Source organism: Cavia porcellus, unplaced genomic scaffold, assembly GCF_034190915.1.
Source record: "Cavia porcellus strain 051 isolate PalLab524CR breed Dunkin Hartley unplaced genomic scaffold, mCavPor4.1 scaffold_27, whole genome shotgun sequence".
Taxonomy (NCBI): domain Eukaryota; kingdom Metazoa; phylum Chordata; class Mammalia; order Rodentia; family Caviidae; genus Cavia; species Cavia porcellus.
Window position 1 is genome coordinate 53,163,294 of NW_026947510.1, and position 106,907 is coordinate 53,270,200.

General features: G+C 55.8%; 4 protein-coding genes and 2 long non-coding RNA genes across 7 annotated transcripts; 2 read left to right on the top strand and 4 right to left on the bottom strand.

Moving 5' to 3' along the window:
• Positions 1 to 3,957: 3,957 nt before the first annotated feature.
• On the bottom strand, positions 3,958 to 18,867 carry Mfng (MFNG O-fucosylpeptide 3-beta-N-acetylglucosaminyltransferase). 2 transcript variants are annotated; one of them, XM_063238503.1, is made up of 8 exons: positions 18,426 to 18,865; positions 13,798 to 13,846; positions 13,428 to 13,530; positions 13,071 to 13,224; positions 10,138 to 10,223; positions 8,722 to 8,887; positions 6,662 to 6,747; positions 3,958 to 4,721 (listed from the first exon to the last, which is right to left on the bottom strand). In XM_063238503.1, exons 1-8 carry the CDS (start codon positions 18,678 to 18,680, stop codon positions 4,655 to 4,657), a joined length of 966 nt encoding a protein of 321 aa, XP_063094573.1. In that variant the 5' UTR covers positions 18,681 to 18,865; the 3' UTR covers positions 3,958 to 4,654. The 2 variants fall into 2 exon arrangements, with proteins under 2 accessions (XP_063094573.1, XP_063094575.1); XM_063238505.1 differs by lacking the exon at positions 6,662 to 6,747 and having other exon boundaries at positions 18,426 to 18,867.
• Positions 18,868 to 21,570: 2,703 nt separating this feature from the next.
• On the bottom strand, positions 21,571 to 45,022 carry Card10 (caspase recruitment domain family member 10). Its single transcript, XM_063238502.1, has 20 exons — positions 44,573 to 45,022; positions 43,645 to 43,782; positions 41,619 to 41,944; positions 37,486 to 37,677; positions 36,603 to 36,758; positions 35,933 to 36,058; positions 34,518 to 34,709; positions 33,214 to 33,357; positions 32,872 to 32,987; positions 32,127 to 32,155; positions 31,678 to 31,801; positions 27,202 to 27,361; positions 26,833 to 26,932; positions 26,164 to 26,407; positions 25,922 to 25,991; positions 24,932 to 25,025; positions 23,614 to 23,772; positions 23,411 to 23,526; positions 22,912 to 23,024; positions 21,571 to 22,736 (listed from the first exon to the last, which is right to left on the bottom strand). The coding sequence occupies exons 1-20, from the start codon at positions 45,012 to 45,014 to the stop codon at positions 22,502 to 22,504; spliced, it is 3,276 nt and encodes a 1,091-aa protein (XP_063094572.1). The 5' UTR covers positions 45,015 to 45,022; the 3' UTR covers positions 21,571 to 22,501.
• A 4,208-nt stretch (positions 45,023 to 49,230) lies between these two features.
• LOC106027814 (uncharacterized) lies at positions 49,231 to 54,382 on the top strand. Its single transcript, XR_001201404.2, has 4 exons — positions 49,231 to 50,535; positions 52,266 to 52,491; positions 52,772 to 53,117; positions 54,057 to 54,382. It is a non-coding gene; the product is annotated as an uncharacterized LOC106027814 (long non-coding RNA).
• Positions 54,383 to 76,706: 22,324 nt separating this feature from the next.
• Positions 76,707 to 83,762, top strand: Cdc42ep1 (CDC42 effector protein 1). The gene is made up of 3 exons (XM_003470467.5): positions 76,707 to 76,862; positions 80,971 to 81,675; positions 82,680 to 83,762. Exons 2-3 carry the CDS (start codon positions 81,216 to 81,218, stop codon positions 83,324 to 83,326), a joined length of 1,107 nt encoding a protein of 368 aa, XP_003470515.1. The 5' UTR covers positions 76,707 to 76,862; positions 80,971 to 81,215; the 3' UTR covers positions 83,327 to 83,762.
• Positions 83,763 to 84,137: 375 nt separating this feature from the next.
• Lgals2 (galectin 2) lies at positions 84,138 to 89,037 on the bottom strand. The gene is made up of 4 exons (XM_013153161.3): positions 88,862 to 89,037; positions 85,507 to 85,589; positions 84,531 to 84,690; positions 84,138 to 84,400 (listed from the first exon to the last, which is right to left on the bottom strand). The coding sequence occupies exons 1-4, from the start codon at positions 88,865 to 88,867 to the stop codon at positions 84,257 to 84,259; spliced, it is 393 nt and encodes a 130-aa protein (XP_013008615.1). The 5' UTR covers positions 88,868 to 89,037; the 3' UTR covers positions 84,138 to 84,256.
• A 1,329-nt stretch (positions 89,038 to 90,366) lies between these two features.
• LOC134473600 (uncharacterized) lies at positions 90,367 to 92,694 on the bottom strand. The gene is made up of 2 exons (XR_010043914.1): positions 92,187 to 92,694; positions 90,367 to 92,072 (listed from the first exon to the last, which is right to left on the bottom strand). It is a non-coding gene; the product is annotated as an uncharacterized LOC134473600 (long non-coding RNA).
• Positions 92,695 to 106,907: the final 14,213 nt, after the last annotated feature.

Here is a 106,907-nt window from a genome sequence, read left to right on the forward strand (position 1 = left end):
CTGAGAATCAAGAAGCCCCCTCCCCGTATGTGCACCCCCAGCAACCTGCTGACTCAGAGGGCAGGCTGAGCTGATAGCCCCTGAGGTGCAGAAACAGTAAACACTTGAATTGTTTGATTGACTTTGCAGGACTGAGGCGGGTAGTCTGAGCATCTATGAGGAGGAAGACAGTACACAGATACCAAGTATGGGGAGTTTCCTTCTGTCTTGGTTTTTTGTTTTTGGTACTGGGGATCGAACTCAGGACCTCGTGCTTGCCAGGCAGGCGCTTATGTGACTGAGCTAGATCTCCAGCCCTCTGTCTTGTTTTTGAAATCCAATATTGGGGCTGGGGATGTAGTTCAGTGGCATAAGCACCTGCCTTGCAAGCAGGCGGTCGTGCGTTCAATGCTTGGTACCAATAAAAATGAAAAAGACAAAAAAAAAAAAAAAAGAAATCCAATATTGTTGTCATTGCTTACTTTTGTTCTCATTTATTGTTTTGTTTTATTTAATGTTCTATTTTGGCTGATTTTACTCTGTTCTATTTTATTTGAGTTTACTGTGTCTGGCGGTATGGACCACTATTGTGGAGATAACAGGAGGTGTCATGGGAGCGTTGTTGATTTCCTGTTACCCTGTTTTGAAGTCCTGTACCATTTTCACTGTTTTGTTTTGATTGGCTTTATTCTGTTTGAGTTTGTTAGGTTTTATTCTCTTTAAAATTAAAAAAATTAAAAGCCAAGGACTTGTGTTTTGGTGAACAGAACTCCTGGCAGGTGCTGAGCTCTTCCTCTTGAATCCTGGGGCCAGGGTTTTCCTTGGGAAATTGCTAAGAATAAGTACGGATTCTGGGGCTGCTACAGTAATTTCTCCATCAAAAACACCGCCGTCCCATCACCTGGCCCCCAGCGGCACTGGCTCCTTTCACAGACTCCCAGGATGCTGACCACACAGCCAACAGCGGGTGGACACGCACAGCCACCAACCCACAGCCCAGCGCACTGACGAGAGCCACGTCTGTGAGGGCCACCACGGGGACGGGCAGCGACCAGCTGTGTGCCGGTGGCCAGAAAGGCTCAGCCAGGAAGGGGTGGGTGCGTTCCAGGAAGAGAAAAGCTACACAGCCAGAAAAATTAGGACCTTCCAGAGGAAGTAAGGAGACCATCCTATCCTGGTCAGGGAGCAAGGGCTGGCCCCCAGGCGCTCAGGGGGGCTTCTGGGGCGAGGGATGAGGGTGCAGTGGAGCCAGTGCCCCTCCCCCACCACAGTCCCTCTTACAGCTGAGAACGCGCACTCAGGGGAGCAGACAGGTGTCCCATAGCCTGCTCCAGAGGACCCATCCTGCCCACTTCACAGATGAGGCCAGGGAGCACAGGATGGGGGAGCCCAGGCCTAGTGAGGCTCTCCAACCTCTGAAGTCACTGAAGTGGCCACCACCAAACCAGGCTGGGTCAAACCAGGGCTCCAGTCTCAAGAAGACCCAGGGCCCAGACAAGGTCTTTCTCTCCTGTTGTGCCTCAACTTTGTAATCTGTAAAATGGGAAAATGTGTTTACTCTGAAGGGAAGATAAAGTGACTGCACGTGTGTCAAGTGCTCAGGCCAAGGCTGGACACACAGCTTGTACCAGGTGACCTCGACACTGCTCCTATGACCAGTGACACATGCGTCCACAGCAGAGCACAGTGGAGACCCAGGTTCCCTGCTGTGGTGTTGTCATGGTTTATGTCTGTGGCCCCCAGGCCTCATGAGTTTGCATTGTGTATTTGTGATTGGTTCATTTTCTAGTGCTTGGATTGATGGTGTCAATGCTCCACCCACATAGGGGTGGAGCCAGGATGTGATGTAATGGCAGGAAGAAGGTGTGTCTTGCTCTTTGCTGGTTCTGGCTTGCTGTTTGCAGCCGTCATGAACTGTGGCCCTGCCATGCCCGCCTGCCTTGGAGTCAACTGAGTGTGGACTGAAACCTCCAAAAACTGTAAGAAATAAACCTTTCCTTTCCCAACTTGGGCTTCAGGTATTTTGTCTCAGCGACGAGTAAAAAGTAGCTAAGATAGGTGTCTATCTTGCCCGTTGACTGCTGGAGGCCAGGTTCACAGGGCCAGCACCACCCGAAAGCTGTGTTTGCTGCAGTAGATGGTCCTCTGTCAGGTCCACCCACCAGACCTAAGTACCAGTGTACAGGAAGTAGGGGGCACGTGTGGTTTACAACTAGATGTCCCCTGAAAGCCACAGGCAGTCATAGTCGGGGCAGTTACAGGGGCTGATAGCTGACTTGCTGTCAGGCAGGGGGTCTGGGCAGAGAGGCGGTCACCAGGGGTGTGACCTGGAGGTCTGCCCCCCTCCCCAGCTCCTCCCGTGTTCACTGCTTCCTGTCCGCCATGCCGTGAGCAGCTCTCCTGGGCCAGGCCCCGCTGCCCCGCATCCTGCCGTGGATCCAGCTGCCCCTCGACTGAAACATGAGCCAAAATAGACTTCTCCCTCCTTCAAGGTGTGGGAGCCAGGTGTTCTGTCCCAGGGACGAAGAAAGTGACCAAAACAAGGCTCCATCCAGAGTCATCCATGCAGTGCAGTGTCACCAGGAGAGGTGGGAGCCAGCCAGTGTCCCCTGGTCCCCTGGGCTGTGTCCCTGGGCTCCTGTCCCCGCACTCTCCCCCTTCAGGTACCCACAGAGCTCCGAGCTCTGCTTATCACATTCATGCGCAGCTGAGAGGGGCAGACAGGGACCACAGGTCACGGGCAAAATAAAGTGAGGCTGAGGGGCCCAGCAGGGCCAAGGCGGGGTGGTCCAGTCTGGTCCTCGCTTCCAGCCCTGCCCCTGGGGCCTAGATGGGTCCAGGCAGCTCTGGAGACTCCCCTGTAGAGGTCCCGAGGGTTAAACCAGACTCCCTCCCCCACCCCAGGGCGGCTCCGTGCTGACAGTGCCCCCACCACCACCACCACCCTGCTATTCTGGGACAACAGGGACTGCATATGGCCGGAGCCCTGTGCCCTCCACCTGACCCCAGGATCTGGGAAAAACTGCAAAATCTGCTGCTCCTGCTGCTGCTAAAATCAGGCCAGCTGGCCAGCAGCCTCACAAGCAAGGAGGGGAGGCCAGGCCACCACCCTGTCCCCCGGCCCCGGGCTGCCTTCACTGTGTTCTGCTCCCATCCCACAAACCTAGCACCAGGCCGGCCAGGGAGACAGCAGGTCTGGACAAGCCCGAGCCGGACTCTGCCCTGACTCGCTGGGCAACCCTGAGCACAGAGCTCACCCTCTCTGGGCTCAGCCTCCTCCTTGTCCTCGGTGGGACAAGGTCCCTGTCACAGATGTACTGGAATGAGGACTGTGGTCCCCGAGGCCCAGGCCATGTGCGCAGGAGCCCCAGGGCCCTGGCTCCTCCAACACCCGTACCCCATGGTGACCCAGGTCCCAGCATCACTGGGCACAGTGGTGACGGGGAGACTTCCCATGCCCAGCTCTTCCTATCTAGGTGTCACCATGCCACCTCTGGGGACCTAGATTCTAGAGGTGCTTTTATCTTCTCAGCATCTGCTTCAGCTGTCAACTCACCCCTGGTCCCCTTCATCTGTCACCCAAGTGTGAACTCCTTGGATCTGAGTGTCCAGGCTCTGCCCTCCCTGATTCTCTGGGGATGCAGGATAGGAGGAGCAGGATCCGACAGGAGCAGCACCTCAGGGCACACACGGGATGTGACGTGGTCACCAGTCCACTCACCACACATGCAGAGAGGTGTGCAGAGGGGGCGCACAGGGGGCACACCCTCACAGCCAGGACACACACACACACACACACACACACACACACACACACACGCCGTCATCACTACCGAGCCTTCCTCGCTCCATGCCAGGCTGTGTGCTGAGCACTTTATCACACCACCGGAAGTGACTGCCATCATCACTGTGACAGATCAAAGGCCCAGTCCCAGTCAGGAATGCTCTGACTGCATACGACAGACAATGGAACTCAGAGAGACTTAAATAAAGGTTTAATTTCCTTCAGAACCAGGCTGGCAAGAAGAGTTGTGGATGATTGTCTTGGTCTTTCCTTCATAGGGCCAAAGGGGCTTCCCCAGATCCAGCCATCACACCCACATTAATAACAGGAAGGCGGGGTATGGAGCTACAAAGCCTCATCCAGAAACATCGCTATTGGCTTTGCCGAGTTTCTGCTGGCCAGAGCTGGGTCACCTGGTCACTCCTCCCAGCAGGGCAGTGGAGAAGGAAGCAAAAGCATCCCACGACAGGCAGGGACCCACTCTGATCATCACCTGGGTCAGAGCATCCTATGGCTTTTTAGCAAGAGCTGGTGGCACGGAGCCCCCGGAAATGGGACATCAGTCACAGACTTGGGCTGTGCCATGATTCCGCCCAGGATCCTCAGGGACAGAGGATCTAGCCAGGAAGCCAGAACTGTGGCCACTGCTTGAGCCCCGGGAGAGAGCCTGAGACACCAGCCCAGCTCAGATGTCCCCGTCCTCATCCAGCTGGGCACCTGAGGTGACAGGAGCCAGACACGCAGCCTGTCTGCCCCTCGAGGGCCTGCAATGCTTGGTGCCAGCTGCCATCCGGATCCTGGGCTTCCCAGCAGCCCGTGCTCACCAAGGCCCACAGCTCCTCCCCGGAAGGTGATGGTGTGGCCAGAAGCGCCGCCCTCTCCTGCCGGAGGTCACCGGCCTGCCAGCTGCGGGCACCAGGGCGTGTCCGGGTAGAGCAGGCAGTGTAGGGAGCGAAACCTGCAGAGACCGGACACAGACATGAGGGTCACCCTGCAGGCCCAGAGAGGTGTCCCACGCACGTCACCTGTCACAGAGATGATCCAGAACGGGCACCAGGTAATATTCAGAGCATATTATTCTTTGTTGGTGGGGGAGGACACACAGCCATGTCCTGGGGACAGCTGAGCAGCACCCCCTAGCCACCACCCGAGAAATGCCAAGGCACAGCCAAACTAATGCTCAAAACATTCCCAGAATTACCAAATGTCTCCAGGAGGCAAAGTCACCCCTAAATGAATGTCCCAGGTTTTAAGAAACTTCAAAAGTCAGAGATGGCTTACAGAGACCTCAGCCAAGTCCAGGCCATCTGACCCCACAGAACTGAGTCACCCGAGGCTCCAGCCCCAGCTGGCAGAAATCTATGGGTGTTAGGATCTTCAGGCTTCCAGGAAACTTAACATCCATTTTGTTTGATTGTTTATTTTGTTTTCTGAGACAGGGTCTCACTATGTAGTTCAGGCTGGCCTTGAACTCACCACCTAGCCAGTCAGGCTTTGAACTTTTAGAGATTCTCCTGCCTCAGCCTTCCGAGAGCTTGGATGCCGGGCATGTGCCACCACACCCAGCTCAACACCAATTCTGAAAGCCCTTAATCGTGCAGCTCTGGCTCTCACACCTCCTCTGGCCATTTGTAGGTAGCACTTCCCACCTTAGAATGCTGAGTGGTTTCTAGACACGGAGGGACTCTGCAAGCTCAGAACGTGCAACTTGATAAACAGCCTCAGGGCAGCTGAGCACTGTGCCACACAACAGGTGGTCCCGGGAGCCTTGGAGCCCTGGCTCCCCTGGGTCACAAACTTCCTGTGACCCTAAAATCCAGATGGAGCCCACAGCATCCTCGGGAGGGTCCCTGGACACCTCCCGGGCCACTTAGGACACCCCTGCACTGGTCTCCACACTCAGGTCACGCTGGCTGCCTGCTCCAGCACCTGTCTCCCCCACCAGGCTTGATATGTGCTACCACTTGGCCTGCAGACAGTGCCACAGGTCCCCTGTGTCACCCCAGCTGAGAAGTCCCCGCCAGCCCCACTCTCCAGTTAGATCTGGGGCTGTGTCTTACCCTCCCCCGCTCCGCCACCCCATGCTTCTCCTGTGTCCCTGCACAGCTGTGTCCAGGGGACAGGGGCTCCCTCTGAAAGGTCTCACCCCACCTCGTCCCCGCTTGCTGTCTCCCTGCGCCCCCACTTGCTCTCCAGTTCCCAAGCCCTCTGTGCGCTGCTGACAAGCGGCACAAGGGAAGGGAGGCTGGGGACAGAGGGCCAGGGGTGGAGCCTGTGCCGCAGGCAGGGTGGCTCCTGGCTGGAGCTTTGTAAGACGCAGCCAGCCCGCTACTGGGCAAGAGCACTGGGAGGGCCGAGTGCCAGGCTGGGGTTGGGCTCCAGGTGCCCCACACCGTTCCCCTCTGCCTGGGCCAGAGCACAGATACAGCCAGCAGCCAGGGGCAGGCCGGAGCTGCACATCACAGCTGGAGGCCAAGGTGGCAGCCCCACCCCTGCACCTGCGCTGGGCAGACCTGCAAGAAGGCCGTCAGAGAGGCAAGGAGTCCAGAACCACTAAATAATCCACCGGGCCCCTGGGCCTGAAGCTCTGCGTTACTCGGAGACCTCTTTGCTCAGTGAAGACCGCTCAGCCTTCCAGGTGCCTGACAAATCCAGAGGTTCAGGGCTGGGGGAGCCCTCACATCTACCAGGCCCAGCCTCTGAGTATTAGAAATGGGGAGGCTAAAAATCAGAGAGGGCAGAATGCTTGCCTCAGGCCACACAGCAAGCCAGCCACACTGATCCCTCCTCCCTCCCCATGCAGTCCGCCCCCGCTCCCTGCTCCTCCCACTCCCAGCACCCACCCTGCAGTGCCAGGGCCCAGCCTCCCCCACACCTCCGTTTCACCCCCAGACCCACCTGGAGGGGTCCTCTTCCAGGGGGAAGGGGCCTGGCAGCTTAATGACATTGAGTTTTCCCTCAAAGACACCATAGCTGAGAGTGACCTGGGCAGAAAGAAGCAAAGATGCCTTGGGGACATCCCACTGGGTCCCCCGAGGGGCAGCATCTGGTGCTGGCATGGAGGCAGATGCATTTTAGTTATTTATTGGTCGGTGCTGAGGGGAAACTCATGTATGGCGGGAAAATGCTCCGCCACTGAGGCACACGAGGGGCACAGGAAGCCTCACTGCCACTGGCTTCGGCTGCCACCAGGTAGAAAGGTAGCTGACATCCTGTAGGGTGAATTCGTGCCCCCGTCCATTTGCACCGCAACAGCATGGCTTACCTGGGGGCTGAGTGACACCTGGGCCTAGGGACTTGCAGGCTGAGCCCACTTCCCCCAGACACTCACTGTGGGCCTGATGTCCCTGCCACCAGTCGCCCCTGCTGCACCACGCTGCGGGGCATGGAACCAGGACTTCAGCAAAGAGACAGATGCACCCATGGACAGCTATTGGGGAGGCTGAGGCAGGAAGATCACAAGTTCGAGGCCACCCTGGACAACATAGCAAGAACCTGGCTCAAAATAAAATGTTAAAAGGGGCTGGGGGTGTAGCTCAGTGGTAGAGCACTTGCCAAGCATGCATGAGGCCAGCGGCCCAAAAAGATAACAGGAGTAAAAAAATCACATCTGTCCTGAATAAGCACAGATTTTTTTCTTCTTATTCCCTAAACAATACGGTAGAACAACAATTTACATAACATTTACATTCTACAGGTATTATAAGTAATTGAGAGCCAGGCCTGGTGGCACATGCCTGTAATCCCAGCACTTGGGAGGCTGAGGCAGGAGGATCACCATGAATTCAAGGCCAGAACTACATAGCGAGACTACATAGCGAGACTCTGCCTCAAAGAAAAAAACTAACTGAGAATGATTTAAAGTTTAAGGAGGACTGTGTCATTTATGTGCAAATCTAATCACATTTTATTTGAAGGACTGAGTATCCCAGGATCTAGGAAACCAAGGGCACCCTAGAAACCAGTCCTGCGGAAACGGGTTCCTTCACACAGAGGAGCCACAGCTAAGGACAAGGCCCCAGCATGGTGGGCGCTCAGGAGCCCTAACCATTAGAAGCCCTGCGCCTGGGTGCCTAAGTTCTTTCCCTCTCTCCTGGCTCCAGACTCTGGGATCCTAATAGGATTGATCACCCCTAGATCCCTGATCCAGGTTAGCCAACCAACACTCCTTCCTCCAGGCACTGGGATCTGAGGGGAGACAGGGGCAGACCTGGGGCTGCCCTCCTGCCAGCCCATGCCCTAAGCCTGTCTGAGGACAAGGCCCACACACAGGACAACAGATGGGGGAGGAAACAGTGCCTGGATGCAGCCAGACCTCACAAGCCAGGCCCTGGGCTTCTCCGTGTAGCACACTGATCTGCCTCCGGACTCATGCCCAGTTTTTGTGACTTGCACCCCAGAGGAGCTGGCCACACTCTGGCCCACCTAGCTGGGACCACCTGTGGGGCTGGAGGCCGGGTCTGCAGGAGCGGCAATCACTCCCTGCCTGTCGGAATGGGAGCCTGTCCCTTTCCGGTACCCTCAGATTTAGTAGGGAAGCTGTGACCAGGAAGGGGCTCCCCAAAGGGATACATCAGAAAGGGCCAGCTTGACTCTGCAGGAGGATGTGCAGAGCGGAGGGGACAGAGGAGTGGAGAGAGACCTGGACAGGGCAGGAGCGGGGAGCAGGGCGGCCGGACCCAGAGGCAACCTCCTCTCATCCGTGCAGGCCTCCCAGCTGGCACTTGGAGACCAGATCAGAGAGTCACAGCAGGGCAGACACTAACCCCTACAGGTTAGAGATGTCACAGGGTGTGCCATTATGCAGGTCCTTTGCCACCCTGGGCCTCAGTTTCCCCATCAATAAGGGATGGGCCACACCCCATAATTTCAAGTTTCAAGTTGGATTCAAATCCCTCCTAATCCTTTGGGGGGGCCTTCCTCCCCGACTGCTACCACCCGCCCTAGGGCCGGCTCACCTGCTCCAGCAGCTGGGCAGCTCCCAGCAGCTGCAGGGTCTCCAGGTGCGAGTGGAAGAGGGGGCTGGGCTGCAGGTGTCCCCCCAACTTGCACTCGATGATGTAGCCTACGGTGCAGTCATCAGGCAGCCGGATGAGAGCAGAGGTGTCCACAAAGCGGGAGCCACTGGGGGACAGAGCTGGGCTGTAGCAGAGGGCTCGGTCCCCACATCCAGGCTCCCCACCTCCCTCGGCTCAAGCAGCGGGCTCGGCACACTGAGTGACTCGCTCAAGTCAGAAACCTCAGTCTCCTGTTCTGGGAAATGGGATGATGCAGGGCCTGGCTTCTCGGGGCTGCTGGGAGGAATCGCTGGAGGCTGGGTGCGTGAAGACCTGCATAGACACAGCCTCTCTCTTCTCACTAGTGTGTGTCAAGCTTGAGAATCTACTGCCCCAAGATAGGGGTGAAATGTACGGATGAGAAAAAAGTGCCTCCTGGCCTCCAAGGCAGCCCCGCTCTGGGGGAACAAAGACAGAAATAGGTCATTTGGGGCAGCGCTGGCACTAAGTTAGAAGAAAGCATACGGTGAGGGGCATAGGAGAGTGAGGTGGGTTTCCCTGAGGAGGTTTTCAGTGGGGTCTCCCAGAACAAACAGGAGTCTGCGGGGGTCAGGAAGGGGAGGAGCTACGTCCCAGGGAAGGGTGACTCAGGACTGACAGTATATGCCCATCAACGCTGTGGCCTCAGAAGGGGGGTGACGCTTTTCTCTAACTCACACAAAGTACCACAGAGGTGAGCAGAAGCCAGGACGGAGCACCTAGGCACCCTGGTCACATACTCATGCCTGCCACCAACGTGCTCTAGGACAAGGTGCCCCTGCCGTGTGAATCCCACTGTGGGACCCTTCCTGTCTAGGAACAAGCATCACAGGCTGCCACTGCGGCAAAGCACAGGGCCTTGGGGCCACAGCGAGCAGCCAGGAAACCTTGAACCTGGGTGACCTCACACTTGCTTAACCTCTCTGTGGCTCGGTTTCCTGAGCTGTAGAAACAAGGTAACCCCACCTGCTCTCCTAGATGTTGCTGTGCTTCTGGTGAAGCTCAAGCCTGCTCAGAATAACACTCAGCACAAGTTCGTGATCCCTGATTATAAGAGCAGCTTCCCCGGAAAACCCGGAGGCCAGGCCTCTGCCCCTCCAGAATGCCCGGGTACATCCACCTCCACACTGAGGCCTCCACTACCCCTAAGTGCCCTTCCTCTGGGGTTCCCTAGGGCTGTCCCAGCTTAAATATCACCCCTTCCAGCCCCCAAACATCCTCAGAGAGCCTCTACATTCAGCCTACCCCTTCCCCATGGCATCTGCTTGGCAGAAACCCTCAGGCACACCGGCTGCCACCCCTCCTCACCCTCCTGCTACCCGTGGGTTCCAGGCTTACCTAGCCCACGGAGCCATCCTCAAAGCCAGTTTGCGGTTGATGCAGAAGCCAGCGCCCCCTGTGGCGAACCAGAACTGTACCAGCCTCTGGAAAGAGAAGGACCAAGGTGTTTAGGGTGAGTCTGGGGAGTGGGGATGGTAAGGAATCTTCACTCCCAAGGATGGCTCAAACGCTTTTTATTTCAAAGGGACTTGCTACAGCCTGGCACTGTTATGCCCGATTTACAGATAAGGAAACCGGGCCCAAAGTCACATAGCTAATTACGAGTCAGGAGATCGCCGATCTGAGTCTACCAGGATTCTGCTTCAATAAGATATGCTATCTTACCCGCCCATCGCATCTCGCCCTTTCCTCTGAACAACTATGAGTGGTTGGGGAAGGGGTGCTACCAACACCCACAGGCTTCCAGCAATCACAGAGGGGTGGGCAGAATCCTCTGGAAAGATGGAGCACATGGCCACGCCCCCTGACCTAGTGATTGGCTCAGCGTCAGGCACATGACTTAGGCAAGCCAATCAGAGTCCTTCCCAGAGTGCTACACTTCGAGAAAAAGATACTCTCTCCAAGGTCACCAGCGGGCAGAGCTACTGTCCACACCAAACCACTGCTACACCAAACTCTCGGGACTAAGAATGGTTTTCTGCCAAGAAAGAAAAAAAAAGAAAGACGATGAGGCCTCTCCGGGGAACGGGACAGACTGTCTTGGACTGTGCAGCCCACAAACCTCAGGACAGCTCCATCACAGGAGCCAAGAGCACCTCTTTAGGTTTAACAGACTTTGCTACCATCACATCAGCCCAAGGCCTTCTCCCCTCTCCTCTACAAGAACCCGAACTCACCCAGGCACATCGCTAAAGCTCCTGGGAAGCGCTTTACCCTTCGCTGTGCCATCTGTGGGCTGACCAGGTTCCCCGAGGTTCCCTTTCCCAAGTGCACAGTTGGGTTTAACAGATGCGCACGCTGTAGCAGGGAGGACAGGCCCAAGATGGTGATGGGAAAGCCCGAGCCTCCTCCCTTGCAAGCTGTGTGACCTTGAGAAAGCCACGCCCCCTCTCTGTTTTTACCACGTTTCCATGAGCAGATCTGCTCCACTTCCGAAAGCCAGTGCTTCTCCTGGCCCAGAGTTGCCCTCCACCTGCACACTGTGATTGGTCCCCTTCTGAGAAATTCAGGGCTTGACCATGGCTCCTGAGGACCTGACACACAGGTCCCCCATAAATGCTTGTCTTTTAAAAAAATAATAATAGGGGCCAGATATTTAGCTCAGCGGCATAAACGCCTGCCTTGCAAGCATGCAGTCGTGAGTTCGATCCCCAGTACCAAAACAAAATAATAATAATAATAATAAATGAATGTATATGGCTTCCACCTCCAGGTAAGCACAGTAACAAAAGCAGAAGTAGCAATGTTAAGTACCTAGGCATGCACTAAGGGCTGTGACCCGGGAAAAGTGACCAAGGCACAGAGAAGTGAGGCTGCTGGCCTGTGGTCCACGATCAGGGACTGACCCCACACCAGAGTTCTTGCTTGTAGTCTCACCCTGGAGGACTCCAGGATCTGAACAGGCCTGGACACTTAGGGGTTCTGCCACATTCCAGGGTCCAGAGTTCTGGGACCCCACTCTGGGGTGTAGGTGAATGAACGTATCACACACATTGTCAGGGACAGTATCCAAACAGGGACGGGGCCTGGGTGTACCCAGACAGGGACTCAGCCTGCCCAGGAAAAGCACTGCTCAGAAATGAAGGCAGAGCTCTCTGCACTGACCGCTGGCCCCTAGGCATGTCCATTACATGCTCCGTCCTATCCCAAGGACTTTCGGAGATGGCTCCGCTCACAACCACACTGTGAGTAGGGGCTGCTGTCACCTGTGTCACAGATGAGGAAACTAAGCACAGAGGGTGATGTAACTGGTCAAGGTGACCACATCAGGAGGCAGCAGGGCTGGCTTGTGAACTAGGGAGTCAGGCACTGAGTATCGGCAGCCTGAAGGCAAACTGCCAGCCAAGGGAGAGACCAGGGATAAAGTATGTGTGCCCCGAAATCCCTGGGCACCCCAGGAATGGCTCACACACCACTACCACTACCACCACCACACCGGGGCCAGGAGGATTTAATTAGAGCTCAGAAGCTGCCGAGCTGCTGATAATTAAGACTTCAGTTTCCCTAACAAAGCAGATGGTGATCCAGGAGGGCGAGCACCCACAGCGCCCAACTCCTGCTCCAGGCCCTGCCTGCAGATGGGGGACTTCCTGCCTGCCTTTTCCCTGGGGCCCACGGAGCTGGAGCTGTTTGGGTCACCCAACTCCTGAAGCACAGTGGGATCTGAGGACAGGGGAGAATCACACAACACTGGAGACCCGTTTATACTAAGAAATCCTTCCCTGTTTCTCTAAATGTCAGATGTAACTGGGTTTCTGGCACTTCGTTGGTTTTCTAAACCTGGTGACTCTCATCAGTGTCCATCAGGAATGGAGCTGAAGATGGTGTGGGGAGCCCCCTCTTGAGCCAGGGGTCCACTCTGAGTTGCTGATTAGAGGAAGACCTGGGAGGGGGTGACCAAGAGAGAAGAGTATTCTGGAGCACAGAGAAGCAGCAGTTTACCTGCCCCGGTCCTATTCCAGGATTTAACAATCTGCACAAATACGCTGTGACACTGGGTGGCCAGGAGTTCACCTTGCAGTCAGAAAGATTCTAGTTGCTTGTGTGACCCCCACAAACCACGCTCTTGGGTGACCGAGGGCTCACCTGCATTATCTCAGGCTCCCCATTTCACAGACAAGACCTAAAGCCACTGTCCTAAACCCACAAAGACAGAACCAAATCTGAAACCCTGAATCCAACTCTCCTCTCCACCATGCACCCCCTTAACCTCTTCCCCCAAGACCAGAAGCCAATGGGCAAAGGAGGAAGGGAAGGAAGGGCAGACTGACCGTGCGGTTGTGCGGCCGGGGCTCAGAGGTGTGGATGGGCCGGTTCAGGCTGGGTTTGCCGATGTAGACGTCACGGCCCTGTGGCAGGGCTGTCAGCAGCTGTAGCAGTGCCCTGGGGTTCACATAGTTGTCGTCATCTACATGGCAGAACCACCTATGGGGATCGAAGCAGGACAGTGAGCTGGACCCCCCACCCTGCTACAGTCATTGTGGGGCCCCTACAGTCAACCAAGACAGTTCCAGCAGGCAGCGGCCCTTTCAGGCCCCTGTTTTGTGCAGGCACTGCACAGGCTCTGTGAGGAAGCTGCCCCAGGGGAGGCAAAGGCCACCCCTCCCAAGAGACGCAGGGTCACGCACCGGAGCCCACTGGCCAGGAAGGCGTCAAACTCCGCAGCCATCTTGCAGGACAGGGCCAGGTGGCTGTGTTCTGCGGAGCAGTTGGTGACCACAAGGTGGGACCCTGGCGAAAAGAGGAGTCAGGGGGCCCTGCCCAGGTCCTCCCCACTGCCCGCCCTCAGAGAGCCTGGAAGGGCTGCTGCCTGGTCTATGCTAGGACCCAGGTGTCCAAGGCCTGGTCCAGCAGCCCCTCCCTCTGGGTAAAGGAGAATCCCCAGTGTCAGAGGTACACCCCGAGTGCTGAGAAGCCCCAGACCACAGCACAGCCACCGGGCTTCCCCTGGCACCAGCCAAGCCTTAACCACTCCTATCCCCAAGTGGGCAGAGTTACCCAGTCTCTCCTGGAGGCCTGTGTCCACACCGTCAGTGAAAATGAACGTCTGAGAAGGAAAAGGGGACCGGAGTCAGGTCTGTCAAGGATGCCCCCAAGCCAGTCCACAGCCACTGCCCAGGCGGGTCCACACACGAAAGCCTGCTGTCCTCCTCCAGGGACAGACACATACCCATGGTGTTTGCCCCCTTTGGATGACTCACATGCATGCACGTGCACGCACGCACACATACACACACACACACACACACACACACACACCAACAGACACGCACAGCTTTTGCGGCCTCATATATATTTAGCGCCTTTACAGAACCACACACCCTTGGCAGGACCACACCCTCTCCTGCCACACACCTCACTGTCACACAACTCTAAATTCCCCATCAGGACACAGACTGTGAAAGGGCTCCACACCCACATCCTGAGGCCCCAAACCATTCAGGGGACAGTGATTCTTCCACAACCACAAACCCCTACACAAGTGCAGAAACTGTGTGCATGGTCCCATTGGGCTCTCCCCACTGGACAGGCACCCACCAGGAGCGTCACCCATGCCTGCTCCCCAGCAATCCTCTCTAGACCCTAGGTGACAGATGTTAGGATCTGTTCCCTTCCCAAAGAACCAAGGCTGGGATTCCAACCCACGACCTTGGGTTCTGCCTGCCACCTCCAGGTGGGCTGAAGCTGCTCAGCTACAAACAGACCAAATGCAGACACGGAAAGAGACAGAAACAACCCCTGCAGAAGCAGCCCAAGCAGGGACACCCATCCAGAGGGACTGTCACACCCATCCCAGCCCCTGCAGAGCCTCTCAGCTCCCTCACGGCTCCCTTCATCCCCTGAGCGCCTTCCAGGCCTCCCCAAAACTTGTGCTGTCCTGCTCAGCCCTGACACAATTCGGAATCCCTAAGTGAGGAAAAAGGAAATAAAAAAAATCCCAAGAAGAAATACTGAAAGTCCTCCATTCCCCATCTCCTTACCCTGTCCTCCCTCCAAGCTCAGGGCCTCTGGATGCAAACGCTCCTCCCCGTTCACCCATAAACCTCTTCTAGGAACTGGTCCTTCAGATCACAACAGCCCTGCCTCAGTTTACCCATCTGTAAAACAAAGCACCATAACAGCTAGGAGAGTGAATGAGACTGTGTGGTATAGACAATGAAGCCAGCTCTGCTTATTTTACCCCAGGAGAAACTGAGGCACTGAAGAACAGAAGCCAGGTTAGGGCACAGAAAGAGGTAGGAAGAGACCAGACCTGTGTCCCAAGGCCCAGACCTGCTCCTGAGCCCTCTCAGGGGACTGCCACAGGGCTGCTTCACTTCCGTACATCTGCTTCCCTCCCAGGACCAGAGTCAGGAAGTGCCCATGCCCACCACTCCCTGCTGACCCTTCCCTGGCTCCCAGCTTCCCCTGAGATAAGGTCAACCTGCAAAATGTGACCAGTGAGGGGAACCTGACCTCCGAACCCTGCCACCTTATGATGCAGTCCTATCTCAGCATGTCCTGTCCCACTCCTGGGGCTTCTCTTTGCCCAGATTTCAGTTCCCCAAACATGTCTCTCACACACACACACACACACACACACACACACACAGAGTCTCTCTCTCTCTCTCTCTCTCTCTCTCTCTCTCTCTCTCTCTCTCTCTGAGCCTTTGCACATGCTGTACCTTCTTCCCACCCTCAAGCTCCCAATTCAAGTGTCACCTCTCCCAGGAACCCCTCCCTGACACCCTCTAGCTTCTCCAGGGAACTCTCCTTAGCCCCCACTCTGTCTTTCTATGGAAACCCCAACTTCTCAGTGATGGAAATTTATCTCTTGGTGCCCCCCACTGAAAGACTGAATCCCAGAGACCACAGCCTGGTCTGATTGGTCTCCCTGTCCTAGCACCTGCGACCTCCCAGGGAAACCCACGAGGCAGCCACCTCTGAGCCCTTCACCCTGGCATCCACTGCCCACCTCCACCTTAGACGTAGCCAAGCTGAGTCCCTAATGTCCACGGGGAGAGTGTGGGTGACCCAAGCCCAGCCCAGGTCCTCTGCCTCCCAGCCAGCAGTGCCATCACCGGGGCCTGGGCACTGTCCCATCTGCACCTTCAGCTCTGGCCACTGCCTGAGCCCCAAGCTGTCAAATCCCCCACAGCTGGGATTTCCCCCTGGAAGGTTTCACCTCAATACTGAGCCCTTCCACCAAAGAAGGGCTTGCTGGACATGTAATCCCAACACTCAGGAGGCTGAGGCAAGAGGATCACTGCAGTTTCGAAGCCAGCCTTGGCTACACAGTGAGTTCAAGGGCAGACTGAACTACACAGTGGTAAAAAATAATAATAATAATTAAATTGATTTTAGGTTTTTTAAAGGGCCAGAGGTGTAATTCAATGTTAGAGCACATGCCTAGCATACTCAAAGCCCTGGGTTCCATGCCCAACACAGAAAAAAATTTTTTAAAAATTGAAAAAGAGTGAAGGGAGCACTTCCTCCAGACCAGCTCAGCTGTCCCACTTTCTAGAACCCAGAGCTCTGGAGTCACCGAGCCTCCTCTCTTTCCCTCACCTGCGGTCTGTCCACCCACCTGCCCTCAGCTGTCTCAGTGTAGTCGCTGCCCACCACCCTCCCAGGCCAGCCCTGCTGTCGCCCTGAGCCTGGCCTCCCTTCCCCACCCAAGTCCGCTTGAAGCACAGTCCTCAGGGAGTCTGTCCTGGAGCTCTGCTCCCAGGAACCCTGGGCTGGCACAGCGAGATGGGCAGAGTTTCCGAAGCCAAGTGCTGCATTTGATTTGTTTAAGGAGGGGACCCTGACAATGGTTAAAACTTCACAGGCTGGAAAACAAAGGCACCAGCAGCCTGCTGGGCTGGGAAGGAGGAGGCTGGGGACCATCTGCTGCAGAGGAGGCGAGATGCCCCCCCTGCCCCTGCTCCTGCCCCTTCCTGCAGGGGACTGCAGGAAGAGAAAGGCTCCTCTGCAGCAGAAAACACACAAAACACACCTCCTCCCCCGCTGCCCCGCCAGGACAAAGGCGGCACACGCGTCCCAGCCTGCTGCCACAAAGGCCCACCTGCCACCCCACCACCTTTAACCAGCCGGGGCCCCACACTGCCGTTAACCAGCTCAGGTCTGTGCCGGAAGCCACTGTCCTGTGCAGACAGGGAAACTGAGGGCTGGAAGCAGGAGGGCCTGGGCCAAGGTCACAGAGAAAAATGATCCAAAAAGAGGAGAGATGCAGGGTGGCATGTGTCCCCAGCCTCTCCCTCCAGTGGACCATCCTTCCTGCCTTCAGTTTAAGGGACGGAGTCTCCAGGATCTGCCCTCACTCTGGGGTCCAGAGCAATGAACTCTGGAGCTGCTGCTCCTTCCTGTGCCAGCCTGGTGCTGCCAGGCACAGCCCCCAGGCGAAGGCCCAAGGATCCTCTCAATGAGCCACTCCTGCAGCCGCAGGACCCAGGCGGCTCTGGGCTGGCTTCTCTGCAAGAAGAAAGAGACCCAGTTCCGTCCCACTGGGCGGGCACAAGCTTCTTCCTCCCCAGCCTCAGTTCCCTCCTCAGAGGCCAGGGCACCACGCGGGGAGCGAGACAGGAAAGAGCCTTGGACCACGTGAGGCCACGCTCCCGGGTACACAGACACAGTGCCATAAACAGGAAGGTCTGCAGGGAGGGCCAGGGCCGACGGTTTCCGCCTGCCTGCCCACAGAGCCAGCATCTCCCCAAGATGAGAAGCAGTGTGAGGCGCAGGGAGAGCGGAGCGCTGAGAAACAGTTAATGTCAGGAGCCATCAGGGGGTGCCCTAGCTGGGGGTCTCCACTTGGCCCAAACCTGCCTGCTCCCTCTCATTCAGCTCCCCTCCAAGGGCTCAGTCACTTCCTCCCCAGAGCCAGCAGTGTGCCTGTGCCTGTGCCTGTGCGTGTGCATGTGTGTCCACCCTCCACCTTCCCACAGAGGCTCCCTAATATCCCACATCCAAAGCTTCACTTGAGGAGGGTACTGGGTGCGATGGGGGGGGGGGCACTGAAGGAGATTCAGTCTGGCACAGCCACCTCCCCTCAAGGCATGAGCCACCTGCCCATGCCACCCACACACCTCTTGCCATTGCACGTCTCACACTCTCTGGCTCCATGCTTGTGAGCATGTAGATGTGCGCATGCGTGAGTGCACACACACAGACCCACTCTCCATACAGGTCCCCACTCAGGCACACACCTCCAGGCACACACACACACCAGCCGGGCGGCAGCAGTGCAGGGCAAGGGCTTCACCACTCAGCACCAGAGCCCGATGGCTCGTGGACCAGAGTGGGACAACACAGTCACCATCAGGACCTCTCGGAGGCCTCTACCCCAGCTACCCAAGCCCACCGCTGTCCCCAAAGGTCAGGCTGAGCTGAGCCGGGCAGGAGCAAAGCCCCAGCTAGAGCAGCCTGGGAAGGGAAGGACGACCTCAGCCGCCCACAACAGAGGGGCACCCGGAATCCAGCGAGTGTGGGTGCGTGCGGGCAAGGGAGGAGGAGAGACATGAGCCAAGCCGAGGGCAGTGGGCAGCTTGGGCCTCTAGGCTTTCGGGGACCCAGTCCAGCAGAAGAGTTTTGTGAGCCCTTCAGCCAGGGACCACTCCGAGAACCAAAAGTCGCGCGCTTGTCACCTGGTGCTTGGCCCTAGAGACCCACGTGTCGAGTAGCAGGTCCAGACGCGGGCGGTGGAAAGCCCGAGTGCTCTTGATGGCGATGAAGACGTCCCGAAGTTGCAGCTCCCGGGGCTGGGGACTCGGAGCGCTCAGCCCGGAGTGCTCCTGCGCGCCCCGGGCAGTCAGGCTGGAGTGGAAGCGCAGGGACAGGAGCCCCAAGCCCAGGAGGGCGAGCAGCGCGGCAGCCGGGCCCCGGGGCAGCCGGCAGGGCATTGGCACTGGGGCCCCCGGAGAGCTCGGACCCCGCGTCCCGGCCAGTCCAGGAAGGCAGGCTGGACGGTCGGGGGCCCGGGCACAGGTGCGGGCAGGCGGGCATCCGGGGCTGGCGCGAGTGGCGGGGACGCGGCGCGGAGCCACCAGGGCCGCCCTCCACCTGCTCCGCAGCCGCAGCCCCACCCCCGCCCCGCCCCGCCCAGCCCCGCCCCCGCCGCAGCCTGGGCCAGTGGGCGGGGCCGGTGGGCGGGGCCCAGAGGTGGCTGGAACCGAGGCTCAGAGGAGGAACATCCCGGCTTGGCCTCAGCGCCCACAGACCGCGCAAACCCAGGCTCCTCTCCAGCCTCCCCACCGCAGCCTCTCCACCTTCGCCAGGGTCTCCTGCGTGCGCTCTCCGTCTCCGCTAAACAGAAGTTCGCGCAGCTCCTCGTCTTCTCTAGCCCTGGGATGGTCGTGTCCAGTTTATAGCCCAGGCCATAGTGTCCAGTTTACAGCCCAGGCCATCGGGCCCGGAGGCCCAGAATCCTGCACTAGGAGCCAGCAGCTCAGGCATAGAAGCAGGGGAAGCTTGTTGTCTGGTCCCCATCTGGCCCATGGGAGACCCCCAGCGCCTTGTCACTTGGCAGTAACTGCGGCTACTGCTGTGGCCCAGCCAAGACAGAGGACCGACCGAGGGCCTTCCCCAGCTCACCTCCATCTTGTTCTGCAGAAGTCACTCACCTCCCCTTCCCTCCCCCGCTCTAGCTTGGCACCGGCTCCCATCTTATGACCTTCCTCTGCTCCCTTGACAGGCTGGCTCAGCCCATAACTGGGCAAGCACTCACTGACCTCAGGACCTCTGCACCTGCTACTTGTGAACACTTTCCCCGAGAGATCTGCATGTCCCGCTTGCTTACTTCTTCCATTATTTACTCGAATGTCACCTCCCCCAGGAGGCCTTCCCTGATCACTTTAAGTTACAGCTTCTCTGCCCTCCTTCCCAGCTCCTCACCCCCAGGCCTGTCCTGCTGTGCCCCCTTCCCTGCTGCTTTCTCCATAAGATTTCCATCTCCCGATACCCTATATATTTTGTTTATTATCTGTCTGCCTCAAGAGACTATCAGGGCACAGATTTCTTCTGCTTTAATCATGGAATCCCTGGCCCCAGTGCCTAGAACAGTGCTTGGCACATACTAGGAGCTCAGGAAATAACTGCTAAATTCAAGAGGGTGCCAGATGGCTGGGGAATGGGACTGGCCTGTGATGGCCCAGCCCTGTGTTAGGACAATGAGAGGATGGAAATGAGAAACCTTTTAAGCCACATTCCTATAGGGCAGCACCCAGCCAGGCCCCTTCACAGCAGGTCTTCTCAGAGCAGCATTACTGAGAGACATCCCACACTTGGTCCTGGGTTCAAATCCCAACCCGGCCACTCCCAGGCATTATTTATAAATTAGGAACCAAAGCTTGGCTTGGAGGTGACTGAGGGTTTCTGGCACCTCACAGAACACCTAGGACAGATGTGGCCAAAGGCAGATGAACAGCTGGCCACAGCCTCTCCCAGATGCAGATGTGCACAGGCCAAGCACTGAGCAGGGCATGGTGACCCCATCCTAGCACAGGGCAGACAAGGGCTAAGCCCAAGCAAAGTCCTGAGGGCTGGAAGCATCCGGCAGGCTTCCTGGAGAAGGCGTCTTGGCCAGGACAGAGACCAGAAGCAGCTAGCACCGAGGCTGACGCAATGCAAGACCCCACCATCCCACAGCTGGGCGATGCAGAGGACAGAGAACCTCCATTGCAGACCTGGAGTAGCAAGGGACACAAACTGCCTCCAGGGGAGCGCCTTGTCACCTGTCACAGTGGCTGGGGGACCCGCAGGTCCCAGGCAAGGCCCCTCCCTGGCCCCTGCCCATCTCTGAGTCTCCCCAAGCAATGGCTCCCACAACAGCACTGGACAGTCCACAGACTTCACAGCCAGCACCCCACCCTCACGGCCCAGCGCAGGGCACCAGGTGCCCTGAACAGAGAAGTGTGTCCATTGCTGGGGGCCACCTGACTGGCTGAGCCCCATCTCCTAGGCCCTTGACCACTCTCCTCCCAGCACCCCTTCCTCCTCCCACAAAGATGGGGCTGCAGCCCCCACCCAGCTCCCCAAGTCCCCGAATCCCCAGCCCTGATCCCCGCTGAGTCCAGGGTCTTTTCCAGCAGCTGTGGAACAGAGGCCCAGCCCTGGCTGATGGAGCCTCAGCTCACCCCTCCCTCCCAGAAGTTCCTCACCTCTCACAGACCCTGCTCGGGGCCCGAGTACTGCCCGCCTCAGCCCACTGAGTCAGCCCCAAAGAGGGCTCCTGCCCTGCCCTGACACTGAGGCCCCCTCGACACACACGGCACAGCCCCAGCCATGCCGCCAGCTCCCAGCCCCAGAGCTCACTTCCTCCCACTCCGTCATCTTCTGCCACCCCTCAGACCCCGCAGGGCCTACTCCAGTGCATCACTGGGACCACATGTATTCAGTCACATAAGCCTGGCAGTGCTTCCTGAAGGGCATCCAGCCTCAGCTTCACAGGGCGCCTCCTCCAGTCAGCCCGTCTGGACTGCTCGCTGAGGGAACCGTCTTGGTGGAACCGAGGGCCCCTACACTCAGTGCTGGGCACTGCTGGCCCGTGTGCCTGCTCCACCGGACATACTCGGAAAGGAGGGCAGGGCTGAGCACTGGGTGGCCCACCTGTGGGGCCCCCACCTGTCCTTTGGGGACAGGTAAGGTGATGCCAGCACAGATGGCGGGCGGCTCTGGGATGAGTCAGGAGGGAAATCCGACCCTCCCCATGGACGACCGGGGACAGAAAGGTAGGGGCAGAGAGAGGGGTGGAGAGGGGCCCGCCAGGGAGGCGGGCAAGAGAGGCCACCAGCATGTACGACAACGTGTTTAATGTTCCATATTGTGCAGCTTCTGAGGGAAAGGCCCGTCAGTAATCACAGGCGTACATTCGGGACAGAGCAGCTGGCCCTGCCAGGCCCTGGGGGCTTGGGACAGGGCAGCTGTGAGAACATGATCCTGGGTGTGCTCTCGGGGAACACACACCTGTTAGTGCCCAAGTGTCGGGGAGTGAGTGTGACATTTACACAGGAGAGACCCACAGACACACACAAGGAAGCCTGAGGGATACAGGCAACAGTGGACCAAGGCAGCCACGATGGCCACAGGTGGCAGCGTACACGGATGTGTAGCTGCTTGGGGGGCAGGGGTCCCGAGGTGCCAGGCTCAGTGCACCTTGAAGCTAAGGACCAAGGGAGACCCTGTGGATCCGGGAAAGGGCAGAACCACACCTGCCCCATGAGAACTTGAGTGTGCAAACCCGTGCACAGGCTGTGAGAACCCAGACCCCAGGGTAGACATTTAAGGAGAAGACACAGACATACGGGCAAGACCCTCAAGTGGGAATGTGGGGACACAGGGTGACCAACAGGAAGGCCCACAGCAGCAAGTACAGGGGTAAGTGGATGCTCTGGCCCATGAGCTCCTGCAGCCTCTCGACAGGGCATGAATAACACAGGTGGAGCCCAGAGCCAAGGGTTCCACGTCAGAGCGTCCAAAGTTCAAGGATGGCTCAGGATGGGAGGGCCCAGCTGACCACAGACACAGGGTCCTACTGGCCAGCAGCTTCTGCAGTGAGAGAGGAAGCCAGGCCTGGATGGAGGGAACCAGGTTTCCAATGAAGCCAGGTCTCAGACGCAGGAAGTCAGGTTTCCAACGGAAGAAACCCAGGCGTCAGATGGAGGAAGCCAGGCCTCGCACACAGGAAGCCAGGCTTCGGACGCCGGAAGCTCACCCTCGGTGGGCCTCAGGCCTCGCTGCAGCTGCCGCTGCCACCACTGCTGCCCCGCTCCACCCACACGAGGCGGGCCTGCTCCTGCAGGATGCGGCCACGCACCACCTTGGCCAGCTCCTCCGCGTGACCCCACGCATGCGCAGGCACCTGCACCCAGGAGCAGGGCAGCCCCCAGAGTGCCTGCTCCACGCTGCGGCACTGCCGAAGCAGCTCCGAGTCCCGAGCGCCTGGCCGGCCCAGGAGGCCTCTGCAAAGAGAGGTTGGCAGCATCAGAGCAGGGGACTGAGAAGGACACAGAGACAGAGGGCTGGGGACAGATGGTCAGAAGGGAGGACGACACTAAAGGAGACAATGAGACAGATGGCAAACAGAGGCACAGAGACATCCTCAGAGCGCAGCTGCCACAGGCCCGGCCCACCTACCTGACCTCGCGGATATTCTTCTCAGTCACCTCCACGTGGATAACGATGGGGTAGACATCGTTCTGCACCAGCTCCCGCACGCCCCGCACACCCAGCTCCAACAGGCAGTGCTTCTTCTCAGGGACACAAGGCCACGTTTACTCTCAGTCCAGAACACCAGGCCCCACCCCACTGTCCCCGGTCACATCTGCCCAGGTGCAAGTTCCACGTCCCCACCCACAGAGACCCCGGCAGGGAGCAAAGGACTGGGATGGAGACTGCAGAGAGCTGGCCTGGAGGGTGACCCCGAGAAAGGTCACATCCCTGCTCTGGACCTGGGCCTCCCCATCGGTCGGGACCACCCACTCACTACCTGTGGCCCTCCAGCCCCTGCGAGCTCACAGAGAGAAGGAAGCTCAAGGATGAGAAAGCACAAGCCAAGGCCCCAGCTCAACACCTCCAAGGTGACTAGGAGAGGGAGGAAACTGAGGACCCCTGGGTCCAGCACCCCAGCACCTACCTTCCCAACCAGCTCCTGGATGGTGCGGATCCTGCTGCCCAGCCCAGGGGTGGTGGGTCGGGCCTTGGGGGCTCCAGGGGCCGAGGGCGAGCACTGTTCCTCCCCAGAGAGGCTTTCTGCAGATCAAGAGGGAGAGGGGATTGTAGGGCGAAGGGCCTCGCTGCCCCGGGGCCCCGGTCCTCCCTCCCGGAGTACAGGCTCACCTGCTGAGCACACTTGGAAGTCCAGCCGGGAGCTGGGCAGGTCCAGCAGGTTGCGGATGAGCCGGGACGCCAGGCACTCAGGCAGCAGCACCACCGGCCGCAGCGCAGACACCAGCAGCGGCCGCACCAGGCTGTAGGGCTTGAGGCTCCGCTCTGGCTCTGCAGAGGGCAGGGATGTGGGGAGCGTGAGGCCCGTTCTGGCCTCTGATGTTCCAAACCAATGTCTCACCTACCTCACTGCCAATTCATGATTGGCAGTCCTGCTGGCTACACACACACACACACACACACACACACACACACACACACACTCCCCCGCCAACTTTCTGCAGTTCTCCCCTGACTTCCTTGCTGGACCATCGCAGTGGGCTCTTCTCTCATCCTCTGCCTCACCCCCTAAACCCTGCAGGCACTCAGAGGCCAGCACAAGGCTGCAAAACACAAACCTGCTTTCAATGTGCCAGTGGCTTCCCAGGCTCACAGGCCAAAGGCCACAACCTCCACATGGATGACACAGCCCCAGAGCCCCAAGAGGTGGGAGCCCCAGAGCACCCCCACCTCTGCCCTCACTGCCTCTAGTCACAGGGCTTCTGTACCCCACGTGGCTGCCCAAAGCCTTCGCCTTACACCTCCCAAACCTCAGCCCATCAGAGTCCAGGCCGCCATCCCTGGTACCCACATGGACAGGGCCCCCAGGTGTCCCATGGCACCTGGTGGTCTCCTGCATGACACATCTCCTGCCTCCTGTGGCCACAGGGTGATTTAATCTGGCAGTGAAAGCCTCCCCGGGAGACATGAGAAAGGGACCACTGCATCTCCTGTGCCCCAAAATGTGCTCAATTCACACTTGCTGTGCCATAGTCCCCAAAGGCCCCTGGGCAGCCGTGCCCTGCCTGCACCGTGCCTTCTGCCTATAGCAAACTCCTCTTCACCCTCAAAGGCCACAGCGGAAAGCACCTCTCTTCTAAAAAGTCACCCTAACCACCCTCTGCCCCTAGCCCTTGCAAACTGCTTTGCCCTCCCCTGGGGTCCCCCAAACCCTGTCCCTGATATGGCCTCATCCTGCTTCCTCCAGAAATCCCCCTGGGGTCCTTACCATCTCTGCCACCACACCCAGCAGCCCACAGCCACGGGCACATCAGCCAGCTTCTCACAGGGTCCCCTCACCTACGGCAGCCCATTCTACCAGCAGGGGGAGCCTTGTCCCCAGGCCCCGCACCCCGCTGAGACCCTCAGTCCTAGGACACCAAGGCCAGAGGACACCCCCATGCTCACATTCCTGGTACCACAAGCAATCCAGGACACCCCACCCACTCACCTGAGCAGGGCTCTGGCAGCAGCTGCTCCGAGGGGTCCCCTGCAGGGCCTCCCACAGGCTTGGGCCTCACCAGCCCCAGCGCTCGCTTCTTCAGCTGGGGAGGGAAAGAGGGAAAGAGGTCACCTGAGCGCACACACCACCCCCACTTTAGGAAGAGAGGAAAAGAAACGGGGCCAAGGCAGCACCCGCTGTCCCACTGTCCAGGCTCAGGCGAGTGTCCCCTGGCTGCGGAGGGTGGCACATGTAAATGAGCCCAGCAGAGCCACTTAGAGGAACTTTATAGGCACCCCACCTTAGAGGTGGGGAAACTGAGACCAGATACCAAAAGGAGCCTTTTGTCACCAATTCTGGGTAGTCTTCAACATAAAGTCACAGGTCGGAAGATAAATGAATCCACTATAAAAGCAGTTAATTACCCCCAACCTGCCAGATACGGAAGCCGGCAGGGGACAGCACTGGCCTTGAATGTGCATGGACCCTCTGCAGCTACGCACTGCTAGGAGGTAAGGCGGAGTAACCACCCTACTTTGCAGGTAAGAAAATCGCCCCAAGAATGGGACAGGGAGCAGCAGGAAAGAGGTCTGGGTGATTGTCCAAAGTCACCTAGCTTCTCAGCACCAGAAGTGGGGCTCCCATCCTGCCCGTCTCCTCCAGGCCCAAGCTCAGCCTGCTGTCCAGCAGCATGGCCTCTCAGAGGAAGGGTGATGACCCGGCCCACCCCTCACTGGGGACTGGAAAAAGAATAGGACTGCTATCAGATGCCTACTATGTGCCAGACCTGCTCCAGGACGGTGGACAAAACCTATCTCATCTAATCTCTCACCCACCCTAGAAGGCCAAACCACTGTTTGCTGGGCACATAGTAGATGATTAGTAAAACCCCAGAAAAGGCACAGGTATGGCCAGGCTTCGCCTCCTCCTGCAAGTTTGCAGGAAATGGTGCCAGCATCAGCCTTTAGGCCCCCTCCCAGCCCACCAAGCCCTGCTCACATTACTGCGGGGGCTCCGGTGCCGACTGGAAGACTGGCATTTCTCCTGGACTTCAAGGAGCTGCTGGGCTCTGTGGAGGCAGTCGTGTCACATACTTGGAGAGCGAAGGAAGCCCTCTCTCTTCTCCTCCAACCCCCATCCTGCCCCAGAGGACAGTGGGGGATTACAGGAGGAAAAGAGCACCCCCACTCCAACCCAGCTCCCCATAGGGCCCCATCCCCAGGCTCCCAGCTCCCCCTCACCTCTGATAATTGGGCACTGTGCCCCGGTCCAGGTCCCGCAGCGTGAGGGGGTCGACCCGGGTGCAGAACCATTCCTGCCGCCGCTTGTAGGCCGGGTCCACCAGCCGCAGGATCTCCTGAGCTTTCACAGAGAGGGCATGGGGATCCGCCCGCTCAGCCAGGGTGAGGTTGGCTCGAATGTAAAAGGGCTCAGATCCCGGTCTCTTCGCCCAGGCATCGAGGGCCTCGTGGAAGGACTGGCAGGCTGGGCATGCACAGGGCAGGGAGCATCCGGGGACAAGAGAGGCGGCATGAGGCTGGGGGAGTGTCTCAGGGGCCACAGTGATTGCCCTCTGGAGGCCCAGCCGCCAGGACCCCTCCTTCCTTCTTTCAGGGACTTAGGTTCTCAGGGATGGGGATTCCCTAAAACCAGCGAACCCACTAGCGACAGAGCCAGCACTCGAGCCCAGATCTGTGGACTTTTAACACAGTGTTCCTGTCACGGGAAGCTCAAAGAGAAAGGCCATGAGAAAAGAGACCTGCAGTCGTGGGAAGCCTAAGACAGAGGGCGGCATCTCCTTGCTGTCCCTCCCAGCTGCACCCTAGGCTGGAAGAGTTCTCCCCTGGGACCACCAGCGCTGACTCTCTAGGACTCAGAAGCTCCCAGGCCCTCCCCGAGGCCAGGCTTACCCTTTGAGTCCAGCCGTGAGGGTAGTGTGCACACCAAGGATCTCTGCTGGGTCTCGGCCTCCAGGCCGGCCCCCTCCAGGCCAGCACCTTCTGCCCTGGGCTGGGAGGTAACCCAGGAGGTAGTTAAAGAAGCTACTTTAAAGGCTACACTGTCAAAGTGCTGTCAGTCTGCCCTATCTCTTAGCCCTTATCCAATCAGATTTTATTTAAAACTAGCTGAGGTGGGGCAACCAGTAGCAAGCCAATCATGATGTCTGCTTCTACTTTAGCCACGCCCCAAAGCCCCGCCCAGTGACCTTGCTCTACCAATCAGCATCCAACTCTGGTTAAACCAGGACTCCACTCCCAGCTCGGGAGATGGGGCCTCACCTCACATGGTTCAGTCCTGGCTGACCCAGGGCCAGACAGCACCCTCCGCACCACGGCCCCAGGCCATCTGTCACCACCGAAGGGCAGGCCATCTGGGCCCTTGTCCTGAGACTCTTGGCCACCTGAGGGGCTCCAGCCAGACATTCGGAAAGCCAGAGACCTGAGGAAAGAGAGTGGGAATTTGCTTTGACGCAGTGGTTCCGCTCCCTAGGCACGCCTCAGGCCACTGCAGCTGTGGGGGCCCTGGGCCTGGAACGCCCCCTCCTCTGCTCTGCCTGAATGCTGCCCCTTCTTTAAAGCTCAAGTCAACTTGTCAGATGCTGGACCCACCATGAGGACCCTCCCCAGCCACAGCTTGCCCATTTAAGTTTCCCCTTTTGCCCCCCCCCCAAATGCATTCAGTACGGGATTCCTGGTGACTGCGTCCCCAACTCCAAACCCAGCACCAAACCCACTGGCTCGAAGCAAAGGCTAATCCACACCAATCACGTGGAAGTCCGGGAGGGAGGTGCTGTCAGAACACAACACAGGGCAGACGATCCTGGCTGCCACTGAGATCGGGGTAAGGGTGCGGGGGAGCTCGGTGTGGATGACAGCGCACAGGACATGTACCCAGCATCACAATGACTACAGCAGCAGTGCTCACCGGGATCACCCGTGTGCCAGGCAGCGTGCTCAGCTCCTTGCCCTGATTACTAATTTAACAACCAGGGAAAGCACCCACAGAAAGGGCTGGGCGTAGCCAGCCCGTGCAGGCACTGATGATTAAGACAGAGTCACTGAGAAAGCCTGTCCCTGAACCTGAGCTAATGAGGTCCTCTGGCTCAGATATAAAGTGAGGCTCCAGTCTGTGTGAAACCCACGAGAGGTGTCCCGGGCAGCTCCCCTCACCCCAGCAGCCGCAGTGCAGATCTAACCACACTGCCACCTGCTGGGTACAATGACGTCCCAGTGGGCACCTCTGGGTGCGGGAACCTGTGACCCCAGGGGCCAGGCCTTAGTGTGGGAGCTGACAACCCATTGTCCTGGCTATACAGAGGGGGCGTGGAAAGGGCCTGGCATAACTGGTGAGCCTGAAACTCAGCTGGCCGGTGGCTGGCACAGCACAGTCCAGCTCCAAACTCCTGGGACACCGTGCCCAGGATGTAGGCAAAGGAGCTGGCTGCCTGAGTCCGTGCCCACATCCATGAAACTAGGGTGCGAGCTGAACGTGACAACCCATGCCTGTCATCCCACCTGCTCTAGAGGCTCAGGCAGGAAGAGTTAGTTCAAGGTCAGCCTGGGCGATTTAGCATGGTGAAGGAAGAGTTAGTTCAAGGTCACCCAGGCTCCTAACAGCTGGGGATGTGGCTCAGAGTGAAGATTCTGCCTTCAGCCCAGTATGGAGGCAAAAAAAAAAAAAAAAAAAAAAACAGAAAAGTCACCAACCACCACCTCTGTAGCAACCTCTATAGGACCAACAAGCGCTGGAGTCTGCCCTCAGAGGGCTGTGAAATTTGCAAGGTCCTGATTAGCTTTATTTTTGTTTGTTTGTTTGTTTCTTGCCTCCCCATCTGTTGCTGATAAATTTAACTGTGTTTTTAATGGAACAGAAAACACAACCCTGCCTCCTGCCAGGTAAACCCCGCTATTGTCTCTGGCTTTGTTGCAGGTTGCATCCTAGCTTTCTCCCTGTGGGTGTGGGCAGAGAAAGTTAGGACAGGGTCAGAGGGCACCAGCAGGAACTCCGGCCCACATAGCCTAGCCTCGCATCCGCTAACACTCAGTGTCATTAAAACAGGAGACGCTCTTGGCACAGGGCCCAGCAACCACCAAGCACACACACAAAAAAAGCAAGACTTTTATTATTATCAGGTGTGACTCAGGCCAAAACACCACAGTCTGGCCTCAGTTTCCCCACCTGTCTCAAATCCACAGACCACAGACCCTCACAGCCTGCAAGCAACTGGCCCCAGGCCCTAGGGAGCCTCCTGCCCAATCTACCCCTGCAGTTCCAGCACGGAGATGACCCTTAGCTCCCCAGTCTCTTCCTACCCTCGCCTGCTGCTCCCTGAAGACCAGCTAGGGCACCCCCTCCTCCAGGACCCCCTTGCCAGCCTCCCCAGGTCACAAAAGAACCAAATGACTTTTCTGAGCTTCCCTGGAGCGGTATCCTGTTTCCCAGAGTCCTCTGGGTTCGCTGAGCTGGTTCAGACCTATCCCAGCCCCAGCCACTGATGAGCAGGGGTTGGGGGGACAGTGACATGGGGTGCTGCCTGCCCAGGCCTCTTAGACTGACCTGTGAGGGACCCAACCTTGCCTGTGGAAGGACAGGGCTCAGCCATGAAGGAGGCCTCCCAGGCCGGCCAGGAGCTCAGGGCACTGAGAGGCCGAGCAGCACTGGGCTCTTTGGGCACTCCGGGAAGATCCAGGTAGCATCTGTGGCTAGGGGTCAAGGACACTGAGACTTAGCTGTGCCACACAAATGACCAAACGTAATCCTCCCACCAGCCCTGCGGGAGGTGACCATGTTTAGCCGGCATTAAAGATAAGGGACAGTGAGGCACGGGGAAGTTAACAGGCCATGACCCAACAGGTCTTAGAGATTCTAAGACAACACAAGCAAGTCTGAACAGCTTGTGGGGAGATGGCACCCCAACTTCTCACAAATACACCCTGCCCGCCCCGCCCCACCCAGCACCCCACTTCACTTGGGCTCTTCCTGTGGCCTCCCCAGCTGGCTCTGTCTGGCTATGGACACTCCATCATGCATCCTCCCGAGGACCCCGCTGCCCATCCCCCTCTCCCTACCCAGTTCCCTGGCAGAAAGGAGAGCAAGGGATGCCCAGGTGGCAGACAGACTTCGAGGAAGAAACACCAGGCCATGAGGAGGCAAGGAAGTGTCCATCGCAGTGCCCAGCAGGGAATGGGCACTCTACGTATGTGTGAGTAGCTCTGACGGAGCGGGGTGTGATGGCGCACACCTGTAATCCCAGCACTCCAGGAGGCTGAGGCAGCGTGACTGCAATTTATGGACTTAGCAAGATCCTGTCTCAAAATAATAATGATTTTTTTAAAAAGGGCAGAAACTGTAGCTCAGTGCAAAGGCCATGGGGTCAATCCCTGTACCAAAAAGAGCAAAGGAGAGGAGAGGAAGGGAGGGGACAGGAGGGGATGGCATAGCGGGGAAAAAGGGAAAGGAAAGGACAAACCACACAGAGCAGAAGACTGAAGCTCGGGAAAACCCAGGGACCTGCCCGCCCGCAGCCTGCAGCAGACACTGCTGTGAGCCGGAGAAGCCGGCTCCAAAACCCACCCTTCCCAGGACACCGTGACTCAGCGGGGCAGCTTCAGGCTCACCTCCCTCCCTGCTGGCCCCCTTTCCCTCTGTGCCACCCCATTCTGTGCTTTTCCCCCAACTCCCTCCTCCCCAGGGATGGGGGTCAGCAGAGGTGGCCCCACTTGCTCACGGACTAGGCAAGAGCAGGCTCCCTGGGCCGCATCCTGGCGCCCCCTGGCCTGCTGCCAGGGCCCCTGCTGTGGCCGGCCTGGAGGAAGCCAGGAAGGGCTGAGGCGGGCAGGAAGGGAGGCGCCTCCACCCCCTTCCCCAGAAGCCAGTCCTGTGTCCTGTGCAGGCAAAAACAATGTCACGGAGGGTGGGTGGGGGCAGGGCCTGGACACCAGCCTGGAAAGCGACCTCCAGGAGGCCGGAGCCCACAGTCCGCTTTGCCTGCCCTAACATGTCGTGAAATCCGACCCACATTCCAGAGTGGCCTATAGATGCTCTCAAATCTGATCAGGTCGCAATGGCCCTACCCCTGGCACTTCTCAGCCGTGTGACTGTGAGAAAGTTCCCAAACCTCTCTGAGCCTCTCTTGTGATAACACCTCCTCCCTGGACAGGGAACGCTGTAAAGCAATCAGCAGCAGGCCTGGCAATTAATAATAACCAAACCCATCCCGGCTTCCCAGACAGCGAGAGCCAAAATCCACGCATTCCCAGCCTGACTCAGGCACCCCCTTCCACCTGCCTGCCCCGGCTCTCCCTGCAGCCGCTCACCTGGCCCCAGATGAGCTCAAACAAAGGTCATGTTCTCGGCACGGCCTGCCGTCCTCCCACCCTCCTCCCACCCACTGCAGGCACGGACAGGGCCCACCCACAGCACACGAGCAGCTGGGACAAGAGCAGCCGGAAGTAACCAGTATCACTTACTAAACAGCTACTACACACCTGCAGGGACAGACTCTGAGTCAGAAACTCAGAACAGCCCCATGCAGACAGAGCACTGTCTCCCTCGGACCAGGGAGGACACTAAGGCCAGCAGAGAGGTGACCAGCTCAAGCCAGACAAAGGATAAAAAGTGTACCAGGGTTTGAATCCACCGCCAGAGTCTAAAGGCCTAAATATGTTGCACTTGCTTAAAGCAGATGCACCCCCGGCCCTCTCAGTCTCAGGCTTAAAGCCAGCTCCAGCCCCACCCAGCACAGGGGCTGTTACCTGTTCAGAAGGCCCAGGCCTGGGCCTCGGCCCAGGAGGCCTTCCGGCTTTCCCAAAGGCCACACGCTGTCAGAGGAGGACGATGAAGAGAGGCCAGGGGACCAGGGCTTAAGGGTGACACTCCCTGAAGAGGAAGAGTAAAGGTCAGGGGTCTGGGACACAGGCACAACCAGGGTCCAACAGAAGAGGGGTGCGGAACCCTCAGGTGACCTGGTTTCCCAGAGGACAGCAGAGTGGATGGGGGTGAGGGATCCCCACATGTTGCATCCAGAGCCGGAGTAAAGGCCAGGAGTGGCTCAGGCTGGGCAGCCTGGACCAAGACCCCAGGACGCTCCCGAGCAGGCCCTGGCCAAGGGCACAGTGCGGCCTCAACGAAGGGGACACAGGCTGTGGGCAGAGCATGCACACAGGCCTGAGCTGGGCTCCCCCAGGGAGTTCCAGGCCATTACCTGTGATGTCCGACATGCTGCTGAAGGACCTGGGGAGAGACAGGGGATGGGGGGCGGTGGGAACAGCAGGTGAGGCACAGCAGATCTCTATCCCCTCTCCTTCCCTCCCCCAGGGTAACTAACAGTCCCACAGCACCCAAGCAAACACAGGCTGGACCCCAATCACAGCCTAGGCACCGGGCACGCTGCCACCCAGCTCCCCTAAAGTCACAGGGCAAGAAGTTAGGTCTGGCCTCTGCCCCGTCCTGCCGTGGCTGGCTGCCCTGCAAGCCAGCTCCTTCTGGAAGCCACCACCCCCCGGGGGTCCTCACCCCTCACTCGCCCCATTGCTACCTACGCGTGGAGGCCCAGAGGCAGAACACCTGGCCTCAGCCTTGCCACCAGCGGAGGTGGCCTGGCTTTTCTGGCCCCACTCTCAACTGCCTGAACCTGGGGCCTGAGTTTCTTCTTCTTGCCCAGGGTCCTTGACCCCTGGAAACACTCTCCATGTCCCCTGGTCCTGGGCCATCAGGCTTCCCCTTGGGCTGAGGATCTCTGAGATCCTCAAGTCACCTCCAGTGACCTTCCCCCTGGGCACTTTCTGTCCCCCTGCCTTGTCTTACCCCTGACTCGGTCCCTCCTAGGACACATGAGTCTGCAGAGCTCCAGCCACGTAAGAGGTGACTGTGCGTGTGGGCCTGACTCGGCACTCGGGCCAGCCTCCCACCAAACTCCTGGGCCAGCCATGCTCTCTCCAGCTGTTTACCTCTTAGGGGGCTCGGGGTCCTCCTCCCGCTGCCTCCGGAGGATGGAGCCGGCGCTGGGGGGAAAGGGCAGGATGGACAGGCGGTTGATCTCCTTCTCGCTGTCGGTGGCCTCCTCCTGCAACACGGGGACAGGCCCTGTATCACCTCCCCAGCCCACACCATCCCCGCCCAGAGCAGAGGACCAGGAGGTCTCCCGGTGCCCAAGGGGCCCTGGGGGACATAAAGGAAGTCCTGGCCTCCCTGGGAGGTGGAAACCTTGGCGAATTGGGGCACACTCTGCATGCTGGCAGTCACAGGAACGTTGTGGGCACCTCCGTAACTGGGGCAGGCAGACATCTTACCGAGGTGTGAGGCTCAGAACCCCCGGCGATGGTCACTTCCCTCACTTCCCCGGCTGCTTCTGGGCCTCCCAGCGGGGAGGGGAAGTCGCTGAGACTCCAGGTGCTGCTGAAGTTGGAGCACAGGGAATGGGAGGAGGTACAGGCCTGAAAGACCGCGGGGGAGGGGGGGAGCAAGGCTGAGCCCGGGCTGGCCGCGGGACAGGCACAGGACACAGCAAGCAGGTGCCAGTCCGTGTTGAGCTCAGAAGTTCAAGGGAGACAGACTGCAAACCAGCAGAGGAGCAGAATCACCCCAAGGACAATGACGGCAGAAGGCAGGTACCCGGGCACAGTGAGCTCTCAAAAGCCCCACCCAGCCTTCGGCACAGAATGCTTTCCAGAGAAAGCAGGCTTTGAACTGAGAGCTCCAGGATGTTTAGATGCTGCGTAGGTACAGCTGGGCCCATGATCTAGGGAGATGAACCGCACATGCAAAGGCCCTGAGGGAGACTGGTGACACATTCAGAATGAAAACGCTAAGACCCCAAGAATCAAACTACAGGGGAGGAGGCATCCAACTTGCATGTCCTCTTGGGCAGGAGGAAGGACCTGTCTTTTCCTTAGAGCAAAGGAACCACAGGACTTTCTAATACGCGAGAGGTCAGTTTCTGGCCTCCGTCTTGTATCCTTCCAAGCCAAGCACATCACTGCCAGGCCAGGCCCAGGTTCATAGGTAAGTAATTCAGGACAGAAAAAAGCAGAGCTGGCTGCAGCCCAGCGACCAGCGTCTGACTGACAGATGGTCTGGAACCTGGCTGGGACCTCAGGCAGGCCCCTAACCCCTCTGGGTCCTGAACAATGAGGACTGTGATAGGCAACCCTGACTATTAACACCATAGGCTTAAGAGACACACAGGAGAGCAGCAAAACCCACTCCTGGGGAGGTAGTAGGACGTGATTGGGGACTGTAACTAGTACTTGGCCCCAGCCGCCCGGCTCTTAGGAGGTGAGCAGCGTTCCTCCACCATTCCTAGTCCAAGGTCTATGCGTTCCATTCCAGCACACCTGCTAACAGGGGTAGAGTCTGGCAACACAGCGCCTGCCTGGCAAGCACAAGGTCATGAGTTCGATTCCTGACACCAAAAACAAGGCAAAAGAAAACAAAAACCCCAACATACTTGCCTAAGTATGTGCAGAAATAGGCTTCAAACAATCCTCAGTGTCTGTGTAATCTCAGAAACCTACATGTCCCCAGCCTACTCACAAATCCACAGCCAGCACCTGCTGGAACCCCAGGCCACGAAATGCCTGACCTGTCCCCTCACCTTGAGGCTGGAGCCACCCTGGCTCCGCTGCAGCTGGGCCTCCAGCAGTGCTTTAGTGCCCTCCAGCGTGGTGAGCGTGGTCAGCAGCTTGTCCCGCTCGGCCTCCAGCCCCCGCACCTGCTTGCGGTACTGGTCCTTCTCGATGAGGCTCTGGGAGTACTGCAGCTGGATGCGGTCTCGGCTCTGGATGGCCTGCAGGGAGCAGCGGAGGCAGCAGCTGACGGAGCTGCACAGGCCCCGCTGTCCTAGCGTCTGAGCGGCAGCCGCCATCTACCAAGCCCTTCCTGTGCGCCAGGCTCTGCGCCGAGTATCAGCTCTTTGCATCTTCGTGGTAACAGACTAAGCTACAGATAGCATCGTCATTCTCTCCTTTTGCAGTTGGATAAACCACACCAGCAGGGTACAGCTGAGCTCCAACTAGCCAGTCCAGCTGCAGAGTCAGGTTCTTACTATTTCACCAAGAATGACCAGGAGACCTACTGTACTCTCAGGCTTGGTTCAGAGCACCCAGTCAGTGCAGCGCACAGAGTTTAAACCCAGCCCTTTGCACCCTAAGTACTTTTCCATACACGGAGGCCCTGGGAATGGAAGTGGCCTGGTGACATGCACACTCCTAGGCCTTGCCCCAACCATCGGAGTTAGAAAATCCAAGGATGAACCCCCAAATCTGCACCCGCAAGCCCCTGCCCCTGAGACTGAGGACCATCCTCAAATGCAACCTTCAACACCTCTCATGGGACTCAATGTGGACAGGGACAAACCCTTCCGTCCTCCCCTTGTACGAGGCAGGCAGGGCTCAGAGGAACTGCTCTGGGCGCCACAGCCCATGCCACAGCCCACCCCACGGCCTCCGCAGGAGGCAAAGGCTACAATCCCCAGGGACCAGAGCCAAGGCTTTTGAGAATTTCTTCATCAGCAAATATCTGCAGGCACCTCCTCTGTGTTGGCCTTGTCCCTGATTCGGAGAGAATGAGAGACAAGAAAATGCAGGACACTAGACCTAGCATCTGTAACTGTCACAGGAGTGTGGGTAAGGTGTGGGCACAAGGCTGCATCTCAGGACCAGTGTCTGATTCACAAAGGCCTGCAGACCTGGCTCCAGCACTGCTGGCTATGTGACCCGGCCTCTCTTGGTCCTGTGCCATGATACGATTTGAGGAGCAGGGTGGTGTCCACTTTGAGGCCCGTATCAGACTAGACTAGCTAGTGTCTGAGGCCCAGGTCTGATAGTCTAGCAAGTTCTGGGTTTGTTCAAGTGCATCCAAAGACACTTGTCCCTGTGGCCCTCCCCTGCTGCCCCATCCTAAACCAGGCAGTGTACTACAGAAGTCTCTTTCTATATACCCACTTCTCCTCTTCCCCCGGACTAGATCCAACAGGGGGACCGAGGCCAGGGCACAGCAGGTGGGGCTCACCTGGTCCCGCTCTTTCTCGATCTCCTCCAGCTGGGCCAGGACGGTGGCCATGCGGTGCTTATACAGGTCACAGTCCTTCTGCAGCGTGCGGTGCTTAAGACGCAGGTCCTCCATCTCCTGTAGGTACTGCGAGGCGGGGAGGGTGGCACGCTCAGACCACAGACCAGCACGAGGGAAGCCGGCACCTGCTGCCCAGCAGTCCCCAGAGCAGGGCCTGAGCCCCAGCCACAAGCACCCACCTCCCCTTCAGGATGGCCCAGGCCACTGCCTCATCTCACTGCCTAACCTGCAAACTGCAGAACAAGAGCAGTGATGTCCCCCCAGCCCAGGCCAGCCTTGGTGGCCCTGCTGAATCTGGGACATCTCAGCTCCATGCACAGCACTGTCTTCTGCTGTCTAAAATAACTCCCAGAGGGTCGCGCAGGTACCCAGCGCCAGTCTCCTGCTAGAAGCAGCTCCGCAGGAGCAGAAGCTCTGCTCTGCTCACTGGTAACTCTCAGGGGCCTAGCAGAGCCCGTCAGTATCTGCGGACAAATGGTCTCAGCACGAGGCCTGCAGAGATGCAGGGCAGCCCACTGAAAGGGACGCGTGAGGCCTGACACTTTCTCCCCCAGGAGATGGGTGCTGGCGCCAAAGCGGGCAGCAGGGGAGGTGGGGTGCTGGACACTACCTTGTCCCGCAGCTCCTCAGCCCACTGAAGCTCCCCCTGCACGGCATGCAGCTTCTGGCACAGCTCCTGCCTGCTGTCCTGCGCCTCCCGCCAGTCATGCTCCAGGATGTCCAGGAGGATGCGCTCAGAGCCTGGGGCCCCCGGCCTGCTCGCCTCCTGCAGGTCAGAGTTCATGGTCACCTCAGCACTTGGCCCAGGCCCTATGCTGGGTACGGGGAAGAAGGGAGACTCTAGCCCTCAGGCCTCGGACCTGACCTACAAGCTCTGCCAACTTGGCCTAGAACTCGGACCTCTCCTGACCTCAGTTTCCCCCTTGCCATGAGTGGCATGGGCCTCAGGAACATCTGGGGTACAGGAGGTAAATTCAGCAGTGACCTTCGTCCCCAACAAAAATGTGGACCACTCTCGTTCTGGCCCCTACCCAGCACCTTCTCACTCCTCTGAGGGGTCACCAAGGAACTAGACCTGGGTGCCCCCACCTAGGTGTAGCCAGGCAAGGCCAGACTGCCACAAACTTGCCACCGGCCACCAGCCAGCCCTGGCCCGCCCAGACCTCAGCAGCCTAAACCTCCATGGTGGGGAGACGCCTCTACACACCCGAGGAACCTAGGAGGCCCTCTTCCCAGGAAAATGCCAACACACAGGATCAGGCACATGGTTTGGGGGTTGAGGGGCCTCCAGGAGGCTGTGCAGACCCCAGATTAAACCCACCACAGGAGGAGCAGTGGGTACAGATCGTCCATTCAGAGCCTCCCATGGGAACTGGCTGGACACACCCAGATCTCAGAGCCTGGCTCTGCCCGGACTCCTCCCCTTTCCAGACCTGGGGAGGCCAGTGAGCAACAGGGGTCCCTTCATTCCCCCCGCCAGGCTGGCCCTCTACCTGCTGCAGGCCCTCCTGCAGCTCCTGCAGCGATGCCGTCAACCGCTGGTTCTCAGCCCGCAGCTCGGAGACCAGGTCCACGCTGTCCGGCTCCCTCTCCTTCTCGTCAGCCCCGGGCAGCGGCCCGCGGGCCCTACGCAGCAGTGCACACTCCTCCTCCAGCCGGCTGACCTTGAGCTTGAGCTGATCCACCTGGGGCCCAGACCGTGGTCAGCCCAGGAAGGGACCCACAAGGTCACCCACTGAGTGGGGGGGCGGGGTCCAGTTCCCTCACTCCTGGGTAGCTCCCGGATTCCCACAGGGGCCTGACAAGGGTCCGCCAGGAATTACTTGTGAACAAAGGAATGGGCTGGACAGATACAAAAATAGTGGGAAGGGCAGAGGGGACAAGAAGGCCACGGTCACCCCCCACAGGACCTTGTGGGTGGTCCATCTCACAGCCTGCACCCCAAGGTCCTGACACATGCATATGCGTGCGGCCCAGAATCAATTTGACAGAGGAAGAGGGGCAGCATTAAGAAGAGGGGACCAGGGCCTGGGCTCAACTGTCCCTCAACTCAGGGCGGCCTTGGGCAAGTCATGGCTGTGCCTTGATCTCATCTGAACCCAGAGCTGGCAGGGACAGCGAGGAGTCTGTGGGTGTCACCCAGCCCTGGACCCAATACACCTTCTCTGCCCCCACCTCCAGCTCCACACACTCTCAGGACAGATTGGACCAGGTCCTTCCCTCCAAGATGCCCCTACTGGTCTCTACTCCAGGATTAGGCACTGCCCCCACTTCTGACCAACACCTGCAAGTCCAGAGCTCTGGTTCCAATTTTGCCACTTTTAGGCACTGCCATTGTGAGCAAGCTGCCTACCTGCTCCGAACCTCAGTTTCCTCATCAGTGAAATGGGTCCTATCGATCCTCTCCGCCCTTCCACCTGCCTCCCAACTTCACTGAAGGAACTCAACAAGACAGTGAGTGGACAGGACGGGGTGTGAAGCTGCTACAAGTGTGATGTGGCTGAACCAGTTGTTTTAAATAAAACCCCAAGACCCTAACAGTTACCAGTCCACTGTGTGTAGCCAGGGCTGGCCCAGGCTGGGCACTGGCCCCCGGGTGACAAACACCAGGCAAGAACAGACATGCGTGCCAGTTTGCTGGCTTACACGCACGCTTGGCCAGGGTCGTTTTCTAGACTCCTCCAGGGTCTGGATCGTGATAAGGAAAGGCACAGGTGGCAGCCTGGAGAATGAAGTCACTGTTGGAGAAAGGTCACAGGGATCTCCAGGGCTGCCCTGAGGCCATGCCAGCATCTGGCGCCCAAAGACTGTGTTTCCTGTCCTGGAAAATGACACACTGGTTCCCAGGGGCTCAGAGCCACGTGGCACCACACATGCACACGCACACACATGCATATGCGTGCACATGTGTGCACATAGGAGCCTGAACACTGCGTCTGGCAATTTCACAAATGAACTGCGCACTCCTCCTCCGCAAAGACTCAGAAAGAAATCCCTGACTCTGGCATTCCTTTCCACTCACAAAACGCGCTTTGTGACGGCCGCCGGAGAAAGACAGCTCCTCTCAAGGGCAGGCGTGGTCACGCCCTTCACAGCCAACCGCAGCCACACACCACGGCCTCCCGCTGACCCGCGGCCAGCTGGGCTCCCAAGGAGCTCAGAGGAGAGGACATCGGGCAGCCTCCACCAAACAGCAGGAAAGGCAGATGCCTTTAATCCGGGTGTACAAACTCACTTAGCACAAAATTACAGCGTTTGTTCCTTGAGTTTATGTTGCTTCAAAATAACAGCTCGTTAAATTTGCACCTTATAAAACATGGTATTAAATCGCAGCCACCACACACCTGTCCGTGGGGGGAGGGGACCCAAGCGCCGAGCCAGCTGGATCTATAAACACCCACCTGCGAAACTCTTTTTAAATTTTGAGGCAGAAAAGCATCAAAAATAAAGGCAAATATATAAGCAAATTATTTACTAATTGAATCTCTCCACATTCCTCCTTCCTGCTCATCTGGCAAAAAGTGGCCGCAGAAGCAGGTTAGCTTAGCTAGGTGCACCTGGCCACACACGGGTCCCTCTGGCCACCTCTTCTCCCACCCGAGCCCTCCCTCAGCCCAACAGCTCTGACAGTTGTGTACACACAAGACATCTCCCAGTCACCGGCCACACCCACTCATCCCAAATCCCTCCCCACCCAAAGAGGAGGCAAAGCCACGCTGCCTCGGCCTCCCCAGCCCCACCTGGGCCAGTGGCCACCATGGAGCCGCATTTTCTTTCTGGGGAAACCTTCATAGCAAGGTCCCCTCTGTATGAAGACAAGAAGACCTCCCGCTTCCCCCATCTCTTTCAGCAATGCAGAGAACAAAGCAGAGAATTCGATTTCTGTGCCTCAACTTGCCATTCCAGAACGAGGGGTGACGGAAGTACCGACCCCAACATGGGGCTGCATGCCAGTACAAGTGCGGGGTGCTTATAACTGCTGTACCATCCTCATCTGTGATCTCTCACTTTGAGAATGAAGAAACTGAGGCACTGAAAGGGAAGCCTGGCCCATGTCAAGGTGCTCACAGGGACAGACCTGGGTCCAGGACTTGGGTCCGCAGCCCTGCCCACAGCCTCTCCAAAAGCCTCTGCCCAGCGCCTGGCACCAGGCAGACCCTCAGACAATGGCCTGCCTCACTGTTATCTCCCACCTCCACACTGGCCACTTACACCCTCATGCAAGGCAGCAGCCTCAACACACTGACTGGGGCTCTGCTCACCGAAACATCAACCCCCGGGGCACGCACGGACACAGGCGCGGGTCCCCAGCACCACTCACCCATAGCTAATACGCACCAACCACAGTCCACAGGCCCAGGCCAAGGCCCACAACACTGCAGCCACAACCCCAGGCTCAGGCCAGAATCCCACTGTGGGCTCTCAAGGTGTTCAAGCAAAGAGCCTACTGCGCGCTAGCAGCCACGTTACGGCCTTGGGCAATAATCCTTGGGATGACACCCTGCAGTCAAAACTGTGTGACCATGCTCAGCCCCAGAAATAAGCCAGGAAAGTGGCGCTCAGGTTCCCCACCAAGAGGGCCCAGCCTCCCAGTCTGCTGAGGGCCAGGTGAGATTTTCCTGCGCCCAACAGGGAAATCCTGGGAAGGAGGCCAGCACCAGGGCCAGGCCAACCGGTTCACACCCAAGCTGTGCTGCTTCCTGGCTTGGCGACCTTGAGCAAGTCACTTCACCAATCTGAGCCCCAGTGTCTGCATTTAGAACAGAAACCTGGCTTGTGCTTCATGACAACCAGAGGAACGTGACAGGTGTAGCCTGCGTGGCACACTGTCGATGGCACTTGAGAATGACAACTAACAATGACATAGCTTTTCCTTTGGTTTTTACTTGGTTCTGTTTCCCTTTGTTTTGCTGTTCTGCTGTTTGAGGCAGGGCTTCACTGTGTAGCCCAGGCTGGCCTTGAACTCCTAACAATCCTCCTGCTTCAGATTCCTGAGCTCTGGGAATAGAGGTGTGTACCCCACCATGCCTGGCGTGACACAAGTTTTGAGCTCTGACTCAGACAGGCCCTGCAGGCACCTGAAATTCCATCTTATTTTTTTTTTCCTCTGACCCCCCCACCCCATGCTGAGGATTGAACCCTCAGCTACATAGCCAAGCCCTTCTTTCCATCTTTTGAGACAGAGATTTACTAAGCCACGCTGGCTGGCCTGGGACTTAGAATCCTCCCACCTCAGTCCCCTCAATTCCAACCATGTGTTTTGACATCCAACTCAATTCCATGCCTCAAACTCCCTAAACCCTCACAACCCAAGGTTTCTCTACCCTGAGACTACTGACTTCTGGGGCTCAGTAATTCTGTCTTAGGGGCGGTCCTGAGCATTACAGGGTGTTTGGGGGCGTCCCTGGTCTCCACCCACTACAACCTCATGATTGTGAGTACCAAAACTGTTCTGAGACTTGCCCAGCCGTTTTGGACATTGGACAAAATCGTCCCCACCTGAGACCGACAACCATAGCCCAACTCCGTGGGGAACAGGGCAATTAAAGAAGCAGGTGGAAGCCGTCGCTCTTTGCAGGGGTCACCCCTTCTCCCCTGCACCCGGCCCATGCCCCCCACGGCTCACCGCCAGCTGCAGGTCGCGGCTGCGCAGCACGGCCGAGTTCTTCTCCTCGCTGAGCTGGGCCAGGCGCATGGCGATCATGTAGTTCTCATCCTTGAGCCGGAGCAGCTCCAGGCTGCCCGCCTCCCAGTCCTCCCGCAGCCGCTGGCAGCGCTCCTGGGCCTGCTGCTGCTCCCGCAGCCGCTGCTCCAGCCCTGCCCGCTCCTCCTCCAGCACCCGGCCCCGCGCCTGCAGCTGCTGCTCCCGCTGCAGCTGGCTCTTTCGAGCTTCCCGCAGCCTCCGCACCTCCGTCATCAGGAACTGGGTCAGGCCCTCGGGCCCCTCTTCATCTGCAGGGACAGGACAGCAAATAGCCAGGGGGAGCAGATAAAACCCAGGGAAGAGCAGGCTGCACAAAAAAGCCATAAAGCCACTAGAGGAAAACTCTGGGATATTTTTGGGTAATTTGGGGGAGAGGCACAAAATCCAGGCATCAGAAAAGAAACGGTAAATAAACTCATAGCCAAATGTGAAATAGGAATTAGGATAAAAGAAAAGCAAAAGCGTGGGAGAGGCTGGATGGGTGGTACACATCTATGATCCCAGCACTTGGGAGGCTGAGGCAGAAGGATTGCAGAAGGTTTGAGACCAGCATGGGCTCCAAAGTGAGTTCAAGGCCAGCCTGAACCACATAGCAAAACTGTGACTCAAAAAGACAAAAATAAAAAAGAGGGGGTTACACAATGCCACATACAACTCAAAGCCATAATACATAAAGAGCTCCTGCGAACCAAAAGGACAAACAGCTAAAAAAACATAGACACAAGCTATCAGTAAGCAAGTCCCAAAATAATATGACTAACCCAGAAAAATATGCTCCACTCCACCAGCAATAACAGTAATAAAAGCAGGAGCTATTAACACTTGTAGACTTAATTCTTTGTAATGGATACATGCAGTATTTAATATTCACAACCCCTTAAGATACTATTACTAAGTAGTTACTATTATTGGGTTCATTTTAAAAAGAAAAGATGGAAGCACAGAAAAGTGATTTGTGCCAGGTTGAGAACAGAATAAGCTGTGAACCACATCACTTGAGTATAAGCCTGAAAACAAAACTATTATTTTTTATCTATCAACCTAACAAGAATGTTAAAACATTTTTACCCCTTAAAAAGTGATCCCCAGGGTTCCTGAGGGTACAGCAAAACAGGCATTCACACATTGCTGTTGGGAGGTACCCTGATGTAACATTTAAAATATACAGCGTAAGGGTGTACACCTGAAATCTCGGCGTTCAGGAGGCTGAGGCAGGAGAACTGCCGTGAGTTCAAGGCCAGCCTGAATTATATGGCAAGACCCTGTAGCTAACAGCCAAAAATAAAACAAAATACACACACTCTTTGAGAAAGTCGACTGCAGAAACTCCCCAGTTCAGAGAAGCAGAACTGTACAAAGATGCAAACACTACATCACAAGGTTACCAAGCAGGAAATAACCTAGATGGCCACCCGCAAGGCTGGGTTGAGTGAATCATGTCACCCCTCACTCAGGGACATTACCCGGTCACTTAAAATGGGAGCAGACAAAGCAGAAACACCACTCACACCAGTCACTGCGAGGAGAAGCAAACCACCAGGCCGCACTCACGGCCCAGCCAGGGGGTGTTTAAGGGCAGAACACAATGGGACCTGCCGAAGTGCCACCCGCAGGACAGAACCAAAGCGAAGAGAGAAGCCTTTCTCTTTTCCTGCTCAAGTCACCAGGAGCCTTTGAACGTTTTGCATAAGAAACTATAAGCCTGTGCATGTCGGCCATGCCACGTCTGATAATAGCACTAGGGACAAGGACTCCAGTAAATCCAGGGGCCTAATTGCATTACAATCCCAGCTCCTCTCTCCTACCGTGGGGACCTGGGCAAACAGCTTCAGTCTGTGCCTCTGTTTCCCTATTTGTTCAACAGGGGGAGCAGGAGTACCTCCCTGACCGTGACTGGTAAGGGATTCTGCAGGCCTGCGAAGCCCAGGACCCACTGGGACCCACTCACCAAGGATCATGGAGCAGCGCTGGGCAGGCTCCCGGCCCGTGAGCAGAGTGTAGTGTTCCGGGTAGTAAAACTCCAGGGCCTCCAGGAAGGCCTCGTAGCCCCTCTTCCCGCGGCAGCGCAAGATGTCCATCAGGCGCCCTGCAGAGGGGGTGCACTCAGGGGTCACGAGCCCCCCCTCCACTGGCTGCTCCCTCCCCCACTGTGCTCCAGGGCCCACGTTCCCCGGATTTTTGAGCTAGTGACACACACAGGGGCCTGTCCTGACACATCAGGGAAGACAGCCTGTCTGCCACAGCCAGAGAGCCAGACCCCTGCAAGGCACCTGCACTGGGGCAGCCTCCCAATACCCCCACACCCCATCAAGGCAGACACTGGGCTGGTAAAGGCAATCTGTGCTTCCACTGGCACAAGGGACCCCCTTCCACGACCCAAAGCAGACTTCTCCCACTGGTCCCGACCAGGACACCACCAGTAGACCCTCACTGCTTTGTAGCACGGTCGGGGAGAGGGGAGCCTGGTCAAACCAAGGCGAATCTTGCTACTTGAGGGGGAAATAACTTTCCGAGGAGCCTGTGCCCCACTAGGAGGGGGCAAAGGGTACCCAGAAGGGCAAAGGGCAAGGCCACCAGCTTTAAAAGGAGGTCCCAAGCCTCGCCATAACCACATCCAACGCTCTGCTCTCCAGGAAGTGGGTGAGCGCCCCAAGACAGCAAACCCCGACGCCGCTGCGCTGTGGGCACGGCCGCCCGAACGGGGTGTCGGCGGAGTGGGGTTCCAGGATGGTGGGAGACCCCCCCCCAGCAGTCCACAGCACCGGCGTGGAGGCCGAGGCCCAAGGCGGCGGGGCCGTGACCTCGCGCTCCGGGCTCCCGGCTCCGGACCCCACGCGCGCCGCGCCGCGCCCGCCGGGGTCGCCCCGGCCGCTCACCGGTGCGGTTGACGCGGCACGGGAAGCGGTAGGTGCTCAGCACCTCCTCCTCGTCCTGCTCGTCGATGACCCGGCACTGGCGCAGATACGGCGTGAGCTTGGCCGGGTTCAGGGCGCGCGTCAGCCGGTGCCGGACGCGCTCGATCCGCTCCCACAGCGCGTCCTCCTCCGCCTCGGACCCGGAGCCGGCCCCGGCCTCCTCCTCGGCCCCGCCCGCCTCCGCCGGGCCCGGCATGGCCGCGTCCTGGGGGTCGGCGGGGGAGGCGGCGAGCGCTCGGCGGGTCCGGGCGGGCTGCGCGGCCGGCCCGAGCTCCCCGCCGCCCGCGGACTCTCCCCGCGCGCCGCGTCCGCCCCGGGCTCCGGGCTCCGCGCTCGGGCGGCGGCTCCGCGGGCGCAGGGGGGCGGCGCCCTCGGGGTCCCCGGCCCCGCCGCCGCCCCACATCCCGCCCCGCGCCGGCGTCGCGTCCGGCCGGCCACCCGCAGGCCCGCCCGCACGCCGGCCCGCCCCTCTCCCTCCGCGCCGGCCGCGCCTCCCGCTTCCTGTTTCCCGCCGGCTCTGCGGCCGGCCGGGCGGCGCGGGGTCCCGATGGCCCGCCCACACCTGCCGGCGTCCTGGGCGGGATGCGACAGGCGCGCTCCCTCCGCCACCTGGTCCGGGCCACGCGCGGCCGCCGCCCACGCCCACAGCACGCCACCGCACGGTGCACCCCGTGCTGGCTGCGCGGCGTCCTGCGACGCTCACGTTGATACATCTCGCGTGTCACAGCTGCACGCGGGGACCCTGAGCTGCCACCCCACACCGCCTACGGCCACTCTACCCCATACAGATGCCACACACTGGGCCCCAATCCCATCTGCCCCGTCTCTCGGGAAATGACATAAAGTGTGGAGTTTCTGACCTCGGGAGACCTTCCAAAGTCTCCTCGGAATCCCCCAAGCACAAACACTTCTATGGTCCTAGTCAGCTGTGAGCTCCATAGATCCCTAGCGCGGGCAAGTCTGTGACCTCTGAATTCTGATGGGCCAAACAGATTGTCGGCTCTGGCACTGTCCCTTAGGCCCAGGACGCCCCAGAGTGGGCAGTGGAGCGTGGGGCGGCAGTGCTGCAGGACACCCCTGCCACCCTCCTTCTTAGATAAAGCCTGGTGGACATGGCACGGGGTTCCATATTTCTCAAGGGTGTTTTTCCTTAAGCTGGTCCAAGAGACAATCTGTGGTTAGGTCAGGTACGTTTCAGAATTGCTGTCTCCAAACTCCCCCCATCACCACCCCTAGGGTCACACAGCACCCCCCATCACCACCCCTAGGGTCACACAGCACCGTAAGGTCTGGTTCTTTCTTTCTTTTTTTCTTTGTTTTTTTGTTTTTTTGTTTTTTGTTTTTTGTTTTTTTTTTTTTCCGATACACAGGATACCATCCCATACCTGAAGCTTGCCAGCCCTGCCCTCTGAAGAGGAGGGCTACAAGGAGCACAGAAAGAAATGTGAGTCCCCAAATCCTCACCCCCATCCATACCTTCGGAATTAGGTATCACCTCATGGTGTATGACTCACTAAGGGAAACAAAATTTTCAACTAACAAAGGCTCTGAAAAGTCCTGCAGTGTAAAAACTGGTTTAAACTTACAAATCTTAGGGTCCTTTCCTACCCTTAATTTGCCATTTGTTCACTTGTGGTTGGTTTTGGTTTCACCTGTTTACATGCAGAAGAAACTTAGAAGCCCTAGTGCAAATCCACCCTTTCACAGAGGAGGAAGCAAGGGCCCGGAACTGGCCCAAATCCAAATAGGGAGGCGGCAGCCGCGGGATGAGGCCCAGGCCCTGCCCTCCTTCCGCCCTCCTTCCTCCCCCAGGTCGAAGTCCTGGCTCCCTCCCACCCTCCCATCTGTGAGCCTGGGTGCTCCCCCACCAACAGCCAGCTCACTGAGTATTTTTAACTGGACCAGGAAACAGGGTGAAACAACCCGTGGTTAATCATTGTCTCTTCCAGAAGCCTGAGTTGGGTCCAGAGATGAGGCCCAGGAACCCACAGGTCCCGGCTAGTTGGGCAGACAGGTGGGGGCCCCGGGGTCTGAGCAGGTCGGGTAGCCCGGTGCCCAGCACTCCTGGAGCAGCTGCAGAGATCTTGGGGGCCTCACGCTCACACATGTACGGGTGCACTCTCAGGTACACTCACTTGCACACGCACACTTGCCTGCTGTGGGCATGGAGCCAGACATGGGCAGCAGGGACCACAGACACAAGGGCCTCTTATCCGTGCCATTTCGGGGCATCCACAGCACCGAGGTGATGCGTGGAATTGAGCACCGATTCCACAGTTGTCCGCTGTGGACTCTGCCTTGCTCAGCTCCCACAGCATGCCAAGAAGGCAGGGCTGCAGCGGCGAGGCGTGGAGCCCGCACTGTGTGCCAGGGGCCTCGGGTGCTGCGTCAGGATCCCGGCCAGGGGCTGTGTTCTTCCTGGGCCTCTGTTTCCCACTGCAGAAGGCTTCGGTGAGTAATCACTGCCTCACCTTCAAGGAGAATGGGGTAGGCACAGGGAAAGTGCCCTGGAGCCCTGCGCTGCCCACTGGAACACCCCGGGGACAAACTCCTTCTCTCTGGAGCTGGAGCTTCTGTACAGTACTGAGCGTCCGCCCTGTGGGGATGCAGTGAGCCCAGACGTGCAGTCCACCCATCTGTGAAATGGGTACAGGAAGGCCAGTCTGTCCTCTCTCCAGCCCCATGTCAAAAACCAGGCCCTGTCTCCGGCCTCTGGCCCTACCCACACCCTAACCCTCAGAGCCGCTGTGTTCCTCAGGGCAATAATTTTGGGAGAGCTTTTATCATTGTTTTGATTCTTTTTCTTGTACTGTGTATTAAACCCAGCTGCTACACACACACACACACACACACACACACACACACACACACACACACTTTTTTTTTTTTTTTTTTTTTTTTTTTTTGAGACGGGGTCTCGCTGTGCAGTTCAGGCTGGCCTTGAGCTCACTGTGTAGCCCAGGCTGGTCTTGAACTCGCAATGATCCTCTTGCCTCAGCCTCCTGAGTGCTGGGATTACAGGCGTGAGCCACCATGCCCAGCTATACACTTTTTTTTTTAAACAGGGTCTCTCTAAGTCACTAAATTGCCCATGCTGACTGGGCTCAAACTTTTGATCCTCTTGCCTCAGCCTCCCAGAGTGCTGGGATTGGATTACAGACATATGCTACCACTTCATGCTATGTTGTCCTAATTTTTAAAACAGAATCTTTCTATACATTGACCCCAGGGCTGCCCCCCAATTCCTGGTCTCAAGCCATCCCTCTGCCTCAGTCTCCCAAGTAACTGTGACTACAGATCCAGGCCACTGCATCTGGCTGAGAAATTATCTTTAAAACCAAACAAGTTTCTCTCAAATTTAAAAACTCCTATAATCCCAGTACTTGGGAGGCTGAGGCAGGAGGATCATCACAAGTTTGAGACCAGCCTGGGTTACAAAGTGAACTCAAGGCCAGCCTGAACTGCATAGCGAGACCCTGTATCAAAAAATAAAAAACAAAACAAACTGAAGGTTTCCCACCAAACTGGAACAAACTACAAACTGCCCCGGTCCAGCTGCTGCCCCACCTGCTCTTCCCACAGCTCTAACTCTTAGAGACCTCACTATGGTCCTGAAACCCATGAGCCTTTTCCATCTGAGCCTCTTCCAGCCTGCTCTCTGTCTGGAATGCTTGGCCCTCAGCTCAAGAGAAAGATGTCTTTTGAGCTATTCTGGTCTCCAATGAAATGTCACCTTCCTTGGGAAAGAAGCCTGCAGGCGAGGAGTTCCTTATACCCCTCAGGCCACTCTGCTCCCTGCATCCCCTGGGGCTGCGGTGTTCTGAGCCGTCCTAGTCTGGAACTGTGCTGTCCTTGGTCAGCTGGCAGGGCTGGGACGTTCCCAGGACTAGCGGCAGATGTGAAGCCAGGGAAGCATCAGATGGGGGACAGAGCCATGGCCTCACTGGTCACCCCGGGCTCTCACTCTTAGCAGCAATACAATACCATGTCCTTACTGCCCTCTCCACGACAGCTGCAGGGCCAGAGACACGGGGGAATCCATGCAGTGATGCGTCGTGGGGAAAATAACCACGTAGATGTCAGATGTGCAAATTCACATCTCCGGATACCAACGAACAGGTCTGAGGACAAAGGAGGTTAAGAGTAGCAAAATCTGAAGAAAGTTCTTGAAAAATAGGAGAGGTCTTAAACCATAATCTTCAGGTGAAAAAAAAAATAGGAGAGGTCCCCAAAGTGGGTGGCACTGAGGCTGTTTGTCCAAGGACATTTTATACAGCAAAATCACAAGGTGAGTACAACCTGGGTAGCGGTGGGTCAAATACTGTGGCTCCGCAGGATGATAATACAGTCACCTAGCTAATATTGACCCAGTAGTAAGGGGAAGCAAGCACAGCCAGGTGTATCGGCAGTAACCTTAGCTTATCTGTAACTAAGACAGGGCAGAGGCATTTGAGAATGAGCAGAGGCACTTTTGGAAAAGGGTGGGCCTATGGGTCCCGTGTTTGGCATTCCAGCCAGGTGTCTGATGCCTATCTAGGGGCTGATTACAGATCTCAAGCTGCTGTTTATTTTGAGGAAACCCGGCAGGCCTGGCCATTGTGCCTGGCTCTCTTTAGATTTGCCTCTAGGCACAGCTTTGACGGCTCATCTTTTGTCCTGACTCCCTTGAGGGCCCCCTACTAATTTCTAGCTTACTTAGCTATAATACTTTCAGGGGATCAGTCCCCTGGCCCTGCACCTTCCCCCTTCCTCTCTGCAACCCCTGATTGCTTTCTTTTTGTTGTGGTGGTGGTTTTATTTTGTTTTCGGTACCAGGGATCGAGAACCTCACAATTACCAAGCAAGGACCAGGCAAGCCCTTGAGCCGCTGAGCTAAATCTCGGGCCCTGCAACTCCTGACTGTAACACCCACTGTGGGGGGGTCTGTGGTGAGCCTGGCCTCTCCCCCACTGGCCCCTCGTCTCACCCTGTATGACCGTCTCCTCACCCCGAGCAGGGCCTGGGCCTTATGGATGCCAGCGCAGAGGCTGGCACACAGATGCTGGTCAGCAGGAGGGTGACACACACCCGCACTGGGCATAGCCTGAGGGCCGGCAGCTGCTACATACACATCCTCGCCTGAGTTCATTCGGTGCCTTGTGTCCCTTCTGCACCTCCCACCCAGGGTCCCCAAATGCCCTCCACACACAGGTCACCCTAACAGGACCTATTCTAGGACAGAGTGGTGGGAGCAGAGATCAGGGAGGACACAGTGCCGGACCACAGACAGACACCCCACAGAGGCAGCCATGGCAGGAGCCACTACCTTCTTCCAGGAGGGTGTGGCGGAGGTGGCTGCCTGGGCAGGCTGCCTGGGGCCCGGGATTCCAGAAAAAGGCCCAGGGACCCATCCGGGCTGAGTCATCGGGAAAGGGCGGGCCTCTAGCTCTGAGTCACCCCAGGGCTTGCGTGCCTTCTCCAGCCGCCAGCCCGATGTGGCCATGGGGTCACCCAGACCCAGTTCAAATCCCAGGCCCAAGCTACAGTGGAGACAATCGGGACTGTGCCTGGGGAAAGGCTGTGTGACACTGGTCGGAGCAGAGGTGGCACTCAGCCCCAGGCAGGGTGTGCGAATTTCCAGGGTTAGCGTCTGAGTTTTCTGAACCCTGGCTCTCCCCCAGGTCCTCCTGTTACTGCGTTAGTCAGATGACCAGACAGGTTTGTCCAGGTACCACTGCAAGTGCCGTGCAGTTACAAAGGTCTTGGTGCCCTGTGTCTGTGCCCCTTCCCGCCACCAGCACAGCTCTCTGCCCAATCTGTGCCCAACTGTGGCACCCACATGAATCTGCCCTGAGAAAGCAGCCTTTCCCTCTCCCACCGCTTTGATCAGCTCATTTGCACCATAATCGGAGGAAACTCTCAGCTCTGCCCACAGGCGTCAACAGGTAAGGAGGAGGCAAACCAGGGAAGGGCAGTCGGGCCAGAAGGAACAGCGCTTGCAGAGGCCCGGTGCCTGGCAATCTGGGGCACGCCCCGAGGGGCACTGGTGCCTTCACACGCACTACCCCACACCTGCAGCCCCGTTCCCCTGCGCTGTGACTCACAGGAGGGGCTGGGGTGAGCTGGCACCCGCTGGAAGGCAGTGAGTTATGGGCTCACGGTGTTCTCTGTCGGGGAGGGAGGTCCTGGGGTTGCAGCAGATGCTGTGAGTAAACAGCCAGCCAGGTGCTGGTTCTGGACCTGACCCATGTCGGGCACTCCATGGAGGTCGGCCTGGTACTGTCCCAAGCAACATGGAGGAAGCTGATGCCCAGGCAGGGTAGGAGCAGTGGCCAAGCGGCCCCCTCCCAGCCAGAGCCCTACCTTCCCTTCCTGCAGAGTGAACTGCTGGGCTGGGGATGTGAAGTTCTGGGTTCAAATCCTTACTCCACCTCTTTCGTTACTGGACTGCAACAAACAGGGAGACAATGCCTTGTGTCTCTGTCTCTCTGTCTCTCTGTCTCTCTCTTTCTCTCTCTCTCTTCTCTCTCTCTCTCTCACTCTCTCTCTCTCTCTCTCTCTTTCTCTCTCTCTCTCGTCCCTCAGGGGAGCTGGAGAGGTGAAGGAGCCCAGATTCTGCAGCCAGACCGCTGCATCCACGCCCTCTCTCTGGCCTCAGGCCTCTGATTCATGAATTCGGAGGATGACAGCGTCCCCAGCTGGGCTGCTCTGAGGACAGGGGAAGGAGCAGGCCACATGGAGGCCTTAGCTCAGAGTCCCACAGGTAGCAGGTGTCCAGAACCATCGGCCCTGACACCAGGAGGATGGGCCCTTGGATTCCAGAATCCTACCAATGTTCAGATCCCCTCCTAAAATGCTATCATGATTGCATGTGGCCCACACACAGCCTCTCGTGTACTGTAAATCATCTCTCGAACACTTAAAACACCAAGTGCTTTGGAAATACTTGCTATGCTGTATTGCTTTTAATCTGTTATATTCTGGTTCAATATATCTCATATATTCGTATATTCCCATATATTCTGGTTCAATACATGGACCCCCAGGCCCTGTGCATGCTAGACAAGCTCTCTCTCACTGAGCTACATCCTCAGCCCTTTGATTTTTGTTTTGTCCTATTTTGCTGAGACAGAGTCCCTGTGTACCCTTCAGGCTACCTTCAGGCTCATTATGTGGCCCAGGCTGACCTCAAACTCGCAGGGATCCCCTGGCCTCAGCCTCCTGAGTACCAGGACTACAGGCGGGCGCCACCACGCCAGCCTGCTTCTCTGTTTTCATGGAGACGGGCTCTTTCTCACAGTCACTAAGTTGCCCAGGCTGAGCTCAAACCTGCAATCCTCCTGCCTCAGCCTCCGGAATGTTGGGAATATACTGCTCTCAACTACAGTAGTTTTTATTGTGAGGTTTTGAAGGGGGTAATATTTTCAGTGCAAGTTTAGTTGAATCTGTGAAGTAGGAACTGGGGATAGGAAAGGTTCCTGTGTCATTAGCTTTTGTAATCCCTAAAGGCTCCACCTGCTGACCTCCTGTGACTCAAGTAATTCAGGTGACCGCAGGCTCTGCCCACCCACCACCACCTCCCTGCTCATCCTGGCCTGTGCCTGGTCACCTGGGCCCCCGTTAACCTCAGCCAGCCCTGCCTCCATCTGCCCTGCTTTGTCCCTTCTCATCACAGGCTTCCAAAATCCTGCATGACGTTCCGGTCTCTGTATCCCGCCACGCAAAGGAGGAGGACGTCGCTTTCTCCTGCCTCCAGTCCTGCTTCTCTTCGGAGCTCACGTCAAAGTCTGCCCACTCTTTTATGTGCTTGTCCCCCCTGGGGGCAGAGATGCTGCCACCTCCTCCACTGCTGCATCCTGAGAAACTAGATCGGCACCAGGCACCCAGCTGGCACTCCGGAGGTGAGAGCAAAAGCCATGGACTCCTCACAAGATGGGTGAGAGGCTCGTATCCACTCCTGAAGGCCCACACCCTGAGCAGGGCTCCTCGGTGACCCCCACAGTTGCATTTAATGTGCCCAGAATGAATGAATGAATGAATGAATGAACTTAGTTCCCAGTCATGGGGCTCCCAGATCTTAGAGGACAGGACACCAGAGCAATAATAGTAATTCTCAGCAATAACAGTAATTCTCAGCATCCCGGAGTACTTGCATTAGAAGGTTTTGGTTTCTTTCCACAGATTAATACCTTTAATCTTCGCAACGGCCCCCTGCAAAGCAGCTACTGTTACTACCTGGATTTCACAGGGGACAACACTGAGGCGTGGAGTCCAGCAATGTTCCCAAGGCACCAAGCTTGGAAGTTGCTAACCTGGATTTGATCCTAGAGCTTTGGTTCTGGAGCTGGCTTGCTTTCAACGCTGCCCAGCCTTGCAAGCAGGAGGGCTTCCCCGGAAGCTACAGCAGAAGCGAGGCAGAGCGCGCACACTTCTGCAGCGGGGAGCTGAGCATGCCGTGGTGTGGCTGGCGTGTGGGGCCAGGGAAGGAGGCTGCCCGGCGTGCTGGGTACCTGTGCTGTGTGCATCGGTACATCCCACGATGCAGGGGCAAAAAGCAACCAGCAGCATTTATTTAGCTCAGGAGGCTGCAGCTGAGCAGGAGCCAGCAAAACAGAGCAGAGGGGACAGCCAGGACAGCTCGGGCTCCTCCGTCCCCCGGTCTCCCTGAGCCATCTTACAGGGCAGGCCAGCAGCTTCCTATCCAGTGGTTTCAAAAATGCATGTTGAAGACACACAGGGGAAGCTGTCGCCTGTTATGATCTGCCCTTGGCTGTCAGCCAGTGTCACTTCTGTTATATTAGTCACAAGGCCACCCAGATTGGGGGAAGGGAAGACAGGGTATCCTCTGAGTGGGGAGCACGGGGGTGGGAAATACCCAGCAGGTGAGCGGCTGGGTCAGCATGAGGACCCACTCTACCTGCACAAGGTGACTTCTGTCTTCGGAGCTTGGGGTGGGGGTGGCAGACTGATGCCTCAGGTATAAAACACAGCAAGGGGGCCAGGGATTTAGCTCAGCAGCCCAAGCACCTGGCTGGCAAGCATGAGGTTGTGAGTTCAATCCCCGGCACCCCACCACCAAAAACACGCAGTAGGGTACACAGATCTGACCCATGCAGCTCAGTGCATCCAGTGACCACCATGCAAGCCAAGATACTGACCATTTCCAGCTCTCCGAAAGCCTCCCCAGGGCCCCTCCGGACAAGACCCCCACTAGGAGTGACTGTCCTCTGTCACCAGGGGCCACTTGGGCCTCACTAACCCTGCAGCACCTGCTGGCGTGGGTCTGAACCCTTCATTCACCAGTCAGTGAGCTCCCCCCTCCACAGCCCGCGCGTGGCTCTGCATTCTAATTCCTGTACTGCAGTCCTGTGTGGGGACAGACAGCTGGATGGCATTTGGGGACTTCCCCTTTGAGGGCTGTGACTCCCATGCCGCTGTTAACATCCATGCATACTTCCTTTCACAGATACAGCTCTGCCTCACCGCTGGGGACACGCCCAGGAGCAGGAGGGTTTGGTCACTGCACAGATGTAAAGTCAACTCCAGGACACCTGCCTAAAAGCCGCACCACAGCCCTGTCCCATGTCACACTCCCAGCAGCAGTGGGTAAGCTTCTGGTCCTCCAACGCCTGAGTTGTAGATATTTCCAGTGTCACACCATCTATTAAAAATAAACTGGAGGGCTGGGAATTTAGCTCAGCGGCATAAGCGCCTGCCTTGCAAGCAGCCAGTCCTGAGTTCGATCCCCAGTACTGATAAAAAGACAAAAAAATAAAATAACCTGGAAACCGTTTCGTTGCTGTTGTTTTTCCCACAAGGCATCACGGTGTAGTTAAGGCTGGTCTTGAACTCACTATGTAGCCCAGGCTGACCTCAGACTCACAGGGATCCTCCTGCCTCAGCCGCCCACGTGCTGGGATTACGGCCATGAACCACCATGCCCGGCCAAAACCAGCTTTTTTAATGAAATCTTGCTAAGATCCGAAATTGCAGAATAACAGTTAATGGATACACAGTGTTATAAGCATGATTTCGTCAACAGAGCAAAACAGAATAATGTCCTAGGAGATAAAATCCAGTTAGCTGGTTAAAATCCAGTGTAGCTGGTTGTGGTGATTCACAGCTGTAATCCCAGCACTTGGAAGGCTGAAGCAGAAAGATTGTCTTAAATTGGAGGCCAGATTGCACCACAAGGTGAGATTCTGTTTTTAAAAAATCCAATGTCCAGGGCTGGAGATTTAGCTCAGCGGCATAAGCACCTGCCTTGCAAACAGGCAGTCATGAGTTCGATCCCCGGTACCGATAAAAAGGAAAAAGACCAAAAAAAAAAAAAAAAAAAAAAAATCCAGTGTCCAAATAAGGTGGAGAGCTGTCCTCAGCCAGTAAAGGTAGACCGTTGTCCGTGCCAGGTGGAAGCAGCCTGTGGAAGAGGCTCATATGTGTTGACTTGGGGACGGGGCAAGATTTAAGACTATTTAACACCAGAAACAAGACAGGCTTGCTAAGTGACCAGCGTGCCCAGCCTGGGCCCCAACCCAGATCTTCCTGCCTCCGGCTCCCACAGTGGTAGGATTGTAGACCTGTGCCCCCATATCTGGCTAGAACTATGATTTGATTTTTTTCCAAATCTGTTTTACTTCAAGGATTAAAACAAATATAAAAGAAAAATACAACAAAATTTCAAAACACGTCCATGGGGTAACAATGAAACATACACTGTGCACTGTCACCACCAAATGATTCACCCAGAGCACAGGACGTCTGCGTGCTGTTGTGTGAACAGTGCCAGCACAGATCTTTCTCTTCAGTGAGCTCAGAGAAATCAGTAGTCTGGCTGTCTTAACTATTTTTATAGACATAGACATATACATATTCATATACATACACCTATATTTTTCTTTTAGCTTCTCACACTAATGAAACAATATAACGTTTATACTTGTGTGTCTTATTTATCTTATTAGTGAGTATGTTCTCAAGTTGTATCCATTTATCTATAGAAGTCTCCAGTTTATCCTTCTTTGTGGCTGAGTAGTACTCCATTGTATAAAAATACCACATCCTTTTCATCCGTTCCTTAGCTGATGGACCCTTAGTTTGTTTCCAAGATCTGGCTATTACAAATTGTGCTGCTATAAACATGGGTGCACATACATCATTATGGTATGATGTTTAAATTCTTCTTTTTTTTTTGGTACTGGGGATCAAACTCACAACCTCACACTTGCCAGCCAGGTGCTTATGCTGCTAAGCTAAGTCCCCAGCTCTTAATGTTTTTAAGTCTTTTGGGAAGATACCCAGAAGGGGAATAGCTGAGATGAGTAAGACCTCCAATACTAGATTTTTGGGGAATCTCCACACTGATTTCCAGAGTGGTTGCACCAGTCTGCACTCCCACCAGCAGTGAAGGGCTCCTTTCTCCCCACAGCTCGGCCAGCACTTGTTATTGGTTGATTTCTTGATACTAGCCATTCTTTCTGGGGTGAGATGGAATCTCGGTGTTGTTTTAACTTGCATCTCTTGAATGATCAGTGGTACTGACTGTTTTTTATGTATTTGTTTGCTGTTTGTATTTCTTCACCTGAGAAGTGTGTGTTCATCTCAGAGGCCCATTTTTAGGTTGGGTCTTTAAATCTGGGAGGATGGTTTTTTGAGTAGAACTATGATTTTGAACCTTGCTTTGTCTTTTCTATGCCTCCAATAAAATTGCAGATTCAGTGATTTAAACTATTTATTCATGACTGTGCTAGAAATGTAGGAAATCCTGTGAATTCTCTATGAGAATCATAATCAAAACAAAAATAATATTAAGGGGAAAAAAGACCCCCCACTGAGAGACCACAGGAGAGGCGGACAGTGTAATCAAGACGCAAGTGTTCTGTTTAATTTTGCTTTATTTTATATCTTTATAGCCTTGTTAGGGTGCTTTTGCATCCTTACATTAATGGGCTTTTTAGTTTTAGTTTTTCAAGACAGGGTTTTTCATGTAATGCAGGCTGGCCTTGAATTCACTCTGTTGCCCAGGCTGGTCTTGAATTTGCAGCGATCTCCTGCCTCAGCCTCCAGAATGCTGGAAATCTGTATCCTTAAATTAAAAGGAATCACAAAAAGCATATACGAGATTTGGAAAAACCACCTGATAATGACAAGCAGCCTCTGAGAGGTGACCGATCCCCTCAGGAGAGGGGAAACCGTGAAAATGACTCAGTGTGTGTTGACCGCACTTCCATCTAGAACTAAAACCAAATGACTGAAAAAGTTATGGCGGAAAATAGAATTTCAGTGTCATAAGCCCCACCCAGGCCCACAAAATAGAGGCTGAGGATCCCTCATCCAAAACGCTCAGGACAAGAAGTGTTTCATGATGCAGGTTTGTTTTGGATTTTGCAATAGCTCCATATACACAAGGAGGTGTCTCGGGTGTGAGACCAGAGTCAAACCACAAAATTCCTCTATGTTTCATAGAAAGCTGTTAGGCCAGGCGTGGTGGCTCACACCTGTAATCCCAGCACTTGAGAGGCTGAGGCAGGAGGATAGTTGCGAGTTTGAGACCAGCCTGGGCTACAAAGTGAGCTCAAGGCTAGCCTGAACTGCATAGCAAGACCTTGTCTCAAAAAGACAAAAAAAGAAAGAAAGAAAAAAGAAAGCTGTGCATATTACAGTAAATCTTTTTCACATTTGGGATTGAAGCCAGGGCCTCGCACTGGCCTACATCCCCAGACTTTCTACTATTTTTTATTTTGAGTCATGGTCTTGATAAATCACTAAGTTGCCCAGGCTCCCAGAATGCTGGGATTACAGGTTCGAGCTGTTGACAGAGGGAAAAACATGTGAAAGACCGGTCTAATGGAAGCCTCCACCCAAATCGCACAAAACCCACACAGCTCAACAACTGGATAACCCAGATAAAAACAGACAAAGATCGGAACAGACATCTCACCAAGCAAGATGAACAGATGGCAGATAAGCACAGGGAGAGTTCTCTACCTCCTCCGTCACTAGGGGAATGCAAATTAAAACAACCATCAAATACCAGTGCACACCCAGTAAAATATTCCAAACCCACAAGACTGACAGCTCCAGCCGCTGGCAGGGCATAAAGCAATAGAAATACTAACTGGCTGTCTATGGGAGTGCAAAGGACTGCACAGACTGTGCAAGACTGCCTGGCAAGACTGTTTAGTTTCTAATAAAAATAAACAAACTTTTGTCTTTGGCAGTACCAGGGATTGAACCAAGGCCTTCGCACTGTGCTACACCCCCAGCCCCTTTCTTTTCTTTTCTTCTTCTTTATTTTTCCTTGAGATATAGTCTTGCTAAGTTGCGAAGATGAACGGGTTAGGCTTAGGCTTGAACTTGTGATCCTCCTGCCTCAGCCTCCTGTATACTCTTCGACAGTCTGGCAATTATGCTCCCTGTTATTTACCCAAATAAGCTGCAAATTTGTGTCCACACAAAACCTGGCACACATATGTTTATTGCATTTGTTGCCAGAACTTAGACACACCCAAGATACCGTCAGTAGGAAAATGTTCCATCCAGATGATGAATATTGCTCAGTGCTAAAAGATATGACCTATCAAGCCTAGAAAAGACATAGAGGGATCTTTAAGGCCTATTACTAAACATGGGGATCGAACTCACAACCTCACACGCATCAGGCAGGCCCTTGTGCCACTCAGCTAAACTCCTGGCCTCTTAGCACTAAATGAAAAAGTCAATCTGAAAAAGGCTTCATATTGTATGGTTCCAACTCTGTCACCCTGAAAAAGGAAAACTATGGAGATAATTTAAAAAGATAGAGAACAGAGGCTGGGGATTTAGCTCAGCAGCATAAGTACCTGCCTTGCAAGTGCATGGCCGTGAGTTCGATCCCTGGTACAGATTTAAAAAAAAAAAAAACAAAACAAAAAGATCAGAGAACTGGGTGTGGTGGTGAAGTACTATAATTTCAGAAGTTAGGAGGCTGAGGCAGGAGAATCACAGGAGTTCAAGGCCTGCCTGGGCTACAAAGTGAGTTCAAGGCCAGCCTGAACTGCATAGCAAGACCGTCTCAAAAAGACAAAAGTAAGTAAATAAAGAGATCCGAGATAGCTGGAATGGGATACACACCTGTAATCTCAGCACTTGAGGAGGCTGAGGCAGGAGAATCACAAGACGGAGCCTAGCTTGGAAATCTAGAGACTTAGTGGAACCCTATCTCAAAATTAAAAGTTTCTTAAGGACTGGGGATGTAGTTCAGTGTGACGGCCCTGGATTCAGTCCTCATCACTGCAATAAAAAGAGGTTTCCAAGCAGAAGACATGAGATGAGGAACACAGGATTTTAAAGTAGACCACGGGGACACATGTCACTAGACACTGGTTAGAACCCACAGCGTGCGGCTGGGACCTATCTAACATGTGCAAAGCTCTTAGTTTGATCCCAGCACTATACGCGTGCACACACAATATGAACGATGGACCTTGAACAATACTGGTATGTCCACCCCAGGCTGCTGCGCGACCCTGATTAGGAGGCTTTGCATCAGGTGGAGTCCTGACTGACGTCTAGACGGCCCCCAAAGCCTCACCTCGCGTGTGTGATGCTGGGACTCTGGGGCCCTGGTCTGGCTGTGGCTGCACCCCTGAAGCATAGGCGGCCGGGACGGAGCACAAAGGAGGGACCTCGCTGGCCTGGGTCTGCGACCTCTGCTAGCTTGGCTACCTCTGTGCCGCGGCCTCCTGCCTGCCCTCTCTGCCCCGCGGCCAGGCAGTTACCGACTGAAGGCTCCACAGACCAGGAGCCAAAATACGCCTTCCTTCTTCCAGTTGTGGATGTCAGATGTTTTGTCTCAAGCATGAAGAAAGAAACTAAAATGGGGTGGGGCGTGGCAGTAGATCTGTGTACTTTCCACAAAGCTGTAACAGCTAAAAAGTAGCCTGTTATGGTGGCACATGTCCGTAATTGTAGCACCCAGGAAGCTGAGGCAGGAGGATCGCTGCAAGGTCAGAACAAGCCTAGACTACATAGAGTTATTCTGTCTTTAAAAAAAAATAAAATGAAATGAAACTACTCATAAGCACATCAAAAAATCAGCTTCCTATAAGAAACAAAAATGTGCAAAACATTACTGTATATTGGTCCTTAGGAAAAGGCAAATCAGGCCCACAGTGACACAGCACTCACACCTACAAGGAGGAAGAATCAAAAAGACAAGGCTGTGCGTGATTACACCTGTAATCCCAGCACTCTTGGGAGGCTGAGGCAGGAGAATCGCTGCAAGTTCAAGGCCAGCCTGGGCTACAAAGTGAGTTCAAGGCCAGCCTGAACTGCATAATGAGGCACTGTCTCAAAAAGACAAAACAAATGTTGGCAAGGCAGTGAGTAACTCAGAATCCTCTCATTTGCTGATGGGAATTTGCAGTGGCACCCTGCCTTGCAAACCAGGCTAGCAGTTCCTCAGAAAGTTACACACAGAATGTGTGACCCAGAAATCCCACTCCTAGGTACCAAATCCAGGAGAACTGAGACTATACCCATGCGAAAGTGTACGTACGAAGTTCACAGCAGTATTATCCACCATGGCCCCAAAGCACTAACAGTGCTAAAGTCTATCCGTTGAAAGGAGATAAATATATAATTTGGCCCTAGAAAGAAATGAGGGTTAGCCAGCACCATGGCAGACATCAGTACTTCTAGTTACTCAGAAGGCTGAGGCAGGAGCATGGCGAGCTCAAAACCAATCTGGGCGATTTAGGGAAACCCAGTCTGAAAATAAGTACAGGGTTGTAACTGAATGGCAAAACATTGCCACGCTTGAGACCTCCATCTTTTTTGTGTGTAACGCACACACAAAAAGAGTTGGATTTTGTGGTGCATAAATTGTACCCCAATTTTTAAATTTTCTTTTTTCTTTTTTTGCTCTTTTTGAGACAGGCTGGCTTTGAGCTCACTTTGTAGCCCAGGCTGGTCTCGAACTCACAATGCTCCTCCTGCCTCAGCCTCCCGAGGGCTGGGATCACAGGCGTGCGCCACCATGCCTGGCTCTAATTTTTAATTTTTTAAAAATAGCATTATTGTGTGAAATTGAAAGGACTAGAAAATGTAGAATGTAAACATACCAGCTATTCTCAAATTCCAGGTTTAAGGCAATCTATCAATTCTCCAGCTGTTTTTTTTCTCCTGAAATTCATAAACTGATTCTAAAAGTTATACAGAAATGCAAAGAAAAAGCTATTTATATAAAATACAAAAACAAAGCACAAAGCCGGAGACCCTTCTGAACCAGACACTGCGAACTCTGGGAAGCCGGCAGGGTCCAGCTCAGGAAGGTGCAGCGAATGGGGCAGCAGCATCAGGCCCTGAAAACCCACATCCCAGCCACCCACACACAAGGCTGGGGACGGAGGTGACCGGGAGGGGCAGTGGGGCAGGGCGGCCCTGCAGGGCTGCTGGGGGTCAGCTGGACAGAATATCCAAGCACAACACTGTAACCCGACCCTGGTTTAGCTTCCTGGGGGTTTTGTAAAAAATTACCAGCACCTTGGTGACCTAAACAACAGAACTCTACTCCCTCCCAGGACAGAAGTCCAAATGAGCCTTCCCCGCCTGAAGGGAAGGCACCATCAGCCCCCACCCCTCGGTCCGCAGCTGGGCATAACCCACCGCTCGCCCCTTCCAGCTCTTCGAGGCTGTGGCTTTGCCTGGTTTATGCCACACTGGTCCGAGGTTTAAGGCTGTTTCTGGCTGCGGCTTCCCAAGGCCGCGTACCCGCATGCCCGTGTGTGTGTGTGTGTGTGTGTGTGTGCGCACCTATGAGACCTCTCAACTTCCTCCTACACCTGAGATTGAATTCAGGGCCCGTCTGGATAATGCAGGATAATCTACCCATCTCGAGTTCCCTTACCTAATCTCATCTGTAAGGTGACAGTCACAGGCATAGTTTCCAGGCGTGAGGGCGTGCCTGTTTTTGGTCCTGTGTACTTCACACCATGAGCAGAAAGAAATTCCAGACCTCATTGTGAAAGACTGAAACAGTGAAGCTTTAGAAAAAAGAACAAGTCAACGTCTTCTTGGCGTTGGACAGCTAAAATTTCTTTAAACTGAAAACGAAAGCACTAACCATCAAAATTCTTAAAAATACCCAGGCATGGTGGTGCAAGCCTGTATCTCAGCACTTGAGAAGCTGAGGCAGGAGGATCACTGTGACTTCAAGCCCAGGCTGGGCTACAAAGTGAGCCCAAGGCCAGCCTGAACTGCATAGCAAGACCCTGTCTCAAAAAGACCAAAAAAAAAAAAAAAAGAAAGAAAAGAAACTCACGGAAAAGCGCTCCGCCTCTTTAATCCCCAAAGCAGTGGAGATTGGCCCTCAACACTCTGTGCCCACAAAAAGCTAGGCAAGGAAAGAGCAGGCGCTGGGCGTGGGGGCGCAGGGACCTGCGCTTGAGAGGCTGAGGCAGGAGGATGCCTCGAGCTCAAGGCAGGCCTGAGCTACATGGCAAGACTCTGTCTCACCCTCCCACCGCAAAAACGAAAAGAACAGAGCAGGCCCCGCGTGAGCAGGGATGTGGGACCCACGAGCCGTGGGAACCCGTGGGAACCCATAGGAAGCGCTACAGTCCCTTGGGAAAACCCTCCGCCCTGTGGCAGTTTCTGCCCAATCAGAACAGATGCGGGCTTTTCCCGCCCATGCCACTCCTCGCCTGTACCCATCAAAGCGGCACGCGTGGGCCCCGAGAGACCCACGGCAATGCTCTCCGTGAGAAGCGAAGCCCCGAGAGTCCCCAGTGTTCCACGGAGCGCAGAAAGGGGAGGAGGAGTGCACGGTCAGGCAGGTCAGTGACAACCACAGGCACCACCTGGGTGACCCACGAACGTGACAGTGAGGGAGATGCCACCCAGGTCAGCGCGCGGGCACAGCGGAGGTGGGGTGGCACCGTCCCTCGCGAGGTTTGTGGGGCTGGCCACGAGGGGGCGCTCGGGTGGTGACTGGGTGCTGGTCTCGGGCCGTTTTATGGCTACAGGTAGAATTTGTTTTTCTTTTTTGCCTTTCAGAGGGTACAACCCAGAGCCTCAGGGCCAGGGATACAGTTCAGTGGTGCAGCGCTTTCCTGGAAAGCACGAGGTCCTGAGTTCGATTTCAAAAAAATAAAAAATAAAACAGGGCCTCAGCCATGCCAGGCGAGTGTTCTCCTGCTGAGCCACGCCCCAGTTTTTTGTTTTAATTTCTGAGATAGGATCTCTCACTAAGCTGCCCAGGCACTCCTGGCCTCAAGAGATCCTCCTGCTTCAGCCTCCTAAGAGGCTGGGACTACTGGCACATGCCACTGTGCTTAACCAAATATACAGGATCCCCACCAAATTGTGTCCTTACGTCTTAGTTATGAGCTAATTTGTGTTCCCCCCAAAATTCACACGTCAAAGTTCTAAACCCCAGTACCTCAAGGTGTGACTGTTTGGTAACAGGGGCTCTGTGGAGGCCGTGAAGTCAGAACGGGGCTGAGGTTGTGTCCCCTCATCTGGGAAGGCTGTGTGCTTAGAAAAAGCAATTTGGGACCAGCACAGCCTCACATCTATCCTGGACTTCCTGCCCCTAGACCTTCAAGAGGATAAATCAGCCCCCTCAGTCTGCAGTCTTCATCTCAGCACACCCAGCAGACTCACAGGACTCCCAAACAAAATTAAAAGTAGCCAGGCGTGGTGGCGCAGGGCTGTAATCCCAGCATTTAGGAGGCTGAGGCAGGAGGATCACTGTGAATTCAAGGCCAGACTCAAGTGCATAGTGAGACACTATCTCAAAGAACCAAAACAAAAAAAAGAAAGAAAGAAAGAAAAAAAGCAAGCGTGAAAGAGAAGAAATTAAATGTAATCCCGGAATAAATGCAAAAATGTCAGTAACAAAACAAATGCTGGCTATTGTACCTCAGCATTTGTTTTAAAAGAGGCTATGGAGGTGGAATGCAGGGTGTGTGCACACGTGCACCTACGCAGTACGTGCACATATATGCGTGTGTACACGCATGCGCGCAGATCATGCGGGGAGAAGCTGCCATCAGCAGCTGCCTGTCACGGGAGAACTACTTAAAGCTCCTACCCAGGAAGTCTATTTTTAAACCAGCGAATATTTCACGCACACAGTGTTACAAGACAATGAACACCGAAAAGTGCAAAAACAAAGCCTGGAGTTTGTGAAGTGTCAGACTCCACAAGATTTCCAGGGCAGGAGAACCAGGAAAGACCTCGGGGCTCCCCTGAACTCCGTCCCCTTCCACACAAGGAGAGGCCCTGAGAAGCAGGGGTCACCTGAGTGTCCAGGCTCTCGCCCTCTCCCAAGAAGCTGCCTGATTGTTGCTGGAGGGTAGCAGCCCCCTGTGGCCTGGGTGTCACACAGCAGCTGCAAGGGGTCTCAGAGTGGCAGGTCGAAGCCTTCTGTACCTCAGTCTCTTCTGAAAAATGGGATAGTAACCGCCTTCTACCGAGGACGTATGTGTGTGGAGTGACTGCTGGACGGCACCACCCTGGGAATGGTGGTGACCGAGTCCTCTGGACCGCGGAGCCTGGGCCAGACCCTCTTCTTTGCGCACCGCTCCAAAACGGACGCACGGTGGCGCCCGCGGCCCGCGGCGCAGCCGGCCCAGCCTGGGGAGGAGGTGGCCGAGGGGGCGGACACGGTGGCGCGCAGCTCGCACACCCGCCGCCCTGGCGGGAAAGTGCGTGGGAGCCGCGCGGCCGGGAGGGGCTGGGAGCCGGGGTGCTCTCCGCTGGGAAGAGCGCCGGTTTAGGATTTTGCAGCGGGTCGAACCCTGTCCCCTGCCCCAAAAGGTTTGTCCCCCTGGAATCTGTGAGTGGACCGTATCTGGAAGTCTTTGCAGGTGTGATTACCGTGTGATCTCCCCACACCTGCCGAGATCATCCTGGCTCAGCCGCCTGAGCTGAAAACCCAACGACAAGCGTCCTGCAGGAAGGGACGACTCCAAGGCTGAGATCAAGCGTGGAACCGGGCAGAAGCTGGCGGATGCGGACCCCGGAGCTGGAACAGGAGCCCCTGCAGCGCCTGGGCTTCCAGCTTCTGTCCCCAGAAAAGGGAGAGAACACGTTTCTGTTGTCTTAAACTATGAGACTCGTGGTCATTTGTTTCTATTTTTTCAAGACAAGATCTCATTATGCAGCTCAGATTTCTCGAAGTCCTCCTGCCTCAGCCTCCCCAGTGCTAGGTTAACAGGCCTGTGCCCCGGGCCTGCCTTCCTGGGGGTTTGTTAGAGCAGCCACAGGCAACTGAGTCAAGGGCTCAAATTCTCCTACTGCCCCTCGGCCTGCTGACACACAACAGGCTATGGGAGGACGCCGGGGACCCCCAACTCCTGAGCCCACGGTTCACCTTCCGGACTCTGTGCTCCCCGCTCCCTGCCCGGCACGCAGGTCTTTTTCACCCCTCCATTCCTAACTGCTTTTCTGTCTGAGCTGCTCTTCCCTCACTGGGCCCCTGAAAAACTCCTGCACATCTGTCGAGGCCCTTCTAGAGCCTCCACTTCTAAGTATATTTCTGTGTTCTGAGCCAGCGGCTCCTGGCCCGCCCGTGCTCCTCCTGCCTCGGCCCACTGTGTGTGTTCACACATCAGATCCTGGCTGCCAGCTCAGCCACATGCGACCCCACCGTTAGCCCTCGTTGCCCTCCCCCTCCCTGGGGCTGTCCCCCTAACTCGGGCCTTCCCCTCTCCCAAGAAACTGTGTGGCCTCCTCAGTGGTCTCTCTGCCCAGGGCCAGCACCTCAAGTCCATCCATAGCGTCCACTGTATCGTCCTCGCTACCCCAGCACTCCTGCTCAGAAGCCTTCCGTGGCTCCCCGCTTCCCCACTGGAGAAGGTCCACAGGGACTTCATGCGCCCCTCCATATTCTCTCCCCACACGTCCATGTGCCTTGGCAAAGCCAGTGCCCTTAGCCTGGGGTGCACACTCCCTGCGTGACAGGCGGGACCCTATGCCGTAGGCGTGTCCCTAGCATAGAACCTGCTCTTTGGCTACCCCATCAGTCACCATGGTACTATGCGCCAGTGCTGTACTTGGTGCTTTATATGTGTCACGCCCACCCTTTCGATTCTGGGGATGACAGGCCCAGGTGAGAAGAGCCATGTTAGAAGGCGATGAACCCAGCAGGCCCACACTGTCATCCCAGCACCCAGGAGGCTGAGGCAGGAAGATCGCTGCGTGTTCCAGTCCAGCCTGGGCTACACAGTAAGTTCAAGGCCAGCCAGAACTACACAGCAAACGAACAAACTGAGCTGCTGAACTGAAACTTAGGGACCTCCCCTTAGCCACCCCAACTCCTGGGGGTTCTGAATTGTACAGCAGCCCCCACTCCGCTCTGCAGGACTTGCCCCGCTGCAGGGTGGTCCCGACCAGGAAGCCAGGGGAGGCTTCTCTCCACTCCTCTGGTGCCCTGGTAACCGCAGGGCCCGGCTTCATACACCCCAGTGAATGAAGAGGGAGTGAATGGTTTCCAAGGAAATCAGTCCCAGGACTTTCTCACCCTCCTCAAAGAGATGAACAAATTATGCAAATTCCTGGGGCCTCGGCTCCCCCTTTCTCTGCCCCCCCCCCCCAGGTTTCTGGAAGGGTGCTGGGCTCACCAGAAAGCGCCCCGGGCTCTCCAGTGGCTTCCTGATTACAGATGAAACTAGGGTTTAAACAGTGAATCACTCAGCCACGGGCCAGGGCGTGCTGGGGGCCAGGCGGGGTGGAGGGGGAAGCCCGGCTCCTGGACTGCTCAGGCCACCCCTGCCCGGCTGTCACAGCCCAGTGTTGGTGACACTGTCTGGGGAAGGATGCGGCCTGGGGCACACGAGTTTGAGCGCTTTTTTCTTTCTTTCTTTCTTTCTTTCTTTCTTTCTTTCTTTCTTTCTTTCTTTCTTTCTTTCTTTCTTTCTTTCTTTCTGTTTGAGGCAGGGTCCTGCTATGTAGTTCAAACTTTCAGACTGGCCTTGAACTCGTTCTTTAGCCCAGCCTGACCCCAAACTGTGCCCTACCCTGGTACCACCACCCCAAGGTCCCAAGGTACCTGCAGCCTGAACCATTCACAAACCCCCCGCCCACGTCTGGCATACGATGCCAGGAAGGTACTGTGTTCCCACTTTTTTTCCTTTTTTTTTTTTGGTACTGGGGTTCGAACTCGAGACCTTGCACTCACTAGGCAGGCGCTTACGCCACTGAGCTAAATCTCTGTCTTCTGTGTCCCCATTTTCAAGGCAGAAAAACATGTTCAGAGCAAGAGCACCCAAGGTCACAGCAAAGCAAGCAGGTGGGGCGGTATCTGTCTCCCCCGGGTGCTGTGGCCTGGAAACAGGATCACGGTGCCTGTGAGGCCTCCCAGCTCCCAACCCAAAACTCCTGGAGGGATCTTAGCAAGCGCCCCGGAGCCTAAGACTGGAGGAGAAGCCACACATTCAGGGTCATAGGTCATGGAATTTGTATGCCCTGGGACAATTGACTGTACTTCTGCAGGCCTCAGTTTCCCCATCAGTAAAAATGGGAGCATCTTGAAGTACCTGCGGCATCCTGGGACTGCCATGAGGGCGGACGAGGGTTAGAAGTGTGCGTCCATAAACAGACACTTAAAAAAAAGGGGTCATTTGAAGGAGTCGCTTCCCACGGAGGAAGCATTCTGAACGAATCTTTGCTGTCATCAGCCAGGAATGTTCCCCACACCTGCCAGGGAGAAGGCTGGGCCCTCGGTCTCCTTAGAGATCCCAAGGACGGTCCCACCCCGACCTGCCCCATCCCAGTTAGGAGGAAGCTGGCAGTGCGAATCAGAGCCCCAGGGGCTCCTCGGGCTCCCGGGGCTGAGTCCTGGGCTTGTGGGGAGCTCAGCCGGTGAAACACCTTCCACCCACCTGTCCGCGTGTCCTTGGAAGAAACCCAGCTTTCTCTTTCCCTTGGCTAAGAACTGCGTTTGCAGACGAGCAGGCGCACGGAAGGTTCCAGCTGCTTGCCTAAGTGGGTTTTTCTTTTTTTCTTTTTTTCCTGTCTTTTTGAGACAGGGTCTCGCCACACAGTGCAGGCTGGCCTTGAGCCCACTTTGTAGCCCAGGCTGGCCTTGAACTCGAGGCAATCCTCCCGAGTCAGCCTCCAGAGTCCTGGGATTACAGCCCTGCACCACCAGGCCTGGTTTGGCTAAACTGTGAATTAATAATTTAGCTTCATCTGGCAAAGGGGGAAACTGAGGCCATACAGGTTAAGAATGCACCCAAGGTCACACTGCTGGAGTCTGGCAGAGCCAGCGACACTGTCACAGCAAGGCTTTGCGAAAGCCCCAGCACCTGGCCTTGCACCCAGCAGTGTCCCTGAGCAGCTCCCCAGGGCTTGAACACTCAGCCTCTCCACTGGCCCTGCTAGGGGCAAAAGGTAGCGCTCCAGAGCCTCGGGACACCCAGCCAGGCCTCTCCCTCCCGCCCCACAGCTTCCCATCCCTCTATCTGCCGTCTCCAACCCCGGGGAGCCGCTGCGTTTCTCTGGAAATGCCAGGTTGATTCCTGAGCCAGGCAGGCTCTCATTTCAGGGCTCCCCCACAGAGAAGGTGCCTCCTCCAGGAAGCCCTCTGGGGCTGCCCCCTCACGGCTGGCTCAGCGCCCCAGGACTGCCTCCAGCACCCAGCACCTTGCACCCACCCTCGGGGTCTGTCTCAGGTACCTGGAATGGGGGTCATGATGCGGAGGGAGAAGACCCAATGAGTGGGGACTGGCCCAGTGCCCTTCACCCCAAGGTTGTGACCCTGAGGCCCCTAGTCAATACACATTGGGCAGCCACAGGACAGACTGGCTGGAGGGGTGGGCAGGGTTATTAGCTTCCCCAGGGACACCTTTGGCCAGCTGCACCCCCTCTTCTGCCAGTGCTGGGACCCTGGGCAGGAACAGTGCTGGGCCTCCTGGGAATGCAGACACCTGGGGACCTGGGGACAAAGGGGCCGAGGTCACAGGATGGAGGGACTGAGATGGGCCCGGCCACAGCGACAGCAGGGTAGGGGCCTTCTGGGGGCCTTCCCGCTCCCCCAGCCCCTCCCCCTGCGCAGGGCAGAGCACTCTGCCGGCTGGGGACTCGGGACTCTGGAGCCTGCGGGCTTCCTGCAGACACTGGGGCATTCCGAGGCTCCCACAGGCCCGGCCCACGTGGGAGAGGCGTGGCTGGGCACGTGGGGGTCTCCCCGGGGAGCTGGGCCGCAGGGGCAGCCCCAGGCCCAGCTGGGACACCGCCCTAGGGGTCCTTGTGATTCTCATAAACAGGAAGCCCCCCCTCCCGCGCAGACAGCCCCTGTGCTGTGCAGACGCTGGACTCTGGAGGCCGAGGACTCTTGACCTTTCTGGATGTGTTTCCTGTTAGTGAGGCTGGAGGAGGGGGCAGGAGCCTGGAATGGCCCGGGGGGTTGGGGGAAGGGGACAGCAAAGAGCTGAGGGGCCGCGGCCAGCGGGCAGGGCCGGTGTGTAGTAGGTGTTCAGTTAATGGTCTCTGGCCAGAGGCAGGGTGAGAGGAGAGGAGAACCTCTGGGATGCGCAGCTGCTGGCGAGGGAGAATGGGCCACCTTGGCCCGGTCCCCAAGCCTCAACTTCCCCCTCATTGTCCCTGTCTGGCCCCTGCCCCGCCCCTGGCTGCCCAGGCCAGGCCACTGTCTCAAGGCCCTTTATTTTTAAAATCCCTGTGGTGTTCCTGCCCCGGGCCGATCGGAGGAGCAGTGCCAGCCGGGCGGGCTCAAGGCCCAGAGGTATGGGGGGGGCATCCGGCCACCCCACAGCTGCCGATGCAATTCTGGGAGGGCCGAGAGGCCAGCTGGGCTGCAGGGCAGGAGAGAGGCGCCTGGAATGCGCCGGCCTGGGCTCCAGCGGCCCTTAGGCCTCGGTGGAGGGACAGAGGCCCTGAGGGGTGGCAGCTGGGCTGCACACAGAGCCCAGCAGCCCCGTCTTTGTTTTTCCCATCCACAACCAAGCCAGTGTGTGCACAGCACCCACCATGAGCTGGAGGACGGGCACAGGCAGGACCCCACCTGGGTGACAGGAGAAGGTGCTCTGCCTGCCAGGGAGGTGGTGCCTGTTTTGCTGTTGGGGCCGGTCCTGGAGCAAGTCCTGGACTGGAAGCCAGGTGAGCAGATGCAGTCCTGATTCTGTCCCTTCCCAGCTGTGTGGCCTCAGGCAAGTCACTTGACCTCTCTGAGCCTTAGGCTGTTTCCCTATAACATGGGACACTAAAGCCATGGGAGGCTGTGGTCCCTCACCAGACATAGCCAGGAACAAGCCATAGACCTCAAGTTAGTGAGACGAGCTTGGAGGGAGGCAGCCTTTCAGATATCTGGAGAAGAAAAGTGTTACAGGCAGAAGAATAGCAATGCAAAGGTCCTGGGGCAGGAGGGCAAGGAAAGGCTTTGGCCTCTCAAAAGCTGTGGGCCTGGAAGGAAGTGTGCTTGCTACTATTATTAGCAGGCAGTGATGGCAGATAGACTCATGCTGTGGCCGAGAGCTGAGTCCACTTACTCCAGTAAACAGAGTGGAGCTCACCAACCAACCAGCTCGCGGAGGCCCTTGGCCTACACCTAAAGGGCATTCACTCTGCCCTAGCTTGTTTTTGCCTTTGATCCTCCTGGTAGCTGTGAAGTAAGGGGCCAGGGCTTATTGTCATTAACCCATTTGAGAGGTGGGGAAACTGAGGCAGGAGGGTCAGGATGGTAGTGTGAGCTTACTGAGCTCACCTAGCTCATTCACAGAGCCATGCAGCTCGGTCCCCAGGCTGACCTGCTTCCCCTGGGGTAGTCCCTTAGGTATCCAACCTTTACCTCCTCCTCCCAAAAAAACATTTCCTGCCACCCCACAACCTCCAACCCAGCACCCACAAAACCCAATGAGTTCCTCTCCAGCACCAGGAGCTGCAAGCCACCACCACCCCCCAACCCCCACCCCCGGGCTCAGGCAGGAGAAGAATGTGGCCTGACCCTCCCTCGGGAGCTCCGGCCAGCAGGCCTTGGCAAGAGACCCGAGGCTGAGTCAACACAAGGCTGCCAGGGACTCCAGCTGCCCACCGAAGCGGAGTCACAGACGCAGACACGGAGGAGCTGCCCAGCCCTCACCAGCCCCTGCCCACCACCCTCCAGCAGGCCCAGTTACCCCTGCGGCCAACCCAGGAGCGGCCCGGTTTGAATGTGCTGGTCCTGTCCGACAGCTCCCTGGTTGCCATCCTCCATGTGAGAGGCTTTTCCTCCCCAGGAGGAGGCAGCCGCAGTCTGTAATTAATAAAGGTTACTCTGCCCAGTGCGTGCCCCCTGCAGGCTGGGGGTGCCAGTACCTCCGTTCAGAGGCCACCGCTGTGCCCTGTCACCTGGGAGCCGAGCTGGGGCTTAAATTGCTCTTGCTGGGAGGAGAAAGTGCCCCTGTAGGGTAACAACGGGGCAAAGACAAGGGCCCCTGCGGTCATCAGGAGGGGCAGCCGCACTGGCCACAGGGCTGCTTCCCAGACGTCACCTTTGATCACAGGCTTTACTCTGCCCATTTCATAGACGGCAACGCCAAGGCATGGGGGGAAGGAACCTGCCCAAGGTTCCCCACTGGGATGAGTTGAAGCCAGCTTGTTGGATATTTAGGGGAGCAGAGGGGGTCTCTCTGTGCAGCCCCAGGAGGAGCACGGAGGAGCAGTGGCCAGCAGAGACCAGGACCCCTTGGGGATGGTGTCAAAGCCTTTGCTTCAAGCTGTGGGCACCGTGGGTGCCACCGACCTGGGCTCCAAAGCAGCTGTGAAAGGGCAAGGAAGTTGTCCCCCTTGTCTTGGGGACACTGTGGCTGTGCAGATGAGAGGGAAACACCAGCTCCCCGTGGTGGGGGGCTCTCCGGAGATGCGGGTTCTCGCCTGGGCTCTTGACCACGTTCCTCACTTAGCTGGTCCCGTGAGCAGGAAGGAAGCTGGCAGCCATGAAGCCAGGCAGGGTGGCCTCAGGGCTGGGCCTCCACGAACAGGGCTGGAGCCAGAGAACTACAGGTTCGAATCCCAGCCCGGTATGAACAGGCAGCCCCGCCTGGGGGGAGAGCTTGGCTTCCGCTGCCTTCACTGCCACCACACAAAGGACAGAAATCAGCAGGACAGAGCAGGCCACACCGCTGTGCTGGAGATGGTCAGGCCAGCCCAGCGCCTGTGGCCTATCTCTCAGGCCAGGCCAGACCCCAGAGAATAGGCCATTGTTTCCATCCCTCAGCCTATTTCCTGCCCCCCAGCCCTCTCCACGCCACCTCCTCACAATGAGAACAAAAGTCTCCTGGTAGACCCCTGCCCACCCTTCCATCCAGGCCCAGTGACAATGACGGTGGCTCGGCCCAGCCCTGCCCAGCCCTTGGAGCCCAGGCCCATCACCCACGTCCCATAACTCGCTGGACAATGGGATCACCTGGCCCTGACCCTCTCTGCTGCTTCTCCAGGCGCCTCGGCTCCCCGCTGGCTCCGTCCCTCTGTCCATCCATCTGCATGTCCTCCCGGGGAGGGGCAGGAGGAACTGGACCCACATCCTTCCTCAGCCACCCTGGAGAAAGCTGGCCGCCCTGGTGGGGGTGGGGGCCCTCTCGCCGCCTTTTTCCTGCAGACCAGAGATGGAGCAGCCGGAGCCTGGCGGTCTAGGAGGCTCGGCCTCAGAACGCTGTCCCTTGGCCTGGAATCCCAGGGGTGCTTCTGGCCCTGACTCCCACAGGGAGCTGGCCCACTCTGGGGCCCCCACAATTCCCAGGAGATTGACTCCCTCCTGCTCCCCAGACCCCTTCACACCTGGACCTCCAGCCACAGCAGGGTGAGACACAGGGACTCCGGCGCCATCCCCGTATGCCCCAGCAAGGCCCCTGCTCCTGAGGTCTCAGGCATGGCCCACTGGCACCCGGGGGCCACAGAAAGCCTGCCTGGCCCGCATGGCCTCTGCCTGCCCAGCCTCCTCCTGGTAGCCCTCAGGAAACCCCTCCATCTCCCTGCCCTGCTGGTCCCCTTAGGCTGGATGCTGCACACAGTAAGCGCCCAGCTCGCCCCGACAAGCCTGGCCCTCTCTGGGCCTCAGTGTCCCCAGAAGCCTTCAGAGGCCCTGAGACTCCCAGGTGTCAGCTCTCGGGGATCCAGGGTGGGCGAAGGGCACCAGAAGGCGGAAGTGCTTGCCAGGAGGGTCCCCCTCTCCTGGCTTCCTCAGAGCAATCTCGGCCTCGGGGTCAGCAAAGGGGAAAGGTCAGCGGCTAATAAGAAATGCCCCAAGGACTCAGAGTGGCCCCAGGCACTGAGGGTCCCCTTACCCCCGCCCACCCCTCCCCCGAGCTTGGCACTCAGTGCTTCTCTGGTCCATTCTCCACAGGAGACCCTCCCGGCTCACAAACCACCTCGGCTCTCCCCATCCTCATCGCCACTGCTGTGCTGAAGCTGCTTTCCCAAAATACAAGGCCGCCTTCTCCAGGAAGCCTCCCCAGACCGCCCGCCTTCCAAAGCTCTTCTAGCCCTTCAGCCCCACCCCGCCCTGGCGTCAGCACTTCCCACCCATCCCGGAGCCTCCCAGGAGCAGAGGCCACATCCCTCAGCCTAGCGCTTTTCCACAAATCCTAGGTGAAACTCTCCTGGGGAGAGGACCTCACTCCCAGTGACAGCAGCCGCCCTGCCTTGACCATTAGTGGCAGGACAGGTGGTGGATTTTTCTCGGTGGCACCAAGGGTTGAACTCAAGGCCTCGCACAGGCCAGGCACAAGTGCTCTGCCACCCAGCTGCATCCCAGCTCCAGGCTCAGCATAGACGGCAACTGAGGCCACCTCGGCAAGGGGCGCGTGTGTCCAAGGTCCGCTTGCTAAAGCTGCGGCAAAGCTGGGATTTGCACTTGGGTTTGTCTGAGGCGGAGTGTATGCAGGGTCACAGAAAGGACCGGAAGGGGAAAGGGAGGGGAGTGGGTGAGTACACGGGTGGACAGGGTTACAGTGTGGACAGACGGAGGGACGCATGAGGCAGGGGGTGAGGCCTTGGTGACTTGTTCCGGGTGGGTGTGGGTCACACTGAGTGGATGAGTGGGTGGACCAGAGCTGAGGGCTGCTGGGTCAGGGGATATACAAGGTGACACAGGGTAGATGGATGCATCGGCAATGGCGTCTGTAGATGGACAGACTGCTGGACACTCACAAGACAGAAGACCGGAAAGACCAACCAGTAGGTCGAGGAGCAGATGCAGAACTGACCTAAAGCCCAGCCCGATTTGGGGTGCAAAGGTGCATGTGCCTTCGGAAGGAAGCTTCTTGGGGATGGGGCTGATAGAGGAGACTACGCCAGCTCACTCAGCCCCAGGTTCCGGATCCAAACCTCCCTGGATGCCAGGAGGCCGCCCTGGCATCCCCGGGTCCCCAAAGTAGGACACACCCCTCTCGGACTGTGCCTCCCCAGCTCGGAGAACAAGTCCTGCGCTGTGCTGTGTCCTCCTCTCAAATCCCCCCTCAGCCCCAGCCTGCAGGGCAGAGGTGAGGGGCAGCTCCTGAACCCCAGGGGCCCGTCTCACCAGCAGCTCCTTTGCCCAGCTGGGAGGCATTTGTTCTGCCTCCTGCATGGTGATTAGGCTCGGCCAGGGTTAACTCCTGCACTGCTGCCTCAGGGAGAAGAATGGAGAGGGCAGGAAAGAAGGAGAGGAAAAAGAATGTGCGAAGAAGGGGTGCCCACCCTGCACCCTTCTAAGGGATACGGAGATCCTTCTTTTTCCCGAGGAATGAGCTATGGAATCCTTACATCAGGAGTGCAGCCAGGCTGGAGGTTGTGACTTGCAGGCAGACTGACTCCTATTAGGGATAGGTGTGAGTAAAAGTAGGCGCTTCTCAGCCTCAGTTTTTCCATCTGTAAAATAGGGCAGCAATTGAGGGCTCACAGACAAGCCACACATGCGCCATAGGAAACAAAGTCGGAAGGTCTTCAGCCACCAGTACAGGGCCCCAAAGGACAGAACAAACACGGGGCAGCTTGTAACCACTTCGGCCAAGGCTCCCTCCCCTGCTGCCTCTCCGGGGCTTGCAGCAATCCCTCCACCCGTAAATGCCCGCACTGACACCCCTATACCCACTCTCCAGGGACAAACTTGAGGCTCAGAGAGTCTCATGAGCAGCCCCTGGGCTGGGGTTGAAGCTCAGGGCCTCTGCTCCAGGGACCCTGTGACTAGAATGATGTGTCCTTCACTGTCCAGCCAGCTCACCCAGGAGAGTGCAAGCAGCGCTATCGGTAATCACCCCGCAACAGGAATTGTCCTGGGCACACTGAGGAGTATGGATCCTCCTGCCAAGCTTGGGGCAAAGCAAGTCCCTTTACTTCTTGGCCACATGGACATGATGACAGTATTGTCCCTGTGGGGCTCTCCAAAGGATCAAATGAGGTAACGTGTGTGAGCTGCTACAGGGCCGGGTAGGCTGTCGGTGCTCCATAAAAGCTGGTTGTGACTAACGCTATTAATGGCGGTGACCATGGTGCCACGAGTCCCTGGCTCCATTGGTGCCCTTCAAGTCCATTCTTTGATCCCAGCCAGAGCACCTGCGTGCGCGGGTGGCAAATGCCTATAATCCCAGCGCTAGGGCAGCTGAGGCAGGGGGATCACCACTTCCAGGCTTTCCATGCCTGCTGCGGGGAGCCCAGCCACCCCGCAGCTACCTGGCTCAGGGTTGAGCCCCCAAGATCTGGTCATTCTTCCTTGACACAGCCCAGAGCCACCTTGGTCCACTTCCCTCCTCCTGGCCGATGGTTTTCAGTGCCTTAAAAACATGGTGACACTGCTTCCCTTCTCCAGGGCCTCCCCCAGGAAAACATGTCTGATCCACCCACTGGGTCTCAATCCTTATGCTCTGCCACCAGAGCAAATGCTGTGATGCTCTGTGCCTCAATTTCCTCAATCGTCCAGCGGGTGAAATAAGCTTCCTCTGGGTGACCAACAGAAGGACTCGGAGAGCCGTGGAGGAGGTGCAGCCCCTGTGCACAGTGAAGACCTCATTTCCCCACCTGCGTGTCCCCCAGACCCCTTCCCCAGCCAGGACAATGCCATGTCACCTCCTCCAGTCACCCCTGCCCCTCCCCACCCCTGCAAGCTCTGTTAGAGGCCTCTCTATGCCACTTCGGCCTCCAGGACTTCCTGATGTCCCCAAGGAGTTCTTGGTCAGAAGGGAAAAGTCAGGGTGCATAAGTCAAGCATGGCAGTGCACACCTGTGGTCCCAGCACTCGGGAGGCCGAGGCAGGAGAATCATCTTAAGTTTGAGGCCAACCTGGGCTACATAGTGAAACCCTGTTTCAAAGAACGAAAAAATCAAAACAGAAGTCAGGCTGCCTGACAAACCAGGCAGGGGACAGAGATCATCTCCTTCCTTGAGGACAGCATGGGATCCTGGCCATAGCCCCAACCCTAAGCCTAACTCTGCCCCCCATGGTGGGAGGCTCAGAAGTCTTTTGAAGTGTGACCTCATTCCCAGTTCAGCGACCCTCTTTATACTAACAGGGCAGAGAGCCTTTAGCACTGCAACATCTGACACCTGCTTTGATGATCTGAAGGGGAAACTGAGGCACAAAAAGACTAAGTAGAGATGGTGGCTGGCAAGGAATCCAGGCTGTGTAACTTTGTGGTCCACAGGCTTGACCACCACACCACATCACTCCAAAAGTGACCTGCCAGGCGTCTGTGCCCAGGGTAGCTCGGTGCACCACCGGCACCCAGGGCCTGTACAGTATTCGGTGGAAAGGACAGTGGATTTGGGAGAAAGGAAGGCGCAGCCTGCACTTATAAAATTCAAGAGCTAAAGAAGTCTCAGGGCAGTCCAGACCTCCAAATCGAGATTACCCGTTCCCCAAATTGCGCAGAGAATGCCAGGAGTGTCCAGCCAGAGTTACAGATCCAGACTCCCCGGGCACGTGAGGGCCCCGGGGGAGGGGCGAACACTAGAGGGGCACAAGTCGCCTCCCCTGGACGGCAGCCCCGCACCAGGCCATCCGCGCGCCCCGATCTCGCTGCCCGGGCGGTGGAGGAGCACCGGGCCTGGCACCGTGCGCCCTGCACTGCAGCCCTCCCGGGCGCGCGGCGCGGCGCAGCGTGGACCGGGCCGGGAGGGGGCGCGGCGGGGCCGCGGGCGGGAGCCCAGGGGCGGGCGGAGGGAGGGCGCCCACACCCCGCCCCCGCCCCGGATCCGCCGCGGAGAGCGCGGCCCGCGCGGCGCAGACCGGCCCGGCCACTCTCGGGGCTGGCAGCCAGGACGCGTCGCCGGCCGCGGAGTGCGCCCGGGACCCTCGCCCGGGTCGCCGCCCGAGGAGGTAACAGCGGGGTCCGGGGGCGCAGGAGGGGCGCTGCTGGGGACGCGCGCTGGGGCTCCGCACCCTCCGAGGCGCGCGGGCGGGCGGGACGTGGCGGGGACGCGGCCGGGCGGGGAGGCGCGCCCCGGGCCAGCGCCGAGGCCCGAACGCCCCGACGCGCTGAGAGGTCCCGGGCGTCTCGGCCGGAGGGCGAAGCGGGGCAGAGGATGGGGGGGGCGGCCAGCCAGCGCAGCGAAAGTGGGGTGAGCAGAGGGCTGGCCGAGCTCCTTCCTGCGCGGGGAGAGAAGCAAAGCACGGGAAAGGGGGCGCTGGGACGGCTGCCGGGCCCCTCGGTGGACCGGGAGCGGGAAGTTGGGGTGGGGGTGGCCCAGCACCCTGCCCCCTCCCCAGCCGCCACATTCCAGACCGGAGCAGCGGGATGAGGTCATCCCGTCCGGTTCCCCTCCAGCCCCGTCCACCGCCAGCCAGGCGACCCTCCACTCCCAACCCCCCCATCCCCGGGGAAGTTTTATGGCCAAGTCCTTCCCGGACTTCCCCTGCCCGCGTTCCAGATTGTGCTTAGCCGTACTCTGCAAGAACACCAAGTCTGAAGCCCATTTCTAGATCGGGAAACTGAGGCTCAGGGAGGCAAAGAAACTGCCAGGGAGACCACAGCGACAGAAACGTGGCTGTAGGACCGGCCCCCAGCCCCAGGGGAGGGCTGATTGAGCTCAAATTTGTGGTGATGGGGCAAAAGGCCTCTCCTTCCCCTTCCCCAATGGCCTCATGTTCCCCTCCTCCTGCTGCCTCAGAATCCAAGAGGCTGGCCGAGCAGCCAGACTGCAAAGAGCTTGCTGGCCCTTTCTGGCCTCAGTTTCCCTTGTCTTCCAACTTGGTGGCTGGACGTTTGGGAAGCCCCAAACTCAGCTGTCATGGGAGTGTCGGGCTCAATGCCCTCGGGAAGGCCTGCAGGATGAGACGTGGCACTGGGGGCCCAGGGTGCAGCCCTCGGGGGGGGGGGGTCTCCAGCATGGGGCTGTGAAGCCCCCAACCGCAGTCCTCCACTGCGAGCAGCCCCTGGCCTCCGACCTCAGACCTCAGGCGGTTCCATTCCAGGCCCTGTTGGCCACTGCCAGTGCAGCCCCACCACCAGCGCTAATCTCAGGTCCTTACTGTTACCGCCTCTGAGTGAGCTCTGACCACAAGCCTGACCCTGACATCCTCTGCAGGGTGAGCAGACGGGCTCTGGGGACTGCATGGTGATCTCTGTGCCCAGGTCACAGACACTCTGAGTCCCAGAGCTGAGTGTCCTGCCCCCCAGGCCTGCTCTCCTGTGCTGGGCAGCCAGCTTCAGATATCTCCAGCACCTCTCGAAGGCAGGCTTCACCCCAACCCTGGACGTTCACTGCAGGTATTGGTAGAAACCCAGGCAGGTTCTTAGACACTTCTTTTTTTTTTTTTTTTTTTTCTGTGATCGGTGAAATTAAATTGGCTTCTGAGCCTCATTTTTCCTATCTGTAAAATGGGGGTAAGGCGCATTAACAGTGATATTCCTGGGCTGGTGAGAGGAAGAAACCTCAGTGGAGCGCAGTTGATGGCCTGTAGTCAAGTGCCAAATGGCTGTCACTAGGGGTCCCTGGAGTGAGACATTAGCCTAGAGGCATTGGATTTGAACTCCGGCTGCCTTGCTCCAGAATCAGAGATCACCCACCTCTTCCACCCTTTCTTTGTCCCCTGGGAGGGACCTGCCTACCACGATGATCCTGTTTGCCACCCAGGAGACCTGTGGCAGGATCTCTTCTTAGTGGACAGAGGGGAGGGTGCTGTTTGCAGATGGGCAGAGGCGTTGGGAGGTGAGGACAGAGCCCCAAGTCGGAGTAGCCATGGGGTTGAGGGGGCGGGAGTGGATTTTGCTGGGAGGATGGGCCCTCTGAGACGTCAGGGAGTTGGGAATGAAGTGGGTGGGGCCACGTGGCACACTGGGCTGGAGCTGACCCACACCGGGCAAAATTGCATTAACGCCTACCCGAGCCCCTTCCCCAGAGTCCTCCTTAGTCCCTGGAGAGCAGGGAAACCCCTTCCCGCGGTGTTCCTGCCACATGACCTTGGGCAAGTCTCCTCCCTCTGAACCCCAGCCCTTCCTGTGAAATGGGCCGGCTCCCCCAGCCTTGAGGGGCTGTTGAAGAATCGGGTGACATCATGCAGTGGTTGGCCAACTGCTGGTGGCTTCATAAGTTCAGCAAACATTCCACGAGGACCTCGCCGCGCTGGGCCGGGGGTGCCGGGGAAAAGGATGATTCAGAAGCCACGCCCCCGGGGCGGGGCGACGGCTGGGGGCGGGTCCGCTGGTGAGGAGGAAGAGAATGCAGTCGGCAAACAAAGCCAGCTTTGTCCTATAGAGTCTTTGTTTTTATCTTGTTATTTAACCTATTTTGAATTTCAAATAAAATTAGAAGGACAGGATTGAGTTTTTTTACACTTGGAGGTGGTGGCGGCGGTTTAGGGGGAAAAATGGTTGTGACTTCTGTCTAGGTGTTCCTGTTAAAGGTCACTGTCAGCTTTTAATCAGCCCAGGTCCGGGGTGTGTGGAAGTGGGTGACTTGGCCAAGGTCACGCTGAGAGGACACCGAGTCCCTGACCTATCCCCACCCCTCTGGGGGCCGCGGAGAGCGGTGGCCCTGTGGTGAGAGGGTTATCACGGAGCTTGGTGACCGAGCTGGTGTTGACGTCGGCACTTGCCGTGTTCAGAGCCCTGTCGGGTGCAAAAGGCAGGCAGGAAAATCCAGGCCCTGCCCTGCCTTCAAAGTGTGCGGCCGACTGGAGACAGACAGGGCTCCGAAAGCCAGCCCAGGGCTCCTGTGAGTCACGGGGCCTGGGTTCAGGTTTCAGCTAGCTCTAGATGCGACCTCAATCAAGCTTGGCCCTCGATGAGCTGCTGGAAAAGCAGAGGCCAGCCTAGACTTACTTTTATTAATTTTTGTTTCTTTGGTACTAGGAATTAAACCCAGGACCTCCACACTGACCCGCATCCCCAGCCCTTTTTTATTTTTAATTTTGAGACAGGGTCTCGCTAAGTCACAGAGTGAACCAGGCTGAGCTCCAACGTGCAATCTTCCTGCCTCAGCCTCCCAGGGTAGTGGGATTACGGGTGTCGTGCGTACCACTGCACCCTGCTTAGCCTGAACTTTACCTAGCATAATATCCTCAAGAAAGAGGTCACATACCAAGAAGTGTTTAGAGAAGCTTGGGGCCAGGGAGGGTGTGACCCTGTGGGAGACCAGGAAGGAACACCATGGACAAGGAACAGCTGTGCTCTTCTGGAACGCGTGCTCTGTCTACAAGAATTCTACATCAGTGTGACCAGTAGATAAACTCCTTTTCCTGCGAGCCTTCTCAGAGCCTTGAATCTGTCAGGCATGCAACAGGGAGCTGGAAAAAGCCACTTCTGACCACAGAATCTGTTTTCTAGGAAACACCTGGAGGTCCAGGCATCCAGGGCACCTCTATGCTGGCTGTTTACACACAGCCTTATAGAGATGCCTCCTCCCTCCTGGCTTCGCCAGATGGAAGAGGAGGAGGTGCCCCATTCCCCATGCCAGCCAGAGACAGTGCTGCCTGGGGTCAAGGATCCTGGGGTTTGCGCCCTGGCTCACCGCTTCTTACTGTGTAGTCTTCGGCGAGTCCATCGACTTCTGGGGCCTCAGTTTCCCCTCCCTAGTGTCTCGCTTCCATCAGGGCCGCTGTGCGTGTTAAATGACAGGTGCAGGTGAGGCCTGGCACTTCCGGCTGCTCACCAGAGGCCCAGGTTCCATCTCGCGGCTCTTTACTGGTGTTTTTCTCGCCCAGCTTCAGGGACCTTTTGTGCCGCTCAGTCGGCCCCGCTTCACGGCGAGCACAGCTCTGAGCTCTGTGGCCCGCACCTGCCTGCCCTTGAGCTTTCCTTCTGTGGACTCGCCCAGCCCCTCTTCTGTGCCCAGCTTCTGCTCAGCACTGGGTCGGTGGTGACCTTCATTGGTGTTGTTGGGTGTGACTGTTTGTTCTCTTTGGCTGTCACTGTGTGGACCCCAGATTTCCTTCTCTGCACTAGTCTGTGGTCACATCACATCGCTGTCCTCTGTCCTCCCTTTAGGTCTCCACTCCTGGCCAGGAGACAGCTGCCCACCTCTGAGACCCATCTCGTGCCTGCTGTCTGCGGCTGCTTCCCAGGGCCGGGAGCCGGGCTTCAGGAAAACAGCTCCGCATTGAGGACAGCGCCTCAGGAGAGCCACGTGGCAGCACTGGGTCCCCACCCACCAGCCAGAGCAAGGAGCTGACAGGGGGCCCCCTACCCGGCCCCAGGTGGCATGGACTGGCAGTCCTGAGCAGCCAGAGCGGATGCCCGGCCCCCAGGGGGGCGGAGCCCCCACCATGAGCCTGGGCAAGCTGTCACCCATGGGCTGGGTGTCCAGCTCCCAGGGGAAGAGGCGACTGACTGCAGACATGATCAGCCCCCCACTCGGCGACTTCCGCCACACCATGCACGTGGGGCGCGGTGGGGACGTCTTTGGGGACACCTCCTTCCTCAGCAACCATGGTGGGAGCTCCGGAGGCACCCACCGCTCACCTCGCAGCTTCCTGGCCAGGAAACTGCAGCAGGTGCGGAGGGTCCGAGTCCCGGCCAGGAGGATGGCCTCGCCCCCTGCCCCGTCGCCGGCTCCCCCCGCCATCTCGCCCATCATCAAGAACGCCATCTCCCTGCCCCAGCTCAACCAGGCCGCCTACGACAGCCTGGTGGTGGGCAAGCTCAGCCTGGACAGCAGCCCCGCCAGCTCTGTGGATGGACGCTCGGCTTACGGTGAGCGCCCGGGTCATTGTCCATTGCCCGACGCGGAGGCTGGGCCCACAGGGCTCCTGGGCTCTCCTAGTCTCCTTTCCCCTTGGTGGCTTGGTGTTACCCTGAAGGTCTGGCCCAAGGGCCGAGCCATGAACTGGGACAAGTAGGGAGATAAGACCCCAAAACACACTGAGGCTAAGACCAGGCAGGTGACATTTGAGTTCCAGCTACCCCTAACCCACTGTGTGTCTCAGAGAAGCCCTTCCCTGTCCTTGGGAGGGCCTAGGGGACCAGCGCACCCCTCTTTTACCCCCTGAAACAAGCAGCACTGGACAGTTGGCTTCCAGCCTGGTTCTGCCCAGTTCCCAGCAAACCCCCAACCTCTGCAAGCTCAAGCCTTGCCCTGTATTGAATTCTTTTTTTTTTCTATTATTACTGTTATTATGCTAACATCCATTGAAATCAGCCATGTGCCCAGCAAGGCCCAGAGTCTGACACCCAGCAGGTGCTTCAGACACAGGAGCTGTTGCTGCTGTGGAGTGGAAGACCCCACACCCTAACAAATTAGTAACACCACTGGCCAGCTATGCCAGCTGGGCACAGCAGGACCCTCTCCTGGGAACAATGAGCCTCTGCTGCCCCCTGGTGGCTGGGTCCTGTCATACGGTTTTGCCCCACTGGGCTCCTGATGGGGGGCTGCGGGGAACCCTGACCCAGGGTAACCAGTCCCATCTCAGGCCAGTTGTCCTGACCTGATGGCTGCGGAGGGCACATGCCTGTCCTTGGAGCCAGACCTTGGCCGCTGCTTTCATCCTGTGTCTGAGACTTGATTTCTGCTTTCAAAATGGGGGTGAGGAACATGACCACCTTGGGCTTCAGGGATCACACGGACAGTATGGGCAGGATGGGCAGGATGGAAGAAACTCAGGCCAGAGAGGGTAGGGACTGGCCAGAGGCCACAGAGCAGCCAGGCTCCGTCCTGGTGAGGGACCCCAGCTCTGACCCACACCCTATTTATTTTCTAGGCCTGGACTCTGGGTTCTGCACCATCGCCCGCCTGCCGCGCCTGGAAAAGCCCAGCGAGCAGGACCCAGAGCCATCCTTCCCCTGTGAGCCGCAGCTGCGCCGCTCTGACTCTCTCTTGTCCTTCCGCCTTGACCTTGACCTCGGGCCTTCGCTCCTCAGCGAGATGCTGGGGGTCATGAGCCTCTCAGAAGCCCCTGCATCTGAGACCCCGGCCCCCGCTGCCAATCCCCTGACTGCTTCCACGAACCCCTCGGCCCCTGCTGCAAATCCCTCTGCCCCTTCTGCAAACTCCCAGGCCCGTGCTGCTCGGCCCCCACCCCATGGACATTTCCCCAATGGGATGACTGCTGGGTTGGGCCCAGGAGCTGAGGTGAGGGCCGGCCTGGTGGGAGAGGGGCCCGGGGCACCGGCTGATGGCAGGCACTGGGGGGCCAGCCGGGGTGGAGCCCAGGGCATCCGCCACTACTTGGAGGTAGATGCCCAGCGGGAGCCCACGGAGGTGCCGCTCCAGGCCCAGGGCTCCTGGGAGAGCCTGGAGGAAGAGTGGAGGGCACCCCAGGCAGGCAGCAGGGCCCCTGTGCCCAGCTCAGTGCAGGCCAACACCTTCGAGCTCGCAGATGCTGAGGATGATGAGGTGAAGGTGTGAGGGCAGGCTCAGGACCCGCCAGGTGACAGATGGGGGCGGCCAAGTGTCCCCAAAGCTTGCTCCTCTGCTGCAGGGAAGACCCGGGAGGGAAGATGGGGACGCTGTCCCGGGCCCAGTGGCCCGCCTGACTCTGGGCTCCATCCATGCCACCCCCACAGGCTGGAGGGCGCCTCAGTGTGGCCTTTGTGCCCAGGGAAGCTGCCCTTGGGGTGGGGGTGGGGACCTGACCACACAAGGCCATTGTCTTCTCTTCCAGTCCAGTGCCTGCCCCCAGCTCCTTCAGGGCTCCCCCCATGTCCCTGAGCCCCGCCCAAGCTGTCTCCCCAGCACTTTCTCTCATGTTCCCCAAGTCTCACAGAAAGGTCAGCTGGGACCCTCCTGTGTCACCAGACCTGCTGCTGGGGCTTGATTAAAGGCTTTTTTTTTTTGGATAAAAGTTGTCCTGTTAGAACCTTGGGGATCCGGGAGAGCGGCTTAGCCCCCTGCTGAGATGCCTGCCCTGGTGGGGTTTGCAAAGTGCTCAGCCCCAGCGGGGAGGCTGGGCAGGTACTGAGTAACCTGGCTGGAATGCCTGCCTGAGATAAGGGCCAGGTGAGAGCCTTATCTGTGGTTTCTGGAACAGCCTCTGCCCCGGGTGCCTGGAACCAGGGCACCCCACAACCCACCAGGGCAGTTTGGCATTTGCTTTGTCAATAAGGAGGAGATAGGGGTGCACACTCGGGACCAGTCTGGGAGCTGGCAGGACAATGAATTTGTGCCTCAGAACTCTTTGTATCATTAAAATGCATGGAAGACAATGATGGCCACCAGAGACTATAAAGGTACAAGGTTTGTTTGCTTTGACTTTGGAGAAGGGAAATGGGGCCAGAAGGGCAGGAAGTGCTGACGGAGGGCTGGGGTTCTGGGGGATCTGCAGGCTGGGGACTCCGCTCACTTCAACTTGAAGGCAGAGATGTGGAGGCCCCGCACACTGAGGTAGCTCAGGTGGCTGTGGTCCAGCCTGTTGGGAAAGGTCAGCTGGTATCCATCTGGCAGCGTCACCTTGAATTCCTCACTCTGAAAGGTCACGGTGAACTGCAGTGGGCACAGAGGTGTCAGCAAGGCGGGAGGAGCCCAGGGAGTGGGCTAGACTCCGTGCCTGGCACATCCCCCCAGGGCCCAGGGACTCCCTGTGCCGCCCTGTGCATCCTCCCCCTGACCTCACCTTGACGTCTGCCCCCTGGCTGAAGCACATGTGATCATCGCGGTGCTCTTGTCCCCAACAGCCAGCTTCCTTTGAGTTGCAGACAATGACGGATTCGTTGAAGCGGGGGTTAAAGTGCAGGCTCAGCTCATCTGGCCCCCGCCCCAGGTTAATCGCAAAGCTGCCGAGAAAGGTTCACAGGTGAGGTTTAGGGGCAGCCCTGGGGAGACAGCGGGGGGGGGGTCAGAGGGCTTTGGCTGACCGTGAGCCGGAAAAATCACCAAAAAGAGATTTTAGTTGCAATCTGTGCTCAACACAAGGGAGATGACAGTCACTCAGACTTGGCACTGCAGTGGCACATTCCATTTGGAGCAAAGGCCATGGGCTGCTAACAGTTTACCAATGGTGATAGCTTCAAAAATCAGAGATGTCTGCCCTGGGGGACAGAATCACTCCTTAGGTATCCGAAGACCTAAGGTGGTGAGCTCCCTGTCACTAGAGGTATGCAACTGTGTGACTTCTCTGCAGGATCACTCCCTTCAGGGTCTCTGAGAGAGAAGGGCACAGTATGGATTATGAGGTTCCTTCCCCCGGGGGGAGGGGGTGCTCGAACCCAGGGTATCCTCCGTGTGGGACCCAGGCGGGAGAAAGGAGCTGTTCTCAGCCTGCTCCATGTGTCTGCCTGCTCCCTTCCTGACCCAAGGTGGGCAGAGATCAGGCCCAAGAAAGGCTGAGAACGTCCGTGCTTGAGAGGGCCGAGCGCTGGGGTTTCTAACAGGGGCAGAGGCGGAGATGACCCCGAGGTGGCCCGTGGTTGAACTCACAGGGTTAAGAGGGGGTGTCCCTTGGGGGTTCGGGCTTTCAGCAGATGATCCGAGCACGTGAGCAAGGCTGTCAGAAAGAGCCCTGGTCTCGGGGCCACTCAGGGCTGGCTGTCACAGGTCGGTCTGCGCGCCCCGCCCAGGCCCTGCGCCCCACCCCCACCCATCCACCTCACCTATCGACGTTGTCCTGGATCTGGCCCTTGAGCTTCAGGGTTTCTCCCAGCTTCATCTCCATGTTCGAGATCTCAAAACTCACCTGCGCCATCGGAGAGGGAACAACACACTGGAGGGGCTGCGGGAAACCCAGCATGCACGCACCAGCGGACTTCCACTGGTGACACCAGACGTGGTCCCCCTGCCCTTGGGAGGGCGCCCAGCTGCACGGGAGGAGTGGGGTCCTGTCTGCCCTCAGTCCTGCTGTCATCTGGCCTACAGAACAGCTGGGTGTGGAGGGACAGGGCCCAGCAGGGAACCTCAGTGTAGTCATCTGTGGAAGGGGTGGAGTGGCCCCTACAGCCTCACAGTTCCCCAAAACGTTCAAAACCATGCAGATTGGCCACCCTTGGAACTGGCACCCTAACATAAGGCAGAAAATGAGCGTAAGGGAGGCAAAGCCTCCAGGTTGAACCCGCCCGCCAGTCTCTTTCCGGAGCCCACTGTAAATTATGCTGGTTGGGTCTATTCACTCACTTAAAAGTCGCTGGGCTAGAGTGCTGCCCAGTGGTAGAGTGCTTGCCTGGGTTTCCTCCTCAGTGCCCCCCAAAACAGGCTGCTGAGTGGGTCAAGGCAAATGTGGGACCCGTGTAGTTACGGTCACTTGTCTCACTTAGCGGCCTGCCCCGGCTTTCCCCTGGGGCCTGGGCAGCACCTGGGTTTCCAGGAGGTCTCCCGAGCTGGGCTCCCAAGGCTCCTTCCTTGCGCTAGGCTGGGGATCTTTCACCTCCCTGGCTGGAGGGCCGTGGGAGGGGCTGAACAGGACCACTGGACACCAAAGACAGAAGCCAGGGGAGCCCTTCTGCGCTGGGGGGTTCCGCTCATCCGCCTGTTTGGGGGTTGGGTTTAGTTTTGGAGAAGGCACTGTTTCTGAAGCCTTGAACCAGCTCCCGCTCAGACTGGGGTGCTTTGCCACCCACAGTCAAGGTACAACCCACAGGTGGGCGAGGCTGGCCTGTGACCCTGCCCAGCGCTCCAGGAGCAGTGTTTCTGAAAGAGGTCCTAGCCTAGTGTGGTGATGCACCCCTGAGATCCCAGCACTCGGAAGGCTGAGGCAGGAGGATCCCTGTAAATTCAAGGTCAGCCTGGCCTAACACAGCGAATTCGAGGCCAGTCTGAACTACACAGTAAGAGACTGTCTCAAAAACAAATGAAAAAAATAAATAAAATACAAATAAAAGGAGGTCCTGAAAAACAAAACGATCAGCCCAGGAGCCTGGGGCTGTTCTGGTACCATATCAGACACAATGACACCTAGAGCAGGGGTCACCAGCCCAGTCTCATTGGGGCCTGGATAATTTTTTTTTTTTAACCAGTACCAGGGATCTAACTCAAGACCTCGCGCTTGCAAGGCAGGCACTTATGCCACTGAGCTAAATCCCCAGCCCCTTGGATAATTCTCTTTCAGGCTGCCCTGTGCTCTGGGGGCTGGCGAGCAATGGCCCTGGGCTCTGCCCACAAGATGCCAGCAGCACCCTTGACCCAACCCAAAATGGATGTGGCCAAGTGTTCCCGAGGACAAAATGGCCTTGAGGACAATGGCCCTGGGGCAGAGGCCTGACCCTCAGATCTGTGCTTGGCAGCAGCTTTCCCTCCCTCCCACAGGTTTTGGAGCCGCAGACCAGACTGAAATTCTCCTTCAGGGGCCGGGGGATGTAGCTCAACGGCCCAAGCACCTGCCTGGCAAGCACAAGGTCCTGAGTTCGATCCCTGGGACCATAAATTCTTCAGCGCAGACTGGCAGACATGGAGTGGCTCTTGGGAGAGGAGTTTCTCCCGGGAGGACAGTCACTGTCCCTCCCAGGGGGACGAGGACCAAAAGCCTGCCTGCACATGTGTCTGAGCTGCCCTCATGTGCAGGCACTGTCCTCAGGGCTTCCCGGCGGGAGGCAGGTCAGAGTCAGCAGTCCGCTGAGACCTGTGGGCCTGTGCGGCCCGAGCCTGCTGTCACCACTCAGCAATGTCTGAGGTCCAGGGAGGGACAGAAGCAGAGCAAGACAGGGCAGTTCACAGCCTTGCTTGTAGGCTGGGGGTCAATCCCAGCTCTCCCTCTCAGTGGCTAAGTGACCTGGGGCCACCTCCTCCTCTCTGGGCCTGGTCCCCATCTGTGCTAAAAAGGTCTTGCTGTGTAGCACAAGATGGCCTTGAACTTGCTTATACAGCCCAGGCTGGCCTCAGACTCGCAGAGATCTTCCTGCCTCAGCCTCCTGAGTACTGGGATTACAGGAATGTGCTACCACGCCTGGCCCCAGAAGACCCGCTGTGAGGAACTTCTTTGCCAGCTGTGTTGGCTTGGAAAATGTCCCCCTAAAAGTCTTTCCCACCCAAAACCTGCAAATGCGACCTATTTGAAAGCCACAGATGTAGTCAAGACGGTGTGGTACTAACTGTAACTCCAGATGGGCCCTAAATCCACCACAACTGGTGTCCTCATAAAACAAGGAAGGCCTACACCTGTAATCCAGCACTCAGGAGGCTGAGGCAGGAGGAACACCTCGAATTCAAGGCCAGGCTGGGCTACATCGAGAGTCTATCTCAAAAACCAAAAATAGAGAGAGGGAAATCCAGACAAAGAGGAGAGGCCATGTGAAGAGGGAGAGCCTTGAGTGACACAGCTATAAACCAGGGGACACCAAGGGACACCAGGGATTGGCTGTGACTAGCGGCCCCGCCCACACCTTCCTCCTGTGAGGGACCAGCTAGCTGCCAGCTCCTGCTTGGTGGATGCAGCCCGGCAGCCCTTGGGGATGGAGGAACACCATCTTTTCAGAGGATGCTTTGGATTCCAGTCCATAGATCAGAGAGGGGCAGCAACTTGCCCTCAGTCACACAGCAAGCCGTGGCGGCCCGAGATAGAAATCAATGAGGAACCTTTGAGAGGGTCCTCCGGAGCCCCTGGCAATCTGCAGGTCTGACCTCGGGCAACTCAGGCTCTGGGCCTCGGTTTTTTTCCTCTTCCTTCTTTTTTTTTTGTGCTGGGGATGGAATCCAGGGCCTGTGCACAGTAAGACCCAACTTCTGAGCCTCCATTTCTCCCTCCGTAGCAGGCTCAACTGATGTGAGCCATCATCAGCATCATTACAGCTGCTGCTGTTCCTACCAATGGGGAAACTGGGGCCAGATCGGAGGAGGCCAGGAGTAAGGCCCAGGACTTGGCAGAAGGGTGGAAGCCGGGAGCCCAGCGCTGAAGGATTGTGTCTCGAGGGCTCCTCGCTGCACAGAGGGGGAAACTGAGGCCCAGAGAGGAGCAGCACCCTACCCCACCCCAGCCAGGCAGAGGCAGAGGGAGCGGGGAGGTGGCCTCGGCTCGCTTACCGACATGGTGGCGTTCTCGGCTCTCAGGCCTGCTCAGGGTTCCAGCTCCTGGTCAGCTAAAATCAGGGTATTACTCATTAACTCCGCAGGCCAGATATAAGCACTCTGGCCCTGGAACCCGCACAGACAAACTGAACGGACTGGATTCCTCTCCTGAGCCCCGCCCACTCCGCAGATCCTCCACTCCCCTAAGCCCCTCAGCAGCAGCGCCCCGCCTCCCACAGCCCCCCGGGGCCGGGCGGCCACCACCCTTTCCTCCCATCAGCCCCCGGTCAACCACAGAGATCCGCTCTGTAAAGATGTCCACCTGGCAAGCGCAAGGTCCTGAGTTTGATTCCCAGTGCAAAAAAAAAAAAAAAAGGCTACCTCCTTATTTTCTCTAATGTTCTCAGTCATGCTGAAGAATCTCTTCTTTCTCCTTCCACGGCATTGTTTTTGTGATTGTATCTGTAAATTTTAAAGACCATATAGAGGAGCCAAGCCTGGTGGCACACACCTATAATCTCAGCACTGGGAAGGCTGAGGCAGGAGGATCCCTGAGATCGAGGCCAACCTAGACTACATAGTTTTGGTCTCCCGAATTGCATATAGAAACTGTATCTATCTATCTACCGATCTATCTATATGGTAGCTTTTTCTTCTTTCAATTCGATTTCATTGGTACTTTTTTTTGTCTTTTTGAGACAGGGTCTCGCTGTGCAGTTCAGGCTGGATTTGAGCTCACTTTGCAGCCCAGATTGTTCTCAAACTTGCACCAATCCTCAGCCTCCTGAGGGATTACAGGTGTGCGCCCCATGCTGGACTTGCTGGTACATTTTAGATATACCTCATGATCACACGCATCATAGAGAGGTGGTCCCTGTGTGTGACGTATCCCCATTCTTTTTCCGTTCCCCTCCTGTCCCTTCACCCCCTTCTTTCTCTTTCCATTTACAAAAGCTTTGTTTCCTTCTTTTCTCATTTCTTTAACTTCTTTTTTTTTTTTTTTTTTTTGTACCAGGGATCGAACTCACGACCTCACGCTTGCCAGGTAGGCACTTATGCCACTGAGCTAAACCCCCAGCCCCATATTTTTAAATTTTTCCCTTCTTTTTTCCCCCCTGCCCTCTCTTTTGTTCCCCTTTCCCACTTGAACATTTTCTTCCTCTTTCACAATACCTAATATACATTCTGGTCTTTATTCACACTTCCGTTTTTTCATACCAGCGAAACAATGCAGTATTAAACGTGTGTGTCCGATTTATCTCACTTGAGCGTATAGCAAATTTTAAGAAAATGTTTAGAAGTATCTAAGACCATTAAAAGTGAAGAAGCCAGGCGTGGTGGCACATGCCTATAATTCCAGCACTCAAGAGGCTGAGGCAGGACAATCCTCAGGAGTTCAAGGTCCGCCTGAACTACATAGCAAGACCCTGTCTCGAGAACAAAACAAAAGAATATACGTCAAAAGTGAAGAAGAAGCCAAGTCTGATGGCACACGCCTGTTATGCCAGCACTAGAGAGGCTGAGGCAGGAGGATCCATGTGAGTTCATAGTTAGACTGAACAGAGAGGGAGAGAGCTGTGAGGGGGGCTTGGGGGCTTAAAATGCTTTGTTTGATTTTTTTTTTTTTTTTGAGGCAGGCCTTGCTATGGACTTCACTATGTAATCCAGTCCGGCCTTGGACTCCTGGTGATCCTCCTGCCTCAGCCTCCCAAATTTTGGAATGACAGGCATGTGCTGCCACACCCAGCATTCCTTGAGTCCTAATGCTTGTATAATTAACATGCTGACATGTTGACCGTAGACAGGTAGAGACGGGGAAGCAATCCTTCATTTTCCTACGCCAGGCGAGCACAGCCCTGCTGTGTATATTGGCACACTACTCCTGGTGGTTTTCTATGAATTTAGGCAATAGACATCTCTCCGTCTTTTTCTTTTCTTTTTTTTTTTTTTTTTTTTTTTTTTTTTGTCTTTTTGAGACGGGGTCTTGCTGTGCAGTTCAGGCTGGCCTTGAGCTCACTTTGTAGCCCAGGCTGGTCTCGAACTCTCAAGGACCCTCCCGCCTCAGCCTCCCGAGTGCTGGAATTACAGATGTGAGCCACCACGCCCAACATCTCTCCATCTTTAATTGCTTATTTTGCTTCATTGAAGAAACAGTAAGGCCCACAATCTATACTTCAGAGCTACATTTCAATGGCTGTGAAATAGTCCACCTCCCGGTGGCTAAATCTAACTGAGCCAATTTCCTGCTGCTGAATGCTTACATTAATTCTAAATTTTCACTATTAAGCACACTGCTGCCCTAAATGTCTTTGCCCAGAAGTCTGATCGAATCCTGGTGGTTTATGTGGGGCAGATTCCCAGCAGGAGAACTTCCGGGGCATGCCCTGGGTTTGGCTGGCCGCCAGGCTTCCCATCAGGGTCAGGGTACAGGACACTCCGGGCAGGGTGCAGGGCAGCTAACCCTGCTGAGGGTTCCCAGGTGCCAGGGCTGGGGGTGGCTCGCTGCCCAGTGCTCACACGGAGCACTGCCTTTATAACCTGGCAACCCCAAGAAAAGAGTGGTTTCCTTATTTTACCCACAAGGAAATGAACCTTTTCACGGCCTTTCTCCCAGAGCAGGGCAAAGATAAGGATTTTGCAAGGCTTTCGCAACAGAAACTCCGCTGGACCGAAACTGCAGCTTTCAAGGTGGTATTTTTTAAATTATATTTGCAATACCAGCTCATCAAAAGGTTTTGGATGTAATCCCAGCACTTGGGGGGCTGAGGCAGGAAAACTGCCATGAGTTGGAGGTCAGCCTGGGCTCTGTAGAGAGTTCAAGGCCAGCATGAGCTGCACAGCAAGACCCTGTCTCAAAAAGAAAAGAGGTTTTAGAACCAGGCATGGTGGTGCAGTCCTATAATCCCAGCACTTGGGAGGCTGAGGCAGGAGGATTATCCCAAGTTCAAGACCAGCCTGGGCTACAAAGTGAGCTCAAGGCCAGTCTGAACTGCATAGCAAGAGCCTGTCTCAAAAAGAAAAGAAAAGAAAAGAAAGGAAAAGAGGTTTTGCAAAGTGGACCAAGTAAAAGGGATTTAGCTCATTTTCTGGAAAAGAGTATTTTGTTGTTGTTACTGGCGTTGTTGTTGAGACACTAAATTGCACAGGTTGATCTCAGACTTGCAGCGATGCTCCTGCCTCAGCCTCCTACGTGCTGGGAAGGCAGGTGTGCAGCTCCACGCCTGACCTGAAAAGGGGAAGTGGGAACAAGACCTTGTTTGTGATTGGTGTGCTTTTCTGCATGTATATTTCACAACAATGAAAGATTTGTTTAAAAGGAAAAAACATCACACTCCCTTACTTGCAGTCCGGGCCTTATCCTCCAAACAGGCCACTCTCAAAGGCCACTGTCCCTTCCTCCACCTGGTCATCCAAGGCTCAAATTCTCGCCGCAGGCTTCACGCACATCCCATTTGTCAAATGAGAACCGAGGATCCCAGGACTTAGCTTGATCCCTGATACTGAAAAAAAAGGTTTTCCTCGACCTAAAAGTCTCTTTTGTCCTCCTTTTTTAAGAAACCAAGGCCCTGGGATGTCCTGGGCCCAGGGCATCCCGCACTGAGCGCCCTGGAGAAGCGGGGAACCCTCGCCCACCAGCTGTCTGCCGTTGGGGACTTTGGTCCCGCAGTGCCCGGGATCCTGGCCAGTCTCACTTGGCCCTTCTCCTTCTCCACCCAGAGAGCAAACAGACTCACGGCTCCCTAACGGCTCCTTCCAAGGTTACAGAGGGAGCAACCACCAGGCTCCGGCAGCGCAGGTCTCGAAATGAACGAATGTCAGGCCCCAGCTGTGGAGCGGCCCTGGCAGGTGGCTCAGAGCTTCAGTGTAGGAACCAAAGGCATTTGCTTCCTAAACGGGCTATGAGGATTTTAAAACATTTTCCTTTTTACAATTTAACAAATTAACGTTGGTGGAACCTTGAAGCGCATAACAGATTCTCCAAGAAATGCCAGTCTCAGGTGTGGCATCCTACACCTGTAATCCCAGCACTTCAGAAGCTGAGGCAGGAGGATTGCCATAAGTTTGAGGCCCGTGTTACAAAGTGAGTTTAAAGCTAGCATGAACAATGAGACTCCATCTCAAAAAAAAATTTAGCCAGGCGCCTATAATCCCAGCACTCGGGAGGCTGAGGCAGGAGGATCATTTTGAGTTCAAGATCAGCCTAGGCTACAAAGTGAGCTCAAGGCCAGCTTGAACTGCACAGCAAGACCCCAAAAAGACAAAAAAAAAAAAAATTTTTTTTTTGTAAGGGGACTGTCTGCCTTGCTCCCAGGGAGAATGCATGAATGGTCCACGTTTCAGGTGTCCAGGTGAGCAGCAGGGAGACACTGTCCCTGAGAATGAGAGGTAACTAGGCAGGACAGGACATGTGTTGGGCATCCCATGTTCTGGCTGGTGAGCACATTCTGGTGCCCCTGGAAGCCCTGCCACAGCTGTGTGACCCTCGGTGAGTCACTTCATCTCCCTGGGCTTCATGATGTCCTTCTGTAGTGTGGGCATACCACGGTGACACCTCCCAGGGTAGCAGTGGCCCTAAAGGACAAGGTATGGGAGGTCTAAGGACAGGACCACCCGTGTCCTCATGGACTGCTGGACTCCGGGGCTGCCCAGGGAGATATGCAGTCTGTACCCTGCCCCTCCAGCTCTGTCCACTGGGAGGCTTTGGGGTGGCTTAACTGTGTACCCTAAAAGGTTGAGTATCAGGAATTTCACCCCAGGCGTGTGTGTGGATGATTTGGAAGACAGAGCCCTCGGAGCCTTGGAGGATTAGATGGGTCATGAGGGTGCAGCCTGAGAGATCTGAGCTCGCTCCCCCTGGCTGTGCGGGGTCCTCTGCAGAGTCACAACACAGCAGGAAGCCTCATGCCAGGTGCTGGCACCTCATTCCCACCTCCCGAGCCAGGAGGCAAGCAAACCCCCCTGGCCTGGCAGTTTTGTGGTAGTCACAGAAACTGGATTAAGGCAGAGCTGTGCCTCAGTGACCCAGAGACCAGCCTTGCTTTACCCAGTTGCATTCGGTGGCCTTGTGACACCCTTGCTTCTGGCTGCACCTGGTCACCTCCCCAGTGTCCCTGGAGCCCTTAGAGCCCCTGGGTCACCTCACCTCACCCAAAATCAAGGTTGGCCATCAGGAGGGAAGAAAGGAATTTGGAGTCGGGAGAAGGGACTGGGCCACAGCCATCCACCTTGTCCCCTTCTCTGGTTCTGTCGCCAGTCATTATCCATTAGGATTTTTGTGAATTGCAAATGGTCAGGGAGGCTGAGACAGGAGGGTCCCTGCCAGTCCAAGGTGAGCCTGGGCCCCATAATGGGTTTCAGCCCAGCCTGGGCTACCTTGTGTAAGATCCTGTCTCAAAAACAAAAACCAAACATGCACCTGATGGCACGCAGCTCTGCTGCTGTGAATCCTCCAGCGCCTTCTCATGGCAGAACAGAATCCATGCACCCCACTTAGCTGGTGAGGCGTGCACCCGCGTGTCCCCTTCATCTCATCTCTCTCCACAGCCCCTCTGGCCACACTGATTTGGGTTCCTTGAACTCACCAAGCACATCTCTGTCCTTGCTGTTCCCTCCCCCTGGGAGCTCCTCCTCCGTATTGGCTGGATTGAACTCACCGTGTGGAGCTCAACTCACACCTGCACAGACTGGGTGCTGGGGCGGTGGATAGATGGATGGATGGATGGATGAATGGACAGATAGATCAATGAATAAATGGCTAAATAAGTGGATGGATGAGATAGATGGATTATGGGTGGATGGATGCATGAATGGATGGATGGATGGATGGATAAATGAATGGGTGGATGGATGGATAGATGGACAGCTGAGTAAGTGGATGGAAGGATAGGTGGATGGATGGGTGGGTGAATGGAAGGGCAAATGAATGGATGGATGAGTGGGTGAGTGGATGGATGGAGGGAGGGAAGGCGGGACAGGTAGACACAAGGATGCTAATGTGAATGGGTGGCTGGGTGGCAGTTAAATGGTGTATCACAGCAGACAGCACGTATCATCTATCTCATAGAGCTCAGAGGCTATTTTTAAGGTTCCAGTGTGGTGATACATGGCCCCTCCTTCCAAGCCCTTCACCTGGCATATTTTCCGGCTCTTTTGGACCAGGCAGCCCTTTCTCAGGGCCACAGCTGCCCAAGCACACAAGAAGAGACCCCAGCGCTCTGCGTCCTGCTTCCTCCAGGTAGCCAGGGGCGCACTTTCCACGCTTGTCTGTTTAGAAACTAAATAAACCAGCCAGGATGCTGCTATTGCTTACCTGGGTGGACCCTGGTCCTGGGCCTAGCTCCTCCTCCCTGGCCAGCCCGCCCAATTTTCCTGTGGACAATGGAGTCTTTGACACATTTTCCCCCATTGCTGAGGATCAAACCCCAGGGCCTTGCACATGCTAAACTCGGGCTCCACCCCTGAGCAACACCCTCTGTGCAATTTATTGATTTGTGTATTTAAAGACAGCTCCTCACTGAGTTGTCCAGGTTGACCTCAAACTAAAGGTCTTCCTGCCTCAGCCTGCCAAGTAGGTGGGATTCCAGGTGTGCCCCACAGTGCCTGGCTCATCTACAGCTTGACTCCCCAGTCCCAGCTGGAGTGGTAGGTATGGGTATCCAGGAGAAAAAGAACCACACCTGGATTACAGCCCATACCTGCATCCCTACCTCCACACTTGACAAGTGCAGGGGCAGGGCCTTGTCCCCTGCAGATGGGCAATCTTAGAGTCCAGAGGAGAGGCGAGTTTCCTGCCCTGCTGGGTACAGTAGCCTCTGGTCATCTCTGAGGCCCTGAGGCCATGGACAAGTTTTCTCTTCATGGAAAAGGTCTCTCCTGATCTCTGGCCCTGGGGACAGTCCCTGGCTCACACTGGGCCTTGGTCACTCCCACTCCCAATGCGTGGCATATGATTGAGGGTTATTAAGCCTCACTGAATGGATGGGGAGACTGAGGCTCAGAGAGTAAGAGTGATTGGCTGGGGTTTTAGGACAATAAAAGCAGAACACCTGTCCCCATCGGCCTCCAGGGTCTGAGCCAGGGGTCCAGAAAGAGCCCCCATCCTAGGCAGCTGCAGGAGGAGGAGGTCGCGTCCCCTCCCCCATCCAACTGGAGCCAGAGTTGGGACCCCTCTTTCTGCCTGAACACGAGCATCCTGGGTGTCTTGCCACCCACAGGTAGCATTTATCAGCCCCTCTGGCACACAGGGCCAGCAGGACGGTGACAGAGGATGGCACTTCGAGACACTCGGTCTCAGTCACAGTCCTGGACCAACAGTAACTCCATCAGCCCCAGGCTGGGCCATCAGCAGATCCAAATCTGTGGGACCCAGGCCTGTTGGGAAATGCACATTGCTGTGGCTGACCCTGCTTTCCACACGGAGGGGCAGGGCCTGGACCCCACCCACAAGTCAAATCCACATTCAGAGAGCCAGCAGCCAGAGCACAGCACCCCGCTGGGGCCACAGAGGCCCAGGCTCCGGATGTGGTGTGGGGGAGACCAGGGGGAGGGCACCCACAACTGCCGCTGGCTCTGGAGCCCGGTTCAGGCCCTGGGCTCACGTCCTGACTGCCTCTTACCGGCTGTGTGACCTTGGGCAGATTGCATCATAATAAAGATCTGTTTCACAAGATCGCCATGGGCATAATGGGCTGGACATCAGAGGCTGGTGCATGGCAGGCGCTCAACTGTCGCTACTCTATTGTTCACAGCCAAGGGCCAGCACTGCCTGACGTCTTCCAGGCACTGGCCCTTTGCAAGGCCCTGCCCAGATCATCAGGTGACTGCCAACTGCTCAGCCGGGCCTCACACAGAGTTGGCACTCGGTTCCCTGCGCTGCCCACAGCATGGCCCCAGCCCGATGGCCCTGGGGCTACAGCAGGAAGGGTCCGGCACTGTCACCGCCAGCTCAATGTGGGAGGGGGGTGTCCCTGGGTCTCAGCCTCCTCCCCATCACCTTCTACCCTCCCCCTCTCCCATGGGCTGGGGTCTCCCTAGCCTGTCCTTGTCCCCTGCACAGCTCTGGTCCCTGCCCCTCCCTCCACTCCTCAGTCCGGTCCTCAGCCCTGCCAGGTTCTTCTTGCCAAGAGGAAGAGGTGGCCTCACCTGGTCACCTGCATCTACTTCCTGCCAGACAGTTGACGCCTGTTTGGTTTTTAAAATCAAAGTCTGTGGAGGAGAAGGGAAGAGAAAATGTAAAGAATTACGATGTTTTCTGTACGCCCACCGACCCCCACCGTGTCTGTAATGCAAACCTGCGCTACTAAAAGTTAGACATTTATTAGGATCAGGATTTCTACCCTTGCACCACGTTGCTGGGAGGAATGTACAGCCGTATGGCAGTGTGGGAAAGCTTGGAGGCTTCTCCAAAAGCTAAATCCAGCCGGGCGTGGTGGTGCAGGTTTGTAATCCCAAATACACGGGAGGCTGAGGTAGGAGGACCACCATGAGTTCAAGGCCAACCTGGGGCTATACAGAAAAACCTGGGCTCTGTTTCAGAAAAAAAAAAAAATGCTGAATCTGGAGGGGCTGGGACAGAGCTCAGGAAGATCACTTGATCAGATGGGTAAGGCCCTGGGTTCCACCCTTGGCACCAAAAAACAGCAAACAAAAGACCTAAATACAGAATTATTCTTTAGCCTAGAAATTCTACTCCCAAGTATCTACCTGCAGGGGTTGAAAGAGGGTTTGGAATGGATACTCATCACCAGTATTCATAAGCAACATTATTCTCAAGAGACAGAAGGTGGGAGGACCCAAAGTGTCTATTGATAGACAAACAAAACGTAGTACCTCCAGGCAGGGCATGGTGGTGCAGGCCTGTAATCCTAGCACTCAGGAGGCTGAGGCAGGAGGATTGCCTTGAATTCAAGGACACCCTGAACTACAATGCAAGATCCTATAAAAAAAAAAAAAAAAAAAAAAAGAAGAGGACCATCCAGACCTTGGGCTACTATTTAGCCACAAACAGGTGATGACAGGTGATGGCATCACAGATGACCCCAGTTCAGTGAAAGCAGGAAGACACAGTATTGGCACTAATATTCTGTGATTTCACCTGTATGAAATACTTTAAACAGAATTCATAGAGGCAAGAGGTAGATGAGAGGTTCCCAGGGCTTTGGGTATGGACTTTCTTTCTTTCTTTCTTTCTTTCTTTCTTTCTTTCTTTCTTTCTTTCTTTCTTTTTTATTGTTGTTGTTCCTAGAGATTGAACCAGGGTCTTCACTCTAAGCCACATCCCCAGACCTTCACTCTTATTTTGGGAGACAGGATCTCACCAAGTCACTAACTTGCCCAGGCTGGGTTTGAACTTGCAATCCTCCTGCCTCGGCTTCCCACAGTGTGAGCACAGAGTTCCTGTTTAGGGTGATGTAAAAGTTTTAGAAATAGGAGGTGGTGATGTTTACTTAACATGTTGAATGCAGCTGACACCACTGAACTGAGCACTTAAAGTGGTTCAGAGGAAACACTTAGGATCCATGTACTTTTCCACAATTTTTCATTTATTTATTTTATCATTATTATTATTTTTTAAGGACCTCCTGCTTGCCAGGCAGGCACTTGTGCTGCTGAGCTCAATTCTCAGCCCTGAAATTTATACTTTAAATGGGAAAATTCTATGATATAAGAATCATACCTCACCAAAGTTGTTTTTCAGCATTTTGATGCGCCCGCAGTATGGAATGGCAACTTATTTCCCCAGCTTTTCCTTTTAAGGCCCCAGATGCTTTAGGATAAATTCCTCCCTGGCCATAGACCACAGCCACCATTCTTTAGGTGGCCCGGTGGTTTAGGAATCTGGAAGAGAAAGCATTTGGGTCCCCCTGCTGGCTACTAGGGGAATAATCTAAATGAAGATGAAAAATAGCTTGTCCACTGCTAAACATATAGCACACAAAAAAAATATGACACATTAAGATAGGCATGAAAACTGCGTGTGGTACACACATGCAGTCCCAGCACTCAGGAGGCTGAGGCAGGACAATCACATGTCCAAAGCCAGCCTGAGCTACGTAGTGAGTTCAAGGTCAACCAGGACTCCATAGTGAAACCCTGTCTCAAATACCCAAACAAACAGACAAGAAGACATGAAGATGACTAAAAACACCTTGCACAGCTCAAAAGGAATTTATCTTGATTCCCACAGACACCCAGAATCCAACACTCTACATGATTCCTTCCTTGTAAGGTTGTATTCCCCACCACGCGGCCGGAGAGCATTACCCCCGTGGAGCTATACTCCGCCTTACTGTGTCAGCCTGGCACTGGGAAGCGGTTCTCTCTCCAAATCCAGCTTCCTTTTGTGAGAAAAAGAGACCCTCCGGGTGAGAGATGTGAATCAGTGGTAGAGAACAAGCCTGACAGGGGTGTGTGGCCCTGGGCTTGATCCCCACCACCTAAAACAGACAAAGACAAACCCTCAGCAAAAGGCTGTTTGAAGGTATGTCCTGGGGCAGAGCAAGGGACCTCAGCCTGGGCGCCTCGGGCTGCACCTGCCCTGTAACTGAGATATCACAGCTCCGCTCCAGGACCCAGTCAGGTTTGCGCCAGCAGCGTTACACTGCAGGCTGCAGGGGATCAGAGCAGAAAGGGTCCAGCCCTGATCCTGGGCACAGTTACACTCCAGGGCCGCTTTGTCTTGCTGGACCCTGGGAATAGGGTCCTACATGATCAAAAATGACAGTGAGTGTTTACATTTTTTAAAAAGATGCACACATTGCCACTAATCCTTCCTAAGGGAGCCTTCCAGCACATTTAGCCCATTATTCTTCGTACTTCTGGAAGCAGTTCTGCAAGTGCTCTTTTGTGAGTGTCTTAGCTGGGCTGTCATGGCTGCCCTGGTGTCCTGAACTGATTCAAAGTGTTTGCCACGAGGTCACTGGACTTTGGGGAAGAGTCAGAAGTCGCACAATGCCAGGCCCACTGAGGAAGGTGAATGAAGACACAGCATAACAATGCTATTATTCAACGCAACTTGCCATAAACCTTTTTTTGTTGTTGTTTTTTTTGGAGTACGGTCTTGCTATGTAGTTCAAAATCACTGTGTAGTCCAGGCTGGCCTTGAACTTGTGCCAATCCTCCTGCCTCAGCCTCTTGAGTGCTGAAATGCCACCACACCTGGCGTTTTGGGGGATTTCGTTTTGGCTTGGTTTTTTTAGTCACAAACATTTTGAATCAGTTTTCAAAAGGAAGCGACCTAAACCCCAATCAGTTAGAGCTGCTGTCTCATTCCATTGACTTGTTCTCCGTCACACTTTCCCTGGCGAAGGGCACTATGCAAGCATTTCTGAGACCTGACTAATGGGAGGCTGAGTTAGAGTCCATCTAGCTGGAATTCAGTGGGTTGTAGTTATGAAGTTCCCTGTCACTTGTGGGAACACGGTTACTTACAGTCCTAATATAGCCATGGCCTGCGGAGAGGCTCCTGCTGTCTGACTCACCTGTTTCCTGACACCACAGTTCCGGGACAGGGCTCACCACACAACCACAGGACACAGCAGCCCAAGTGCCTGGCCTGGAAAGGCCGCAGGCTGCAGAGGAGAGCCAGGCCTGCGCCATGTGATGCCAGAATCCAGGCTGCGGGAAAGCTCTTGTTAGCAGACATGGGATTTTGCTGTTTTGGTTTGGTTTGGTTTTGGTAGCAGAAGTCGAACTCAGGACCTTGCACTTGCCAGGCAGGCGCTCGCGTCACTGAGCTAAGTCCCCAGCCTCTAGTATTATGTTTGTGACAGGGTCTCACTATGTAGCACACAGCACAAGGTGGCCTCAAATTCAAGATCTGGGATTACAGACATGTGCCACCATGCTCGGCACAAATGTGTTCAATTACGAGCGGATGATTCTGTGCTGAGTGATGGCAGCATTCCGGGATTCCACGTCTACTGCAGTCAACGATGCAGCACACATAAGTATGAATTTCCCACATAACTTCACTTTTTGTTAAAAATCATATATGCAATTGAATTTATAATAATATCTCTGTTGTTATGGATTAAAAACTGGTGGTCAACTTAATGTCAGCTGAATTGAATCAGCATGGTGCTGAGCGCAGATTTTCCACCTGAGGAAAGGTGCCAGCATAAACAGAGACGTGGAGAAGATGAGAGAGGTGTTGTGGGTTTCTCTGTGCTGCTGTTTGAGCCGTTGGTTCTCCTGGAGGAGCTCGTCATGACTAGCTTCCACAGTGTGAGTTTGACCACTGTCATCAGAGAGCTCGGGACCTTGTTGGTGAGAATGGCTGTGGTTCACTTTGGGGGAGCTCCGGTCCTTACATCAATCATTGCTTCCTGGCTCCAGAGGGGAAGACGTGTGCCTTTTAATCTCCAGGATGAACTCATGCTGGCTTCCTGGCATGTACTTGACTGTTCTTATTTTGAGAGGAGCTGGGGACCTCCGTGTCACTGAGGATGGCTTTGGTGCTTTTCAGGACAGCCCTGGTTCTTTCTTATGAGTGTGACTTCTCGGCTCCAGTGTAGAACCCTTGACCTACCAGCACAATCCCTTTACCCCACTAGCATAGACACTAGCATAGACTTTCTAGTTTCCACCACTGACCTTTGGGCCTTCCCAGCTCGGATCCATAAAACAGACTGGTGTGAGTCCTTCTCGAGGGCTCTAGACCTCCAGTTGGACCGTGGGAGGCATTGTCATGGGCTCTAGGTTTTCATCCGGACTCATGTGAGACATTGCTGTGGGATCCAGGCCTTTGGCTGAATATTCCGGGTCTTTAGTGTTGTGGACAGATTTCCCGCACTTTCTTGTGTTAACTCTGGGTGACCATCATAAAACAACAGTATAAATTCTGTGTCCCGATTCTAATTGTTCTCTGCATAACCCCTGACTACACCATCTGTTGAACAGTGCAAAGTAGCAGTATTGCCATCAACAAGCATGACACTGAATTTTTATTTATTTGTTTTGTGGGGAATAAGGTCTCCTGTGTGGTCCAGGCTGGCCTTGAACTCACAATGGTCCCTCCTCAGCCTCCCAAGTGCCAAGATTATAGGTGTACCTGACAACATTGACTATTTTATATATCATGACACACAGAGATGTGTCTTAACTTCATACCAGTAATAGATTCTGAAGCTGAGAACTTTTCTAAAACAAATTTTAAGAAAACATTTCTGATCAATCATAGTAGAAGACTGACTTGACTTTCTCTTTTTGGAAAATGCAATAAAATCATTGCTATAGGAAGAGCATGCTACCCAAAATTATATGAAAAAACGGATTATAGTACCATGTCAGCCAGCAATGGTGGTGAACCCCTGTAATCCCAGCACTCAGGAGCCTGAGGCAGGAGGATCGCCATGAGTCTGAGGCCAGTCTGGGTTACGATAGTGAGTTCAAGGCCAGCCTGAATTACAGATAGAGAACCTGTCTCAAAAAGAAAGTCAGATAGTGAAGTAAAAATACCTTGTTTTGATTTATTGATTACAGTCAGTTCTCTAAAGACTTCAATTTGTAAGAATTTCCTTCTCAAAGTAAATATATCATTTTGCATTATATTTTTATTAAAAGGCCCCCTGAAACTCCAGCAAACTTGAGTTTCATCAAGACCTGTGCATTTCTTACACTGGACTCTATAGGATAGAGTGAAAGCTCTGGGTGAGAGATGAGCTCCTGGGTTTCTCCCGCCCCCAATTCTCTAATCTTTGGGACACTGTGTGTCCACCAGACAGCTGTGACCGTGATGGGAACACAAGGAAGTTCCCTTCAGCTGCTCCAGGGCGTCCCCGCTGTCTTTGTGCAGAGGAGGTGAGGTGGGGGAGTGGGGAACAGGCCTTGGAAGTCACCTGTGTGCCCTGGGAGAAGAAATGAAAGAAAGGGCCAAGCCCTCAGTCTGGGACGGGCACCAAGGACTCCATTCAAGGATTTCTTTCTCCTTTTTTTCTTCTTTTCTTTCTTCTGGACTGGGGATTGAACTCGGGGGTTTCTTGCTCACCTATGTCCACGGCCCTTTTTAATTTTGATTTTATTTCATTTTTTATTTTGAAACGGTTTGAGTCATTAAATTGCCCAGTGTGGTTTTGAGCTTTTAATCCTCCTGTCTCGGCTTCCCAGAGTACAGCGTTACAGGCCTGAGTTTTTGTTGTTTATTTATTTTCAAGACAGAGTCTCGCTGTGTAGTTCAGGCCGGCCTGGAACTCATTATGTAGCCCAGACTCTAACTCCACAAGAGATCCTCCTGATTCAGTCTCCCCAGTGTTGGAATCACAGGCGTGCACTCTCACGCTGAGAGGGGTGGTCATTCTTTAGTGCCTACATTTTATTTATTTACTTTTTTTTTTTTTTTTTTTGTACTGGGAATCAAACTCAAGACCTCGCGCTTGATAAGCAAAGTGTTGATCTAACACCTTATTTCTAATCGTCCTATGGCGCCCCAAGTATCAAGGTCTCTGCTCTCTCGTACCCAGCACAGCCCTTCCCTGCTGCCAAATCAAACTTCTTAGATTCCCTAAAATGTCATCTCCTGCCCTCCTCCACGTCCTTCTCCTCCTTCTCTCCTTCTCCCTCCTCCTCCCTTTCACTTAGCCCGGGCTTCCCGTTGGTCTCCATCTCCTTCCGCAGCATTTTAGGGTTAAGTGCAGGACTGGGACCGCGATGCAGCTCAGGGCTCGGTCTGATAGGATCCCCAGCACTATACGGGTTATACGTATTGTTCCTTTACCTGTTTATTAGATCACTAGATGTTAAAAAACCTAGTTTCTCTAATTCACCTAGGTGTCCCCGAAACCTGACACCAAAGTTGGCAAAAGGTAGGTGTTCAATAATTACTTCTAGACGTGTAACTTCTATCTCCAAACTCTAGAGCCGTGAATGAATATCCCTATTTGCCCGCCAGCCAATGAGAGAGGTGCAATTTTGCATATTGCCTTCCTATTGGTGAAATCCACGCTTCTCATTTTGTTCTGGCCAGTGCCCTGGAGATCACAGAAATCTTCTATGGCCACACCCAGTCCTACCCATGGAAAGGGTAACGTTTTCGTTTCTTTTTCAACGAAAAAAGAAAAGAAAAAGGCGGAGCGGAGTAGGGATGTGGAAAAGCCAGGAGAGGCCTCAGCTGCCCTCCTCCACCCCTTGGCCTCTCCACTTTGCAGCCTTGCCTTCGGGATCCCGCCTAGAATGGCCCACAATTTGGTCAGTAGCAAGTGCGACCCCAGGCACACACACTTGAGCATCCAGCTGGGAGAAGCTGATGTTAAAAGTAGCCCGGGGGGGGGGGGGCAGAGCAGGCCCAGTCACCAGAGATCATTTACAGGGGGGGTTGACCTTGGGGTGAGTTCCAGATTTTAAGTCCCTTGGGGAGCCAGAGCAGGCAGGGGCAGGAGCAGGGCAGCGCAGGTTAAGTTGTCTAACTCTGTGATGCTGGCTCCCAGCTGCTCCCAGAAAGTTCCACTGAATCATAACCTGCATTCCTTACTAGGGTGTGTGTGTGTGTGTGTGTGTGTGTGTGTGTGTGTGTGTGTGTTTCAGTGCTGGGAACTGAACCTAGGGCTTTAGAACTGAGCTACATCGCCAGCCCCTTTTCTACTTTTTTTTTTGGTACTGGGGATCGAACTCCTGACCTTGCACTTGCCCAGCAGGCACTTAGGATGGGCCCGAACTTGCAATTCTCCTGCCTTAACCAGATATGGTGGCGCACACCTGTAATCCCAGAACTCAGGAGGCTGAAGCAGTAGAATCTCCATGAGTTCCAGGCCAGCCTGGACTACATTGTGAGTCCAGACCACCGGAACTACATAACAAGGCCCTGTCTCAAAATATAAAACAAAACAAAACCAAGTAATTCTCCTGCCTCAGCCTTCCAGAGGACTAGTGTCTTAAGTTTTTTTATTTGTTTTTGTTTTGTTTGCTGAGATAAAATACATGACACCCAACATGAAAGGAGGAAAAATTTGTTTACCTCACAGTTTGTAGAGGTTTCATTCCATAATCAGCTGACTGCAAGGCAGGGTACACCACACAGGCATCACAGAGGAGAAACAGTTTATGGTAGGCAAAAGGTAGCAAAGCAACAAGGGACAGCCACAGCTCTTCTATCTCTTATATCTTCTCCGCCCTATCAGAGCAGGGAGCACTCACACCCTTAATCTTAGTGCCCTTGATTTTAGCATCATGTTCTGTGAATCAATCAGCATCACACAGTGTGGATTTAGCAACTCTGAAAAAACTGCATCTATGACCATGAGAGGCTTTGGGGGGACATCTTGACATAAGTCATAGCATTTTGCCCCTAGGCCCTCAAACATTCAACTACGTTTCTTTACGCAAAAGGCATTTAGTCCACCTCTAAGTTTCCAAAGCCTTAACAGTTTTAGCACTGCTGAAAAGTCTAAGTCCCAAGTCTCTTCTAAAATTTAAAACAGACTTTTAGCTGCAATCCCTGTATAAATGAAAAGAAAGCTGAACATTTTTAATACATAATAGCACAAGATAGACATTTTCTTTTAAAAGTTATAAATGAGGATAGCAAAGAATGAGAACAAATCTAGCAAACATTAAATGTCATAGATTTATTTCTAGCACCCCCGGCAATCCGTGGTAAGTTGTGAACTTTAAAGGGTTTGGGTGGCTCTGCCCCAAGAGCACTTCTGTGACGGCTTTTCTCTTTGGCTGGCTATGCTCCCTCTTTGTAGTTTTTCTCAGATGATCCAAACTTCTGGGGTCTCCACTGCACATTTGGCTTCACACGCACAGGTTCACACACTGCCCTCTCAGGGGCACACCGCCTGGCCTTCCAGGCCTTCAGAAATCTGGGTGGAAGCCTTCCTGACCCACAACTCTTGCATGCTGCTAAAACCAGCACCACATGGGTGACGTCAAGGTCTACTACCAGCTGGAGTAGTAGGCAGTCTTCCTTCTCCCAGCTGCAGGGGTCTATAGCTGATCGCTGGGCACTCTGAGCCCAATCCTGAGGAACAAATATCTGGATCCAGCCACCTCCAAAAAAGCCCACCTATGGTCACAAGTGGAGACATCTAGACACACCTATAACAGCTCAGATTACTGATACACATTACCATGCTGGCTTTCCCGAGGGAATTTTGACACAGGTGGTCAACTCTGGGAAAACAGGCTCAACAGCAGACCTTGGCAACCACGCAGAAGTTGGCCCCAGCTCCCACTTCCGACTGCAAGTGGGAGTTCTGTTTAACCTCTCTGGGCTTCTGTTTCCTCTGTGTAAAACGGGGACAGCCCACTATATAGGAAAAAAGTCACAGCACATACTAGACAAGCCAAGAGATGTCACCAAGTTCTCTTACCATGGAAACAGAGCAAAGGCAGTGAAACAAACTGTCACAAGGGGACCCCTCACCCCGTTCTGCAGAACACAGAAGAGCCCGGTGAACAAGCTCATTTCTCTAGTGGCTGCAATCCTCCTTCCTCCCCTAGAAAGTGGCCCAGTTTCCCTTGGACCAAATCTTATTTTTGCTGTCCCAGTATTTCAGGCAATCCAGATTTTCTGGGAAAGCCTTAATTGCAAACAAACAATTAGCTCATCTTCTGTAACACAGGCATTTATATTTGCGCTGAATTGATATTTCCTTTCATCTAAACATCATGTTTTTGGGGGGCTGGGGATGTAGCTCAGTGCCAGAGTGATTTGCCCAGCATCAGCATCAGCCCACTCCCCTCACAGCAGCCCATTTGGATTCTCTTGCTTCTGTTTTCCGTCCATGGAAGGCAGGAACGCAGCCTTCTGTAGACCCTTGGGATGAAGGTCATGTTACTCTGAACCTCGAATTTTTCATCTGTAGAACAGAGAATATAATATTCAACAGTGGCCAACGTGCCCAGCATGCACACGTGCACGCACGCACACACACATGGATCTTTGTTTTAAATAAAGATAATATATTACATGTGAGGGAATTTCAATACTTTGTAAGCCTTTTAATGTGTAAATTTTGTTATATAAAACACAACAATGACCTTGCTTATACCAGATGGCCTAGTTCTGATTCACAAAATATAACTGTTCCCTCCTGGTCCCCTGCACATATCTATAAAGGTT

Bases quoted from the DNA above. Each gene is read 5' to 3' on its own strand.
- Mfng (XM_063238503.1), bottom strand. From the start codon at position 18,680: ATGCCCTGCCGGCTGCCCCGGGGCCCGGCTGCCGCGCTGCTCGCCCTC. The intron at 8,888-10,137 runs GTAAGCCTGGAA...TCTGTCCCCCAG, and splicing joins AGGATGGCTCCGTGGGCTAG to TGGCTCCCGCTTTGTGGACA. The intron at 6,748-8,721 runs GTGAGCCGGCCC...CTTTCTGCCCAG, and splicing joins CTGCCCAGCTGCTGGAGCAG to GTCACTCTCAGCTATGGTGT.
- Cdc42ep1 (XM_003470467.5), top strand. From the start codon at position 81,216: ATGCCCGGCCCCCAGGGGGGCGGAGCCCCCACCATGAGCCTGGGCAAG. The intron at 81,676-82,679 runs GTGAGCGCCCGG...TTTATTTTCTAG, and splicing joins GGATGGACGCTCGGCTTACG to GCCTGGACTCTGGGTTCTGC.
- Card10 (XM_063238502.1), bottom strand. From the start codon at position 45,014: ATGTGGGGCGGCGGCGGGGCCGGGGACCCCGAGGGCGCCGCCCCCCTG. The intron at 32,156-32,871 runs GTAAACAGCTGG...GTCTCTCCCCAG, and splicing joins GACCCCGAGCCCCCTAAGAG to GTCCTTCAGCAGCATGTCGG. The intron at 31,802-32,126 runs GTAATGGCCTGG...CTTCCTCTTCAG, and splicing joins CAGCATGTCGGACATCACAG to GGAGTGTCACCCTTAAGCCC.
- Lgals2 (XM_013153161.3), bottom strand. The intron at 84,691-85,506 runs GTGAGGTGGATG...CTTTCTCGGCAG, and splicing joins ATCCAGGACAACGTCGATAG to CTTTGCGATTAACCTGGGGC. The intron at 84,401-84,530 runs GTGAGGTCAGGG...TGCCCACTGCAG, and splicing joins GCCAGGGGGCAGACGTCAAG to TTCACCGTGACCTTTCAGAG.